Source organism: Tursiops truncatus, chromosome 5 (assembly GCF_011762595.2).
Source record: "Tursiops truncatus isolate mTurTru1 chromosome 5, mTurTru1.mat.Y, whole genome shotgun sequence".
NCBI lineage: Eukaryota > Metazoa > Chordata > Mammalia > Artiodactyla > Delphinidae > Tursiops > Tursiops truncatus.
The window spans coordinates 119,941,609-120,085,787 of NC_047038.1; the positions used below are offsets into that span (position 1 = coordinate 119,941,609).

Below are 144,179 nucleotides of genomic sequence, written 5' to 3' on the forward strand. Positions count from 1 at the left end.
AGAGAGTGTCAGCAAATGTTTTGGACAAATAATACAATCTACCACACCATCATTAATGGTACAGCATAAATCTGACCATATTTTCAGTGATTTTCTTCTTCTAGACCGCTGTATCTCAATAGCGGTATCTCAAAAACAAATCTGGATTCATTGTAGGATTTTAGCAGCATGCCCGGCCTCAGCCTACTAGATACCAATAGTTCCAAACATGCTCACCCACCTTGCCAATCAACAGCGGCTCCAGACCTTCAGAAATGTCCCTTGGAGGGGTAAGATCACTGCGAGTCGGCAGCCACTGCTCCATCTATGGGTCCTTAAAGAACAGGAACAGTACCTTAGCCGTTACTGCATCCTCATGGCACCAACTCCTATAAATAGTGCACGTGTAAACATTGTCATCAAATAGCATGGCAACTTCAGAACAAAATTTTCTTTATTAAAAAATCAAAGGCAGTATTTGCCTCTCAGGTTTCTTTGGGGAAAAAACATAAACTTTAAAAACAAAAAGACCGACGTTTGAATCCTGCCTTCAACACTCCGTAAGATTCTGGGAATGCTGCTTACCCTCAGTTTCGTCATCTTCAAAATGGGAACAGCAGCATCTCCCTTGCAATTCTGCGGTGATGAGTCAATGCAAATTGCTTGGGTTTTGGTGTCTGCTCAGTAAATGGCAGCTATCATCACCATCAGCAGCAATGTCCCTTCCTCTGTCACACCCTTGAACATGAGATGTCTAAAAAACTATCTGCCCTTTTGCAGAGAAACGCCAAATGTTACTCCCAGAAAGAGAACAGCATAGTCCCACAAAATACTGCCTATGTTTGTTTCTCCATAAATAAGACTTGTTGTCAAGAAACTTGAGCTCAGGGCTAGTGGCTCTGCCATGAAACACATAAGCTTGGATATGAGCAACAGGTTTTTTGCGGCACTTTCCTGGATGTCAGCAGACTCTCACAAATCAGGCAAGGAAAGTCCAAAACATATGCCCTCAGCCACCGGCCAAAAACCAATAAAAGGAGCTGTGAGTAGAGCCAAAATCAAGGAGGCAGGCAGGAGTATGTGGCTGCAAACCCCAATAAATTCACATGGAAATGCATTTCATCTTAGTAAGGGCCTGACTACACAGAACCATTTCAAATGCTGAAAAGAACCTTCATACAGCTGCACATCATACAGTCAGGAGCTTCAAAATGACAAATGTCTTCTGGATGTTTTAAAAATCCAACCTTTTGGAACAAGACATGTTGACAACTAGTGGTTTTGTGGATAGTAAGTGTAACTCAGCATAGAAGAACTGGCCTTTTGTAATAAAGTAGCATATTGTGATGTTATCAAAACTTGGCATTTTATATCAAGGTGCAAAATATCTCTTTTGTTTTCTGGTTAAGAGATGAATGCATGGCACGGCAATCAGGGCGAGTTTAAAATACAGGAAAAAAAATAACAAAAGTCTCAGTTTATAAAAGATAAGCTGGGTGTTCTATTTTCAAATGAGTATGATTCCATGGCCAGCGAAAGGAAATGTGAAGGGCTTGTGGCTTTGTGTGTTTGATTTTTCCTTTTCTTTTAACAACTGTGAGACTTTCAAGCTGATAGAAGGATTTCAACCGAAGGCCCTGGAGACTTAAAACACTTGAATTCCCAGCTTTAGGAGCAAACACTGCAGCAGCATCAACAGTAAAAGCCCCTGTTCCATCGGAGCTAAGATTTCAATCCAGAGACTGTTGTGATTCAGCCTGTTTCTTCAGTGAAGCTGGGGTCAGCCAGCTCAAAAGATTAAGCCTGTTTTGACCCTGTACATCAACACGCCGAACCGCCCGCGCTGCTGCGGCCGCGGGGCGCGGCGTCCCAGCGAGCTGTAAGCGGATCCCGCCTGGCCGCCCGCCGCGCCGGCCCCGCACCTCCTGCTCGCCCGGGGTACCTGCCCGCCCTCTGGCCCAAGGCCGCTCTCTCCTCGCGAGCAGCGTTGTAGTAAGCAAAGGACTTTTCGGCAGCAAGGGGCTCCGTTCGAAAATGTGTTTTCTTCAGTTGCAACACTCGTAACGCTGCTGGTTTAATGAGCCCCAAAGGGCAACCTCTACATAGCTTGTTGAATTCTAATTAGATAATTAAAGCAGATAGCAAAAATCTTTACTTTTGCAGCTATGAAACGTAGGCTGATGTTACATTATGTGCAACTAACACTCCACAAGCAAAGCGTTCCCAAACACTTTTCAAAATAAATCGACGTTTAGTTACAAACTCAGAAATTAAATACTTGCTTTGGTCAAGGTTCTGGGACTGTCATAACAAATTTTTTTAAAGGATTGAGAGAGAATAAATACCGAGATCTTCATTCATGCATGCATTTGGTCGGTAAATATTTATTCAGCACCCACTCTGTGCCGCCACTGTTCTGAGCACCCAAGAGTGATGAGCTTCTAAGGTCTCCTTTAAGTGGTGATTTAAATACTTGAGATAAACTAATCATAACCACACAAACATTTATGTCTATAGCTTAAGCTAAAAAAAAAAAAAAATTGAAACCCTTCAGCCTTTATTTTTCAAGTTCATTTACCTTGACCTCACCATTCCATTATGGGTCACCAGCCACACACATGCACTGCCTTGTGTGCATTTCATTTTATATATTTGATGACTCTTTCAACTGTGGACAGATTTGCAAAGTACATGAAAATTATTTTTCAGGAAGTAGTTTTGACATAAAAGTAAAAGCAAAGGCCTATCAATGTGGCTCTTTCTTCAGTGCTAATGATGCACTTGCAAAAGGAAAAATGGTTTTAACTGAAAGTAAAAATCATTGACAGGAATTCATTGCAATGCTATTCTGGAAGATTTTGAAGGAGAATGGGATGATTTTCAGTTGTCAAAAAATTTTGGCAGGTGGATATTGAGACAAAAAGACTTAAAGAAAACATTTCTAAAGAGGGAAAAACTGGTTTATTCTTTTTTCTCCTTTCTTCATTCACCCTAAAAAATACATAGCTTTCTTATTTAGTTTTCCCATTTATTTTGTACGAATGTTTAAAAGATTGCTCAAATTACCCTTATTTTCTTTTTTAGTTTCCAAATCCATGTTGCTTGTTCTCTTTGGGAAAAGGACTAACAATATCTTAGGTGAGAAAGTAAGTCAGAATTAGATATTACCATTTCTTCTTCTCTTCTTAATTCTTAATTGATTTCATCAGGAAATTAGTGGACCCTATTGATATTCCCAACAGGAAACTTTGGCAAGTCAGTGCTAACCAAAAGCTAACCAAAAGTATCACAGAACAATGCTAGGCTGTTCCGCACAATGGCAGACACCAGATGGAAACGTGAAACACTCAAACATCTAGAAATTTCCCAAATAATTGTACCACCTGAAAAAATTCTATCAATTATTAGAAATGATTTTTTGCTTTTAACCAGAAAGTGTGTTTTTATAATAGTTGTAGGGCTAGAAATAAAATCTTGGTGATCCTAAAATGACTTCTTCAGTTTAGCTTTCTCCAAAAGGAAGACATAAATAAATCAAGGTTGACTGGGACAATGACATCATAACATTGACTATTTTGATGTCTTCCACTGCAGCAGGCTGGAAAGAGAAGTGGGATGCATAGACAAATGTGATCAGTTCCCCTCTTTGGGCCATTCTTCCATGGTTCCTCTTCCCTAAATATCATTAGCCATTTTAGACTTACACACACAAACACACACCCACACTTCTCAGAGATGTGCATAAGTCAATTGTCAAGAACAGAATATTACCTTATTACATTTAGTGACAATTTCTTTTTTTTAATTAATTAATTTTATTTATTTATTTTTGGCTGTGTTGGATCTTAGTTGCTGTGTGGGCTTTCTCTTGTGGCGAGCGGGAGCTACTCTTCGTTGCAGTGCACGGGCTTCTCATTGCGGTGACTTCTCTTGTTGCAGAGCATGGGCTCTAAGAGCGTGGGCTTCAGTAGTTGTGCCTCGCGGGCTCTACAGCACAGGCTCAGTAGTTGTGGAGCACAGGGTTAGTTGCTCCGCAGCATGTGGGCTCTTCCTGGACCAGGGTTCAAACCCATGTCCCCTGCATTGGCAGGCGGATCCTTAACCACTGTGCCACCAAGGAATCCTAACACTTTCCACTATAGAATTTACCAAACTATCTTTTGAACTGAATATCAGCTTAAATGGGGCAAATTTTACTTTAGAATATAAACAGTAACTATACTTTTAAGGCTTAATTTTATGGACATCAAAACTCACTCTAACGATGATGAGAATCCACAGTGGGAAGCTCTCCAAGGAAGACCCTGTATCCAACTCTTGAAATCTGAGTGGCAGAGAGAACACAACACAGCCCTGAGACAGGCAAGGGCTGAAATCTGAGCCCTGAGTCACAGATCTGCATGCTGAGTGGAGTCAATGTAAGTGATATAGGAAGCCAGGTGCAGTGCTAGGGAAAGGGACTGATAGAAACAAGACTAAGGAAAGCAGATTGCAAATTAGGGTTAGAATTTAGGCCCAGAAGGGAAGTGCGATGAGTGAGAAACCCAGGCAAAAGCAAGTAAGGCAGATGACTGTGAACACTGAATAATTAGGGTGCAACAGGAGACAAATGTCACATGGGCGGCGGGAGCTGCATTCAAACCGAACACCAGAAACGTCGGTTTCAAACTATCTCCAGACCCCACTCACTGATGAGAACGCAGCCCCTCAGGTCCTGCCAGCCTAGCTCCTCAGTCGTTCAAAGAGCAGGCAAGGCTCTAACTGCAGCAGCAGACTCTCAGTGCAGCTCCACAGCCTCTTATCTAAAACCTTTGGGCTAAATGTGTTTTGGAGTTCAGAATTTTCAGATATTACAAAGCATGCAACAACTTGCATGGATCTCCAAAGGAATTATGCTGAGTGAATAAAGCCAATCACAAAAGATCACACAATGTATAACTATTTAGCATTGTAGAAATGACAAAACTGTAGAGATGAAGAACGTAAAAGTGGTTGCAGGGTTTAGGGAGAGGGATGATGAGGGAGGTGGCTGCGGCTGTAATGTGGTAGCAGGAGAGATCCTTGTGATGAACAAGGATCTATTTTGCATCTGACTGTGGTAGTGGCCACACGAATCTCTATGTGACAAAATTGCAAGGAACGAAATTGAGTGCATGTAAAACTGGTGAAATCCAAAGAAGGTCCATGGATTGTATCAACGTCAATCTCCTCGTTGTGATGCTGTACTATAGTTATGCAAAATGTTACCATGGGGGTGAATTAGGTGCAGCGCCTACTACATGTATTATTTCTTACAACTGCCCACAGATCTACAAGTCTCAAAATAAAAACAAATTAAGGAAACATTAAAAAGGCAATAAAGTGCATATTCAGGATATTAGCTAACACTGCAAACAATATCAAACATGTGAATATTTCTGCAGCAAAGCGTGTGACTCTTCGCACCAAGTGAAATGCAGATTATAAAGAGAATTCCGTCAGCTTGGGTCAGGTTTTATGACCACATGAGTTCAGGTTTAGTCAGGTATTGCTACCAAATTGGCCATGAAAACACTTTAGTTTTTCAGCTTTTTGGATTTGGAGCTACAGATAAAGAATTATAAATCCAAGTCCTACTCTGGTCACAAGGAGGAAGGCGAGGATGGATACCACGGACTAATCTGTTTAATATCTCCCGTTTCCCTTCCTCATTTCATATTCTACAGAGAAGAATTGGGGCGACTGCAATTTTGAATATAATACTTCAATCACAGAAGGTTTGAGAAACACTATTTTGGTGCATGCTTTTGAGAAGGCAGCCAGCAACTCCCAGAATTGAATATGATGGCCGGAGGCTACGATGCAAAGCCAAGATCAGCATAGAAGAGTGGGGTGTTCCTGGTCCTGTCCCAGGGCTTCTCTTTAGCCCACTTTGCTGTTTGATTGGGAATAAATTTTTAAGACTTTAGAAGTTCCTAAATTCAAAAATAATAAAAAACATATATATAATCAATATGCATACATATAGAATTAACTAGTTGACATTATCTATCACTTTGTGTTATACATTTGTCTGTTCCTTCTCCCTAGAGTGGAAAAGAGAGATTTGACCCTATCTGAAATACTTGACCACATGCAGATGTTTCATAGGTATGAAGCTCTTCAGCATTAAATAATGATAGGTGTTCAAAATTTGCAGTGGAGTTCATTCCAGTTAAACTGGAACTCCAACAATATGGTAGGAACCTAATTCATTCACCTTTACCTGAGACTTCAGGTATTACTCTTCTCTGTGCCAGCCTCCATACTTCAGTCAAAATTATTCTGTGGAAATATAAAGGTAACTACGGTGCTCTTTTTGGGGGCCCTTGCCACTTACAGAATAGTGTCTGAGCTCGCTTAGGGTGAAAGCAGAAGCCCTTGATGACCTGGCCGCAGTGGATCACAGTCAAGAGCCCCACCTCTCTGTGCTGCTCATTCCAGGCTGTGCCTCTACCACATTAAGGACTTCTCGTTTCCCGAATAAGCCACACTTCCTCACTCTTACGCTTTTGCACATGTTCCTCCCTTTTTTTTTAATTATTTTTTTTAATTTTATTTTTTTTGCGGTACGCGGGCCTCTCCCGTTGCGGAGCACAGGCTCCGGACGCGCAGGCTCAGCGGCCATGGCTCACGGGCCCAGCCGTTCCGCGGCATGTGGAATCTTCCCGGACCGGGACACGAACCCGCGTCCCCTGCATTGGCAGGCGGACTCTCAACCACTGCGCCACCAGGGAAGCCCTCCTCTCTTTTTTTAAAAAAACATTTTTTAATTGAAGTACAGTTAATTAACTATGTTGTGTTAGTTTCAAGTGTATAGCAAAGTGATTCAGTTATACATGTATATGTATATAAAAATATATATATATATATATATATATTCTTTTTCAGATTCTTTTCCATTACAGGTTATTACAAGATATTGAGTGTAGTTCCCTGTGCTATACAGTAGATCCTTGTTGGTTATTTAAATATTTTATATATAATAGTGTGTGTATGTTAATCCCAAGCTCCTAATTTATCCCTCCCTCCACCCTTCCCTTTGGTAACCATAAGACTGTTTTCTATGTCTGTGAGTCTGTTTCTGTTTTGTAAATAAGTTCACTTGTATCATTTTTTTAGATTCCACAAATAAGTGATATCATATGATATTTGTCTCTCTCTGGAGGTTCCTCTCTGGAACACCATTCTTCCCATTCTTTATCTGGCCAACTTTGATTGTCTTGTAAGGTGACATTTTCTCCTGGAAGCCTCTGGAATCTGCCCTTTCCTCTCTATCCAACCTCTGTATCAAGCACTCATCATGCTACATTGGACCATTATGCACCTTACTGTGGGGAACGGAATACTTTTACTTTCCCAGAGCTTAGCCAAGTGCCTGACACTGAGTAACTATTCAATTAATCAAGCAAGCAATCAACAAACAATAATTTTTGTTTGATGAATGGATAAACAAATTAGTAAAGGTACACATCACCAAAAAATATCAAATAAAATATCATATAGCTTGTTTAGCTTTAAGACCAACACGTTACTTAAGCTTTCTGTTACCCAGTCTCTTCAAGTATACGACGGGAATAACATGGCTCTCGACCATCAGTTAGATTAAATTTGTTAGTGCATATAAAACAATGATAACTCAGTTGATCATGTAGGAAGCACTCAGCAAATATTAAAGTTATACAGTGCAGGAGCACCTTGTGGAAAACTTTAAATATACTTTCTATTCTCTAAGCCACGGAGTGTGTGAAATGTTCTTAAACTATGACACATTAAAGAAACATTATTATTATAACTAAAGTATACAGATGCCAACACCAAATTTCTTACAAATTATCAAATGTCAAACTACACTGTGTTTTAATGTCAAGCATTATTTTTTTCTTATTCCACAAAACCTATAACCACATATAGTTTTGTTGGCCCTCAGGTAAGAAGAACATTCAGTTAATCATTGAGAGATTGGCCCTCTAGTAATTGTATGATTGCTAATTCTTTTTAATATTTTATGACTTGTATTTGAAGAAAGTATGTTATTATTCATTCATTCACACATCATATTTTTTGAGCCAACGTCTAAGTGTCAGTCAATGTGCTAGACGCTGAGGAAACCCTGGTGAGCAAAATAGTCACATTCCCTGTCTTCATGGAACTTCCAATCTGAGAGTAACATGAATGTAATAGTCCTTCCTGGGTGAAGAGTGAGGTCTCACCTGAATAAGCATACAATAAAAGAATCAGGGAGAAATCAGAGCTGAAGAACCCATATTGCTAGGAATTGCATTCAGTTGTAAATAATAGAAACCAGACTACAGTAGATTTGACATGTTAGGGTTTTATTCTTTCACGTAAAATGATGCCCGAAAGTAAGTAGTCCAGAGCTTGAAGAGTAGCCCCATCAGGTGCAGCAGGGACCCAGGCTCCAACTTTCTTCCAGCTTTGCCATCATGACTTCCAGCCTCAAAGTCACAAGATGATTCCTGAAATACCAGCCATCACATCCACTTTCTAGCAAGAAAGACTGAAAGTGCAAAATGTGTGAAAATGCCCATCCAATGGCTACTTACTGGTCATCCCTGATAAGAAAGAAAGGGAAATGGATATTGAATAAACAGTTAGAAGTCTCTACCACAGCTCAAGAATTAAGGTCCAGATTATTCACTGGCCCTCAATAAGGGTCATGATTCTGTCAGTACAAATTAGATGGGAGCAAAGTCTGTCTCTCAAAAGAGAAAGCAGAAAAAAAAAAAAAGGGAAGAGGAATGATGGTTTACAGTTGTCTCAAGTCATGAAAATTAGGGGGTTTTAGTGAAGAAAGGGCTTTTGATTCCCTTTGTTTTTTTGCTAGACAAACAAATTTTGTTTGTCTAGCAACAAAACAAAATTCACTATTAGACCTGCTTCTGGGGTCAGGAAGTCACAGTGGTGATGGAAAGCCATGTAACAGAGGGATAAGCTTTGAGCTGACAGAGAATAATCAAGATGCTTACAAAATTGTATCTGCCCTCCATGTGTAGAGAAAGGCTAACAAGGTTGCCAACTCTCTGTACTCCCACACCCCTAGCCAGCCCTGCTAATTACATAGCACGCACTCAGTAAGTATGTGTTCAATGAATTAATCATGGTACACTTTCCCACTGAGGCTGGCGGTGCCCTCAGAATCCCTCTTACACATGTCTCCAGGCAGCCACTACCAATGGATCAGAGATGTGATGAGAGGGGGAAAAAAATCTGCCCTCCTCAAGCTGGAGGGAACCTGGGCTCAGCAACCTGGCTGTTCCTTGGGAACTCCAGTAATTATTTCAGTTCTTCCTTATTCCTTAGACAATTCTTTTTAGGTGGAAAATATCAAAAGGCTAAGAGTAAATAAAGGAAGGGAATTTTTCCCTCTTGGCACAGAATACAAAGAAGGAGAGGGGGTAGTTAATGCCTCAGAACCAAGTATGGTAGAGGAAATAGGATTCCTTCAGTGAGAAAATCCCAAATTTAATGAAAACTGGAGGAACTATGAAAACATCTGCCTTCTCCCCATGCATTTTCCTCCTTGTAGAGTCTCTGTGTGTGTGTGTGTGTGTGTGTGTGTGTGTGTGTGTGTTTTAAGAGAGATCAAAGTTTCTTTACAATCAGAAAACTCAGTTTGCCATTTATTCTACATGGTCTGTTGAAAATGATTCTCTAAGGAAAAAAGAATAAAGTCACCCAAAACATCAGGAATACTAGAGAGAATATTCATTCAATTAACATTTATTAAGTGCCTCATATATGCACAGTACAGCTGTGCAGTTGTTGTGATAAGCAAAACTGTCATGGCCTTTGCCCAACAGAGAAATAAGGAAGAAGCCACTAAACAAATTACCATATTTATGATTATAAACTGAATTAAGTACTCTGAAAGAGACACAGTTCTGTGAGATCCTAGAATTACAACAATAATAAAACTGATTTTATTTCAATCGGTCTTTCATTTGAATGTACATGTGTCCCAAGTAGGGAGGAAGAGATGTGAGATTCCAAATGTGGGAGTAGCATGTTCAAGGGCCCTGAGGCAGAAAGCATTGTAGCAGCTCCCACAAACTGGAAGGCCCTTGTGGCTGGAGCGAGGACAAGAGGGCAAGTGGTTCAAAATGAGGCTGAGAAACAAGCAGAGGGCACCAGCAGGGGCTTGAAGGCCATGGAAAGATTTAAATTTTCATCTTAACTGCCATAGGAATCCATTAAATCATCTTAAGAAGTTAAGTGAAGTAATTATGGTTGTGCTGCCTGGGTACCTGTGTGGCTTGATTCTAAGAGGGCGCTATAGCATCAATGTGGTAAACTGGGGTTACTAAACATACTATACAAACAAAAAAAGCAAATAAAGGGCAAAGATTTTTGTCAGATAAATTACTCTGCCAACGGCATGACTGATAGGTTTGATAAGGGCAAAACTGGACACTAGGGAGAGGAATTTGAACAATACAAACAGAAACGTAGAGGATAGAATGGACACAAGATGCATTTAGGCAGTGAAATGCAGAGATTGTTGGAGGAAAGGATCTTGAGTGACTCCAGGTTTCTGGTCTGGATAAGTGGATAGATGTTACTACTTGCTGTGATCAGAAACACACCGTTTTTACTTTCACCTGACTAGCTCTGCCATCTTGGCCAGGTTAATAATCCTCACAAAGCCTCAGTTTTCTTCATATGTAAAATGGGACTAATAACAGAATCTACCTCATATGGGTGTTATGAGGTTTAGATAAATGTATATTCTTATATATTTATAAATAAAATTATGTTATGCATAAAATTAAGTAAGAGTAAAAAAGCATCTGAGTTTTGGTAATGGTAATAATGAAAACACAAAGATAAGATCATAGAAACAGAAAATTACTATATATATATGTGTGTGTGTGTGTGTGTTATATATATGTATACATATATATATAGCGAGAGAGAGAGTTAAGTAATTTATCCTGAATCACACAATCAGAAAAAGAAAGGAAATTAGATGAATAGCAATTTGATGAATAATACTAATAATCACAGGCATTCTGCAAAATCAGATACTAGTACTGACATTGGTGTGAGAATTAACTGTGTATTTGGAGGAGAAAATCCTGGGACATAGTAAGTGCTAGTAAGGGCCTTGCTGTTGGTGGTGTTGATTCGAGTAGCAGAGCTACTGTTCAGAGTAAACTCTGGTGCCATGGTTAAGGCACTGTGGTCACATCTATTCACACACCTTAGAATATTACCTTCATGCTAGATAAATTCCAAATCTATGTTCGAGCCTCAACTTCTCTCCTAATTTATATTTCCACATGATAAGTACCTGACACTTCATTGCCATCTCAAACCCAAGTAATCTAAAATCAAAATCACATTTTTTTATTCCATTTCTTTCCCCATAAACACAGATATCTATTTGGTTAATGACAGAAATCATGGGGACACACTTCTTAGCAGTTGGAAGAGAGAAAAAAAAAGTGAAAAGTAGATAAATGGAAAAAAGACTGAGAAAAGAAAAGGAGGAAAAGCAAATGTGAAGTAGAAGAGAGGAAAATGATGACGTCCTTGACAGTATCTAAAAATCATTGAATCAAACCAATGTTCTAACTTAGTAAGATTTAATGCGCTTTGCTATTTTTTACTGCGAATAGTCAAACTCTCTCAATGGACTGATTGATCCACTCATTCATCCATTCAGTAAATATTTATTGACCAACCATTATGAGAATAGCCCTTGTAGGTATCATCAGAAAGCAGGAATTGTATGAGCCACAATCCTTACCCTCAAGTTGCTATTAGCGTCTCTAAGAAAAAAAGATAAGTCACCTAAGAAATCACCAAAGTTCAAACTACAGGGTGACACTCCCAGATTTCCTGATGGTACAAAGGTAAATAGATGTACTATTCAGCAACTTACATTTGGAGTTTCTCCTTGGAGAACTCTAAACAGATTGGTACCCAATAAATGTTTACTGAATGTGGCAATGAATGAAATATGGTGGTTCAGTCCTTCCACAAATTCTACTTTGTCCACTTCCTTTTATTCAGTGTGTAGATTGCATTTACATCTTGGCCCTATGAGACCATTTTTGAGTTCTGCAAAATAAATTATATCTATTAGGAAACAAAAACTTAAAATGATATCTTCATTTTAACTTTTCTCTCCTCGCTCTAACGTCAATGGAACCTGTTTGAAGTTTGAGGTTATCACAACATCTTACATTCTTTGATGCATCTAATTAGAGGCATTTCATACTTTTCCTGAGTTGGCAAAAAAATGTAACCTGAAGAGTAAGGCAAGAGCCTTCCTTTAAAATAAATCTTTAAAAAAATCTGCAGTAAAGCCAGGTTACAGAAGTTGTTTATTTATTAGCCTTTGAAAGAATCTGACCACTAATAATTGAAGTAACTGAACTATCTTATTATATGTTTGGTGCAGGGTAGCATAACAGATTACATTACTTACGAGTGAAGGTTTAGGAACCAGACTGCCTACTTTCAAATTCCAGCTCTACCTCTTTCTTGCTGTATGACCTTGACAATACTCCACTTTCCATGCTTTGACTTTATCATCTTTAAAATGGGAATAGGGCTTCCCTGGTGGCGCAGTGGTTGAGAGTCCGCCTGCCGATGCAGGGGACACGGGTTCGTGCCCCGGTCCGGAGGATCCCACATGCCGCGGAGCGGCTGGGCCCGTGAGCCATGGCCACTGGGCCTGCGCGTCCGGAGCCTGCGCTCCGCAACGGGAGAGGCCACAACAGTGAGAGGCCTGCGTACCGCAAAAAACAAAAAACAAACAAAAAAAGGGAATAAAAATATGCATCTTGTAGGACTGTTTAGAGGATTAAATACATGCAAAGTGCTTTGCGAAATGCCTGGTACGTAGCAAGTTAGCAATAAGTGTTAGTTATATGGATAGAGTTCTTCTCATAAAGTGCATAATCTACTGGAGAGAAAAATATGCAATGCACATTCACGATGCAATGCTCTAGGTAAGTGAGCAATGTACTCTGGGAGCAAACAAAAGAGAATGAGTCATTCTACACAGCAACTCAGAAAAACTTTCAGAGAAGAGGTGGCATTTGATTCTTCTTCTCAAGCCGTGTCCACACACGTAATTCCATATAAATAATATTTATCTAATGTTTCTATAAAGTATTATAATACTTAATTATGTTTAATTATAAACATATGGTCAGTTCAGTCAAAACGGTTAAAACCCTGATTTAAGTACTGAAATCCGAAGTACCTTCTACATTTTCTCTTTCCTCTAATAGGTCTTACTCCTTCCTGTCCTCTTTCCCTCTTCTCACTATTCTCTCCCTTTTCCCCTCCCTACCCTCTTTCCTCCTGCATAGGACCATTTCCAACTTAGATTCTTCGGCATGGCTCTCTGATTTTATTCAAGATGTCTCCCACAAAGACAATCATAAGAAGCTGCTGCAGCAGAGAGCTGTAATTGCTTGTCTGCCTTCCGTGTTTCATTCTTGGAAGACAGAGAGGAGATAGAATGGGATTAAAATGAAGTATCTTTAATGGGTCAAATTTTATGGCGTTCTCTCCTACCACTGAGCCGATCAAATCTGGCTTTTCTCATCACTTGAGAATTGTAGGATGTGGTAAGCTAAACACATGCCCTCCCTCTCCTCAAAGAAATCCATGTCGTAATCTTTGAATTTCTAGAACCTGTGCATATTACCTTATATAGTTTTTTTTTCTTTTTTTTTAACATCTTTATTGGAGTATAATTGCATTACAATGGTGTGTTGGCTTCTGCTTTATAACAAAGTGAATCAGCTACACATAAACATATATCCCCATATCTCCTCCCTCTTGCGTCTCCCTCCCACCCTCCCTATCCTACCCCTCTAGGTGGTCACAGAGCACCGAGCCGATCTCCCTGTGCTATGCGGCTGCTTCCCACTAGCTATCTATTTTACATTTGGTAGCGTATATATGTCCATGCCACTCTCTCACTTCGTCCCAGCTTACCATTCCCCCTCCCCATGTCCTCAAGTCCATTATCTACATCTGCGTCTTTATTCCTGTCCTGCCCCTAGGTTCTTCAGAACCTTTTTTTTAAAATTCCATATATATGCATTAGCATACGGTATTTGTTTTTCTCTTTCTGACTTACTTCACTCTGTATAACAGACTCTAGGTCCATCCACCTCACTAAAATAACTCAGTTTCACTCCTTTTTACGGCTGAGTAGTATTCCATTGTATATATGTGCCACACACAACTTCTTTATCCATTCATCTGTCAATAGGTTGCTTCCATGTCCTGGCTATTGTAAATAGAGCTGCAATGAACATTGTGGTACATGACTCTTTTTGAATTATGGTTTTCTCAGGGTATATGCCCAGGAGTGGGATTTATGGGTCATATGGTAGTTCTATTTTTAGTTTTTTAAGGAACCTCCATACTGTTCTCCATAGTGGTTGTTATCAATTTACATTCCCACCAACAGTGCAAGAGTGTTCCCTTTTCTCCATACTCTCTCCAGAATTTATGTTTGTAGATAGTTTGATGATTGCCATTCTGACTGGTGTGAGGTGATATCTCATTGTAGTTGTGATGTGCATTTCTCTAATGATAAGTGATGTTCAGCATCCTTTCATGTGTTTGTTGGCAATCTGTATATCTTCTTTGGAGAAATGTCTATTTAGGTCTTCTGCCCATTTTTAGATTGGGTTGCTTGTTTTTTTGATATTGAGCTGCATGAGCTGCTTGTAAATTTTGGAGATTAATCCTTTGTCAGTTGCTTTATTTCAAATATTTTCTCCCATTCTGAGGGTTGTCTTGTCTTCTTGTTTATGGTTTCCCTTGCTGTGCAAAAGCTTTTAAGTTTCATTAGGTCCCATTTGTTTATTTTTGGTTTTATTTCCATTTCTTTAGGAGGTGGGTCCAAAAGGATCTTGCTGTGATCTATGTCATAGAGTGTTCTGCCTTTGTTTTCCTCTAAGAGTTTTATAGTGTCTGGCTTTACATTTAGGTCTTTAATCCATTTTGAGTTTATTTTTCTGTATGGTGTTAGGGAGTGTTCTAATTTCATTCTTTTACATGTAGCTGTCCAGTTTTCCCAGCACCACTTATTGAAAAGAGGCTGTCTTCTCTCCATTGTATATTCTTGCCTCCTTTATCAAAATAAAGTGAATGTGCGTGGGCTTATCTCTGGGCTTTCTATCCTGTTCCAATGATCTATATTTCTGTTTTTGTGCCAGTACCATACTGTCTTGATTACTGTAGGTTTGCAGTAGAGTCTGAAGTCTGGGAGCCTGATTCCTCCAGCTCCATTTTTCTTTCTCAAGATTGCTTTGGCTATTCGGGGTCTTTTGTGTTTCCATACAAATTGAGAAATTTTTTGTTCTACTTCTGTGAAAAATGCCATTGGTAGTTTGACAGGGATTGCATTGAATCTGTAGATTGCTTTGGGCAGTATAGTCATTTTCACAATGTTGATTATTCCAATCCAAGAACATGGTATATCTCCCCATCTGTTTGTATCTTCTTTAATTTCTTTCATCAGTGTCTTACAGGTTTCTGCATACAGGTCTTTTGTCTCCTTAGGTAGGTTTATTCCTAGGTGTTTTATTCTTTTTGTTGCAATGGTAAATGGGAGTGTTTCCTTAATTTCTCTTTAAGATTTTTCATCATTAGTGTATAGGAATGCAAGAGATTTCTGTGCATTAATTTTGTATCCTGCTACTTTACCAAATTCATTGATTAGCTCTAGTAGTTGTCTGGTAGCATCTTTAGGATTCTCTATGTATAGTATCATGTCATCTGCAAACAGTGACAGCTTAACTCCTTCTTTTCTGATTTGGATTCCTTTTATTTCTTTTTCTTATCTGACTACTGTGGCTAAAACTTCCAAAACCATGTTGAATAATAGTGGTGTGAGGGGGCATCCTTGTCTTGTTCCTGATTTTAGAGGAAACGGTTTCAGTTTTTCACCATTGAGAACGATGTTGGCTGTGAGTTTCCCATATATGGCCTTTATTATGTTGAGGTAAGTTCCCTCTATGCCTGCTTTCTGGAGGGTTTTTATCATAAATGGGTGTTGACTTTTGTAGAAAGCTCTTTCTGCATCTATTGAGATGGTCATATGGTTTTTCTCCTTCAATTTGTTAATATGGTATATCACATTGACTGATGGGCATATATTGAAGAATCCTTGTATTCCTGGGATAAACCCCACTTGATCATGGTGTATGATCCTTTTAATGTGCTGTTGGATTCTGTTTGCTAGTATTTTGTTGAGGATTTTTGCATCTATGTTCATCAGCGATACTGGCCTGTAGTTTTCTTTCTTTGAGACACCTTTGTCTGCTTTTGGTATCAGGGTGATGGTGGCCTCATAGAATGAGTTTGGGAGTGTTCCTCCCTCTGCTATATTTTGGAAGAGTTTGAGAAGGACACGTGTTAGCTCTTCTCTAAATGTTTGATAGAATTCGCCTGTAAAGCCATCTGGTCCTGGGGTTTTGTTTGTTGGAAGATTTTAAATCACAGTCTCAATTTCAGTGCTTGTGATTGGTCTGTTTATATCTTCTATTTCTTCCTGGTTCAGTCTTGGAAGGTGGTGCTTTTGTAAGAATTTGTCTATTTCTTCCAGGTTGTCCATTTTATTGGCATATAATTGCTTGTAGTAATCTCTCATGATCCTTTGTATTTCTGCAGTGTCAGTTGTTACTTCTCCTTTTTCATTTCTAATTCTATTGATTTGAGTCTTCTCCATTTTTTTCTTGATGAATCTGGCTAATCCCATAGGTTTGGGGTCATCATGTTTTCATTGTCATTTGTTTCTAGGTATTTTTTGATTTCCTCTTTGATTTCTTCAGTGATCTCTTGGTTATTTAGTAGTGTATTGTTTAGCCTCCATGTGTTTGTATTTTTTACAGATTTTTTTCCTGTAGTTGATCTAGTCTCATAATGTTGTGGTCAGAAAAGATACTTGATATGATTTCAATTTTCTTAAATTTACCAAGGTTTGATTTGTGGCCCAAATATGATCTATCCTGGAGAATGTTCCATGAGCACTTGAGAAGAAAATATATTCTGTTGTTTTGGGATGGAATGTCCTATAAATATCAATTAAGTCCATCTTGTTTAATGTATCATTTAAAGCTTGTGTTTCCTTATTTATTTTCATTTTGGATGATCTGTCCATTGGTGTAAGTGGGGCGTTAAAGTCCCCTACTATGATTGTGTTACTGTCGATTTCCCCTTTTATGGCTGTTAGCATTTGCCTTATATATTGAGGTGCTACTATGTTGGGTGCATAAATATTTACAATTGTTATATCTTCTTCTTGGATTGATTCCTTGATCATTATGTAGTGTCCTTCTTTGTCTCTTGTGACAGTCTTTATTGTAAAGTCTATTTTGTCTGATACGAGAATTACTACTCCAGCTTTCTTTTCATTTCCTTTTGTGTGGAATATCTTTTTCCATCCCTCACTTTCAGTCTGTATGTGTCCCTAGGCCTGAAGTGGGTCTCTTGTAGACAGCATATATATGGGTCTTGTTTTTGTATCCATTCAGCCAGTCTGTCTTTTGGTTGGAGCATTTTATCCTTTTACATTTAAGGTAATTATCGATATGTATGTTCTTATTACTATTTTCTTAATTGTTTTGGGTTTGTTATTGTAGGTCTTTTCCTTTACTTGTGTTTCCTACCTAGAGAAGTTCCTTTAGCATTTGTTGTAAAGCTGGTTTGGTGGTGCTGAATTCGCTTAGCTTTTGCTTGTCTGTAAAGGTTTTAATTTCTCTGTCGAATCTGAATGAGATCCTTGCTGGGTAGAGTAATCTTGGTTGTAGGTTTTTCCCTTTCATCACTTTAAATATGTCCTGCCACACCCTCCTGGCTTGCAGAGTTTCTGCTGAAAGATCAGCTGTTAACCTTATGGGGATTCCCTTGTATGTTATTTGTTGTTATTCCCTTGCTGCTTTGAATATTTTTTCTTTGTATTTAATTTTTGATAGATTGATTAATATGTGTCTTGGCGTGTTTCTCCTGGATTTATCCTGTATGGGACTCTCTGTGCTTCCTGGACTTGATTAAATATCTCCTTTCCTGTATTAGGAAAGTTTTCAACTATAAACTCTTCAATTATTTTCTCAGTCCCTTTTCTTTTCTCTTCTTCTGGGACCCCTATAATTCGAATGTTGGTGTGTTTAATGTTGTCGCAAAGGTCTCTGAGACTGTCCTCATTTTTTTCATTCTTTTTTCTTTATTCTGTTCTGCGGTAGTTATTTCTACTATTTTATCTTCCAGGTCACTTATTCGTTCTTCTGCCTCTGTTATTCTGCTATTGATTCCTTCTAGTGAATTTTTAATTTCTTTTATTGTGTTGTTCATCATTGTTTGCTCTTTAGTTCTCCTAGGTCCTTGTTAAATATTTCTTGTATTTTCTCCACTGTATTTCCAAGATTTTGGATCATCTTTACTATCATTACTCTGAATTCTTTTTCAGCTAGACTGCCTATTTTCTCTTCATTTGTTTGGTCTGGTGGGTTTTTACCTTGCTCCTTCATCTGCTGTGTGTTTTTATGTCTTCTCATTTTGCTTAACTTACTGTGTTTGGGGTCTCCTTTTCACAGGGTGCAGGTTTGTTGTTCCCATTGTTTTTGGTGTCCGCCCCCAGTGGCTAAGGTTGGTTCAGTGGGTTGTGTAGGCTTCCTGGTGGAGGGGACCGGTACCTGTGTTCTGGTGGATGAGGCTAGATCTTGTCTTTCTGGTAGGTAGCACCGCGTCCAGTGGTGTGTTTTGGGGTGTCTGTGGACGTTTTATGATTTTAGGCAGCCTCTCTGCTAATGTGTGGGGTTGTGTTCCTGTCTTGCTAGTTGTTTTGCATGGGATATCCAACACTGTACCTTGCTGGTCATTGAGTGGAGCTGAGTCTTAGCATTGAGATGGAGATCTCTGGGACATCTTTTGCCATTTGATATTACATGGAGCTGGGAGGTCTCTGGTGGACCAATGTCCTGAACTCAGCTCTCCCACCTCAGAGACACACGTCTGACACCTGGCCAGAGCACCAAGACCCTGTCAGCCACATGGCTAGAAGACAAGGGGGAAGAAAAAAAGAAAGAAAGAAAGAGAAAGAAAGAACGAATGAAAGAAAGAAATTAAATTAAATTAAAAAGTTATTAAAATAAAAAATTATTAAGATTAAAAAAATTTTAAGTTACTAAAAAAAGGGGATAAAAAAAGAACGAAGAGAGCATCCAAACCAGAAATCAAATCCAGCAATTATAATAAGCGCTAAAAACTGTACTAAATAAAACAACAACAACAGAAAACGGAGAGACAGAACCCTAGGACAAATGTGAAAGCAAAGCTATACAGAAAAAAATCACACAAAGAAGCATACACATACACACTCACAAAAAGAGAAAACTGAAATACATATATACATAGAAAAGAAGAAAAGGAAGAGAGCAACCAAGTCAATAAACAAATCTCCCAACTCTAAATACCAAACTAAGATAAACATAAAACCATAAACAAATTAGATGCAGAAAGCAAACCCCAAGTCTACAGTTGCTCCCAAAGTCCACCGCCTCAATTTTGGGATGATTCTTTGTCTATTCAGGTATTCCACAGATGCAGGTACCTCAAGTTGATTGTGGACATTTAATCCGCTGCTCCTGAGGCTGCTGGGAGAGATTTCCCTTTCTCTTCTTTGTTGGCACAGCTTCTGTGGTTCAGCTTTGGATCTGGACCTGCCTCTGCCTGTAGTTCGCCTGAGGGCGTCTGTTCCCGCCCAGACAGGACGGGGTTAAAGGAGCCGCTGATTCGGGGGCTCTGGCTCACTCAGGCCGTGGGGAGGGAGGGTTATGGAGTGCCGGGCGAGCCTGCGGCGGCTGAGGCCAGCGTGATGTTGCACCAGCCGGAGGCGCGCCGTGCGTTCTCCTGGGGAAATTGTCATTGGACCACGGGACCCTGGCAGTGGCGGGCTGCACAGGCTCCCGGGAGGGGAGGTGTGGATAGTGACCTGTGCTCGCACACAGGCTTCTTGGTGGCGGCAGCAGCAGCCTTAGCGTCTCATGCCCGTCTCTGGTGTCTGCGCTGATAGCCGCGGCTCGCGCCCGTCTCTGGAGCTCCTTTAAGCAGCGCTCTGAATCCCCGCTCCTCGCGCACCCCAAAACAATGGTCTCTTGACTCTTTGGCAGCTCCAGACTTTTCCCCGGACTCCCTCCCGGCTTGTGGTACACTAGCCCCTTCAGGTTGTGTTCACGCCGCCAACCCCAGTCCTCTCCCTGGGATCCGACCTCCGAAGCCCGAGCCTCAGCTCCCAGCCCCGCCCGCCCCGGCGGGTGAGCAGACAAGCCTCTCGGGCTGGTGAGTGCTGGTCGGCACCGATCCTCCGTGTGGGAATCTCTCCGCTTTGCCCTCCGCACCCCTGTTGCTGCGCTCTCCTCCGCGGCTCCGAAGCTTCCCCCCTCCGCCACCCGCAGTCTCCGCCTGCGAAGGGGCTTCCTAGTGTGTGGAAAACTTTCCTCCTTCCCCTCTCCCTCCCACTGGCGCAGGTCCCGTCCCTATCCTTTTGTCTCTGTTTTTTCTTTTTCCCTACCCAGGTACGTGGGGAGTTTCTTGCCTTTTGGGAGGTCTGAGGTCTTCTGCCAGCGTTCAATAGGTGTTCTGTAGGAGCTGTTCCACATGTAGATGTATTTGTGATGTATCTGTGGGGAGGAAGGTGATCTCCACGTCTTACTCTTCCGCCATCTTGAAGGTCTCCTCCCTTATGTAGTTTTAAAAGTGGGGAGGAGAGTGTCCTGCAGATGTGAATAAGCTAGCGTTCTTGAGGTAGGAAGATTATTCTGGACTATTTGGGTGGACCTTTAATGTAATCACATGTACCCTTATAAGAGGGAGGCAGAGGGAGATTTTACACACACAGAGAAGGCAGCAATGTGACCCAAAGGCAGAGTGGAATGATGTAGCCACAAGCCAAGGACTGCCGGCAACAACCAGAGGCCACTCTGAGCCTCCAAAGGGAGCACAGCCCTATTGACACCTTGATTTCAGCCCAGTGAAACTGACTTTGCACTTCTGGCCTTCAGTATTGTGAGAGAATAAATTTCTGTTGTTTTAAGTCTCCAAGTTTACGGTAATTTGTTATGGCAGCCACAGGAAACTAATACATAGGGTTTGCAAGGGACTTTTGCTTTGTCCTATAACATGTTTTTAAACCTCCAGGCTTTCACCTTTGAATACTAGTCTTGAATCACTTGCCCTTACCTACTTTACACAGTGCAGATACTTCAGCTCCTAACATCATTATTCCTTTTCCCATTTGCAGCACCCCATTGTACAGCAGTATTTTCCCCATTACTGGGATTTGAATTCCCCCTTGGCTGCCTTGGCTTTGGCCTCAGGATATTCTAGTTAGCCAAACCCCTCAGGCACAACATATCAACATACCTGGAGTCCTCTCCGCCTTTGAGTGAAACCAGGCTTCTTTCAGGTAATTTTGAATGATTTCCTGTTTAAAACAAAAACATGATATGATTTCAGTGTCTCTATATCTTAACTTCCGAATCATTTTCAACCTTCGGAAATTTTTCTGGGTTTAAATACCACCAAATCAAATCCTGGCTCATGCATTACCAAATCAATTAAGGCCTAGGGTGGGCTGAAAGTTCATGTACATCACATTTCCCTAACCTACCAACTTGAATCAAAGTAAATGAAAAATGAAGTCTTTTTAAAAACTGGTAAAGCACCCATGGTGGGCCATCCAGAATAATAATCGATGAACCCAGTTGTAAGAATTGTATGAAATTACTTGGTGCTTTAAGGACTGGGGGGCTCAGAGTTGATAGTATTTCATAACTTGTTGAATGAACGAAGAATCAATGAATAACTAAATTCTGACAAATAATTTACCTTACTGGATTAAGTATTTAAAATCCAGATTGTGTTTTTATTATAATTTACCTAGAAAAATAATACTTGAATTCCTACAAAGGAGAATGACTGTTCAAATAACTGGGTTTTTTGCTACTATAATAAATATCAAGAACAAAATATGTCTCCTTCGTTCCCACCAAGATTCTAAAGGCAGATCTTAAAACAGAGGAAAGAAAAAAAAAAAAAATTTGTGCAAGAAAAGGCAACCTGCTTTTCTTATCTTTTTTTTTTTTTAATATTTATTTATCTATATAGGCTGCTCTGGGTCTTCGTTGCGGCACACGGGATCTTCAGTGTGTCATGCGGGCTCTTAGTTGCGGCATGTGAACTCTTAACTTGCGGCATGCATATGCAATCTAGTTCCCCAACAAGTGATCGAACCCCGGGCCCCCTGAATAGGAAGCACGGAGTCCTACCTGCTGGACCCCCAGGGAAGTCCAAGGCAACCTGCTTTTAAAGGTTCAAATCATCTAATTCCTTTCCTATTCCCTCCTTTTCCCCACCACACATAGGCACAGTGTAAGAAATAGTTGTCATTTGCCTTTTTAATAGTCAGATTCTTAATAATGGACACACTGAAGAAATGACCACATGGTCTTCTCTATATTCAGTTAATTAAGAGAAAGTATTCTGCTGGTTTGCAATTTTGCAGAACAACCAACCAGCTGTTTGATTGCATTTTGCATTAGCAAACATTGAATCTGGAGTTGTAAAAACACATCTTGAGGCCACATTCAGTGAAGTAATTACCTAAGGCAAGATGGCTATTCAGAGGTGAAAAACAGTAATAAACCATGCTTAGAATTTGGATTTAACTCCTTAATTAATTTTTAATTAGAATTTAATAATTTCATACAGATGAAAAAAGACCTAAGGAAAAATGTTCTAGATATTAAAATTATTTGTGAAAATAAAGATGAGAAACTGAATAGGCAAAAAGGAAACTCCTTGCTTAGTGGAAAGTTACTCCAAGTTTCTCTGTAAATCAAGATTGAAAAGCAAGGTATGTTACCTACAGCAATAAATGCTAGCTAATTGCTCCTAAGGCCATATTTCCCCCAACAGAAAGGTCCTCTCAGTAAATACCAAATGTCCAAAGTTGTGGGTTTTATTTTTTTTTAACTAGCACTTATCTTTCTACAAACTAATTACGAAGAATCCAGAGTTCACTGGTTCAGTGCCGCCTCCTAAATGGAAGGCCTTATATGTTTCCTGGACCAGAATTAAGAAGCTCTACTGCCAAGATTGCTTGCTGCTTTTAAAAATGAAGAATTCCGTACTATCCATGATCCCAGCTCCTAAGAAGAAAGAGTCACCTACTTCTTATCTCCCTTGCGTTATAAGTACAAATTCTGACCTTCTGTAAACTGAATTTTCAGAAGTGACCTTCCCTAAACTGAATTTTCAAAAGTGGAATTGGAAAGACAGAAAGTCAAGCTGTGGACATTCTGTCAAAGGAGCTTCTAAACAAGCAGGACTTCAGAGTAAAGAGGAAGCCTTCTGTCTGGTGTTCTCCTTCACGTTCTGAATCTGAATATCTGAGGACTGTATATGCAAATTTTGCCTTTGACAGTTTTCCACTGAAGTTCCTAATTTTTCTTTCAAGTCACACCAGTTCTGTGTCATCCACTAATTAGAATAAATATTAACAACAACCCAAATGCCTGAGGTCTTCATTGATCATTCCACTAAACTCCTTTTCAAGATAAATTACAAGTCCTGAGTCATCTAGTGAGTTTGTTGGTGACATACCCAAAACCAGACCTGGGGTTCACTAAGTGATTCTGATCACCCCTCCCAGCTCTTTCAAAAAGGATAATTTGTCCTTGCCAATGTGCTGAAAGCGTAAGAGCCACCAAAGGATTTAGCAGTCCGTCTCCAGAATCCTTCCAGACCAATTCAGCTGGCTGGCCCCCCGAGCCTCCTTAACCTAGCTTTTTTCCTTCCCTCACCTCCCAGTTTCCTAAGGATGCTCTCTCATCGGGGCCTTTGCATCTCTTCCAGGATGCGGTTGTTCTCTTTTTCTCCATCTGGCCCACCACCGCGCACACTGCAGGAGTGTGTCAGAGCCACACGCCCCCATCCCCCCACGGTCCCAACAGGCCTCTGTTCCAGAAGCAGGAGGACCCTTCCAACACAGGACCCTTCCTCTGTGGCCCCGACCTTGTCATGCTCCTCTTGGCTTCCTGTTAAAATACTTGTAACTGAACAAAGCCAAATATGAGGCTTTAGTTTTGCCACACGGTTTCAACAAAAATACTGGACACATTTGATACTTTCATGCCAGAAAATTCAAAGTATTAGCCATTGTGCTCACTGCCGGGCACCCTTGACTTTGCAGACATCTTGCCTATAAAATAGGAGTTCTCTCCTCGCTTCCTGGGTTTGAATTAAATGCCAATGAGATCATGATATAAGCCAGAAAGGACTTTTAGAAACCAATATCACTGCATCAATAACACCATTGCTGAAGTGAGTGGGGGAAATTTCATCAAAGCCAATAAAATAATAACTCAGATGGACCGTCATGCCTCTAAAGAGGAATGCCTAGGGGGAAAAATAATACACACAGATTCACACAAACAATCCAGGCTTAATTAAAGTTCATTGTTTGTCGGCATTGGGTCTGTAAAGTTTTCACTTCCAATAGAACAAAATGACCTGAAGTGTTTTTTCTCATTTTCATGTAATTTCTCTCAGCTATTCTGTCGATAAGCAAACTGGGTTTTCAATCTGTTTACCCTCCCACAGCCTGACCAACTAAAGTCTAAAAAAACCCAGCATGTTTTTACCACTCCCACCCCTACCATTTTCCTTCTCTGTGCAATGAACCTCACATTGGTTCTTGTCTTGCTAAATGTCCCTCTACATCCTACATATCAACCTTTAAAACAATTCAGTCATTCTGTCCTCTAGGCATCCTAAGTTATCCACACTCTGTTCATTTCTAAGTGATTCCCCAGCACATCTTCTCTCTCATCTTACCCCTTCCCCAAACTAATAACTCAAGGTTATTCCAAAAAATACACAGAATGGTATTACCATATGTGACAGCCACTCTGAATGGCCCTGGAAAGAATAGCCATGTTCATCTATGGATATAGAACACAAAATCATAATGTGTAAGTTAAATAACCTTTATTTAGTGACAGGGTAAATATTACTAATAACAATGCTTTAAGAACTATTGAAATGGCTCTAAAATTTTTATCTGTATGGACTGCTATAAGTTACAATATGCTTTTTGTTTTAGTCAACTAAAACATCATCTGTTATAGAGAATTCCCCAAACAAAATACTAAAATCTTACAAAACAATGTGGTAAATAAGCAGCTACCATTTATTTAGCTCCTGCTTTATATAAAAACCAAGCAACATAACGTTGTTTTCCCCTTACATTCATCCTATAAAACAGGTGCTACTGTCTGTGTTTTATAAGATTCAGATAGATTAAGAGGTGTTCAAAGGCCACAAAGCTAGGAAATGACAGAAAGGAGATGTGAACCTGGTTCTTCCAGATGCTAAAGCTCAGGCTTTTCCAACTAAGCTCACTACTTCCAAAAGGTGTCTGGCATCTTCAAACAGAAGAAGAGGAAGTTTTAAAGGAGAAAGGACATTAGGTTATCTACCTCTTCCTTATAAACCACATGAAATCCTACAGCAAAGTCCTGAAACCTTACAACTTTACAAATTCAAACATGATTTAACCTATGTGTTCACACTGCTTTAGTAATTTGCTGTGTAAAGATTTAGGGTGCATCTGTGCCACACCCAAAAATATGTGGTGCATGGTTTACAAAAAAGTTATCCTACTTCAGCTACAGTAGCGGTAAATGATCGATACAGAGCTCAAGCCATTTAGTCTAGTGGATGAACTCGGTGCATCTCAGTTAAAGTCCAAGATGTTTCAGTTCTACAGAGTCCATTTTCTTGACTGTATGTAGACATTTTTGGATAAGAAAGATGTATATGTTTATCAAACCCTGAAGAAATGCAATACTTGTTCTGGAAAATGTGTACAGGGGCATTTAGGGGGGATGGGCTGGATGGATGGAAGGAAAAGTCAGGCAACCAAAGTGCAAATTAGTGCAGTGGACTTGCCACTTTATGTATAACACTGATTTCTACGACTTAGATGAAAGAAAGTCCTCTCTGAGAGACAAGTATCGGGCCTAATAGACCATGAAGAGGAGCTGAATTGTACCTCTGGGGACTCTTTGCTTTTTGTTGACTTATCTTGCGCTCACAGGAGCTAGACTACTGAATTTAAAAGACCAATTTTGTCTTCAGTCTCCAGGAGATCACTATAGGCACACTTTTTTTTTCTCCTTGAATTCTGACTTTGTATTTAGAAGTACAAATGTTACCACAGTCTTGAAGAAATGTCCCATCCAGGGAAAATAAAAACATGTTTATGCTACAGCTTCCTCTGGATCCTAAAAAATAAAAGATTATTTGATACAAAAGGGACACTGAATTCTAATCTTTAGTAAGATTAGAATTTCTCTCATGAAATCACTTACCATTTTCTTAACTGGCTGTATTCACCCTAGTATTTCAAGTCCTGTGTTTGAATGGTTTCCTGTTACCCTTCCGAGGGAATGCTCTAATAACAAGACCCTATGTGTGTCACTTTATATTTGGTGAGAGGATTGTTCTTGATCTAATTATATTATAAAGGGGACAGCTTCATTAACCAAAGTGGCAGAAATAACAAAAGTATCTAATACTTATTCCACCTGGACATTTCACAAAGCTGAATGATTCTTTCCTATTCAAAAATGCCTCTCTAGTGCATTTATTAAAATGAGCTTTCAACAAAACCATTGACTAGAGAGAGAAGAGAGCCTCAGCTGTGCTAAAACTTGATTTCCTCTGAGTACCAAATAGCTTCATAAATATTTCAGTACAGAGAGCAGGGGAAAGCATTTAGAGATTAGGAAGTATGGCAGTGTCTGCAGATTTAGGAATAGCCACAAAGGATTCATGTCAACTCAGACTTATAGAGCACCTACTGTATACTAGGCTATGGTCAATGCCAGTGATGCAAAAACAAATAAGAATAGTTTAAACCTTCAAAGAGTCCATGGGGCTTACGGGTGAAATAAACATTTAAATAAAACTTTAAAGATACGATGGCAGGTGTTCTGGTAGAAGCATGGAAAGCAGATTTAGACGTAAAAGGAGCTTCACCATCCCTCTTTTGAGCCTCTGCCATCTGTCCCTGTGCTAAGTGCTGTCATCCATGTTATCTCATTTAATCCTCACAACTAATGATGTGATCGGGTTTTAGGAGGTGCTGTGACTTTATTCATTCAACAAGGATTTATTGAGTACTTACTTTGGGCTGAGCACTATTCTATGCACTGGATAAGCAGCGGACAAGACAAAAACCCCTACTTTCATGGAATTTCCATGGTCTTGGGAAGAAACAGAAAATAGGAAAATAACTGAATTTAAATAACATATTAAAAGGTGATAAGTTCTATGGAGAAAATTAAAATAAAATATGAAAAGGAGGATGATGAGTACAATTATAAATGGAGTGGATATCAGGAGGCTTCACTGAGAAAAAGACATTTGAGCAAAACCCTGAAGGAAATGAGGCACCTTGCCACAGTGAGGAAGCAAAGAGGTGGCTATGCTGAGAAAGGGAGGGGGGTAGTGAGGATGTGATTCTTACTCACAGCTGAAGAAAGGGCACTGCAGACCAAGACAACCATAAGTGTAAACACTGTAAGGCAAAGCATGCCACCCAGCAGATTTAGAGAAAGCAAGGAATGGATGAAAAGATGCCATTTCTGCAAAATTGTGTGGTGTATATTCAAGGAGATATATGAAAAAATATTCACCGAGATAGCAATGGGGATTTATCTGAGTGGTAGAATGTCAGTTATTCTCCTTCACATGTTTTGATTTGTGTGAATGGTTTCCAATGGAAGTATATTATTTTGTCAACAGAAAAAAAATGGTTTCTTTTTTCTTTTTGGAAAAAAACTGAATTGGCGTACATTCACTCTTGAATTTAGTGACTCAGAAGAGATGGCTAAATCCCTCTCTACCCACTTTTCCTAAGTAATAAACATCCCAATTTCAGGGCTCATTAACAACTACTTCAGCAACAACCATTTTCCCCAGACTCTTTCCCGGCTAGCCGTGGCCACATGGGTAGGTTTACCCTATGGACTGTAAATAAAAGGAGTATGGGTGATGCTAAAGAAGTGGCCTTAAAGGAAGGGCCATGATGGGCTTCTTCAGCTCCTCCTCCTGCTGCCGGCCTGGAATCAGACATAACCTTTGGTATAGAAACACTTCCTTGGAACGTTAAGGACAAGGGTCTTGTCCTAGGGATGTCACAGACAACTTTGTAAACCACCCAACGAGCCCTTGACTCCCACCTTCAGACTTCTTTCATAGCAAGAAAAAACTCAGGAGTCTGGGATTAACATATACACACTACTATATATATAGTAGATAACCAAAAAGGACCTACTATATAGCACTGGGAACTATACTCATTATTTTATGATAATTTATAAGGGAAAAGAATCTGAAAAAGAATATATATATATATATATATATATGTAAAACTGAATCATTTTGTTGTACTTCTGAAACTAATACAATATTGTAAATCAACTATACTCCAATAAAAAAAAAATCTTGTGTTTAAACTGCTCTTCTTTTCATGTTTTCTGATATGTGGAGCTGAACCCAATCCTAGCTAATATGGTATATAAAGCAGTGTTCAGCTCCTGTGTTCTCAGTGTACCTTCCATGCTCATTCTATTATGCCACAGGTGCCCCTTGCACAAGGGAGGGAGATCTTGGAGGAGCAGACACTTGAGCCAAGTCTTGTGGGTTGAATCAGAACTTGAGGCAGCCATATAGTGTCATGTGCTAGAAGAAATCTTCAAAAGGATATGGATCAATGGGAAACAATTGGAACTAACAGAATTTAATAAGAAGCTAAATTAATATTTTTTAAAAACCCAAAGCTTTCCTTTATACCAAGAATATCCAGTAAAAAAAATCTCAATAAGAGGAACAAAATGTATAAAATAGCTACATAAAAGTAAATACGAGGACATGTGTAAATTTATAAGAAGAAAACTATAAAACTTTAACGAACGTAAAAGATGACCTAAACAGATGTTCTAAATAAATGCCCCTTGCTTGAAAAGTAATCACGACCGAAAAGACTTGAATGTTATGAAAAATAAGAATAATAAAAAGGCACTTCCCTACAATAACAAAAGATACATAAAGGTTACAGTACTTATTAATGCATAGTCCCGATGCAGAAATTAACAAGTAGATTCAAGGAAGAAAATACAGTACTGAAACTGATCCATAAATACATGGATATTTAGTATATGATAAAAGCAGAATTTCAAATTAGTGGGAAAAGAATGGACTATTCAATGATATTTAATGATAATAGGAAAAATATCCAAATGGAAGAAAATAAAATTAGATGCTCACCTCACTCCACATATTCAGATAAATTTCATATCACTTAAAGTTCTAAATGTTAAAAAAAAAAAAAACTGAAATAACACTAGAAAAAAATACGGAAAAAATTACAACTAGAGGCCTTTCCAAGTAAAATGTCTTTCCAAACAAGACAAGAAACCATTAAGGAAGGCATTAAAGAAAAAAACTGCAAGCAAGACTATATAACTCCTAATTGTCTATGACAAAGTTGCCATAAATACAGTTAAAGGAAAAAAATCAAACTGAAGAAAATATTTTAAAACTGAAATAGACAAAAAGCTAATTTCCCTAATATATGCAGACTTTCTTTAAATCTATAAGGAAAAGACAAAGGTAAAGAATATAAATATGTAATTTTCTCAGAAAACAAAAATTCTCAAACTCACTAATAAATACACAAGACATGAAAATGAAAAATGAAAAATTTTGCTTATCAAATAAGCAAAACATTAAATTGTGGAGGCTCTGTTCATCCGGATTTCAGGTCCCTTTCCAAAGGAATTATTCCATGTGTAATTGTAGATTTATTGTGTCTGTGGAAAGGTGAGGTCAGGATCTGCCTCCATCTTCAACGCTCTGTTTTTTTGTTTTTTTTTACTTTGTAATCGCTAATGTTGGTGTCATATAAACTTAGTTTCAAACCAACCTAACTATCAATGTCACTTCTAGGCATATAGCATTTATTGACTTGTCCAACCACAAAGATCCCCAAAAATCGGCATTTCACTGACAGTACATAAAGATTTGGTCTGATAAAGCACTAGCAGTACAGATCCCTCTACTAGGCACTCTCAAATTCAGATTCCTCGTCACGTATGCTTGTTAAACCATTCCCTAAAATCCATTTTCCCTTTATGTATAATAAGGATTTATTCAATCTTGACTTTGTATTTCTACAATATTATTTTATTATTCACACTCTTGTTTTAAGCAACTTCAAATCCTTGTGGAATTATTGACAAATAAATATGTAAAGAGAGAGGCATAAAGATAGAAGTGATAAGTAAGATGTAGGGGGCAAAAAAGAAAATGGGTTTAATTCGAACTTTCTTGATTTCTTCTGAGACACTAACCGAAGGAATTAAATATTAAATGATAAATATAATCTTGTTACCAACTTATGACCTCTCCCAAAAGTGTGATTCATCTGAAGCAGGGACACACCCACAATTTAGGGCTTGCAAATAACCCCTTTCTGGGGACAAAAGGTGGAAAACCATCTAGGTCTTCTACATAAACTATGTTAATACTTCTTATTTTAAACATCTCCTATAAAAATGTTTTTGCAAAACGAATATATAGATTTTCTTACTGCTGATGCTTAGACCCTTGGCTATTATAGGCATCAAAAACAAGAAAATATACACACATGTATAGACGCACCACATTTATCATCAATTATACTGTAGAATGTATGCATCAATAGTGAAAAAGACAAAGAACACCTCTTCTTTTTCTACTCTGAAAATACATAACCAAACTTTGGTTTTGGTTGAAATCATTTGTTCCATGATTACGTGTTATCCAGGTTTCATCTGAGTCTATCTCAGAATCTTCTATCTTAACCTATCCAACACCTTTGGCAAAAAAAAAAAAAGCCTGTCCTACCATTCCTCATGCAAGTGATACGTATCTGCTTCTGTTGTGCACTGCTTGAAGTTTTACTTAAGGAAGAAAGCCCTTGTAGCTCCCCTTTTATGTAATTCATCCTGGGGATAATCCCCCAGGAAATGTCTGGATAGCTTCACTGGGTTATGGGAAATGAAAATCCTATGTTGCTTTAACTGAGTATGTCTTAGACCTTATTGTTGGAAGTGAGCCTTACTTGACATTTGATATTAATCATAGACACTGGAGAAACACCTCAGGGAGCTGGAATTGTCATCTGTGACCAATCAAGTCTCACTGGACAAAACTCACTGCTCAGTGTCGCCTTAACTTATTTTGCTGAGATGTCACACCTGTCAGCCAGCTTGCACATCTTTCCAAGAACTTGCGAGGTTTAGTTTTCTCCCTGTCTATAAATGCAACGTAAGTTAGCGACATTCATTGACAGATTTCAGCAGTATTTTTTCCCCTAGTCAAGCTGTTAGTTCAATTGTTAAGTACAGAAATTTCTTTTTAGTCTTCAAAGAATTCAGAACCACAATCAGAACTAGGGGAAGGTAGCAAAGCAGATTGACAGCGTACCATCAAGGTAGTCCAGCAGTTGCTTAGCTGTTTACCGACACTGCCTGCCCTCCCCCCATCTCTCCAGCAAGTAGAATACTGAGGAAATATACCTGGACTTTTCAGATATAGACAACTGGAAGACACCAATATGAATGAAGTAGTGGTTGAATGGAAGTTAATTTTAAATTTTTCAATTAATTATTAAATTAGTAATTTTTTATGGTTTATACATAGCCTCTTCAGTGACCCCCGCATTATGCCTGGGCTCCTTGCAAGAGACCACAAAGATTGGCTGGTGAGCAGAGGCAGTATAAAACTAAGGACCAGATGGAGTTTGGAGGTGCTCCCCAAGGGGCCTTCTTCAAATTACTAAAGCAAAGGTGGAGAAAACTGTGCTTAAATGTAGATATAAAATAGAGAAGTTTGAGAGGCTGTTTTTGAAGAAAATTGTGAAAATGGAATGAGAGAAATTGGGGGGTGGGTAAAACTCAGTTGTTAAGTATCTAAAGAATGCAGGACATGAAGCTGAATATTATTCTTAAGTGTTTCCTAAGATGTCTCCTTGAAAGAGTTTCTTCAATCTAGATGTATACAGTGTTCAAAACAATTACAGCCGTGCAAAAGGAAAGGAGGTAAATTATCCAGGGACTCCAGCAGAAATATTGTCCAAAAAGGATAATTTTTATTTCACATAAAAAATTATAAGCTCTTTGCTAAAGAGGCATTTCTCTATTTATGAGAAAATGAGACCATGTTTGGTGAAGCCAACGTCTCTAGTGTATGCAGAGCAGTGTTGGCTTCTGCAGTCCTGGCCATGACCATCACCAAATGGGAATGAGATTCAAACCCTTTGTCCATCAGGACACTTTAAAAAAAAATACCACTAATAATGTTCAAGACCTTTTGAGGTCCCACCTGTGTTAAATCTAGAGCAGGGGAAGATTTAACACTTTATTCCCCATCTCAAGCAAGCCAGAAATGCTCACTGCATTAGTAATATCACTTCAAGTCCTGCATGTGGCAGATTTATTCACAAAGTAAAATTTTGTGTATTTTTTCCTTTTTATAAAAAAAAATTAAAGTAAAAAAAGATGAGGTTAATGAAAAGCAATTGTTTACATGAGCAACATTTTTATGTGATTTACCTCTTAGGTTAAACCATGGGATGAAAACCTTGACTCAACATCATTTTAAATAGTATTGTTATTGATTCATACAGTTGACAAAAAAATGGACATGAATTACATTATGCTGGGTCCTTCGAGGAGTGTGGTAACTTCATAAATCTTTGTTGGCACACTTGCCTCATGTCCTTTGTACTATTAACACCTACCTGAAATAGAAGAAGTAAAGTTGATCTCTTGGTGAATGACTGCATTGGCCCCAATTCCCTGGGATCCTATATCTGGCTGGTCCTTGAGGTCACAAACCCTCAGCCTGGTCATACCTGGCAGGCTAACAGAGCATATTTCTTTTGCACAGGGCATAGCTGCAAACCCTCAAGGACAGCATGGCCAACTCCAGTTTCACCCTTACCTCTGTAATGTATCCATCGCTGGAGAATAAGAGCAGCATGACTAATGGTGATTAAGAGGCCACGTGGTGTGATGGAAAAAAAAACTGAACTTGGAATCAGAAGGCAAGTACTCTTGTTTCAGTGCTAACCCTTATTAGCTACACGACTTAAGGCAAATCTCTTCCGATCTCTGTCCTCAGTTTCTCCTTTGTAAATATGGGCAATGATAGTTTACTATACCAGGTTGTTTTTAAATAAAATAATATGTGAAAGCATTTTGTAAATAATATACATGTAAAAATTATATGTAATTAATAATCAAAATTTAATATTTTCTGATCACAGGATGTCAACTAATTAGCCTACTTCCACATAGTTACATTAACTGACTTCGTAAAAGAGATCAATTAAACAAAGACCCTGATCTCCTTGGTCAAAAGCACTGTAGCAGAGTGTTTCTTGTTCTAACATGGTTGTAATTGCCTTAAGATTCCAATGTACACTTCAGTCATGTAATACTGTCAAGATTTTGCCTCTACATTGATTTATCTTTATTTACATATTTCTCCTGGCCAGGTAAGAAGAATGAATAACGACAAAATTAAATGCTGCTTCCTTGACACTTTCTGGTTTCAGAGGCAACTTTCAGCCACATTTAATTGTAGGCAATGAATCTCAGAACAAAGAACTTTCACCTCACCTTCCCTTGAAAAATAAGTGAGTAATAATGATAGATAAGGCTCAAATATAAACCTGGCTGAACCTAACGTGGGAAGAATTTGGTCAAGGAGACAGAAAACCGGCGGGCTGTACTCAGCTGTGCTAAAAGCAAATGTCATATCAACAGGACGCAAACCTCTATGTAATCTGTTTTTCCTTCAGTTAAGTGGAGGAAAGAGGGGGATTAGAGTTCAGTAGTTCCTCACCTTTTTGTGTGTCATGGGTCTCCTTAAGTATTTTTATATATTTTATATATTCTAATATCTAAATACTGAAAATCACAACCATCATATGAGGTGGTATTAATATTATCTTCACCTTATTATTAGGTCACTGAAGCTTAGAGTACATAATAACACAAGTAAAATTTGTATCTAAGTCTAAGGAATTCAAGGACCCACATAAACGATCTATAGAAGACTTCAGGTGAAGAGTCTCAGAATTAGAGCATACAATCTTTCTACCTATACATTCTTTTCTTAAAGGGAAGGCACATATTCTATTTGGATCACACATGAAACCAATGTGGTCTGATGTGACCCATTTCCTTCTAATAATAGATGGATAGCTACCTAAGATGGATCATTACCTACCAATGGATATGCGTCACTAGTACCCAGTGAGATAACAGCACACCAGCATCTTTTCAAATAATGCCAACGATTCTAAGTAATAAAAATGAATTCACTTTGTCCTGGTGACATCCAGAGAAGCTGCTGCCAGTAGACTCTGAATTTGTCCTCAGGCCACTTTCCTTCTACATGCACACTAGACTGGACGGTTTTGTCAGAGACCGTGGATTCTTACCATGATTCCTCCCCTGTAGAGAGCACAACTTTCTCAAATCCAAATCAATATTAATCACACATTAGAATGGAATAGACACATTTTCAGACATCCAAGCTCTCCAAAGATGTTGTTTCTATGCACCCTTTATTTTAGGAGATTGCTGGAGGTTATGCTCCATCAAAACAAAGAATTAAACCAAAAAGATCAAGACATGATATCCAAGAAGTAGAAACTGTAATGCAAGAGATCTCACTGAATGACAGCAAAGATAAGTCACAGGACTATAGCTAAAGAGGGATGAAAATGTGTGGAAAGAGAATTGAAAGTTATTTTACAGAGCTGTTAAAGGATAAAGGAAATCTTAACCAGAAACTTGAAGAGAGCCGAGCAAAAGAAAAAAAAAGCAACAAATTCATAGCAAAAATACAAGTTTGCATAAGAAATACACTTAGCAGTGAATATTTACAAGTACAAAATAATGAAAACCCTGAATATGGACTTAACCATAAAGCTATTCTTCAAGTTTTCAGGAAGAACAAATATGTCTGCATGAAGAGGGGTATAAGAAAGCAAAATCTTCATCTTCTACAGTCAATGGGTAACAGCTAAGACATAAAATATGATAAAGTAGTAATAGAATCATGCCATTAGAAATATATAGGTGATTAATGGAAGCAATACCTGAAGGAGTTGAGAATGATTATACCTGGGGAGTGGAAAATGAGACGGTGAGAGGGACAGCACGCTTTAATATTATTTGAGTTTTAAAATTATGTACAAAAAATACCTCAATAAAAATAAAAATTAAACATTAACAAGATAATAAAGGAGACTATAAAATAGACAACAGTCACATCTGCCTCGCTCTAGGAGGAGTTAAGTGCTGCCTCTGCTCTCCTCTTCCTATTCTGAGGAAGCTCCGCCTCCACCCAAGGTCATCTTGGCATAACACTTTTCTCAACCCCATGGTACATTCCAGAAAGTACTGAAACTAAAACTGCTTCAGGGTCTTCTTATTTGTCTTTAGTTGTGATTAAGAAGTAACATGGAAGCTTCTGGGGAAAAGATATTATCATTGTGTTTCAAGTATCATTTTGAGTAAATGATTCAATGCAATGTTACTGCAACGTTGTTGATCAAGATCAGTTGTGGGAAGCCCTGATTTTGTCTTCTCAAGTTCAAAGTGGTCAGTGCTTTCAAAAGCCATCACTCGTGGTTACACTGCTATGTTACCTGGTGAGTCACACAACTTCTGGATTTATGCACTCTAAATGAAAAGCACAATGGCATACCAGTCAGGAAATCCCGACTGGAGATACATAGAAAAGGCGGAGTATCCCCGAGGCAGTTGGTTGCTAAAAGGAAATGTCCTGAGTCACTACTGTCTACTCAAGGTTTGAATGCACCATAGATGTGCCAACACTTTCTCCTTCCACCTTCGCCAATCTGATGCATTATGTCCACCTCAGAGAGGATAAGTAAGAGCAAGCGTTCAGAGTGCGTCTCTTAGTATGAACACAGCTTTTGCCCACTCTGTCCATCCAAAAGCCACAATAGATACTGGTCTTGGGCAAGTAACAAATGAAATCAGAGTAACAGACTTTATTTTAGGAGGAATCGCTTAGGTCTCTCCAACAACAGACCCCCAACCACCATGGCAAACATCTCAAAAGTTCACACCTCTGAACACTCAGGAAACTGAGAAGACAATGCATGTGGTTTACTCTCATTGTTACTAGTAAAACAGCTCTTAGTGTAAATCCTGTTAAAATACATGAGTTTCCAGATCAATTTTCTCTAATCTACAAAGTGTGTTTATACACATATTTCACTGTTGAAAGGAATTTTTAAAAGATAGCCCATCATGCATATTTCCCACTCCATCTCTGCCAATTATGCGATACCTCTAGAGTTGGGATCTCGCTTCTTCCAAAAGCAGCTCTATTCTGTACACAACTGACAGCTAGGAAGATCTTTCTTCAATCTATGGTTCAGTGACTGCTACTCCACAATCCTTGTATTCCTTTGGAGTCATAAAAAAGAAGAAAAGAATCAAACTTCTTTTCCACATTATAACCCTTAAAATATTTGACATCAGTTTCCATTCCTCCCACCACAAGTTTTCTTCCCTCTACCCTTTCTGCCACAGCTCTCCCAACAGTTTCTACAGCCTTTTCTCATAGACCGCAGCCCTAATTCCTTTTACCGGGCGGGTACTGTGTAGAGCAGTATCACGTGCGGCTTTGATCAGGGGCATCAGACTCAGAAAAACCAGGGTTTTAATCTTGCATCTATCCTGTGTGTATATGACTTTGACCAAGTAAAGTGTCTAAGCCTCAGTCTCCTAATCCACAAAAAATGTCAAGAACAATACTTATCTCTTAATGTCATAATATAGGTAAAGTCTGATCAAGGTGCCTAAAACATAGTAGGTCTCAAGAAAATGCTATATTACCACTGTAGTGGTACAGCATGCGTGTGTTGTGATTTGTCTATTCTCTGTAAAGGGACAGAGTCGCCTAAGTCTCAACAGACCATTACGAATAGGACCCAGCCAACACTGAGCAGTGTCATACTCTTGGACCACTGGGCACAGCTTTCATGATTGGCAGGTTTCTCTCATTTGTTTACTCACTCCTCCTGCCAACACAGGGGACACGGGCTCGAGTCCTGGCCCGGGAAGCTCCGACATGCCGCCGAGCAACTAAGCCCGTGCGCCACAACTACTGAGCCCACACGTGCCACAGCTACTGAAGCCCACATGCCTATAACCTGTGCTCCACAACAAGAGAAGCCACCGCAACGAGAAGCCCGCGCACCACAACGAAGAGTAGCCCCCACTCACCGCAACTAGAGAAAGCCCACACCCAGCAACAAAGATCCAATGTGGCCAAAAATAAATTAATTAATTAATTATATATTTTTAAAAGGTATCAAATTCAACTAAGACTACAGAGCCACATCATCCTCTGCAACTATCCAGGTCTAGCACTGAACAAAACTACAAGTAAACAAAATGCTGGAGTATGCTTTTCATTTCAAAGGATCTCTCCTTACAGCCCAAAGGGGAAAATGGCAGTGCATGAAGGTAGAAGGGAAAAGGAATGATAAAAACTGTCAGCATCTCTTTTGGGGGTCCAATTCTAGCAATTTAGGTTGCATCCAGATGCCAAAATAACCCTGAAAATAAGATTTTGGGTATCCAAGATGGAGCAGTTACAGACTAGACAGCAGTGCTGACGACAACTGGACTCTGCATTTATTTGGGTGTCAGAGGAAATCGGTTTAAAGGAGAATTCCTGGCTGTCTTTGGAAAAATAATCCGGTTGAATTGAGTTCAGTTCAATTTTAGGAAAAAAAAAAGTTTCAATAACAACAGGTGACCAAATAGCCAAATGAATGAATATGTCCATGGGTTCTTTTTGCATTCTACAGATATAGCTCTCGGGGAAGAGAAATTCATGAGGTTCTTGAGTTTCGGCAATAAGAAACCACAGTAGAAAACAGCAAGGCTAAAAGCATGACAGTTTGATTAGGATAAACATTAGTGATACATAAGTTGAGTGAAATATATGCACTGGTTTTTTGTAGAACTGAGACTATTGAATTTTTAATTTTTTTTTTTTTTGCAGGAAAATTAGAAAACACAGGGAGGCAGAAGAACATGAAAAAGTTTCCCGTAATGCTACACCAGAGATAATCACTATTTGAAAACTGTGTATTTAAAGCATTTTTTACACCATTTTCAAAAGGAGTATTTTGAAAAACTGAATCTTATAAGTCTAGCCTCTTCTGACCATCAGTGAGGAAGTACAGACACAGCAGAAAAGTCACCTCTAGAATCTAGTAGCTGGAGCACTAAACATAGATTCCTGTACCTTTTTACTTAATTTCTTCTAATAATTGCATCATGTCATTGACTTAGAAAAAAAAAAAAAGAAATTTTTTCCAGATGTTTCCAGACACAACTATAATACGTATAGCTATGTAGAAATCAGGCAAACCCATTTTAGTCTTCCTTTTGTGTTTAAATAGAAGAATCATAAGGTTAACCTGAGAGTAGAATTCTAGTTATTGAATAGCTGATGGGTTCTGAAGAAAGGAAAAAGGATGTGCCCAATGAAACCAGTTTGTTGCAAAAGAAGCTTTAGGGTAAATTCCAGTTTTTAAAATGACAAAAGGAGAGATGTGTACCCAGTGAAAAATACAATGTAAAAAATAATGGAAGTAAAATAATGTCAGAAAAGCTAAAATTCTAAAGTCAAAAGAACTAAGTCAAACAAAAGGGACATTTTAAGTTAGATTTAAAGCAGGTAAAATCAGGAGGATAAAATATCCCTGATTGTAGAAGATGGTGCTATGTTAACAGATGTTTGTATGAAGACAGAAGTCTCTCTTTTACACTCTTTTTCCCCAAGGAGAGGAGAACGGTCTTTCCATTAGAAAGTGTAGATGGATCACTGAAGTCCCTTGCAACTCAAACAGAAGGGTTTTAGGGATGTTTCACTTTTCAGCAGACTGCTGGAGTTTTGGATAAATACCACCAGGCGTATGATTTCATATCCAAAAAGCTTCTTGTAAGTTTCATAACTAAGAGGCAACTTTTCATGGAATAGTGTTTTTGATGTCAAAAGATTGGAAACATTATATTAGGAATGCGGATATGTGTACCTATAATAGGACATGCATTTGTAAAGAATTACATTGCTACCTACAGCTGAAGCAAAAACCTTAGACCCAGAGGGCCAATATTAAGTAATATAACTTTTAAAAGCATTTCATCAACAGTCATTCTTGTTTCTCAAATTTCTAAAATCACAGATTGTTTAAATACATATCACTGATTTCATTTTTCAGAATATTTGCTTAGAAGTAAAGAAATTCAGATCATGTTCTGAGTTTCATCCAGAAGGGTAAGTCAAACTTCTTTTCCACTCAAAGAATTATCATGATTTTCCATATAAGTCAATGTATTATGATCACTCCTGTACTGTTTCCTTAGAATTAAATGACAAGCAAGAATTGAATTTTTGAAAGGTACCAAGATAAGTGTAAAGATAATTTAACTCATGTTATGGGGAAACACCTTACACTGTTTAAACAATATAAGTTAATACGTTATATTCATGGCTTCATGAAGTTGCTTTTAAATTGATTATTTCTTACACAGTTCTCAGGGCTGTAAATGGAATATGGTATCCACGTTCTTTTTTCATCAATCAAGTATAAAACAACTAAAAAAACTTTTAAAATAAATAATTAAAAAACTAAATATATGAGTGTGTGTCCATTTATATGTATATACACACATGCAGAGTTTATGTTCTTTTGTTTTGTGTTTTTGGCAGAGTATATTAGGCCACAGAATTTTTTCCCCCAAGAAATACACTTTTAACCTGAAATGCATGTCTGTCTCTAGGTAGGAACTATTACAGCTGCCTTGGTTGTACCTCAGTGCTGTTCTATTTTAACCTGAGGCACACACAGACTGAAATAAATTTATGGAAGTAACTTTACATTGGACCTGATGGGAGGGTCAGTGCCGTGCAATATATGTAATATTCTAAAAATCAATTTGCTTTCAACTTTGTCTTTCTAAGCATGTTTCCTAAAACATCCGATTTTTTGTTGTTAAGTGGGAGAGAAGGTGTGGCTACTGATTGGAAATGCAGAGAGAAAGGTCAAATTCTGGTGTTCCAACTAGGATTCGGCAGCAAGATTCAGCTCTTGTCTTAAGAGATGGTTTTCTTAATAATTCCAACCTCCTCTGACAAATCAGTCACCAAGCCAAGGGGAATCAGCACCCACAGTCTTTCTAAAGTATAGAGAAGAGACTTGTCCTCCAATAAGCCTTGGCTAGAATCAAAGAGGAAAATAAAATATAGAGGAAGTAAAGGAAAAATACACCCCTTCCAGGCCCAGGAATGCTGGAAAGAAGAAAGCAAGGGAAAGTAAAGTAGCCTAATACAGGTCCTGATATTCCCCACGGGGGATTTGTCCCAGATGGGGGAGAACAGCATCATAACATTGAGGTAAACTGAGGTCAGAGACAGGCTATTGTCCCTGATCCCTGTTAGGATCCAGGTAAGAGATGACCTCTCCAACATCTATCTGGTGTGTGGCCACTTCAAACCGTGAGGAAAGTGTAGACAGTGGGAATGGAGAGACTTGAGAATTAGCCTTTCCCGTATCACCCTTGGTGACCAGGGGGCACATGGAGTAGTTGAGAGTCTGGGGTGAGGGGGATGGGAGGTGCTCGGCGGTAGACTCCTCACAAAGGATTCTGTAGAAAGAGCTATAGAGCAGACCCCCAAAGTCAAGGCTGAATGTGATTTCCCACCAGACCTGAGAGGTACTGTAGCTCCAGTAAGGACCTTGGTGATATCAAGCCAGCGTCATCTCCAAGGCTGCAGGAGCCCAACCCAAAGTGAGAGTTACACCGGCCACAAACTCTGGTTGTGTATGACAGTGGGTAAACCAGGAACATCTAGTGTGAGCTTCCTGCATCTTCCCCAGCTCCACAAGACCATAGAAGTCACACTCCTTCTCCACAAACCTCAGGAAACAAAGCAGAAAGAGAGAGGAGAAGAGAATGCCTCTGTTATTAACTGGGCATTTCTGGCCAAGAAAGACTATTTTCTAAATGAACCATTCAAATTACTAGATCCAATTCAGCTTTAAACCACATAGAACATTTGAATGTTTTTCTTGGTAATTAGTAAACAGGGATTTTGGAGGAAGGTCAATTATTTATGAATATAATAAAGAAATCGCATTTTATTGTACATTCTAATTGTGAGATAAATTATATGTGTGCATCTGCCACCTCTGGTTCTGCCCACTCATGAAAATCTTAATTCAAATTGTCAGCAAGTTCCATCTCTACAATGATTCTTTATATTGGGCTTTTGTGGTTACAACCTAAGAAATGCTGAAAAAGAGTAAATCCATACACTGCAAAAATAACCACGGAATTGCCTTAGGTATAAATGTATATAAACATCTACAAAGAATACAAATTCAAGTTCTCACACTTTACTTTCTCCTCCAAAGGAAGCAGGGAAAAACCTTTAGTTGCAGCTCCTGGGCTTGTCTCTCTTCTCTAGTCTTACTTCTTTATATGTTGTCTGAGCTTCTCCTCTGCACGATCCAGGTTTTCTTGTCTCATGTCCTAGGTATTGCTTTCTTTTATCAGGGCCCTTTGTTATTGTTTCTGCTAACATATTTGCTCTAAGTACCCCCGTGGGTGCACTGTTTAATGAAGTCTCTACAGAGGTTCAAATATGTACCACCACACCCTGCCTTCCTGCTTTATAATCCTGGGTTTGCCTTGCGTCACTTGCCAAGCCCTGAAGTTCTCTTTCTAGCAATAATGCTCTCTGCCCTACCCTCTGCATGAATGAATTAGGCATGAGGAACATCTTCAAGAGTTACTGAAAACAGCTCTCCCCAGAGTTCAGCCCAAGGATGCTATTAGAATTCCTCTGCAACATCATTAAACAGCCCATACCCAGTAGCATATAGATTTTACTGTTAAAAGGTATCTTAGACATCGCAACGTTACTGCACATTTTTCCTCTGGATTTACAATTACATTTTTGACAGCAGTAGTTTTTGCATTTGTCACTTGCTGCTTTGAATGAATTGCTTGGATTTTTTAGTCTTATTTTACTACTCTTCTTCTGAATGTCTTAAACTTTTTGTTACATGAGTACATTGCCTTTGGTTAGTCAAATTGCAGTTTAGAACTTAAAGAAGTTATATTAATGAGATTGTAAGGAAATTTTGCTTGGGGACATTTCAGAGTCTAATAATTAAAATTTGTATTCCTCTGCGAAATCAAACTATAATCTCTCTCTAATGCAGTCAGATTGTCATAAAAAATAGAAGGAGCAGCTTCCTTTCTGTTCTGCTCATATATAATACATTTTTAAAATCCAAGTATTAAATGGAGAATAGGAAGCTAAATATTTCATTTCCATGAGATGGGCACTGAAACCAATAAACAGCACATTATGGCGATCAAAATGAACTGTGTTTTCTTGTCTCATGCCCTGCACGTGGCTTCCTTTCATCAGGGCCTTGTTGGCAAGCCTCTGGCCAGCCTAACCTAGACACAGGAGAGAGAGCTCAGAACTTGCACCTCTGTGCCACGCCTGCCACCTCTGGAACCTGGGGTGAAAGAAAGTGATGCAAACGGAAGGAATGCGATTGGCTAACGTGAGCGCAGATTCTCTAAGATACTCTCTGCACTTCAGAAATCATCCTATTTTATACCAGGTACTGAACTGTGTTCTCTAGAGTGAACAAGGATGCAGTCTCCACTTTCCAGGAGTGCACAGTCTAGTAGGGGAGATAAGATGTACACAAATTATCCTAGTAAGGAAGAGGGAATGACTGCAGTAGAAACAGTACCAACCATAATGATAGCGAAGTGCAGAGTGAGAAAGAGACTGAGGTGTCTGGGAAGTAGAAGATGGCTTTCTAGTTGAGCCTTGAAGTATGGGTATGATTTCCCAAGGTAGACATGAGAACTGTGGCTTTTAAGGGTAGATAGTAAGATTAAGATGTAGGGAGAGAGAACCCATAGGTCTATCCATGGCATAGAGGTGACCAAAATAGCAGAAATGGGGCCAGGATAGCAGTGGAAAGAACAGCCACCTAGAGAAGAAAGAGAAGATTCTGCATAAGAGGAGGAAAGGCAGGAGATTCTTAGCCTTCCCTCCAAGCCCCGCTCCAGACTCCCAAGGCGCTGTCAGGAAATCAGAGCCATTTTCAAAGACAGCACAACTAAGGGAGATAGGTTTGTTCAACAAACAATAAAGTAGGCTATTTAAGAGCATAATCCCCTAGAACAGGAAAAGCTGACTGTGTTAGCAGCATCGCCTTTCTGCTGGATTATTAATTCCAGCTGGCTGATTTAAGAATCGGTGCCTCATTAGAAGTAAAAACGTAAACCAGATCAAACAAAATTTACATGAAATGTTTTATTCAGCTGAGTTTTCCCTGAAACTCAAATTGACTGGATAAAAACAAAAACAGTGGAAGACCCTTAACAAAGTCAAATTTTCATAAGATCTCTGTATATTTCAGCCATAATTTTGCAGTAAGGCCAGCAGTAGAATAAGGGACCAAACTATTCCATCTAGGACAGAGATATTCTTTGACTAATAAAACTTCTAACAGGATTATTCTAAGAAATTTGGAGAATTGCTTGTATAATCATCAGAAGTCAGTTTGTGATGAATGAGAAAGCAAAGGAAAATTTTCTGCCAAAAAAAGGGAACAATATAGAATTTTCATCTATCAAGACTGCACTCACAGTACTATCCTATTTTATGTCTGAAAAGGCAACTTCCAAAGAGACAATTGAAGGCATTAGACCTGCAGTTTCAAACTGCCCAATGAATAACGTGTGCGACTGTTGTTTATGTTCATTACTCACTAACCAGTTATTTGTTAATGTGTCCTTTAATTTGGGGAAGGAGCCAACTAACATGGCGATTTTAGAATCATCACCATGTAACATGAATCAAGGGGTTTTCAATGAAAGACACTCCTATATGAAAAAAAGTGAATCACATACAGCCCTGGTCCAATAAGACCTTGGTATCCAAAGGAAAAGGGCAGAATCAAAGACACCAAAGGGGAGAAAGAGGCAGCATAGCATAAGCTGGACTTTGCAAATTTTCCTCATTGTTGTGTGCTATATGATTTAATGCAAGACTGAACCAACCACTTTCCTCAATAAATCTAGTTTAAACAGTTGCTTAGAAAGAAAAAGTAACTAGGTCAGTGCACGTTAAAAGGATGACCTAAATTTTCTTCCTAATGTTTTAATAAATGCTTGACTAGAAACAGGAAAAAAAAAGATTTTAAGGGAAAAGATGAAGTAGCGGCTTATCATACTTCAGCAAATTTACACTCTGAGGGAAAATGTCCTTCTTATTTTCTATGGAAGTGCTTAGTCAAGTACAAAATTACTGTATAGACAATCTAAGTATAGATTGGGAAATGAATATTTTACAGTAATGATGCCACTTTTTTAAAAACCCTCATTTCCACCTACCTTTAGAAAAAAAATAACTTATTTAAAAGGGGCTCTCACCATTAATCCTTCATACTGACCTAAAATTACACAGGTCAGCATGGAGCAACAGAAGGAGAAGGAATCTCTGTCCATGACTTTAGGTGAGGCTAGGACTGTAAAATGTAAAGTTCGCTAATAATTCAACTGCCAAAAAATTTGCAAATTTGGGAGGCCTGGGAAATCTGTTCTTTTTATTTTAAGATTTTTTTTTTTTAAGTCTTTATTGAATTTGTTACAATATTGCTTCTGTTCTGTGTTTTGGTTTTTTGGCTATGAGATGTGGGATCTTAGCTCCCCGACCAGGGATCAAACCCACACCCCCTGCATTGGAAGGCGAAGTCTTAACCACTGGACCACCAGGGAAGTCCCCAAATCTGTTCTTTCTAAAAAAACAAAGCACACAACCAATCAGGTCAACCATCAGTTCTTGGGGTGTTAATTGAACGCTTATGACTTCCCAGACATTGTCTGGACCACGTGGAGTCTGGTGACACAAAACTGAGGAAGACATAGTCCCTATCCTTAAGAAACTCACTGCCTAGAGGTAAGGGGAAGGAGTCCCACATAAACTGAAAACTTACAATACAACATGGCAAGTGCTATTAAAAAAACGTGTGGAGTAAGTGCTGGTAAGATCTAGATGTCCAGAAACCTAATTCTGCTTCTTTTTTCTCGCCTCCTTACATCAAAACCTTTAAAATTCTTCTCTCATCCATCACCCCTCAAGGATGACCTAAATGTAATCCTGGGTATTCTGAAAAACACCAACCAACATGAAAAGCAAAGCTTTTCACTTAAAAGAAAGAAGCTACCTCTCTGCAGACCGGAGCATCCCACTTCTATGTAGGGATGCAAGAATACGATTCTTTGCTAACATTGTCTCAGCTTCCCACAGGGTAAGCAAGAAGGTCATATTCTTCCAAAGTATCTTTTCCAAGAAACAGGGCTTCAAAGAGCCTGCATCCATTCCTTCACTACGCCCATAGACAGGTTACTTAACCATTCTGAGCCTCAGTTTCTCCATCTGTAACATGGTCACAATTGTAATCCCTACCTCACATAGTTGCTGCCAGAATTAAAGAAGGTAGCAATGCTTTAAAAAGGGGAGGGGGGCAAGTAAAGTGCCTGAAATCTCAATAAATAGTCACTCTGATTAAATAACTCAATCCCTGAAGATGAGGTCTATTGTGATACGCACGACTTCCCCAAAGGCTTATTTACAGCTATGGGGCAGGCAGGGTAATGGATTCCATTTGGACAGGGGGGCATATATTTTGCTTCATGTATTGTGTCTTGAATACTACATTGCCAAAATTAGGTTACCAAACTTTCAAAATATTGCCTCATTGGACCTTAGTTCATGGTCTTTTAAGTTAATATATAATTTCCTCTTTAAACAGTTACTGTAAATCTTAACACTGAAAAGATAGACAAGATCAACACAGTTGTATGGTAGAATAGTGATGATATTGATAATGAACAATATCCAGGAGGAGAAATTTTGAGCAGAAAATTTTTAAATGGGGACGGTTCACTGAAATACAGCTTTACTGACTTCATAATAAACACAAGTGCCTTGGAATGGGGGCTTCAGGCTGGTGAAGTCTTTCAATTGGACAAGGATTTTCAAGTGAAAATTTTAAATACAAATTAGAAAAATATTATGAAGAAAATCTAGCCCTTCCAAAGTAGTACCATCACCTTATCGATGTGCTGCCCCACATTTCAGAACTGAGACGAGGGTGAGAGAACTTAGTTGTTCGGGATCTATGGTCCGAATACATTTAGCTCTTAACAGCTTTAAGCAATCCTTTTTGCAAAGACCTGCTTGTGATCAAAGAATGCACACTTACTCTATAGCTTCCTAAACACTTTTTGTCAGCCTCCCAGCCCTGCTGCTTTGTTCTTACTCATCCTAGTTCTGGGGGTGTCCGTCCCCCCCTTTCCACTTTCTGTCTATGTCAATCATACTCGACCAGTAAGACTTACTCACATGCTGTCTTCTGGGAGCCCCCTCTGCACCTTTGGTTGTGATTTCTTTTTCTTGGTCATCTGTGTATTTATGACATTTGATTTTTGTCTTGATCACACCTAACTACACACTAGAAAGAAGTGTGACCCAAGTCCACCTCTTCTAGATGTGAGATCTCTAAGTTTCAGGACTCCGCCTTCCACATCTTTGTACACAGCGCACTACTCTTTATAGGTATTTGAAAATCTCTCTGAACTGAGTGACTTAACGAAGGATACATGGCGTACAGTTACAAAGTGTGCTATTTATGACTGCATAGCAAGAGTGATAGCAGATACTGTGCTGGCGAATAACCATCTTTTTTTGGAAAGCAGCCTTCATTCACTATCAGTAACATCGTGGAGGCCTCAAGAAATTATTGAACCATAACTCAACTCCTGGGCTTCCAGATGACCTACATTTTAAGCTTAAGGCCACTGAACCAGTTCATAAATTGGATTGGCAAAATTTCTAAAAACTTGCTCCTGGATTCAGTCTTCCTTGGAAGAACCTTTGCTGGTTGCACTCAGGATTATTGGACTTGTCACTGCGTTTGGAGCTCCTTTTACCAAAGGTGAGCATTTGGAAGGAAAACAAGAATGCCCGTGACCAGTCCCTCCCTGCCTACCCTCTGCACCCACTGGCACTTTGCCGATGAGGTCTTCCCTCCCTGTGCCGGCCAATACCACACACAGCTGGCCCTACCTTCACCGCCTTACCTTCTTCTTTTCTTTCTTTTAACAAAGTGCTTAACAATTTTTAACATATTATCTCTTCTCTATTACTTACTGACTGTTTATTGTCTGTCTTCCTTGCTAGAAGGTAACCTCCACAAGCAGCCTTGGTTTGTTCACTGATGTACTGATGTATGCAAAGAATCTATAAGGATGCTTTGTACACAGCAGGCCCTCAATAAATTCGTTGGAGAAACGAACAAATAAGTGATTAAAGGAGAACCTCCTAACGAGTATTTCTCTGCTGATGAGATAGGCAAAGGGCCAGAGGTGGAAGTGCTGAAGGTACAATATAACAAAGGAAGATTGAAGAGATTTAACATGCCGAGGGGAGAAGGGAATATATGTATATGCTAACAGATAGAGTCTCAGTTAGGTAAGGAATGGTGGGGGAGGAACCCTAATGTGAACCCTCAGCTATGCCCACAATATGTCATCAGGAAGAAGCAACCTGCTGTCAGACAGTCATGCACGGATGTGCAGGGGGTGCTGCAAAACGGCACTCTTCCCACTGAGTCCCTTCTCATGGTTTAGGGCAGGTTTCTCAGCCACAGCACCATTTTGGGCTGGATGAGTCTCTGCTGGGGGCCTGTCCCATATGTCATAGGGTGGTTAGCAGCATGTGGTTTTACTCACTAGACACCAGTATTACCTAGCCCCAAGCTGCAGTAGCCAAATGTGACTCCAGAAATGGCCGAATGTTTACCAAATGAAAGTAGGGTAAAACTGCCCGTTCTAAAGCACTGGGGTAAGTCCTACAGTGCTCTCCTCTCTGGTCTCCCTCCCTCTTCTTTTCTCCCTCCTTATTCCACATCAGCCTTTTCAACCCCTGATCTCTCCCCAAGGTCTCAGCTTCATCCTGGATGCTTCTCAATTTCACACTGGCCACCATTCCTGGATTTGTCCTGAAAACCTGGTGATCTTTACTGGCCATTGCAGAAGTTTAGATCGTCATTCTTCATAACAAATCATCTACAAAAAACAGATGTAAAGAAAGGAAACAAGTTCATCTTGCTAACATTGATCACCTTTCAGAACATAATTTCTGAGCACTGTTAGCAAAAGCACTATATACCTCCACCGGAGGAAATAGAAGGAAAGAGGAGGAAAAAGAACAGAGAAGCTCCTTTGTTACACAACCATTCTCACGCCCTGTTTATCTCAGAAGTGAGGGTAAAGGGGCTCCCCAATGACGAGCACCCGAAAACTATACAATCCTTCAATAATAGATTTAAATCAGACCCGCTTTCACTTCCGATCACTCTAAGAAAGAGGCTAAAATTTACACCCTGAGCTAGCGATATGGGAGTGAGATGCTGTATCCCATTCGTTCTGATGTTTTTTCAAATAGTTCATAGGCATCAAAATTCTCTGTCCGAGTCCAGCAGAAACAAGGAGGGGTAGAGAGAGGTATTAAGAAATGGTTTAGCCTTCAATCTTGATTCGTGCCTAAAAGAATGTTTTTTAAAAGGCTGCTGTAGCCTTTAAATAGTTTTTCAAGTCACATTTCATGACAACACTGTCTAGAAAAAATGCACTGTGAGCTCAAGGCACCAGCGCAAAATCAAAACATCCACTATAAATATCGTGGTGAATCAGATTCCACCAGGGAGAAATAAACTCCCAAGGAGCAAGTTTGAGATTTTCCAGGAAGGCTTCATTCTTTCAGGGCATTATAGGGATCATTTAAAGTGCAAAAATTTATGAGATCTCTAAACACTCAGCTCCACAGGCTCACACCCACAGCACAATTAAACCGGGAGCTCATTTTCCTGAATTCACATCAAGGATACAAAAAGCAGAGACAGGAGGTTGATCTAAATTGGATACTGTTTCCTCCATACTTTTAAAAATCTTGTGCTTTTTTTCCCCTTACAACCAGCTTTCCGTACCTCCAGACTATTTGCTTACAGATTTTTGGCTTTGAATATGCTATAAGTAAAAAGATACCAGTCTCCCTTAGGCCACATCCTCCAAAAGACCAGCTGAAGTTGCTTTCAATTGCAGTCAGCCCTGAGAATGTTTGGCTTAATCTCCACTACACCTTCTGCTTCCAGACTACAGTGGCCCAGAAGAAAGAAGGCAGAGGAAACAGGATGGGAAAAGGAGAGAAATCAAAAGTACTGGCATCAGCATTTCAGAGCATTCTTTGGGTGCTATGGAGTGAAAAAAGAAAATGCTTATTTATGGGGAAAATCAAACAAACAAACTAGACACAGTAGCTTTCTTTTTAAATAAATGAATGCATGCTAAAGTTAAACATACTGAAAATATTTTCCTAAAGGCTGATGAAATGTCAAGTACAATAAGTTTGGAGTAAGATAATCACATGCATTTTTTTTCCAGGAAGGTGAATTTGAGTTAGATTTAAAAGGAAATTAGAGATGTAGCTTAGGAGGAGGAATGGGAGGGAATGATATTGAAAAAAATTATCTTTATAATATAGGACATATAAAGTCCCAATGTTTATAATAAATATTTAAAGCTATTGATCTTTATTGAAATAAAATATATCATATCGATTATACTAAAACTTGGGTTCTGGGCTTTCCTGGTGGCGCAGTGGTTGAGCGTCCACCTGCTGATGCAGTGGACACGGGTTCGTGCCCCGGTCCGGGAGGATCCCACATGCCGCTGAGCCTGCGCGTCTGGAGCCTGTGCTCCACAGCGGGAGAGGCCGCAACAGTGAGAGGGCCGTGTACCGCAAAACAACAACAACAACAAAAAACTTGGGTTCTGGTTCCCATTCTGCCAGGAATCAATCTCTGTGACCTTATAAATACTTCCTTGCCCTTTATCTCTGTTCCCAGCTTTTTAAGTCAGACAATTAGACTAGATTATGTCTTAATGGCTACTAAGATGAATAGACAAAATGTATGTAGTTTCTGGGACTCTTCCAGTCCTGAAGACTTATTTGGAATACATGTAAAGGTAATACATTTTTTTCCTTTATTCTTTATTTTGAACACTTCCAGACTGCTTAAGTTATAGCTGCTGAAAACTGTCTTGAAGAAAAAAGAAACATAAACATATCCACAAAATGAATTCTAGGCATTTGTGGAGTAAGCAATTATTGAAAGAATGTGGAATAAATGGCCTGTAAAGGCCCTTCCCACTCGTCTGCTGAAATGTTCTAATTTTTTACCTTTTTAACTAGACTGAGACATTCTATTATCCAAGAGAGATAAAAATATAAGCAATCTAATGTATTAAAAGGAATTACAGAATATCCCATGGGTGGTGACCATCCATTATTGCCTAAAAATCAGAGCACTTAGTGATTAGAACTAATCCAGGTAGTTTTTGAAGGGGGATTAAAGGACATGGGAAAGGCCTGGAGCATGAGGCATCACAGAGGAGGGCAAATCTGACCTACAATGAAGAAGCCAGGGCTTTCGGCTAAGCATCTAGGAAAGCCCAACTGTGCTGTGGGAGCTGGGTGGAAATGAATAAAATGTGGTCAGGTTGCATGGAGAGGAAGGGTCACTGAAGATAAAATCCCCTACTTTACAGTCTTACCAAGGGCTCTCCTTGTCCAGATACAAGGTATTTGTTTGAGAATGTCGCCATATGCAAAGATATGATTGGCCAGGTCTCTTTATCCCACAATGAAGAAGTACCAGCCAATAGTATTGGCCAACTCTTCCGCTTCTCATGGACTTCAAGGTATGTGTGAGGAGACCAGTCGTGCTATGTCAGACCAAGGCTCCCCTGCTAGAAGAGGAACCAAAGTCCAAGGGGACTGACCTACTTCTACCAATTCAATTTCTAGAAAAACTCTAATTATCAAGCACTGGATTGCTTCCAGAAATGAGGCAAATTGGTGACCTAGTTGCTGAGTCAACTAGTCCTGTTAGACTGTCAATCATTGATTTTTTTTTTGACTTTTTGCTTTTAATGTTTTTAAATGGCAACTGTAGTGCATAAGGGAATGCATGTGTCAGCTCAATTGGTATCATGCTGCCTTGACTTTCGCGGCCCCTTCACAAGCCCTGGAACTAAATGAAAGCCTAATGCATAAAAGGAGGCTTCCTTCTTTTTCTCCTTGTCCAAAGTGAAATCACTTTACAGGATTCCATAAAGTACATTTTCTTCTCCTTTTTTTCCAGATTTAAGGGGGTTGACAATTACAATGGGACTATAGGAGATTTTTTTTTTCTTACCCCTGAATGAGCAAACCAAAAATTAGAATTTACTGCATTCCCAGGACAAAGGTCAGGACTTCAGAGCAGGGACTCAAGCCAACACAAAGACAAGAATTCCATTTCCTTCCAGAGGGGCCTACTGCAATAATTCTTTGAAGTAGTCTAAAGAAGCTTTCATTCCATGAAAAATCTCCATCTGAAGTATGTTTATTTTTTAAAAGGTAGATATACAAAGTCATCTTTTAAGACACATTTTATAAGCAATGCATAATCTAAAATGTTATTAATGAGAGGCAGTAGAGTCATGCAAATCTAATAATCATGCAGGTCTATAAAATCTCTGATCTGCTGCTGAAAAAGCAAGAAAAGGATTGGAGTTTAGGTTATCCTGCTGGTCAGTAAACATTCCCAGTTCCACTCAGAAAAATGTTGAGCTATGAGCCCAATGTTCTGAAAATATGTTGATGTAGAAATAAATTCGGAGCAAGATCTTCCTAATAAGGAGCTCTAAGTCTTTATCTACATGCCTTTCTAATGTTTTTAAAGAGTTCACAATTGACCCACCATCGAAGACACGTGTGCTTACTCTGTTTTCCCTACAGCAGTCATATATTGATGTTGAGCAACTCCACTGTCTTTCCTGGCTCCTTTGGTGTAAGATGGTTGGCTAGGATTAAGAACACAGCATCCCGTGGCCACTAGCTCATGCCTGAGTTAAAGGAGAGACTCCGAAGACCGCCATGCTTCCTGCCAATTGATTATCCACATTGATATGCTCAACAGATGTCATTTACATACACAAAACCCCTCCTTACACAATGGATGCATGATAAAAATAACCCTCCTTCCTCTCCCACTCATAAAGAAGAATTGTAATGTATGGTTATATGTAAGAAAAATTTTGAATCGGAGTTAATTGATTTTTTTTAACATCTTTATTGGGGTGTAATTGCTTTACAATGGTGTGTTAGTTTCTGCTTTATAACAAAGTGAATCAGTTATACATATGTTCCCATATGTCTTCCCTCTTGCGTATCCCTCCCTCCCTCCCACCCTCCCTATCCCACCCCTCCAGGCTGTCACAAAGCACTGAGCCAATATCCCTGTGCCATGCGGCTGCTTCCCACTAGCTATCTACCTTACTACGTTTGTTAGTGTGTGTATGTCCATGACTCTCTCTCGCCCTGTCACAGCTCACCCTTCCCCCTCCCCATATCCTCAAGTCCGTTCTCCAGTAGACCTGTGTCTTTATTCCTGTCTTACCCCTAGGTTCTTCATGACATTTTTTTTTCTTAAATTCCATAAATATGTGTTAGCATACGGTATTTGTCTTTTTCTTTCTGACTTACTTCACTCTGTATGACAGACTCTAGGTCTATCCACCTCATTACAAATAGCTCAATTTCGTTTCTTTTTATGGCTGAGTAATATTCCATTGTATATATGTGCCACATCTTCTTTATCCATTCATCCGATGATGGACACTTAGGTTGTTTCCATCTCTGGGCTATTGTAAATAGAGCTGCAATGAACATTTTGGTACATGACTCTTTTTGAATTTTGGTTTTCTCAGGGTATATGCCCAGTAGTGGAATTGCTCGGTCATATAGTAGTTCTATTTGTAGTTTTTTAAGGAACCTCTATACTGTTCTCCATAGTGGCTGAACCAATTCACATTCCCACCAGCAGTGCAAGAGTGTTCCCTTTTCTCCACACCCTCTCCAGCATTTATTGTTTCTAGATTTTTTGAGGATGGCCATTCTGACTGGTGTGAGATGATATCTAATTGTAGTTTTGATTTGCATTTCTCTAATGATTAATGATGTTGAGCATTCTTTCATGTGTTTGTTGGCAGTCTGTATATCTTCTTTGGAGAAATGTCTATTTAGATCTTCTGCCCAGTTTTGGATTGGGTTGTTTGTTTTTTTGTTATTGAGCTGCATGAGCTGCTTGTAAATTTTGGAGATTAATCCTTTGTCAGTTGCTTCATTTGCAAATATTTTATCCCATTCTGAGGGTTGTCTTTTGGTCTTGTTTATGGTTTCCTTTGCTGTGCAAAAGCTTTTAAGTTTCATTAGGTCCCATTTGTTTATTTTTGTTTTTATTTCCATTACTCTAGGAGGTGGGTCAGAAAGGATCTTGCTGTGATTTATGTCATACAGTGTTCTGCCTATGTTTTCCTCTAAGAGTTTGATAGTTTCTGGCCTTACATTTAGGTCTTTAATCCATTTTGAGCTTATTTTTGTGTATGGTGTTAGGGAGTGATCTAATCTCATACTTTTACATGTACCTGTCCAGTTTTCCCAGCACCACTTATTGAAAAGAGGCTGTCCTTTCTCCACTGTACATTCCTGCCACCTTTATCAAAGATAAGGTGTCCATATGTGCGTGGGTTTATCTCTGGGCTTTCTATCCTGTTCCACTGATCTATCTTTCTTTTTTTGTGCCAGTACCATACTGTCTTGATTACTGTAGCTTTGTAGTATGGTCTGAAGTCAGGGAGCCTGAGTCCTCCAGCTCCTTTTTTCGTTCTCAATATTGCTTTGGCTATTCGGGGTCTTTTGTGTTTCCATACAAATTGCGAAATGTTTTATTCTAGTTCTGTGAAAAATGCCAGTGGTAGTTTGATAGGGATTGCATTGAATCTATAGATTGCTTTGGGTAGTAGAGTCATTTTCACAATGTTGATTCTTCCAATCCAAGAACACGGTATATCTCTCCATCTATTTGTATCATCTTTAATTTCTTTCATCAGTGTCTTATAATTTTCTGCATACAGGTCTTTTGTCTCCTTAGGTATTATTTAATTAAAATGTTCATAAAATGTAATACTTGAGATTTCATAACAAATCATTTGTGATATACCCTTACAATAGAATAGGGCACTTCACTGTGTCATAGCAGCATATAAAGTAATAATTCTTAATAAATTATTCTGACCCAAAGACAAAAATAAATGTATTTCAGTAAAAAAAAAAAAAAAAACACAAAAAAAAACTATAGACAATGAACAGTTTGTTAGGAAGCTGTAAATTCACGTAAGGAAGCTTTCCCTGATTATTTGGCTCAGGGGTGGAAAAATCCTCCTCAAGCAAAATGATTTTCCACTAGAATATAGTCTTTGTCATGTTTAAGTCATGTCACCTGAGTCAGGACCATATTCTTCACTACACCAAGTAAGGTGAAAGAGCTCAGGTAGGAATGTAAATTGTGGGAGAAAACGGCTAACACTGAAGTGATACTCAATTTGTTCCTTTACGTGGCTTGCAAGACCCTTCCTCAGAACCAGATCCTTACCTCCATCCTTCCCAGTCTCACTCCTGACACCACTTATTCTCCCACTTCCCCCACCTACAACCTCCCTCCATCAGTGTTACATACTCCAGTTATTCTTGCAACCAATCATACACAGAGTAACACTGTACAAATCCTAGCTCTATCACTTACTACCTGTGTAACTTAAGGCAAGTTTCTAGACTCTCTGTGTCCCTCATTCCTCATCCTTAGCCCTAAATTGGGAATAACACCACCCAATTCATAGGGTCATTGTAAAGATCACAAGAAATTGTTCATGTGGAACACTCAGGAAGTGCCCACTAAATACTGGTTGTTTTCAATAGTATTAATTCCTCTGCCTAGAACACTTATTCCACTCCTCATTCCCTTTCATATACTTAGTTCCTACATACCTTTCAAATAACAGTTCAAACAGGAAATCAAATAACTGCATCCCTAACTAGGTTAATATTCCTCCTGTTTGTACCGTGTCCCTTATCAAAGGACTTCACATCACCTGCTGCTATTTCCTATGTACTGTCTGGATTCTCCCACTGAACTGTAAGCTCCATGAAAAGTTCTATATCTACGCTGCTCCCCATATTACCCCCATCCCCTATCAAGCAAAGAAAGAATTAATGAATGAAAGTGGACTGGCAAGGGAAACTCACAGCTGCTTGAATTTAAATTGTGTTTTTGGTTTTATTTTGAACATATTTATGGTTTCTTCTACATGTTTAATTGGCTGCTCAGAGGCATCACTTCTCTTCCACCCCCCAAAACTACTATTGCTGCTGGAAGAAATAGATTTATAGCAGTTGTTTAACTGGGAACAAATTGAAAAATTAGTTAAAATGGAAGTCACTAGAATTGTAAACGCTTCCTTGAACTTTTTCCTCTGTAAACCTCAGCAGATAAGGCTGCTTCTATACCCCAGTATCTGGACCATATGCTCTGCATGTAGCTTACTGCTCTAACTTCCTATTTGCTTACCAAAGTATATTTAGCTGATTTTACTTTAAAAAAAAGGAAAATATATAACATTGAATTCTTTATTTAAATTTATTATATTTAATCTGTAAAAGCTAAGTAAAATACCATTTTGTTTTTAGTAAAACCTCTTTGTTTCATGCTAAGGCTAGGTAAGTTCTAACTTTTCTCAAAATTTTAGTTTGTTCATTCACATTATAAGGTTATTTATGGAAATATTAACTCCACATTGTAAGTCATTATGTTTGCAATTATCTAATTCTGTTAAATACTATGTTTTTTAATACCCATTAAGAGGTGTCTGAAGTGTTTTCCTGTTCATTGTAGGAAATTTGCACAAACACATAGTAAGTGATTATAGGTATAATGCTCACAACTGTATGATGAATAATGAATAATGACATTCATTAAATCCTAGGGATTCATGTGTTTATTCAGCCGATATTTATTAAATATCTATTAGGTGTCAGGCACCATGCTAAACAATGGGCATGTAACAGTGAAGAGCACACAGACATGAGCCTGGCCTCTCAGAAGAGAATGCTGGCATTAAAGAAATAAACCTCCAATAAATGTATAATTATAAATTATGATAAAATCTATAAAGAAAAAAGACACCAACAGAGTTAATAACAGAGGGGGACCTAATTTAGATGCAAGTGTTAGGAAAGTCTTCTCCAAGGATGTGATATTTAAAATAAAACTAAAAAAGAACACCAGTTCTACACAAACTCTTCCAGAAAATACAAGAGGAGAAAGCACTACATGAATCATTTAATAAGGCCAATATTATCCTGATACTCAAACTGGACAAAGATAGTACAAAAAAGAAAAAAATAAAACTCCAGAAAACATCCCTCATGAAATTGAAGCAAAATCTTAGTAAAATACTAGCAAATTGAATCCAAGAACAGGAGAACGATAATACATCGTAAGGAAAGGTAAGACTGGCTCAACATTCTGAAATACATAGACATAATTCACCATATCAACAGATGAAAGCAGCAAATCATATAACCATCCCAAAAGACATAGAAAAGATATTTGACAAAATTTAACATCCATTCATGATCAAAGCTTTTAGCAAACAAGGAATAGTAGAGAATTTCCTCAGTCTGATAGAGAGCAGCTCTGAAATGTCTACAGCTAACCTCACAGTTAATAATGAAAGACTGAATGCTTCCCTCTGAGAGTGAGAGGACGGCAAGGATATCCTCTCTCACCACTCACATTCAACATCTTACCTGCGGTTCTTGTCAGTGCAATAAAGGAAAAATAAAGAAATAAAATAAAAGCATATAGATTGAAATGAATGCAATAAAACTGTCTGTATTTGCAGACAGCATGACTGCCTGTGGAGAAAATCCCAAAGAATTTATTTAAAAGTTAGTAGAACGAATAAGTAATTTCAGCAACAGTTAAAGAACAGATCAATTTTCTCGTATCTCGTATTTCTGTATTTTTTATAGCATTTCTGTATTTCTATATGCTAGCAAAGAACAACTGGAACTTGAAATTTTTAAATAGCATAAAAAATGTAATAGGTATAAATCTAACAAAATATATGCAGTTTCAATATGCTGAAAACTACAAACGTCTAAAAAAGAAATCAAAAACCTAATTAAATGGAGAGTTTATATTATGTTTATTACTGGAAAACTCAATAAAGTTGAGATACAAATTTCTCCAAACTGAGCTGGATTCAATGTATTTCTAATCAAATCCCAGAAGACAGTTTCTTTTGAAATTAATAAGCTGATTCTAAATTCATATGAAGACAGAAAGAAACTAGAAAGCCAAAATAATTTTGAAAGAGAACAAATTTAGAACACTCACACTACCTGATTTCGAGACTTCTGATATTGGTGAAAGGACAGACATATAGATTAATAGAATACAATAAATACCAAAAATAAAGTGACATGTATATTGTCAATTGATTTTTCATAAAGATGCAAAGGCAAAGCGTTGAGAAACTGTAATTTTTCAACAAATGGCATTAGAACAATTGGACATCTAAATGCGAAAAAGTAAGAAAGAATTTCAACCCACACCTTATATCATATACAAAAAGTAGCTCGAAGTAGATCATATATGTAAATGTAGAACTATAAAATTTCTAGAAGAAAACATGAGAAAAATATTTGTAATCTTGAGTTACGCAGAAATTTTTAGATATGACACAAAAAACATGACTCATAAAAATATTGACAAATTGGACATTATCATAATTTAAAACTTTTCTTCAAAACACACTGTTAAGAAAATAAAAACACAGACCTCAGACTGGTAGAAAATGTTTGCAAAACATCTGATAGTGGACTCGTATCTGGAATTCAGAAAGAACTCTCAATTCTCAATAATAAGAACACTCAAGTTCTCATAATAAAGAACTCTCAAGACTGAAAAAATCCAATAAAAATACATGGGCAAAAGGTTTAAATATATATTTCACCAAATAAGATATACAGATGGCAAATAAGATTATGAAAAGATGTTGAACAAAATGAGTCATGGAGGAAATAAAAATTAACACCACAATGAGATACTATTACACTCCTATTAGAAGGACTAAAATTAAAAAAAAAAAAAAGCAGAGGGATGACAGTATCACATTCTGGCAAAGATGTGGCACATATGGAATACTCATACACTGCTGGGGGCGAAATGCACAATGGAACCATTTGGGGAAACACTTTGGCAACTTCTTATAAAATTAAACAAACAGTTACCATATGGCTCAGCAATTCCATTCTCTTGGTACTTATCCATCTGTGTATGAATGTATGTTCATACACAAATCGGTAAAGCAAATATACACACTGGGTTTATTCATAATCATCAAAAACTGGAAACAACCCAAATGTTCTTCACCTGGCAATTGGGTAGACAAAGTATGGTACATCTATGCTATAGGATAGTACTCAGAAATGGAAAGGAAAGAACTACCAATACAACAACTTGGATGAATCTCAAATGCATTATGCTAAGTGAAAGAAACAAGACTCAAAAGTCTACAGACTGTGTGACCCCTTTTGTATAACATGTTCGCCTAGGGCTGGGGCTAGGGGAAGAGGCTGATTACAAATACGCACAAGGTAATATTCTGTGGTGCTGTAACTGCTGTGTGTGTTGACTGTGGTGGTAATAGCAGTTACATGACTGTAAGAGCTGTTTAAAATTCAAAGAACTCTACACTAAAAAGTGTGGATCTTAATGTATTTAAAGTATACCTCAATAAACCTGACCCCCAAAATTAATAGTTACCATTTACTTAGTACACTTTTAAGAATTTTCAAACCCTCAAAAAAAAGAATAAAAACATAAACATATGTATAACCGAATCACTTTGCTGTACACCTGAAACTAACACAATATTGTAAATCAACTATACTTCAATTTAAAAAAGAATTTTCAAAGCCTCATTTATAGGCAAAGAAGCTACTAGGCTTCCTTTTTTAAGGTGAAGTGACAAAGATTTAGAACAGCATCATCCTATATTACTTAAGGTGAGCCAAGACGGCAAGCCACATACAACATTTTAAATTTTCTAGTAGCCATGTTAAAAAAATTCTAGGAAGAAGTAGGTGAAATTAATTTTAGTACTATATTTTCTTTAACCCAATATATCAAAATCTTACCATTTCAACATGTAACCAATATAATTATTAACGAGATGTTTTGCATTCTTTACATTCTATTAAGTCTTTGAAATCTGATGTGTATTTTATACGTCTCCCTTTGGACTAGTCACATTTTAAAGTGCTCGACAGCAACATATGTGCAGTGGCTATCAAATTAGACAAGCAGACCTAGAACCTTCTCAAAGCTGCACTTGAACCTGTGTTCTCTTCTGTACTTAATAGTAACATCCACAGACATCTGATGTACTGAATTGTATTTAACTGAATATTCTGCTATGAGCTGTAATAAAGTTATGACTTTGCAGTGGTTAAAAGGGAAATTTTATTGAATTATTTGAACATTAAAGTAAAGTTACAGGTGATTTGTAAGTTTTATGTTTAAAAAGATGTTTTTCTCTTCTCTGATGCAGATTCTCTCCTTAAGAGAAATAAAGGGCCTTTGGCCTCAATAAACACAGCAATGTCCTCACATAACCAAAAAACATCTGATTGACAATTTAATACAAATAGAGTTGTGGAAAAAAAAATAATACTTTTGTTGAGTGAACTGATCAATTAGTGAAGTTATAATAATCATTGTAGATATAGCCCCAATGCTTTTTCCGGAAGTGGGAATCAGGAAAACTATGATATGCCTCTAGTTTTTCCTGAGAATTATGATTAATACTTTCCATTTACAGTTTCTCCCGTTTCAAAATTAGGATAATATCTTTCCTACCTTGAATGAGAGATATTACAACTCCTAGCCAATAGGTTTCCAGAGCGTGTTAAAACTGTATAAAAAGGCATACTAAATGCTTAAAATAGTTATGAAATGAATGAACAAATGTTGGAGAGACTATGAGGAAACAGGAACTCTCATACTTTATTGGTGGGTACCCAAACCTCTACGAGCCCTGACAAGGATGATCAAGATCTTTCAAAACTATACTTTGCACATTTGTCCTTGGCTTCAGAAGTCCCTCCTCTGAGAATTTAATCTTAATCTTTCCCACCTTCGTCTTGCTACCTCCTAGACACTGCCAAAAAACCAGACCTTAGTTTCTGTTGCTCTGAAATCCATAGATAAGTCTCTCCTCCTCCAGCCTGGGTGAATGTCTTTTTAGTTTCTCAATACTTCCAGGAGATTCTGCTGACTCATCCTGTCCCCAAGTCAGAGACCAAGGCAGTGTAAAAGCTGTATGTGGGGCAGGTCTCCTTATTCTCTAGCTAGTGTACTCTTTATTATCCACTACGTGCAAAGTAAAATCTACATCCTGAAAAACCCAACACAGCACGTGACAAATTATTTACTGCAATAGAATGTGCATTTAGATGAACAAACTTGTATAAACCATGTGTGTTTAAAATGGCCACCTTTGACTGAGCTCTTCATATATACAAGTTGTGTTGCCAGAAACTTAACATACGTTGTTTCATTGAATCTTCTATACTACAGGTGAGGAAGCTGAGATTCAAAGGATTTAAGTTAAATTCACGATGCCTACTTGGGGCAGAGCCAGAATTTGAAGGCTAGTCTGATTGAGTCACAGCCTTTAGTCAAATCATTTAGGTATTCTTCTCCACTCTGTATACGGAGGTAAGCACTGTTTTGCCTTTAGCATATGGACATCTAAACCTACTTCCAAGGTAATTATGTATTGCTATAAATAATTTGCTAAGTGCCATTTGTTGCTCAACTTGATACGATGCATCAGTAATGTCACACAACTGAATGCACTTCAGTGTGTATACAGCTATATTGACATCTCCTGAAAGGCTGCTTCAGCAATTTATGATTTGGAGCCTCTATTACTATATATCACTTATTAAAATAGTTCTCAATCACAGCACGATATTTCAGAAAGCCAAGTCAATGTTTTAAAATATATTTTATGATATGATTATAGAACAAGAGATGACTTCTTGCATAATTGTATTTATCCTCTCCAGTACATTCGGAAGTAATAAGACATATATCTTTCTGTACTACTTCCTTCCTTCCAAATTTTTTGTTTCCAAATACAACATTCCACAGACCAATCATTTTAAATACATTTTGCAATGTAAGCCCATTCTTTATGTTACATTAACTGGCTTCCATTTCATCAAGGTTAAAAACAACTTACAGTTTGATAGTGTCTCAAGTTTATTAAACACGATTTTATTTTTCTATAATAGTCTTCTCAGGAAGCCAGACTGTTTTCACATAGCTCTGCATGGTTTTATGAGCCAAGCCCAAGGCCATGATGGCTGATGGGAGCTATGGAGAATCCACAGACACTTGCCCAGCTGGGAACCAGCTTTCATCAAGACTAGGCCCTATATATAGTAGGAACTCAATAAATATTTTTTATTAATTGGCCCAGAAAAGGTTTTACAAATGCCTAAATGGTCTTATTGCTTTGTTTATTCTCTTTAATTAAAAGCAGGGCTTCTCATACAATATGAATCACCTAGGGATCTTTTTTTTTTTTACTTTTTTAAATTAATTTTTATTGGGGTATAGTTGCTTTACAATGTTGTGTTAGTTTCTACTGTACAGCAAAATGAATCATCTATACATATACATATATCCCCTCTTTTTTTAAATTAATTTTTATTGGAGTATGGTTGCTTTACAATGTTGTGTTAGCCTTCACTGTACAACAAAATGAATCAGCCATATACACAGATATCCCCTCCCTTTTGGACTCCCTTCCCACCTAGGCTACCACAGTGCATTAGGTAGAGTTCCCTGTGCTATACAGCATGTTCCCATCAGTTTTCCATTTTATATGTAGTATCAATAATGTATATCTGTCAATCCCAGTCTCCTAATTCCTCCCACTTCACCCTTTTCCCCCTTGGTATCCATACATTTATTCTCTATATCTGTGTCTCTATTTCTGCTTTGCAAATAAGGTCATCTATACCATTTTTCTAGATTCCACATATATGTGTTACTCTACTATATTTGCTTTTCTCTTTCTGATTTACTTCACTCTGTATGACACCCTCTAGGACCATCCACATCTCTACACATGACCCAATTTCGTTCCTTTTTATGGCTGAGTAATATTCCATTGTATATATGTACCACATCTTCTTTACCCATTCCTCTTTTGTTGGACATATAGGTTGCTTCCATGTCCTGGCTATTGTAAATAGTGCTGCTATGAACACTGGGGTGAATGTGTTTTTTGAATTATGGTTTTCTTATCTCCTCTTTTTTGGATTTCCTTCCTATTTAGGTCACCACAGTGCATTAAGTAGAGTTCCTGTGCTATACAGTATGTTGTCATTAGTTATCTATTTTATACATAGTATCAATAGTGTATATATGTCAATCCCAATCTCCCAATTCCTCCCACCCCCACTTTCCCCCTTGAATCACCTAGGAATCTTTTTAAAAAGCAGATTCTGTTTCAGTTGGATTGAGGACTGAAGTTCTGAATTTCTTACAATCTCCTAAATGATGTTCATGCTACTGGTCCTTGAAACACCGTGAGTAGCAAGGCTGTAAATCCTCCTTCAGAATGTATTAGTGCTTATATCATTGTGCCACCATAGCACCATGTAGCTCCCCTAACTTAGCTTACTAATTGTAACCTTGTATTTATTTGTCTACGTTTCTTTCTAAACTACAAACTCTCTGGGTACAGAGACTCTGATGCATTTCCCACGCCTAGCAGATAATTAATATTCAATAAATACTTCTGATGTCAACTAACCAATGAATGAATGTGTACCAAAGATACACTTTTATACACACCTTGAATGCACGTAACGCTCCCCATGCTACTTTTTCATAACACTATCACCAGGGCGTTGGGATTTTTCAAAATCAGAGCAAAAATAAAATCCTTTATAATCATTCCAAAAAAAAAAAAAAAAGTCAGAGCAAAATTCACCATTATAATCACGGCTGATATTTATTGAGTACATTGTGTACTAACTCATTTAATCCCCCAAAAAGATCTTCAAAAGGTAAAGTTATTACAATTCCCATTTTAAAGACAGAAATGGATTCACAGAGATATTAAGGACCTTATCAAAGTCTATACAGCTAGTTCGTGTCATCGCTGGGGTATGCACCTAGGCTCCACAGTCCACAGATCTCACTACTACCCCATAAAGATTAAAAAATGGAATCTCTCTGTGACTTTGTCAAGCTTTTCAATCTTAATATGCTTGACATCTGCAGAATGGGGATCAGACCCATTCTAAAGACTACGCTGCAGAATCCCCCATCTAGTCCACAGTGGGCATGCTTGGATTTAATTCTCTTCTGGCACCACCCCACAAATTTATGTCGTGAAGCAAGCTGTAATTTTTCTGGGACACAAGTGTGAATGACAAAAGCTGTGCAAAGCTCCTCCACCAGAATAAGACACCAGGCTGCCACAGGAAGGGGAACAATGAAGGAGCAGCACCTATATGAACACATAGCTTTATTTTCCTCTTATCTTCATGCACATAAGAATTCCAGAGAAATGGTGTGTCATTATGGTATTCTCAAATTTGGGGCTTGCAAAATGGATCCCTAGAAAAATGTTAAGGGCCTACTCCACGTTCTTGGCTGACACTCTCTTATGCAGGCACCTGAATTAGAAACCTTTGCGTGATTAAGGAAAAGCAGACTGTGTGCATTTACACTTATCAGCTTTCTTCATTTAAAAGGAGATAACACATAGCATTGTTTATAAAGAGAAAACATCATACAACTATTTTAAGAGATAAGTCACCATGGTAACCATTTCTCTGCTTGAATTTAGAGAGGCAATGCCTTCTGCTACTGGAAAATTCTCTCAGTTTTTAGCCAGCAGCAGATATTACATATTATTTTATACTGGACTTTTTTTGGTCTTATACTAAATAAGTCTCCACGTTCTTTATGTAATGGAAAATCCCTTAACATTCCATAGAATAACTCGTATTGCATACTTAATAACTAAATGGAAATTGTATTGGGTGGAACATCTTCAAAGACAAATAAAAATAATGATGAAGTATCTCATCCAGAATGTCATACCTATCTTGACACAATTGGGTGGTTCTACAGTCAATGATTTTACATGTCTGTAAATTTTACTTTTTTCCAGAAAATCATTTTCTAGATTAACAAAGATTAACCAAGATAACTTTTTACCCACACTATTTTCTTACATATAATTGGGAGCTCTCCTTCCTGCTCCCAACACACTTATGCATATTCTAATAAAAACGTCTTTCCTAACCAGTGGCAAATAGTTTCCAGATTTCCTGCAAACAGGAAAGACCATAAATTGTGTTCTACTTTAGCAATACTTCTCTAACTCCATGTAGCCCCTCTAGCTTTCATTGAACCAGAAAACTACAATACCAGAACAATTATCACTCATTAAGTACTTGCTAGGTACCAGGCCCTGTTCTAAGACTCACATGAGTATTAGATTTACAAATTTCGCACAACCAAGGAAAGCCAAAGACAGTGTGCACTCAAAGATCTCAGATTTGTTTATTAAAAAAGAGGTAATATTTAGCATTGATTATAAGGGTTTCTCTTTTAATCCTCACAACAACCCTATAAGCTTGCTAAGGGACCTTGGATATTGTACAGATCAACTTCCATATCCTGTAAATCCTCCCTGAATCCACTGTACAGATTAAGAAACCCAGTCATTTTTTTCCTCTGGTGTCATAGTTTATGAAATGAAATAAGCAATGCACTGAATGTAAATGTATTAATAAGAGATCAGGAACAATAGCACGTACTGGATAAAGAGAGAAAAATGGCTGGCAAAACATGTAATAAATATTCAACACTCTAAATCACAAATGCAGAAGACACAAGTATTTCTTATAACAGTATACCAAAGCATCATACTGTCTTTTGTTTTTTGCAAAATTCCTGGTATTCTGAATTTGTACTTATGTAAGCAATGATATTATAAACACTATATTTATACATGAGGGAGCATGGAACTTATTTGTGTGTACATCAGATGAACATACTGTTGCCATTTGTTACTGCTATTCCCCTTTTTTGTATGAAGGTGGATGAGTAAATCATAGTATAGAAAAGCAAGCACGCTTAAGTTAAAGTCCTTGCTCATGGTTTTGGTAGTTTGTTATAGTACATTGGTGTATGAAAGGCAATAAAATTATTTAATCAATTAGATTTTCCCTTCATATACAACTATTATTTCCAGTAAGCAGCCTTACAAACTATCTTTACAGTATTAATTAGAGAGGATACTTAGAGGGGTACAGCAATGAAACATACTTCATCCCTGCACCTGATAAACACCTGGGGTACACCAATGTGATGAACTTTCGGTTACAAGTAATTAACTGTATCCACAACATTAAAAACTCTAGGGGCTTCCCTGGTGGCGCAGTGGTTGAGAGTCCGTCTGCCAATGCAGGGGACACGGGTTCGTGCCCCGGTCTGGGAAGATCCCACATGCTGCGGAGCGGCTGGGCCCATGAGCCATGGCCGCTGAGCCTGCGCGCCGGAGCCTGCGCTCCGCAACGGGAGAGGCCACAGCAGTGAGAGGCCCGCGTACCGCAAAACAAAACAAAACAAAACAAAAAAAACTCTAATAGACCAAGTGTGTCATCTTTTGACAAGTTTATTATGGCACTTAGTTTTTCCTAATTCTGTCCTATAGCTCCTTTTGAAAAATCAGCTCTGTTTATTTAACCCTGCAAAGATGCAAACCAATGACAGAAAGGATTTTGTAACCCTTTTAAGAAGATAAAAAAGGACAATCTCCGCTAATTATCCCAGGTACATTTTCTATATTAGTCATTACTTATGCCCTGTAATTCCTCAGAGCAAGGCCCATTCAGTCAAAGAGAATGATATTATTCAAAGTCTTTCATAATAAGTAAATTATTTTCTGCAGTAAAATCCCCAAGGGCTTTGCAAAATTTCAGTTACTCAGGTGAGCCGAGAGAAACTGCTACTTTCTAGAAGTTACAATAATCTTTCTGGCCCTTTGGGAGTACTTAGTTTATGAGTTATGCCTAAATACCCTAAGGAAATTGAAATGGGTAATTCCCTCACTGGTATAGGTTCAGATCACTTACTATATTAATCCTAATAACTCTCCTTAGATGCAGGTAAGAGGCAGTCTCACTAGCACTGCCACCCAAATAAGGAGGCTCTGTGGCCTGTCCCCCGCCCCCAGCTGCCATACCCGACTGACCATCCACTGGTCCTGAACACATTTGCCACTGAAATTGCTTTTTAATTGGCTTAAAAGGGCTTATTTTCCCCTTTTCTATTGTTGAAGTAGAGGTGGAAATCTGCTTTCAAAGACTAGCCTATCACATCTCCTTCTTTGGCTCCCCTGACCTTCAGGCAGCGCAGCTGCCTGAGTTGAGTTAAAAATGGACTGTCAAGCTGCTTTTAATTTCTGCTGCTCTGCCTCCCAGTGTCCTCCCACTGATCTGTTTATCACAGCTTCCTTACCCCTTCTGTTGTTGTTTTTCTTACTAAGAGTTTTTAGCCTGGACCGCTGAAACTGCTTCTCAAGGCCCTAACCGACAGATCCTTGTACACAGAATCCTAAAGGATTGGGAGCCAACACCAGAACCTCCTGCTTGTAGAAACTCTTCTCCCTCCAGGCATCCCCTTCCTCTCCTCTGCTGACCCACCACCGTCTTTGGGAAAGCTCACTCTGACCAGATCACCTCTACTGGCACACCAAAGCGGGAACAGGGTGGCTTAGGCACCGTGGATGAACACATAATGTTTGGCTTCTTGCCACACATGGGTTGGGCGAGCCTGTTGACCCTGAGCCGCTCCTCTGTCCCTCTGTGGGCTCAGGTTCAGGACTGCGCATCAAGCTTCACAGGGATTATATTCCTAGCAGGACATAAATCACTGTACTTGTATCTTCATTGCCCCGAGACCCTTCAAGACCGCCCAAGACCAAGTTCCTCCCGCTAACGGGGCTTGCCAGGAACTGCTGCCTTTGCGAATGACAACTGCTCCCAGAGCCCGGGAGGGTGGTGGAAGCAGCTAAAATCCCACTAATGGTTTTGTTTAGTTTCTTGGCAAACTCCCCTTCATTCAAGCTGCCGGCGCTCTGGAGCCAGGTCTAATTAGAAGAGTACCAGGCTCACCCTTTCTCGCGGTGAAAACGCATTAGTCATAGATGATGCAGTACGAAGGGTGCTGGGGGTGCAGTGAAGACCCGAGGCTGGAGAGCCTCGGATGCGGGAAGGCAAGCTAGAGCTGACCGCGTGCGGGAGAGGAGAATACAGAGACGCTGGGACGGGACGCGGAGTAGAGTTGACTCGGTGAGAGGCCAGAACTAAGCGCAGAAATGATGCCCATTGAACATCTACACAGATTTAAGCAAAGTGGTCAGTCTGACAGAGCAAAGCCTCAGGTCACGGTAATAGACAAAAGGCCGAAAGCTTCCCGCTGCCCGGGACAGAAAGTCAACAAGGGCATCAGGAGTGTGAGTGTGTGCGCGCACGCTAGGGGAGGGGTCGCACCAAAGAATCCTGGTTGGTGGCGGAGGGGAGCGGTCAGTTTTGGGCGAGTCGTGCACCCGGAATTGCACTCACGGGGACCCACGGCCCACCCAGGAAACAGCAGGTGGCAACCCTACCGCAAACTTAGCCTAAACTCCCAGCGGCTAGCCTAGGGTTGCTGGAACTATCGGGGTTGGGTTGCAACCGGACCCTGGAGAGGCGGGGCCCGGGGCCGGGGCGGGGCGGCGCAGGTGGGCGGGCCGGGGCAGGGTGAGGAGGCTGGGCCTATAAAACGCCCGCCGCCCCAGAGGCGAGGCAGCTTAGTGGAGCTGGGGCGGGGTGGGCTGGGGGCGAGCGGGGTGCCGATTGCCGCTTGGGTCCGCAGGTCCCTAAGCCCCCGAGGGAGGGGCCTCCTGAAGACGGTGCCTGCCTCGGTTTACCCGCAGCTTTTTGGCCAGCGAGCGCGTCGGCCCCGGCGAACTCCCAGCAAGTGAGCCTGGGTGGGAGGAGCGGGGCCTGGGGGCTCCGGTACTCCGGGCGCAGTGGTGAGCTCCGCGGGGCAAGCCGGCTCCAAGTTTTGCTAACTTTGAATTAGTTTCAGGTTGTGACTGTAGGCGTCTCCGCTCCCGGAGTTTTGTTAACCTGAGTTGCAGAGGCCGGTTCCTCCCCTTTGGAAAAGGAATGCTTCGGCTTGTTCGCTCCGGGGACTCTGGGCATTTTAGGAGCCTCTGCACGTCTTACTTGCTTTTGCAAATCTGTCCTTCTTGCCTCCTTTTTCTAGCGCCCCGGAAAGGCCGTTCCGCCCCGCGAGGGAAACAGAGCCGTTGACCATGGTTGCAACGGGCAGTCTGAGCAGTAAGAACCCGGCTAGCATTTCGGAGTTGCTGGACCGTGGCTTCCACCCGGGGAACCTACTAAATGGTGAGTTTCTCAACCGCCTACCTCTCTTCCCTCCAAAGGTCGCAGCCCCTGGATAGATGGGATTGGCGGGCGTGCAGTGTCGACCCCCTCCTTGAATGTTGGAAGTGCCACAAAATCCATCTGAGAGAGACTCCTTTCCAAACTTTTAGCATCTTCTGTCCATGATGGTGAGAAACAAAAGAAGCAAAAGATAAAACCCCAAGGGCTGCATCCATCTAGTCTGCGGCTAATAGACTCTTTGGGGCTAAAAACTGTACAGGTCCCTACCCTACATGGTTGTGAAGTTATGGTGAATTTTAAGTGTACAATTATGTGTGTTTTAACAAATGTATTCACCTGTGTAACCACTACCATCACCTTCTGCCCCCAAAGTCCCATGTACCCCTTTGCCATCAATTCCCCACTCTACCTCTCCCGTCCCCAGGGAAACATTGATCTGCTTTTTGTCCCTATAGATTACTTTCACCTCTAGGGCTGCATGCAGATGGAGCATGTAATATGTACTCTTTTGTATCTGGTTCCTTTCCCACAGCCTAATGATTTTGAGAGCCACGCTGTTGCTTCTATCAGTATGTGTTCCTTTTTGTTTCTGAGTAGTATTCTATTTGTGGATATACCCATTATTTCATTTTTTAAGGCCAAAAGGAAACTTTAAAACAGCAGTGATGCTGGACATATTGTCATTTGCAGTTTTAAACAGGAGTTTCTAAAGTAACACACTGCTCTGCCACTCAGGAGCTGTGGGCATAGACCAATTGCTTAAGATCTTTGGGCCTTCCTCATTTAGAAGGCAAAGTGGTTGATGATCTAATTTTATAGGCCAAAGCTCTAAAATTCTCTATTTTCAACGCAGATAAAATATGGAGCCTTATAATTTGGAGTGCATTTGTTTCAATTAGTTTAAAAAAAAGCAATGATCTAAGTTTATACGTGATGTGGAGAGAGGAAAATGCAGTAGCCAATGAAGTGCAGTATGCTTAGGGTGGGGAGCCCACAGGGCATCTGCCTGTGCCTGCTTAGTTGACTGTGTGTGGTGAGGCATCCTGCCAAGTGGTAGGATTAATTTGGAACGTAGGTGACCAAATGCAGAGCTATCTCCTTTCCTTTGAGCAAATCTAATTTTGTTTTCCTAGGAGTATTTTGTTTTGTTTGGCTACAAAAAACTACCCAGCCAGTTATAAATATCCATGTGAACCTCAGAGGTCTTCTCTTTGAGCAATTTTTAATCGAAGAGGTTGAAGCTAAAATTGGGATCTACAGGTCATTCCAGTAAAGACTTACAAAGAAAACACAAATTTAATTGATGTTTAATATAACTCATCAAAGTTCATTTTAAGTTCATCACTAAAGGACAATACCAAAAAATCTGTTTTTTACAATAATAAATGAATGTATTCTTAGAGTTAGAAGGTAATAATCCTTAGTCAAGAAAAAATATTAACATTTTTATTCCAGAACTAATGCATAGTCTCTGTAAAAGAAAATAAGAAAACCCCCATAAGCAAATCAGGGAGCAAGAAAGAAAAGAAAATCACTAGTATTCTAAGATAACCATAAATAGATTTGTGATACGTAGTCAGATTGTGTGTGTGTGTACACATATAAATTTTTTAAAAAATGGTTATAGCCTACCCACCTTATTTATCAAAACCTTTATTTCATAGGTGAACTTTCAGTCTCAGGTTAAATGATTTGCTTTATTACCCAGCGAGTTAACAGCAGAGTGAGATCAGCTGACTTCCAAACAAATATTAGAACAAGTAGCTGTAACAGATAGAAGAAATAAACAATGTTGCTATATCCCAGTGTGTTTTTTTCTGCTCCTGGATTTTTTTTTTTTTAATCTTAAACTTCCATTTTCCACAGATTTTGACTACTGGGATTATGTTGTTCCTGAACCCAACCTCAACGAGGTGGTATTTGAGGAGACGACTTGCCAGAGCTTGGTTAAAATGCTGGAGAACTGTCTGTCCAAATCAAAGCACACCAAACTCGGTTGCTCGAAAGTCCTTGTTCCTGAGAAACTGACCCAGAGGATTGCTCAAGACGTCCTGCGGCTTTCCTCCACCGAGCCCTGCGGCCTGCGGGGCTGCGTTATGCACGTGAACTTGGAAATTGAAAATGTATGTAAAAAGCTGGATAGGATTGTGTGTGATTCTAGCGTGGTGCCCACCTTTGAGCTTACCCTGGTGTTTAAGCAGGAGAACTGCTCATGGACGAGCTTCAGGGATTTTTTCTTTAGTCGAGGTCGCTTCTCTTCTGGCCTCAGGCGAACTCTGATCCTGAGCTCAGGATTCCGACTTGTTAAGAAAAAGCTTTACTCCTTGATTGGTACAACAGTCATTGAAGAGTGCTGAAAGGGAAGCACTGGAAAGGGTCCTTTTTATGACTGGGTAATAAAACTTCGCAGCGCTCCATTAAAGTCATTGTAGTTTGCCGTGCCTGCTCTTGGTAGGAAACCCCAAACTGAGTTCATCTTCTATTTCATATTCATGGCCACCCCAACTCAAGGGCTTATCTGGGGACTTTTAAAAAATGACCCACAAGAGAGTACATTGTCTACATTTATCACAGTTTTTACAAAATGGAATGGAATGGAATAAGGAAAAAAAAGAAGCAATCCACTTTAGTTTATTTGACTCCACAAGTTTTCCAGGTAGTCTTGCTACTAGACTGTCTGAACCCACTTTGCCTAGTCTGATTTTCATATGGCTTTTTTTCTGTAAGTTTTCAGAGTGATCCTTTCAATCACAGAATCTTAACTGAATGATGCTTAGCCCATCAAAACTTGCAAAAGCTCATACCACCCATTTCCTGCCCCTACTCACATGTTCTTATACAGGAGGATAGAATTAAGTAGGTGAGCTTAATTAAAACTTAACCCCACGCAAATGTGAGTAAGGAATGTCACAGTAAGAACAGAGTTTTGTACTTCTCTGTCTCTCTGCATCCTCTCCGCTCTTCTGTTTCAAAGAGGTGGCAAAAGCTTGAGCTACCATTTCAGTAACCACAGTATTGTTTTAAATAACTTTATGGTACAATATAAGCTCAGTTTTTCTAGTTCTTAAGTATTGAATTTTACCTTTAAACTAGAAAAATGGAAAATGCTGATTTTTTTGCATGAAGTTGATTACTTTTCCATTGAGTGAATGGTGAATGTGTATAAGGACGGGAAGTGAGTTCCAGTTCCTTTCTCATTCACTTGATAATCTAGCTTCTTTCTGCTTTTACACTTGATCTCAGATGGACCATCTCATCATGTCAGTGTCATCTCATCTTTGGCCTTTCCTGAAAACTAATGTAACTCGCCTTAACCTGAATCTTCAAAGGAGATAGCTGCACACTACCACTTTTAATTATTAAGATGGGTCTATTTACAAAGTCTCCTTTGACCATGGGTATCTGGTTTATAGTACAGACTAGAGAATGAAAGTCATGATCTAGATAACCAGTGCACACACCCAGCTTTCTTCATCCTTGGATACCTGTCCCTAGGGAACAATAAAGGCCTTATTTTTCTCTTGTTTCAACTAGCTAGATCTTTATCTTTTTTTATGTTAATGAGAGAACATAGCCAACATATTATAATGTTCATCCAGGAAGACCTTCACATCCTTGCTGTAGGTCCTGGATAAGGAGCTTGTTCAGGTCTCCTTAGCACCACTTTACATACCTGAGGCCAGGGTTGTAGAGACCATGCCTTCATCCTGGTGTAATTCAAAAGCAGGTGTGATCCTATTCCCATAAATGCCCTAAAATTTCCCTATTCAAATCAGTAAGTGTTCTAGCAAATTGAACTCTTCAAATGCTTGGAAAGATACCACAACACCAATCTTACAGGACTGGGCCAGGATAAGTCGAGCTTGTTTTGCATGTCTATTATTGTCCAGGGCTCTGAAGGTCACTGTAATTCTGTGGGCGAGGAGTCTCTGGCATGGATGTAAAACTGTTGTCCTTTTTCTACTAACAGTTGTCTTTGACTCTCTTGTCTTTTACACTCACAAAATAGTGGTGACTTATAGAGATTCTTAAGTTAATATTCCTGTTAAAGGAAATTAAAGTTTGTCTATTTTTGACAATAAAGCATCATATATTTTTAATTCTCTTGTCCTCTTTGTCTTTTCTGAGTTTATGCAATGATCACCCTAAAATAGATTTGACAATATTTGAGGGAAGGTGACAGAACAATTATTTATCTCCTTTTTGACAAAGGCTATTTGTACCCTTCATTATAATATTCCAATTGTATATTGCATGTGCTTATGTATCAATAAAGAGTCATTTGCTTCATAATTTTTCAAATACAATAATATTTTTCACTGGAAGACAATAATTTGAGTTCCTTTAGCAACTGCCTTTGAAAAAATTACTCATTGTGTAAAGGCTTTTTCTGTAGTTTTCCTAATGGCCAAGTGCAGATATATCAGATTGTAAGATCAGTATACATTTTAATTTTTACCAGAATATTCTATCAGAGCAACATATCTTTATAATTCCACAATCATTCATCAATTTGAATTTTTAACCTTGTCCACCTATCTTTTCTGTCTCCTCAAATTTGTCATTAGCTCAGATTTCTCACACTACCTAACCCACATTTAATAAGACTTATTACGTCTAGGCACTGTTCTAGGTGCTTTACATAAACCATCTCATGTACTCCTCATAACAGTCCCATGCAATGAGACCACTGTCATCTCCAGAGAGAGGTTAAGTAACTTGCCCAAAGTCACTAAGTTATCAGGAGATCCAGAGTATAAAACAGAGCCAGCTCCAGGAGCTGTGCTCACTATGCTTTCTCCAAATGCATGAAGGCAGCACAGACATCTTACCCACATCACCAAAGGACTGTAAAAGTGATGTCAAACATTCGCCCTTAAATTCAAAGAAAAAATTCTTAATGTGATTTCTTTCCAGGTAGAAAAAAAGTAGGCAACTATTGACAGTATTCACCATTCATTGGAGCAGAGCTGTGCTTAGAATTTTTAAAGTTCTCAAATATTTAAAAAATATGCATTTCAATCCTGGCACCTTCACACCTATCTTTTGTAGTTGACCTAGTTACTTTCTCATGTACCTTCAAAAAAAGGTGTGATCTCTCCCTTATCTATTTCAATGGGGAATAAACTGTTAGCTAGAGTGTCTGATGGCCTCCTGAAAGATCAGATGTCTTATTTTCCTCTTATTAATAGAAAGATAGTATAATTTTATGGAAATGGATTCAATATCCTGATTCTATCTTGCCAGTGATGTGATCTATACCCTCATGGAGTCAGCATCATGTCGCACTATTCACAGTTCTCCCACGTGCATACCGGAAGGATGTACAAGTATAAAAATCTTAAGTCTATTGCACTCAGGTCTCAACTACCTATATCGGTTTAAACAAGTGAGAATAAAAACAAAAGTCCAAGGCACATCGGTGGCAGATGAGGAGGGACAGATACACGGTGACAAGCTGGGAGGAGAATCATGCAGATTTTCAGAACCCCGGACTCCTGCCTAGACTCTGCCATTGATTATAGACTCACAATACTCCATTGGGTCCTCCACACCTGCCACAGGCAAGAGATGAGAGAGACTATGAAGGATCTCATGGGAAGCTTGGGGGCTAGTTGTGGAAGTGATGTACATAACTTCTGTCTACATCCCCTGTAGAACTCAGTCACATGGTCGTATTCAATTGTAAGAGGGGCTGGGAAATATGGTAGCACAGTGCGCCCAGAAGTAAATGGGCTTGATGAACTGAAAACACAGTTTCTGCTACACAGGGAGTGACAAGTTATTCTATAAAACAATAGACAGCCCAGACACAGGCCTATACATATGTAAATGGAAAGCTGATTTATAGCAGAGTTGGCACTTTAGAGCAATGAGCAAATAAATGATGGTGAGGACTTCCCTGGTGGTGCAGTGGTTAAGAATTCACCTGCCAATGCAGGGGACATGGGTTCTATCCCTGGTCCAGGAAGATCCCACATACTGCAGAGCAACTAAGCCCATGCGCCACAACTACTGAGTGTGCGGTCTAGAGCACATGAGCCACAACTACTGAGTCCACATGCCACAACTACTGAAGCCCGCATGCCTAGAGTTCGTGCTCCACAGCAAGAGAAGCCACCGCAATGAGAAGCCCATGCACCGCAAAGAAGAGTAGCTCCCGCTCACCACAACTAGAGAAAGCCCGTGCAGCAACGAAGACCCAATGCAGCCAAAAAATAAATAAATAAAAAATAAATAAATGATGGTGTTTTCCAATAATTGGAGCTATAATAATTATCTACATAAAAAAATGAAATTGAATGCATACAATTCCAGATTGATTAAAGAATTAAATGTGAAAGGGAAAGTTTTAGCTGACAATATAATTTTTATGATTTTGAAGTAGAAAAATTTCTTAAGATACAAAGAAATCACTCAAACTTTTTGTCTATCACATAACACTATAAAGAATAAAAATACAACTCATGAACTGAAAGTATCTTCTATACATATAACTGAAAAAGAGTTAGTAACCAGAATATGTTAAGAATTATTTCAAAGCAATTAGAAAAACACAAACTACTCAAAGGAAAAAAAATGGGCAAAAGCTTGAATAGGCACCTACAGAAAAGGAAACCCATATGGTGATAAACATATGAAAAGATGCTCAGTCTATTTATTAACCAGGGAAATCCAAATTAAAAGCACCATGAGAAACCAGTGGATATACATCCACATGGGTTTAAGAAAACGAAGGGGGGGTGTGTTAAAATCTGAAAATTCCAAATCCTGGTGAGGATACAGGAAAAAAAGAATTATTCCAACATGCCGATATGTGTATCTATGCAGCCTGGCATTATTTTGTAAAGTTGAAGATAAGCATATTTTATGAAATTAGACCAGTGTTCTTCAAACTTTTTTGCTTGTTGCACATCTAAGAGAATTTTGTAAAAGTACACCCTCTGCCATATTTTTTAAATTGCCATCCAAAATTTTCAGCCTAAGTTTAAAAAGTTGAAAATAATATCTGTTCAGTATGTGGTGAATATGATCTTTTTAAATGAAATGATTACATCATCTCGTTAAATGTTTCCAATGGAATGTAAATAGCATGGTAATTTAAAACTCACCAACTACTTAGAAAACGCTAAATTAGGTACATCAACAGAATAAAATTTTTCAGTGTTACTTTTTCTTTTTTCCTGTATCTTCTTACAGTCTACTTTTTAAACTGAATTTTACCTTCATATATTTTAGACTTAAAAGTCTTTTATTAATATTTCTTCTCATAGTAAAAACAAGATTGTAAATTTAAATGACAATTTTTTAAATTTCCTGTGATCATGACTTAGTTAATTTTTTAGAGTTAAACTTATAAATAATAGTACACAATAATCAAAGCAACATTAAATATATTTTTGAATTATCTAAATACTAATAAGCAAAAAATAATCTCTGTCAGTGAAATAATTCTTTTTTTTTACCTTGAACTTGGAATTTTTATTGTTTTGGTACTCTTTTATTATAAACATTTTCCTTGTTAGAATGAATGATCATTGTATAATGACCATTTTTGATAACTAAGTAATATTCCATCTAGTTGAGTTACCATAATTAGCCTAATCGTTCCCTATTGTTGGATTTCTAGATATATATATATTACATCTTTCTTATCCATTCATCTGTTGATGGACACTAAGGTTGCTTTCACGTCTTGGCTATTGTAAATAATGCTGCTATGAACACTGGGGTGCATGTACCTTGTATCTTTTTGAATCAATGTTTTTGTTTTGTTTGGATATCTACCCAGAAGTGGAACTACTAGGTCATATGGTAGTTTTAAGTTTTTTGAGAAACTTCCGTACTGTTTTCCACAGTGGATACACCAATTTACATTCCCACCAACGGTGCACGAAGTGGGAACACTTGTTACTGCATCCTCACCACATTCGTTATTTGTGTTCTTTTTGAAGATGGCCATTCTGACGGGTGTGAGGTGGTATCCCATTGTGGTTTTGATTTACAAGTGAAATGATTCTTTTAAAGTCGTGAATTAATTTATAGGTATTGTTTTTGCTAGAATTAGAGGATTAAGCATCATTTCCTATGTTTTGTCTCTATAAATGTAAGCTCTGAGAAAATATATTAGCATCAATAAGTAGATGGGAATACAGAAAATTTGCCTATTACAAAACCAAATTGTAATCAATATTTGAGCTACTTATGCTGAGGTACAGGGCATCAGGACTTCAACATATGGATTTGGGGGGTACACAATTTCACTCGTAATGGCAGACGTTCAAATAATGAGCTTTCTCAACACTATCCTAGAGCAATAGTTCAAACAGTCCTGTTGTTTGGTACCCTAGAGGTTATTATACCCCTGAATAAAGCATTACAGTAAGATGGGCCAATAGTGAAAGGCATGTCCTTCGTGAAGTGAGGGAAAAGGACTGTTACAGGGGAAGTGAGCAAGTTAGACCTGCATTTCAGGTAAGTTCTCAGGGAGATCAATTTTAGGAAGGAGTATACATAGAAGCAAAGGGTTTGGAAATTGGTCCCCCTAAAACTGTGTGCTGCACATACCTCAGGGAAAACGTTTGTTTACCCCTGTACTAATTTCCCAGTTTTAAGACTACTGCCTTGGATTCTTGCACCCATGTGCCAGGAGACTGACAGTTCAGCATCACACTGTTTAGAAGACTGGTATGGAAACAACACAAATGTCCATCAGCTGTAGAATGGATAAATGAATTGTGCTATGGCCATAAATGGAATGCTAAACAACAATGAAAATGAATGGAATCTAAATTATAAAAGACCTGGATGAGTCTTTAGGATACAATACAGAATGCAAAAAGAAGTCATAAAAGAATAAATAAGCTATTTTTTACATTTATGTAATGATTAAAAACAGAAAACTAAAATATTTACAGATACAAATATATGCGGCTTATCTATTTAAAAAATCCAGGGATTTATAAGCACAAATTTCAAGCGAGTGGATACATCTGAAGGGACAAGAAAATAGGTGGAAATAATGAGGCACTCACAAAAAACATCAAAGGTGATAGTAGCGATCATTATCTTTTAAATTTGGAGGTAGGCATGCATATATTGTTGAATCCTGGCTCCTTACGCTTTACATGCATTTCATACATCTCTTTTTGTACTTACTTAATAGTAAATAAAATTTCTTAAAATTTTAAAAGGCTATGGGGCAGTTTAACAATTTAAGCAAAGTTCAAACTATATCTCTACTTAAGAACTTCCTATACTTACAACAAGTAAATATTCACTAAATCAGCTCTAAGAGACAGGAAAATCTGAGGATTTATCTGGGCCATTAATTTTTCCTAATTTGAGCAAACTGCAACAATTATCACAGCCAGCATTCAATTATTCTCACCACAGAGGGCAACCATGGAGTAATTCATGAAAAACCGCATAAAATGCAAAAAACATTACCATTTGGCCATGGGCTACATATTATTAATCTTGCAACACATTTACTTTTGCAGAGAATAATATAAAATGATGTTTATTGCTTGAACACACAACATGTGAAAAATTATGACAGAGCATGCCAAAGAATGCAGACTATTTGAAAGAGGCTGCTGAGGAACCTGACCATCTGGATAAGTAAGTTTTGATCTTATTTCCAGAACTGATAACTAGGTCAAGTTATTTACGTAATAATATTAGTTAATGATTTGCAAATATTAAAAAAGTCTTTAATCCACTCAAATCATGCTGAAGGAAATGCAAAGGCACACAGATCAAATCTCAAATCAAAACCCAAATTATAGCTCAAGTTTGACTTTGCTGGGAAAGAATGAAGGAAGTTTTTTCAACCTTTTTCAGGGCTAAAATCCAGACTAAAACCATTTGGAGGGAGTTAAAACACCATTTTGCAATGTTCTATCAGCAACAGCATAAACAACTGTTACTGTGTTTCAGAGAATTCTCTAGGCAGCTACCACATAAATCAAATAGAACTTGCTATAATAGGCACTGTGGAGTGTGAAGGAAGTAATAGCAGCAGCAATACAGACAAGTTGTAAAATGAAGTGAAGAACTCTAAAGGGTCTAAGATTTACCCTACTTTAGAGGTAACATACTAGCCTGCCACAGTTTCATGGATACTTGTAGAAGACCCCTGGGATAAAGACAAAGGATTTTATCATATTAGCCTGCCACAGTTTCATGGATACTCGTAGAAGAGCCCTGGGATAAAGACAAAGGATTTTATCATATTAGCCTGCCACAGTTTCATGGATACTCGTAGAAAACCCCTGGGATAAAGACAAAGAATTTTATCATACTAGCCTGCCACAGTTTCATGGATACTTGTAGAAAACCCCTGGGATAAAGACAAAGAATTTTATCATACTAGCCGGCCACAGTTTCATGGATACTTGTAGAAGCCTTCTGGGAAAGAGACAAAGGATTTTATTACTCAAGAAGCATGAGCATCAGCATGTTTGCATCAGTCCCCTCATCCCTGCCAAGGCCCATAGGAGCAATGGTGTTGGACCCAATGGATGCCTATGGGTTGTGTTACAGGCGTGGAACCCTGAGCTTAGGGAACCCCAGTCTTTTATAATGGGTATGCCTGCCCTTTGCTCCAGAGGAATATACTACCTATCTTCCACTGTTGATCACTATACAAACATCCTTGAAAAGACAGTTCAGACCAAAGGGCAATCACTGCCTCACTTGTAAGAGATGCAGAGACATGAGCAACTCACAGAGAATTGCCTCCCAACAGCCAGTGTTAAGACCTGAGCCTGCCATTTGTTGTTAAAAATCAAGCACGATAAACAAATGACTTTCCTTCCCTGATTACAACATATGTACCCAATGACAGAGCCTCAAAATATTAAGTGCAAATTCATAAAATTAGAAAGTTGAGCGATTTATAATCATAGTGAATGATGTTATTATACTTCTCTCAATAATTGAGAGATCAATCCAAAAGAGAATTAAAGAAGTGAAAGATTGAATGACACCATACATACTGTATTTAGTAACCATGCATAGAACTATAAACCCCCAACTTATAAATACATATTACTTCAAAATCTACAGTAAACATATCCCTAAATTTATCACATTTTATAACACATAGAAAACATTAAATTAACAAAGACTATTCTAAATAAATAATAAAAACGTGGAAACAACCACAAAACTTCCATATATTTGGAAATTTAAGTACAAATATAATTCATAGGTCAAAATAATTTTTAAAACTTAAAATTTAATGATAAGGAAATTGTTACATAGTAAAACATCTAGGATGCAGTTAAGACAGTATATAAAAAGAAATGTATAGCCTTAAATATTTATATGAGGAAAGGAAAAAAAATGAAAAAACATTTTTGGAAATGAATGAGATCTTAAAAAGCTATACAGGAGCATCTCAAATGAATTATTGATCAAAAAACTAAAGACAAATTAAATAAGCTTGAAAACTGTTAAAACCTAGTACCCAGTTACTTTATAATTCTCTGTATTTTTCACTGTGCTTGAATATTTTATATTCTTAAAAGAATCAGTATTTGTGAGAGGATTTACTCAAGGGATAGTGTTGCACATAGAATGTGGCAGCAGCAGAAGTTCTGAAATCATCCCGAGCAACTTTAAGGCAGACTTGCATGTTTATCTTTGTCAATATTCAGTAACTATTTATAAAACAGATTAGGAAAAGGTCAGTATGGCCCAAGGCACAGGCCTGTGGGACGTCACACGAAGAAGTACAGTTTCTACATAATTGAGCTAGTTCATCTTTATAAGCAATGAGGTACTATTATAATGTAGAATTCGGGGGAAATCAACCAGAAAACATTGTATATAATGAATGGTTTAGGAGTGATGAAGAGGCAGGAGGCAAGAGATCAGTGAAGAACCAATTGAAATACCTACATGGGAGGGGAGAAGAGTCTAAACTAGATAAGAAACAACTTATGTACATTAAATATAGTAATAATGATGATGATAATTAGCTCAAGAGCCATTACCAAGAAAAATGAACAGGTTTTGGTGGCTGAGATAAGGAAGAAGAAAAGAAGGGCATCAGTAAACTTCGGATATTCAGGGGTTTCTGCTGCTTGTTTAATGCAGAAGTTCACCCAGGAAGGGGAATGAGAGAACTTAAAGAAGCTTCCATGAGATAAGATGACCACACATCTTACATCTGGCATCATTTCTGCTTTAATAACTGCTTTAGGTGGAGTTCCCTGGAATAGATTCTGAGATGGAGACCTGCAAGCAGGAAGTTGACGCCCTTTGATTAACGCCCCCTGGCAGAGAGAAGGAAGTAAAACTGACTGAGCAAAGGAGATGGTTGAACCGTTGATGCAGTCTCACAAAAAGGCCTCACCTGACCTGTCAGGGAGCTCCAGAGTTAGGATGCCCTTCAGAGTCATTTCCCCGGAGGCAACAGGGTTTGCCTGTATCCTCACCCTCACTGACCAGGCATTAGAAACAGGCTGCTGAGGACAGGTGTGTGTGACTTTGGACCAGGCAGCACTAGTCAGCTGAGGCAATTCTTGACGTGGTAACGTTCCCAGTGGTTTGGAAGATGCCGGCCTCAGATGTGAAGAGGGGATCTGAGTGGCACATTGCAGCATCTACCACCTGCCCTCATGCCACTCAGATTCATGTGTGTCATATAATAAATTCTGGGTCCAGCTCTTGCAGGATTCAGTTTGGTCTGTTTTCCTAGGGAAACTGACAAAGGTGAGTGGAACAAAACTACAGCCCTACCACTGCAGGTGGTCTCAAAGCCACAGTGGAGTATCATTTCCTTGTCTGCCACCATTCTAGATTCCCCGCTTTCTCTCTTATCACCTCTGCTGGTCAGCTGACTTGCTAGAGGGGTGACCCAGACCCCCATGGTTAAGAGGTCTAAGCCCCTGGTCACCATGTCCTTAGGCCTTAGTTGTTACACTTGTCCATTTACTCCTTGCTGTTCGCACAATGGTAGTTCTTACCTTATAGGCCAAAGCACCAATATATTCTGCCAACTACCAAATGGGTCCATTGGAATTAGACATGTGGGGACCAAGGAAATGACCACTGGCTATATCCATGAGTCCAAGAGGTACACTGTGAGCTGGATCTGGACCAGGACCCCATTTATTACTTGGAAGTCATGATGATGCTTAAGTTCCGGGTCATCAATGTCAACTCAGACCTCACATCTGACACACCTTGAAATGATGTATTCTCCATTTTCTGTTGTACAAATATCCAAGTAAATGGCTGTAGGTCATTTTAGGGAAAGAATAAGGGAGGATGGGGGGTCATCATTATTGTATATACTTGGCATGGAATTACTGGCATTTTTTTCTCCAGGAATTTTGAACTCTCATTCAGTAAATGGGTTCTAGATTGGAAATTGCCTTTGTTCTGAAAACTGAATTTAGGACTGTGACTTTTTTTGGAATGGCTGCCTCCAAGAAGGTGCATGGCTTTGGGTGAGGGCAATGCATGGAGAGGGGTCACCTGAAAGCTGTCAGCCACCAACACTCCCAGCAGCCAGGGGAATGAGCATCCCAGACCTGGATGGTACGCTATGGTATGGCATCCATTACAACAACTAATACTTTTAGGGTGTATGTAGAAAGGTGGAACTAAGAAATAAAAGTTCGGTTGAAGTGATGGAAAAGAGAGAAATCTAAGACTCTTTTAAACTCTAAATGATCAAATTTCCTGTTGATCTTAACTCTGCCTCAATCTCTGAGGGTAACTTACCATATAGTGTTATCAGACTTATGTGGAATTATTTTGATATACCAAACAGAAATTGAACTAATAGGGGCTTCCCTGGTGGCGCAGTGGTTGAGAGTCTGCCTGCTAATGCAGGGGAAAAGGGCTCGAGCCCTGGTCTGGGAGGATCCCACATGCCGCGGAGCAACTGGGCCCGTGAGCCACAACTACTGAGCCTGCGCGTCTGGAGCCTGTGCTCCGCAACAAGAGAGGCCGCGATAGCGAGAGGCCCGTGCACCGCGATGAAGAGTGGCCCCCGCTTGAGAAACTAGAGAACTAGAGAAAGCCCTCACACAGAAATGAAGACCCAACACAGCAAAAATAAATTAATTAATTAAGAAACTGAACTAATATATTATGTATCTATAATTAAACAAAGAAAGTGTTTACCAGTGAAAAGGGCTTTGCTAGGGTTTCATGTATTTGCAGTAGGTGGAGAGGACAGCTGGAAAATTCTGACCCGACTCACTAAAAACGGCATAAGAGAACTCCCTAAATGGCAGCGCTAGCGCTCGAAACCTTTGCATGCCCTAGACTTCCACACTAGGATTTTAGATATGATGAAAAACAACCAGACCACGAGAAAACTGCTTTTTTGTAATCAGTTTTCCAGTGTGAAGGGGCCCAGTTTAAGTAAAGGCCCCAAATAACATAATATTGTGTACAGCACCCTCCCAGATGGCCTCTTCCAGTTCACATGGGGACGAAGAGTACTTTAGTGCTGGAGTTACAAACATATTGGTGTGCACTACGAGAGCCCAAATTCAAAGCTGCTCTTGATGCAAAGCCCTGAAAATTATTGCTTCGGTTCTTCATGATAATCAACCCAAACTGACTGCTGTGCATTCAAATCCTCCTACCTAACCACATGGAAATAATTGGAAGGAGTGGAATGTTATTAATATAAAACAACTATTTCTTATTGCTTATAGGCTGGTATATATTGGGCTTCTCTTTAATAAGCAGAGAAAGTAACAAGTCCAATTGAATGTTGATGTAAACTATGGGATTTCTGGCTTCAGAGGTGTAACTAGAAGAATAATGAACAAGGCTGTTATGGAAGAAAATTTCTGGAATTTAAGCATTGCTATTATGAGTTGGCTTATCTTTATTACTCTGAGTTTACAGAGTATTACAACAAATTACACAGTTTACAACAAATCTTTTACGACAATCTAACAATGTGTCTTTTCTACACTTTAGCTCAAACAGGAAAAGTAAACAAAATAAAGTTCCCTCTTTAAAATATTCAAGACTAGACCAAGAAAGCAAATCCAAAACTGTTAAAACAAACCAACCAACAGAAACAGCCTCTAAATGTAAAGCGCTTTTCTGTTTAAACTCATGTGAAGTTTCTATTGACAAAGCACCCTTTCCCCCACCATCTTTATCCTGCCCTTCATCTCAGCCCCATCTTCACAAGATTTGCACTTAGTATTTGTAAAGCTGTATAAAAATTCACTTAGGGCTTCCCTGGTGGCGCAGCGGTTGAGAGTCCGCCTGCCGGTGCAGGGGACACGGGTTCGTGCCCCGGTCCGGGAAGATCCCACATGCCGTGGAGCAGCTGGGCCCGTCCGTGAGCCACGGCCACTGAGCCTGCGCGTCCAGAGCCTGTGCTCTGCAACGGGAGAGGCCACAACAGTGAGAGGCCCGCGTACCGCAAAAAAAAAAAAAAATTCACTTAGCCTGTCTGTATCATTTAAAGAGAAAACTTCTGTTATTACGTCATACTTGATAGTTCATGTATTATAATAGAAATAGAGCAGGTCCTTTGTGCAGGCTACTTGGGTTCATCGTTGGTGTGAGTGGATGAAATGAAGTCTGAGAAGACTTGCCTTAACAGGACCGTTGCAAATAAAACCAGACAGAGTGGAGGATCCTATGGACCAGAACACTTTAAGTCACAAAGGTGGTACAGTTGTAATTAATTATTTTTCAAAGGCAATACTGCGTTAACGTTGGGGAGGGGGAAGCATGACTGTCTGGTGCCACCTTAGGGCACAGAGTTTTCCCTAACTTGTATAACATAAGAATCACTTGGGTCACATATTAACAGACTGCCAGAGCCATCCCCCATGGAGATTCTGAATCACATCTGAGGTGGATTCTGAAATCTGTATGTTTAACAAGTCTCTCTGGGTTTGATATGACGGGGCAAGAGAAGGAACTGCCCTTGCTTCTGCTACAGCCCAGAATGCTATGCAGCATTCCTAAGAAAATTCCTTTTGCTGAACTGCACTCTAAAAATAACAGTTCACAGAAAAAAATAGGGCTAGGGAAGGCCATGCAAAACCCGTGTAATGTTGTAACCAGAGCACTAACAGAAACAATAGCAATCCTAATTAAAACAAACAAAAAGCTACAACACTAAAGAAATATTGTACTACAGTAAATACAGGATTTTCTCATTAAAATAAGTGAAAGCTGGCTTAATGAAAAGTATGTAAAGAAGGATTAGACTGTCAAATCATGGAGACAAGGACAAAAACTGTAAAACAATACGGGAGAATCAAGCATCACGCACCTCCAAGACCGAGCAAGTGGCCAAATCGATTCTACCCAGGAGGTGAAGGGGTCCCACACACAGCATTATATTCTTCTGTTGCTTGCTGTCTCTCCTGTGTTAATACAACTTGCACTCAGTTTTTGTTACTTGTTGGCAACTGCGGTGAAATTGCTTATGCCCAAACCAAATTCCACATTATACTGACATCTTCACCCTATTTAACAATAACTTTTGAGGTAATGTGTGTAATGCAAACACACGTTTTAGAAGTAGAAGACTCAGAATGGTTATGTTCATGGCTACAGGAATGTAAGTTAAATTAGCTTTCTAAGAGGATATTTAAATAAAGAGACTTGAAATGTTCATACTTTTAAACTCAGTGACTTCCTTGCAAGCATCCCTGAGGCTGCTCCTGGGACCACTGTGCACTCTTCTGCACAGCCCCACTTCTTCAACCCTCTACCCTTCTATGCAAGGTCTAGGAGAGCCCACACTCTAACTGCAAGGGAGGCTGGCAAATCAAGTGTCTGGCATCTCTTTCAGCTTCTATAGTTGGGAGTGGGGATGAGTCTTGAACATAGAAAGAGGATTCAGATGCTGAAAGGAAAAATAGAAAGCCATATCCTTTAAAGGTATTAATTTTATAGCAGTAAAAATTGTAATTTTATCAGATAACTTGTTAACTGTTATCACACAGCCATATACCCACAGGATGGTATTCATATACCAGCACTTGAAATCTGCTTTTCAAGGATGATTTAATGACTTGGGAAATTCTTATCTTTATTTCTTATTACTATATCTCTATTTACTATATATTTACAAAGTAGAAAGACTAGAAGGATACACACCAAAGTGTTATCTGCATTTATTTCTGGTTTATAAAAAAAATTATGGGTAATTTTAATTTTCTTTTCTATACCTTTCTATCTTTTCCAAATATTTCTTAATGATCAAGAAGCAATAAATGGGTTACTTTTTAGTAAGTGGAGTTCGTTTGAACCCCCAAAAGATAGTACTTAACAGAGGATGGACTGTAGAACAAAGCTAAAAAAAAAAAATCAGATAATCATAAACATAATCCTGTCAGATTTTTTAATAAAATAGTAGCTTAATTAAATGAATGCATAATAAACTTATTACATGTTTCTTTCATTGCATATACTATAAAAGATCATTGTGATTGATCATTCTTGATAAATTCATATCTTATCATAGATAAGGATATCTTAGGGCCTAGTTTTTTAAACTTGGAGCTGCCAACTATTCAAAGATTGCAACACGTACTTTCATCTTTTCCTGGGCAACTATCTGAGGCTTAGTTGAGATTTTAAAGGCCTGCTTAGGAATTACTCAGTTCCTACTTCCCAATGATGACTGTCATAATAAGTATCATTTGAACACTTTTGTGTTATATACTGTGCTAGACATTTTATATATGTTGCTTGTTAATTCTCATAACTCAATAAGTAAGGTATAATTTCTCCATTTTGCTAAAGGTAAACCTCAGAGAGATATTTAACTTGCTCAAAATCTTACAGCCACGAAGTTGTAGAATCCAAATGCAAACCCATGTCGGTTTGAAGTTTAGCAGGGCCAGGACAGCGTGAGGCATTAAATGCTAGAAAGTCAAGTCAAAGCAGGTCAAGGTTCAAATGTAGAGAAGACCAAGTACAAACACCAAGTTGTACAGTCAGGGTAGAAGGTGATTTCAGAGCCTAGAGGTAACATGGGATGAAAAGAGGAGGAGAGCAAGGTAGGTCAGCAACAAGCAACGAGACTTCCTTGGCCATTACATGGACACCCAAGAGCACTTGCCACTGTCTTTGCAGGTTGCTGTAGAGACAGTATGAAGCACACGGCGGGGTCACGCTGCCTGCGGGCCAGACACAGGGCAGAGAGCAGATCACGGTCTCTATAAAAGTGGGTATTATTCACAGTCCAATTCCAGTCTGTGAAGGCATTGTAACTGGTAGTGAAGACCCAGGGACCTAGGCTGAGCCATAGGAAGGAAGATGTAAACATCCTGACGCCACACTCCTGGGTTTGCATCCCTACTTCACTACTGATTAATTGTGTAGTCATGGTTGGGTTTCTTGTGCTCAGTTTCCTTCCTTGTCTCTAATAAAGAAAGCTAATACTTCACAGAGTGGCTGCAAGCACGTTATGACAATATACACAAAGCAGTGCTTGGAACTGTACACAGTGCAAGCTCAGTACATAGTCTGTACCACTGGCTTTTAAGCATGATCTTTTTAGTCTAAAAGAGACCAGCCTCACACAGAGGGAATTAGTGAGAGAAGATATAGTCTAAAGCTCATAAAGTCACCAAGGGGCTAAATTCCCTCAACATCAGGTGTGGACACAATGGACTATTTTAGGATCCCACTCACCAAATCCCCTGCCGGCCATGCTCTCATGGGTTCAGGGACTTGGCAGGTAGGACCCCACAGGTGGCAGACCTTAGAACTCTTCACTGGGTAGGCCAGAGATTGACAGAGCCTCCAAACAATAGACCAGTCATGTTGATTTGATTTAAGGCAAGATTCCAGATGCATTATTAAAGTGATGGTTAGCACTCAGATGAGGGAGAAGAGAAAAGTAGGGACCAGCCTACACTCACTGTCATTCATTCATAACAAACAATTTATCTCTTTGGCTTACCAGCCCCTAAATTTAGGTAAAGAAATATGACAACTGGCTTCAAATATTTTAAATACTTTTGTGTGCATGTGTAAAGATTACATTTGTTTGCAAGACCCTAAGACCCAAGGAACCGAAGCTACTGAAAAATAGATCTCAGTTCAATAAAAGGCTTTTCTAACAGTCTGAACTAGACGCTGCAAACTGCCTGCCAATTTATCCTTTGTGCAATCTTTTGTTTGGTTCACAAATAGGCATACTACATACACTGTGCATACTGTGTGTTCACAATTTGTGCAGTTGTGCAAAGTGACCCGGAAACTTTCACATTAAAATCCAGATTACTGTCTTCTCTCAAGAAATCCCACGATGTGTGCAAGGCCTGCATTCCCTTAGAGTAACAAGACACTGGTACTGAATGGAAGCCCCCTCTGTGGCTGGGTATATGCATTCCAGAAGGCCATTGTCCCCACCTGACCCAGACACTACTTTATACCATCTGTCTAAAATGCATTTGATATCTCAGATAATCTTAATAAATGCAAAGAAAGTTCCCCTTCCCTCATTAAAAAGATTCTCTGATTCTTTAATTTCCCGAGTCTAAAAGTCACTCAACAATCTCCATTTTTTGTTGTTGTTAGTTATTTATGACACTATCAGGCTCTGTGTGTCCTTTTCAATAAGAATCTAGCACCATTCTCTGCTTTAAACATATGTCCTATTTGGTAGCTCTTTGGCCAACAGCTGCAATGCTTCTCTCTCTCAAATTTCAAAGTAACTTTAAGAATAAGGACAGGAAATTCAAGTGCTTCAAAAGAACTTTTTGATTCTCTCCTGTGGCTGATAAATCCATGCCGAAGGGTAAATTACTATAACAGCTATCTATTTTTAAATGACTTCCGTCCCATTACTTCAATACATGCTGCGATTAAATATATTGGATTTTTTTATATTCAACTACATCAAGACCTCCTCCTTGAACTCTGCAGACTTTATTGATTTATATTCTTCAGAAAGTAAAAATCTTGAAAGGAACAGAGTTTCATTAATGTGTTAAGGTAGATCACGCTATTAACATAAATGAGAAAAATAGACTCACAGCAGCATTGTTCAAAATCAAATGGTGATTAAAAACAAAAATAAAAAACTTAGTCAGGGTTTGTGGGTATCAGGTAAAGAAAATAAAGCTGTTTTTGCTCAAGCTAAAACTGTTGGCTAACACTTGGATGTAGTAACATGTGGGAAGTTGTTTCTAAATATAATGTAAATTAATCCCCTTAGTCATTAGGTATCAGGCAATCTTACTATCCTTAAAACTCAGAAACAAGAAAATCCTCAGGGAAATTCTCAGTAGAAATAAGATATTAGTTAGTTTTTATAAATGTGTCTGTTAAATAATATTAAGTAAAATACTCATTTCTGTGATTAATATGCAATAAGAAAATATAAAATAAAATATGACTTGATGGAAAGCAAGCTACCTGATGTTTTAAAAAGTGAAAAATCCATTTCTAAAATGTTTCCTTACTTAAAAATATTCTCTTAAAATTGTTCAGAAGCACGTAACACTAAAAGTAACCTATTTTCTTTGCTTCTATTATTTAAAAGATAGATTTGAATTTTACTGAAAACTTTTAGAAAACTACAATGTTTTGGGAGATTTATAGGATTTCTTGATTAAAGACCTCAAAATATCTGTTCCTGAAATATTTCCAGCTCTATCTTAAATAAGTAAATTCTGAAAAAAGATTTGATTCAAATATTCTTGTTTCAAAGGCATTGCAGACATAGTTAATCCTCTGTGAGTTTATTTTGAATAAAATCAAGCTCAGTCAGAATGACCATCGTTAAAAAGTCTACAAATAATAAATGCTGGAGAGGGTGTGGAGAAAAGGGAACCCTCTTACACTGTTGGTGGGAACGTACATTTGTGCAGCCACTGTGGAGAACAGTATGGAGGTTCCTTAAAAAACTAAAAACAGGATTACCATATGATCCAGGGATCCCACTCTTGGGAATATATTCAGAGAAAACTGTAATTCGAAAAGATACATGCACCCCAATGTTCACAGCAGCACTATTTACAATAGCCAAGACATAGAAGCAACATAAGTGTCCATTGACAGATGAATGGATAAAGAAAATGTGTTCTATATACACAGTGGAATATTACTCAGCCATAAAAAGAAGGAAATAATGCCATTTGTAGCAACATGGATGGATCTAGAGATTATCATACTAAGTCAGACAAAGACAACTATCATATAATATCACTCATATGTGGAGTCTAAAAAAATAATACAAATGAACTTATTTATAAAACAGAAATAGACTCACAGTCATAGAAGAAAAACTTATGGTTACCAAAGGGAAAAGTGGGAGAGGGATAAATTAGGAGTTTGGGATTAACAGACACACACTACTATATATAAAATAGGTAAGCAACAAGCACCTCCTGTATAGCACAGGGAATTATACTCCATATCTTGTAATAACCTATAATTGAAAAGAATCTAAAAAAGAATATATATGTATATATATAAGAAACTGAATCACTTTGCTGTATACCTGAAACTAACACATTGTAAATCAACTACATTTCAATAAAAATTAAAAACAATAAAAAAATTTTTTAATCAAGCTGATTTTAAAATGACAACCACCTGGATCCCTGCCTCCATTTTCTTCTCAATAAACACAGAAGAAGTCTGTTGTGTGAGATCATGAAGAAAGAACTGTCTGTCTTAGGTGGCAGGGTCAGGCCTGAGGAGCAAAAGGTGAAGTTCTTCTGATTATGGAGAGCTGAGTGAAAATTTACAAGAACTGAAACGAGAAGAAGCATTACAGGCGGAAGTGACAGTTTGTGGAGAATTATGGCAATGGGAGGAATGTGGGGTATTTGGAAAAAATCAGTTTCTTGTGCCTAGAATGGAGGCTATAGTAGAGTAATATGGTACTAGTAAAACCATACCTTTGAAACCATTTGGGTGTCAGTTTAAATCCTGATTCAGGTATTACTAAAATCTTCTTTCAGGTGATAAAAATAATCCACATGGCAGTAGGGGATAGATCTGGCTTAACAACAATCTGTATGAAAAAATACTTGTTAATCATGCCTGTTCTGTGCTCTACATTCTAAGGGAAACATTGGCAACCAGTAGAGAACAATTAAGAGAGAAGAGGTTGTTTAATTTGAAGAAAGTACTATCTTTGAATATTTGAAGGACTTTCCTATAAGAGATAATTACGTGATCTTTCCGAGAATGCTATTTTTTGTGAAAGGGCATCTCAATCAGACTAACAGAGCACTTTGTAGCCATAAGAACGGCCTTATAATTCTTCACAAAGACAAAAGCCCCTTCTCTCTAGAAAGCAAGGCTGGATGACCATCCAGCAGAGATGCTGTGGATGGGATTCCTGTGGCAGATACTAGACCCCCTGTGGCTTTTAAGAGCCTCTCAAATTCTGAGATTCAATTGTTTTATAATTTCAAATGTTGGCTTGCAAAAGTCAAGGTAGATCTCATTGTTTTGATTCTTCTCTTTATTCAAATCAATTTTGAAATCGTTTTTTTTCCTTAACTTTCCTCTTTTTATTGAGTTAAAATTCTACTTGGGTCACTTTCTTTCCTCATCACCCTATCTAATCTACTATGTTGGTACCCATAATGATAAGAATTTATTCCCCCTAACATATTTGCAACAGCCTAAAATTGCATTGCATCACTCCATTTCTATCACTATGGAAAAACTGGAAGAAAAAGAAAAAACAGGATTTACTCATACAAAAAAAGCAAATGGATTTTAGAAAAGTAATGACCAACTGTTTATGACTCCAAACTACAAAAAGATGAAATTATACTTTCTTAACATTAGAATAATAATAATGCAGTAGAAATATAGAAATATAATGCACAAATAGAGTGTCTTAGAGGAACAAGGAGGTTTTGAAGGTTTTGCCTTCATTGCTTAATCACCCAGGAATCCTGCAGGATAGAAATTATTATCCCCAGTCATAAATGAGGAAGCTGAGGTTCAACGTGGTTAAATAACATGCTAGAGCTCGAAGAGCCAAAAGAACTGGCTTTGAACTAATGCTCTGATTCTGAAACCTGTGTTTTTAGGCTATCCAGACTCTCTCCCCTTAGCAGAAGCAAGATGGCATTTAGAACAGAGGCTGTGTTTTTAAAATATTTAAGGAAATAACACAGAGTAAGACATTAAGTGAAAAGCTATAAAGTTTTGGCACACAGCTTCCAGATTAAGAGATAAAGCACATCAAAGTTATGCATGTGAAAATGTTACAAGACAGGTGCAAAAACTTAGCTTGAAGGAGCTAAATGGCACAGTGTTGGTAGGTATCACCCAAGTCCAGGATACATTTCTTCCAAACAACTGAAATTAGCTAGTTAGAGAAGCCCTACTGCTAGTATGGAATTTTTACAAAAGTTGTTTAGTGCATCTTTAACTTCAGTACAACAAGTCTATGAGCCTTTTTTCAAAGGTATCCGCCCATCACATACCAGAACACCTTGCACAGTGTTGGCACATTAAAAGTAACATGAGGCAAGACTGACTGATTGAATGAATGAATGAATGAAATTATATAAAACCAAATAATGGGCATAGGTACAAGAATAACACATATAACAAAAGGTTTACCTGTACAGAACACTCCATTCTTAAGGGATCTCCATGGTATTTGCCAGTTAATAGGGTTTCCTGGTTACTAATAATTAATTAGTATTTATCTAGCATTTTCTCTGTGCCAAGTGCTGTGCTAAGTATTGCACATGGATTTGCTCAGTTATTGCTCATGAAATTCCTTTGAGACAGTTTAGCAGGAAGGTAGACAGCACAAACTCTGGAGCCAGACTACGTGGATCTGGCTCCACATTTACTAGTAGTGTCAGCTTGAGCAAAATACTTAACCTCACCATGCTCAGTTTTCTAATCTATAAAATGAGATTAAAAGAGTTTCCCTCTTATAGGACATAGAGTGCTTAGTTCAGCCCTGGCATAGAATATATTAAAAAGTGTTAGCAGGCTTCCCTGGTGGCGCAGTGGTTGCGAGTCCACCTGCCGATGCAGGGGACACAGGTTCGTGCCCCGGTCCGGTAAGATCCCACATGCCGCGGAGCGGCTAAGCCCGTGAGCCATGGCCGCCGAGCCTGCGCGTCCGGAGCCTGTGCTCCGCAGCGGGAGAGGCCGCAGCAGTGAGAGGCCCGCGTACCGCAAAAAAAAAAAAAAAAGTGTTAGCTGTTATCATTCAGATCTAGAGCCACACTGCCTAGGTTCTAATCCCACTTTCACCTCTAACTAACTATAGGATCACGAACAAATAACTTAATTCTCAGAGACACAGTTGTGTTATCTCCAAACAGATGACAGTAATACATCCTGAGGTTTTTTATCGATTACATAAGTTAATATACAAGTGCTTAGAAGAGTGCCTGGTGTACAAAAACACTCAATAAATGTTGACTATAATAATCCTCATTTTATAAATGAGAAAACTGAAATTCTCACATGCCCTGTGAGTGTGGTCCAGGACTCAAACCCGGACAGACTGACTCCAGTGTCTTCATTCATTTTAGGTGATCTCAAAACAAACATTGAAGTGTTAAAGAAATGCTACCTAATAACAACAATATTTTAGATTATAACCTAATTATTTTGAATATACAATTCGATGAGAACAATCTGTGTTGGACTCCAAGTAATCATTTCACTAATAGCTCTTTAAAATGAGGGCATGTAAGTTGAAGGCAGCATCATAAAATCATCAGGCGCACTTCCATTTCTACAGCAGTAATACTTGGCATGAGCGCTCTCGGAGAATCTTAAATATGTCTCTCTCTCTCCTTCCTCGCTGCTTGTTTCCAAACTCCAACTACTTCAAGTCTCTTTATATCCTCTGATTTCTAATTTTCTTCTATCTTGCCCTAAAAGACCATGGACTTACCCATTGCCAAAAGTGTGCATTGGAAAAAGCATGGGTTTTGTAGTTAGACAAACATTGGTAAATTAACATAACAGCAGATCTTATGTTGTGAATATTAAAACAGTGTTCTTAATTTCCCCCTTTCAGCTTTTCTTCACCAATTTGAGCCTGAGGTTTACTGCTCTAGGGAAGGAAAGAGCCTAGAACAAAGGCAGTATTGCTCAACTTTGATTCTCAGAGCTAACTTTTTGAACTCTTTAAGGAAGAAAGTGGACTTGAAAGCCAGGCTGTCAGGACAAAGAGAGAAAAAGTTGTCTACCTCACAAAACACCACTTTAAGCCCACTTTAAGCACGTGGAGATGCAGGGTTGGTGCACCAGATCACAGAATCCAGGATGTGGCATAAAGGAGGTGGGAAGCCCACCCTTCCAGCCTGGTTGAACAAAAGCGGGCAAAGGTAGGTGAGATATATGTGTCCTGCTCTCCTATCTCAGAGTATTCAATTTAGGGAAATGCCTAAAACACAAGCACTTTTGTCCTACTTTACGTAGGGAAGGGGTGGGTGGTGGCAACCAAGTAAAAGCTGTAGCATCGTGTGATTAGGCAGAAGAAGGGTCTTTGCTGAGTTCTCCTAAAATAGATGTTCCCACCTGACCCCAACATAGCACACAGAAGTCAGCTCATAGTCTGACTTGGCTCGAAGTCAAGTGTGGCAAGGGCAAAGTGTTCCAGGGACTGAGTGGATGTCACAGAGATCTTAAGGCTAATTACCAAAGAGCCCCTGGCCCTGACCCTGGATTTCTAGAGAATAGACAACAACCTCAGCCTCTAACAGGGCAAGCAGTAGTCACAGGTAAACAAGAGGCATTTCCATAGGGACAAAAGGACAGTACAGAGCCTTGAAAAAACATCTTGGAGACCATCTCTTTCCCTTCACCACAGGATACCCCCTTCAGTATACACAGACACCATGTTGGAGAGAAGGAGGCTGAGAAGGAGGAGACCAAAATACTGGGATTTAGACCAAAAACATATTAGGTTGCCTAAAGACTTAAATTGGATTAGACTAAAATTATTGGATTAGAAAAAATTGTTCCACTTTGCTACTCTGTAGATTAGACCCTTGAAAGAAAGATCAAATACATGAGAGAGAACATAAACTGCATATGTTCATTTTACATTCATGTGTATAAATTTGTGATCCTCCTTCTACCAATAGATTTTCTTTTTGACAAGGACCAATAGTTTTCAGAAATTTTATCAGCACAAAAGTCAACCAAACAGAAAGGAATTTGCATTTATTGTCAGAACCCTTGTATGTCATGTAACATGAATGCTGAGGACACGGAGACTCAGAAGTAATAACAAGCATACCTTACTTAAACTATGTGCCAGTCACTGTGCTAAGTACAATGCATGTATTATCTCAATTAAACTTCATGTAGTAGGTACTAATGTTGGTCCATTTTTACAGACGAAGAAACCAAAGCTTTTGAGGTTAAGTAACTTCACCAAGGTCAATAGATACAGGATTGAGACCCAAGGCCACTTTACTCCAGAGCCTGAGCTCTTAACTGCTACCCACTCCTAGAATACAAGAGCAGAGTGACCTGTCCATTACGCTGGTACTAGTACTGCTATACGGAATAGACCTGACAATAACCTTCCTCTATGTGGAAAGGGATTCACAGAGATACTTGAAAAGGAAGGACAGAGTGATGTGTGATAATTATTTCAGATTCATTCCAAGAGATACATTTTAGCAAGATTAGATTGTTTCTTTTAAAAAGAAAATAGAAACATAGGTAATACCTGTTTTTTTTTCAGACTGAAGAAAGTTTGCTGTGGATAATTTTTTTAAAAAACAAACTTTCCAAAACAAATGGAAGACAGGAAAAAAGGAAAAGGAGGGAGGAAGGAAGAAAGAGGGGGAAAAAGACAGAGAACTTTGTGCAGCAAGGACTCTGGATTTCATATAACCTTTCTACTTACTTTGTAGCAGCACTGGCCATGCTCACAGAATTGATTTAATACCAGGATTCTTCTACCTAAAATAAAAATAAACATTCGTTTAAATAGACAAATGAAATTTGCTCTATGAAGCATACACATAAGTAATAGATTTTAAGTTATTAAAAATGTTTAATAGAATTGTATCAGGATAAATGGGCAAAGGGCATATAAATTCATTAAATAGAAAATTAAAAACAACAACAAAAGTATATCAATATATATTTATCAATTCTAAATTTTCTCATTTCTCATTTCTGGATAACTTAATAGTATTTTAAAATATTTGTTGAACAAGCAAGTACCAGAAAGCTTGAATTCTCTTTTTCATCCTCATTTCCAACATAAATTTGAGAACAAATAGTTTTGGACTTTTAGAAATTCTTTTTGTATAGTGTGAAATATATTGTTATTTCTTTTATAAAAACTCTTGTAAAAACTTATAATCTGTAAAATAATTAAACTTTCATGTCCCGCAATTTTTTTCACTTAGTCTGCTTCTATAATATGTCAAAAATGTAAACCAAAAAAAAAAGGCAGTTGAGGATCTAGATCAGTGTTTCTAAAAGTGTGATATCCATACCCCTGGGAACCCCTGAGATACTTTCAGGGAGTCTATGACGTCAAAGATATTTTCATAACAATACTATGATGTTAGGGTCTTTTCCAGTGTTGGCATTTACATTGATGATGCAAAGCTACAGCAGGAGAAACAGTACTTAAGCACAAATCAAGGTAATGACACCCAATGTGCTTATAGTGTACTTGAAATAAAAATACTAATGATGATAATAGTAATACGAATGCCAGTTTCACTCATTGATGCTTTTCATGAAGCAAAAGATATGTTAATTTAAAAAAATTCGGGCCTTGGGATTCCCTGGTGACGCAGTGGTTGAGAGTCCGCCTCCCGATGCGGGGGACAAGGGTTCGTGCCCCGGTCCGGGAAGATCCCACATGCCGCCGAGCAGCTGGGCCCGTGAGCCATGGCCGCTGAGCCTGCGCGTCTGGAGTCTGTGCTCCGCAACGCGAGAGGCCACAGCAGGGAGAGGCCTGCGTACCGCTAAAAGAAAAAAAATTAAAGCCTTGAGGCTTCCGGGAACATGGCGGAAGAGTAAGACGCGGAGATCACCTTCCTCTCCACAGATACACCAGAAATACATCTACACGTGGAACAACTCCTACAGAACACCTACTGAACGCTGGCAGAAGACCTCAGACCTCCCAAAAAGCAAGAACCCCCCCCCCCCCCCCGTACCTGGGTAGGGCAAAAGAAAAGAGAATAAACAGAGACAAAAGGATAGGGACGGGACCTGCACCAGTGGGAGGGAGCTGTGAAGGGGAAAAGCTTTCCACACACTAGGAAGCCCCTTCACGGGCGGAGACTGTGGGTAGCGGAGGGGGAAGCTTCGGGGCCACGGAGGACAGCACAGCAACAGGGGTGCGGAGGGCAAACCGGAGAGATTCCCGCACAGAGGATCAGGGCCGACCAGCACTCACCAGGCCGAGAGGCTTGTCTGCTCACCCGCTGGGGCGGGCGGGGCTGCGAGCTGAGGCTCGGGCTTCGGTTGGAAGGAGAGGGAGAGGACTGGGGTTGGCGGCGTGAACACAGCCTGCAGGGGGTTAGTAAGCCACGGCTAGCCGGGAGGGAGTCCGGGGAAAAGTCTGGACCTGCGGAAGAGGCAAGAGACTTTTTCTTCCCTCTTTGTTTCCTGGTGCGCGAGGAGAGGGGATTAAAAGCGCCGCTTAAAGGAGCTCCAGAGACGGGCGCGAGCCGCGGCTAAAAGCGCGGACCCCAGAGACGGGCATGAGACGCTAAGGCTGCTGCTGCCGCCACCAAGGGGCCTGTGTGCGAGCACAGGTCACTATCCACACCCCCCTTCCGGGGAGCCTGTGCCTCCCGCCACGGCCAGGGTCCCGGGATTCAGGGACAACTCACCCGGGAGAACGCACGGCGCGCCTCAGGCTGGTGCAACGTCATGCTGGCGCGACGTCACGTCGGCCTCTGCCGCCGCAGGCCCGCCCCGCACTCCGTGCCCCTCCCTCCCCCCCCCGGCCTGAGTGAGCCAGAGCCTCCGAATCAGCGGCTCCTTTAACCCTGTCCTGTCTGAGCGAAGAACAGACGCCCTCCGGCGACCTACACTCAGAGGCGGGGCCAAATCCAAAGCTGAGCCCCTGGGAGCTGTGAGAACAAAGAAAAGAAAGGGAAATCTTTCCCAGCAGCCTCAGAAGCAGCGGATTACAGCTCCACAATCAACTTGATGTACCTGCAGCTGTGGAATACATGAATAGACAACGAATCATCCTAAATTGAGGAGGTGGACATTGAGAGCAAGATTTATGATTTTTTCCCCTTTTCCTCTTTTGGTGAGTGTGTATGTGTATGCTTCTGTGTGAAATTTTGCCTGTATAGCTTTGCTTCCACCATTTGTCCTAGGGTTCTATCCGTCTGGTTTTTTTTGTTGTTGTTTTCTTAATAATTTTTTTTATTTTAATAACTTTATTATATTTTATCTTATTTTATTTTACTTTATCTTCTTTCTTTCTTCTTTTCCTTCCTTCCCTCCCTCCTTTCTCCCTCCCTCCCTCCCTCCTTTCTTTATTTCTACTTCTACTAATTCTTTCTTTCTACTTTTTCTCCCTTTTATTCTGAGCTGTGTGGATGAAAGGCTCTTGGTGCTGCAGCCAGGAGTCAGTGCTGTGCCTCTGAGGTGGGAGAGCCAACTTCAGAACACTGGTCCACAAGAGACCTGCCAGCTCCACATAATATCAAACGGCGAAAATCTCCCAGAGATCTCCATCTCAACACCAGCACCCAGCTTCACTCAACGACCAGCAAGCTACAGTGTTGGACATCCTATGACAAACAACTAGCAAGACAGGAACACAGCCCCGCCCATTAGCACAAAGGCTGCCTAAAATCATAGTAAGTCCACAGACACCCCAGAACACACCACCAGACGTGGACCTGCCCACCAGAGAGGCAAGATCCAGCCTCATCCATCAGAACACAGGCACTAGTCCCCTCCACCAGGAAGCCTACACAACCCACTGAACCAACCTTAGCCACTGGGGACAGACACCAAAAACAACGGGAACTACGAACCTGCAGCCTGCAAAAAGGAGACCCCAAACACAGTAAGATAAGCAAAATGAGAAGACAGAAAAACACACAGCAGATGAAGGAGCAAGATAAAAACCCACCAGACCTAACAAATGAAGAGGAAATAGGCAGTCTACCTGAAAAAGAATTTAGAATAATGATAGTAAAGATGATCCAAAATCTTGGAAATAGAATGGACAAAATTCAAGAAACATTTAACAAGGACCTAGAAGAACTAAAGATGAAACAAACAACGATGAACAACACAATAAATGAAAGTAAAAATACTCTAGATGGGATCAATAGCAGAATAACTGAGGCAGAAGAACGGATAAGTGACCTGGAAGATAAAATAGTGGAAATAACTACTGCAGAGCAGAGTAAAGAAAAAAGAATGAAAAGAACTGAGGACAGTCTCAGAGACCTCTGGGACAACATTAAACGCACCAACATTCGAATTATAGGGGTCCCAGAAGAAGAAGAGAAAAAGAAAGGGACTGAGAAAATATTTGAAGAGATTATAGTTGAAAACTTCCCTAATATGGGAAAGGAAATAGTTAATCAAGTCCAGGAAGCACAGAGAGTCCCATACAGGATAAATGCAAGGAGAAATACGCCAAGACACATATTAATCAAACTGTCAAAAATTAAATACAAAGAAAACATATTAAAAGCAGCAAGGGAAAAACAACAAATAACACACAAGGGAATCCCCATAAGGTTAAGAGCTGATCTTTCAGCAGAAACTCTGCAAGCCAGAAGGGACTGGCAGGACATATTTAAAGTGATGAAGGAGGAAAACCTGCAACCAAGATTACTCTACCCAGCAAGGACCTCATTCAGATTTGATGGAGAAATTAAAACCTTTACAGACAAGCAAAAGCTGAGAGAGTTCAGCACCACTAAACCAGCTTTACGACAACTGCTAAAGGAACTTCTCTAGGCAAGAAACACAAGAGAAGGAAAAGACTGACAATAAAGAACCCAAAACAATTAAGAAAATGGGAATAGGAACATACATATTGATAATTACCTTAACTGTAAATGGACTAAATGCTCCCACCAAAAGACACAGATTGGCTGAATGGATACAAAAACAAGACCCATATATTTGCTGTCTACAAGAGACCCACTTCAGACCTAGAGACACATACAGACTGAAAGTAAGGGGATGGAAAAAGATATTTCATGCAAATGGAAACCAAAAGAAAGCTGGAGTAGCAATTCTCATATCAGACAAAATAGACTTTAAAACAAAGACTATTAGAAGAGACAAAGAAGGACACTACATAATGATCAAGGGACCAATCCAAGAAGATATAAAAATTGTAAATATTTATGCACCCAACATAGGAGCACCTCAATACATAAGGCAAATACTAACAGCCATAAAAGGGGAAATCGACAGTAACACATTCATAATAGGGGACTTTTTTTTTTTTTTTTTTTTTGCGGTACGCGGGCCTCTCACTGTTGTGGCCTCTCCCGTTGTGGAGCACAGGCTCCAGACGTGCAGGCTCAGCGGCCATGGCTCATGGCTCATGGCTCCACAGCATGTGGGATCCTCCCAGACCTGGCAAGAACCCGCGTCCAACCACCCGCGGACTCTCAACCACTGCGCCACCAGGGAAGCCTTCATAGTAGGGGACTTTAACACCCCACTTTCACCAATGGAAAGATCATCCAAAATAAAAATAAATAAGGAAACACAAGCTTTAAATGACACATTAAACAAGATGGACTTAATTGATATTTATAGGACATTCCATCCAAAAACAACAGAATACACATTTTTCTCAAGTGCTCATGGAACATTCTCCAGGATAGATCATATCCTGGGTCACAAGTCAAGCCTTGGTAAATTTAAGAAAATTGAAATTGTTTCAAGTATCTTTTCTGACCACAACGCTATGAGACTAGATATCAATTACAGGAAACGATCTGTAAAAAATACAAACACATGGAGGCTAAACAATACACTACTTAATAACGAAGTGATCACTGAAGAAATCAAAGAGGAAATAAAAAAATACCTAGAAACAAATGACAATGGAGACACAACGACCCAAAATCTATGCGATGCAACAAAAGCAGTTCTAAGAGGGAAGTTTATAGCAATACAATCCTACCTTAAGGAACAGGAAACATCTCGAATAAACAACCTAACCTTGCACCTAAAGCAATTAGAGAAAGAAGAACAAAAAAACCCCAAAGTTAGCAGAAGGAAAGAAATCATAAAAATCAGATCAGAAATAAATGAAAAAGTAGGAAACGAGAGCAAAGATCAATAAAAACTAAAAGCTGGTTCTTTGAGAAGATAAACAAAATTGATAAACCATTAGCCAGACTCATCAAGAAAAAAAGGGAAAAGACTCAAATCAATAGAATTAGAAATGAAAAAGGAGAAGTAACAACTGACACTGGAGAAATACAAAAGATCATGAGAGATTACTACAAGCAACTCTATGCCAATAAAATGGACAACCTGGAAGAAATGGACAAATTCTTAGAAATGCACAACGTGCCAAGACTGAATCAGGAAGAAACAGAAAATATGAACAGACCAATCACAAGCACTGAAATTGAAACTGTGATTAAAAATCTTCCAACAAACAAAAGCCCAGGACCAGATGGCTTCACAGGTGAATTCTATCAAACATTTAGGGTAGAGCTAACACCTATTCTTCTCAAACTCTTCCAAGATATAGCAGATGGAGGAACACTCCCAAACTCATTTTATGAGGCCACCATCACCTTGATACCCAAACCAGACAAGCATGTCACAAAGAAAGAAAACTACAGGCCAATATCACTGATGAACATAGATGCAAAAATCCTCAACAAAATACTAGCAAACAGAATCCAACAGCACATTAAAAGGATCATACACCATGATCAAGTGGGGTTTATTCCAAGAATGCAAGGATGCTTCTGTATATGCAAAACAATCAATGTGATATACCATATTAACAAACTGAAGGAGAAAAACCATATGATCATTTCAATACAGGCAGAGAAAGCTTTTGACAAAATTCAACACCCATTTATGATAAAAACCCTGCAGAAAGTAGGCATAGAGGGAACTATCCTCAACATAATAAAGGCTATATATGACAAACCCACAGCCAACATTGTCCTCAATGGTGAAAAACTACAAGCATTTCCACTAAGATCAGGAAGAAGACAAGGTTTCCCACTCTCACCACTCTTATTCAACGTAGTTTTGGAAGTTTTAGCCACAGCAATCTGAGAAGAAAAGGAAATAAAAGGAATCCAAATCAGAAAAGAAGAAGTAAAGCTGTCACTGTTTGCAGATGACATGATACTATACATAGGGAATCCTAAAGGTGCTACCAGAAAACTACTAGAGCTAATCAATGAATTTGGTAAAGTAGCAGGATACAAAATCGATGCACAGAAATATCTGGCATTCCTATACACTAATGATGAAAAATCTGAAAGTGAAATCAAGGAAACACTCCCATTTACCATTGCAACAAAAAGAATAAAATATCTAGGAATAAACCTACCTAAGGAGACAGAAGACCTGTATGCAGGAAATTATAAGACACTGATGAAATAAATTAAAGATGATACAAATAGATGGAGAGATATACCATGTTCTTGGATTGGAAGAATCAACATTGTGAAAATGACTCTACTACCCAAAGCAATCTACAGATTCAATGCAATCCCTATCAAACTACCACTGGTATTTTTCACAGAACTAGAACAAAATATTTCACAATTTGTATGGAAACACAAAACACCCCGAATAGCCAAAGCAATCTTGAGAACGAAAAACGGAGCTGGAGGAATCAGGCTCCCTGACATCAGACTATACTACAAAGCTACAGTAATCAAGACAGTATGGTGCTGGCACAAAAACAGAAAGATAGATCAATGGAACAGGATAGAAAGCCCAGAGATAAGCCCATGCACATATGGTCACCTTATCTTTGATAAAGGAGGCAGGAAGGTACAGTGGAGAAAGGACAGCCTCTTCAATAAGTGGTGCTGGGAAAACTGGACAGGTACATGTAAAAGTATGAGATTAGATCACCCTCTAACACCATACACAAAAATAAGCTCAAAATGGATTAAAGATCTAAATGTAAGGCCAGAAACTATCAAACTCTTAGAGGAAAACATAGGCAGAACACTCTATGACATAAATCACAGCAAGATCCTTTTTGACCCACCTCCTAGAGAAATGGAAATAAAAACAAAAATAAACAAATGGGACCTAATGAAACTTAAAAGCTTTTGCACAGCAAAGGAAACCATAAACAAGACCAAAAGACAACCCTCAGAATGGGATAAAATATTTGCAAATGAAGCAACTGACAAAGGATTAATCTCCAAAATTTATAAGAATGTCATGCAGCTCAATAACAAAAAAACAAACAACCCAATCCAAAAATGGGCTGTAGACCTAAATAGACATTTCTCCAAAGAAGATATACAGACTGCCAACAAACACATGAAAGAATGCTCAACTTCATTAATCATTAGAGAAATGCAAATCAAAACTACAATAAGATATCGTCTCACACCAGTCAGAATGGCCATCATCAAAAAATCTACAAACAATAAATGCTGGAGAGGGTGTGGAGAAAAGGGAACCCTCTTGCACTGTTGGTGGAAATGTAAATTGATACAGCCACTGTAGAGAACAGTATGGAGGTTCCTTAAAAAACTACAAATAGAACTACCATATGACCGAGCAATCCCACTACTGGGCATATACCCTGAGAAAACCATAATTCAAAAAGAGTCATGTACCAAAATGTTCGTTGCAGCTCTATTTACAATAGCCTGGAGATGGAAACAACCTAAGTGTCCATTATTCGATGAATGGATAAAGAAGATGTGGCACATATATACAATGGAATATTACTCAGCCATAAAAAGAAACGAAATTGAGCTATTTGTAGTGAGGTGGATGGACCTAGAGTCTGTTATACAGAGTGAAGTAAGTCAGAAAGAGAAAGACAAATACCGTATGCTAACACATATATATGGAATTTAAGAAAAAAAAATGTCATGAAGAACCTAGGGGTAAGACAGGAATAGAGACACAGACCTACTGGAGAACGGACTTGAGGCTATGGGGAGGGGGAAGGGTGAGCTGTGACAAAGCGAGAGAGAGGCATGGACATATATACACTACCAAACGTAAGGTAGATAGCTAGTGGGAAGCAGCCGCATAGCACAGGGAGATCAGCTCGGTGCTTTGTGACCGCCTGGAGGGGTGGGATAGGGAGGGTGGGAGGGAGGGAGACGCAAGAGGGAAGAGATATGGGAACATATGTATATGTATAACTGATTCACTTTGTTATAAAGCAGAAACTAACACACCATTGTAAAGCAATTATACTCCAATAAAGATGTAAAAAAAAAAATTCAAGCCTTAAGTCATGTATTTTTAGTATGTGTGAAGAAATGGGACCTACGCTTAAAGCTTTTCTTTTTGTGATTGTTGTTGTTGTTGAGATATAAGTGACATATATTAGTTTCAGATGTACAAATAGTAATGATTTAATACTTTTATATATTGCTAAATGAGCACCACGATAAGTCATAACATCCATCACCACACAGAGCTACAATTTTTTTTTCTTATGACGAGACTTTTAAGATCTACTCTCTTACCAACTTTTAAAGCACTTCTGCTGCATATAGAAGTACAATGTTGATCTCAAGGGAAAGCTCTTGGGCCATTGTTTGAGTTGTGATCTGAAATAGCTGCTCTTTGCATGGAAATCTTTTTTACTTGAAAGACCAACTAACAATCCTGATTGTGATTATTCAGACTTGGGTGTTGGCAGATACTTTCCCCAAAACGAACAATGTAAGCCTCTTACTTTAAGGAAAACAACTAATTGTATCTGTTGCCAGTGACTGATTTTAAGCTTTCAACAAAAATTAGCAGTTGGAAAACTCATACCCAGCACTGAGGTTGACAGTTTCAAAATACTGAAAGGCTTTTTTATGGGATCTGTGGTCATATTAATGAATGTGATTTCATCATATTGAATAATAAAATATGTTAACATTTGGAAAGTATGCATAGCTCAGTGAACCAGTATTTTCCAACTAACCAATGCATGATGTTATAAAACCAAACATGGTTAAAACATTGTCACATTGCAAGATAGACAAAAGAATTCAAATGCAATAGCACACAGAAAGTTCACTGATACAGCTTCAGATTCCACATTGCAACTAACCTTTAAGAATTACCACTTGCCTAGTTGTGGTGTAATATCAAAAAAGATTACTCATAATGACCTTTTTAAGGCTGTTAAAACAGGCTTCCCAAACAAATATCCATACATACTTCAACCAAAGTAACATATTGCAACAGATTGAATTGAGGAGATATGAAAACCCAACTGTCATGTACTAAGTACAAGAAATTTCAAAAATGTGAAACAATGCCACTTTTCTCACTGATTTTTTTATTTTAAAAAAGATGAATAGGGCTTCCCTGGTGGCGCAGTGGTTGACAGTCCGCCTGCTGATGCAGGGGACACGGGTTCGTGCCCCGGTCCGGGAAGATCCCACATGCCTCGGAACGGCTGGGCCCGTGAGCCATGGCCACTGAGCCTGCGCGTCCGGAGCCTGTGCTCCGCAACGGGAGAGGCCACAACAGTGAGAGGCCCGCGTACCACAAAAAAAAAAGAAAATTAAAAAAAATTTTTAAAAAAATTAAAAAGATGAATAATTTCAGTAAAAATGTTATTTACATTACACGTAACTTGTTTATTATTTTAGAATCTTAAATGAGTCCAGTTTCTCAGCTTTGATTTCTAAATGGTAATACTGATAGATATAAGCCATGTAAGCAACAACTCTTTAAAAATCTAAATAATTTTTAGAAGAGTAAAGTACCCCTGAGACCAAAAAGTTTGAAACTACTCACCTAGGTGTCACCAAATATACAGATATTTAAATATAAAATATTCACAAAATAAACTATTCACTCCAGACACATAAAGTGGCCACGTTTGAAATTTGCACACTCCCTTCACTGATCCTTGACGGAGTTCCTCCCACGCCAAGAGGCTCTTTCGGTCCTTTTGCTGTGATCCTCCTCTAAAGGCACAATTACAACTGTCAGGACTACAAAGACCCTTCAAAACACATCATGTCACCTCAACATCCTCTACCATACAAAATTAGAAATAGAAGTAAATTTGGGAGGTAGACTGAAGAAAAAGGAGAAATCAAACTCACAAGCCAAAATAGTGGGTCTCTCAAATTAATTTGCTTCACATAAATTCTCCTTAAAATTATTTATGGATACAAATACAATATAATAACTTGCAATCTAATATACTGGAAGTTGTATCCACATTGAAAAAGAAAGGAAGCAAAGAGCTTCCCTCCACAGCCTGTCCCTTGATCTCTGGAAACACTGGCCACCCAGAGATGATTGATCCCAAAGGACTCAGCAAATTCCTGCAGTTCATTCTCAGGCCCTCCCCAGCTTCCGAGGATGGCCTTCTGCGCTGCAGAGCTAATGCATGTCACACCTAAAGCTGCAGCAAGCCGAGCTCCAGAATTAAGCCACAATAATTAGGCAGTGGTGTTTTCTGGCATTCTTTCAAAACAGACAACTTGGAAAACCAGTCTTTTACTGCAGGCCAGAATATATTTCTAAAGTAATCATTTCAGACCTTTGCAGTGATACGTATACTTCCCTCTCTTAGGTAAATAGATGTGCACCGATAGTGCAATTGCAAAACAATCCAGGCCAAAATAATCCATATGCACCTGAAATAGTCAGATAATTGAGACAGTAGGGAATGGTTCTAGGGGTTTTATTTGTTTGGGGAACTAGGATTGGGAGATAACTTGAAACATCTAGAAAGTGGCCTAATTCTGTGATTTTTTTTCTGAGATTGTGAGATGCTGTCCTTTCTACCCAGATGATCAATGAAAGGGAAATTATCAAAATTTTTTGAGATTTGGGGGAGAAACATAAAGAAATAGAGTGAGAGATGAAAAGAAGCCTCAGCAGCTTCTGAGCAGCAGATTCTCTCTCGTTTAGCCACAGATTCTCTCTCATTTAGTTTATAAAGTGTTAAAGCCACCTTAGATGAAATACAACATAAATGTTCCCTCTCCCTTTCCCTTACATTAGGTTACATAACTAGCCAACTGAACTTTGTGATGGTTGGGTGTTTGGGGCTATCTCAAACAGCAAAACTGTTCAGTCTTATGACCCAATTCAGTTATCAGGGGAGCTCTAAGCTCCAAACTGACTGCGGCGTTACATTTATTATTAAAGAGGATTTTTCTAAAAACAGATTCCATTGTTAGAAGCTTTGTTACCAGAAGTTAAAATCAAAGAAGCATTCTGTATCACGGGGTGCAAACATAATTAAATACTAATTTAATTTATGTTAAAAACATACCAACTGGTTATGAAGACCATGCCAGTATGTATAAAAAGCATAAACAAGAATAAGTAAAACAAGCAAGACTAAAAATAAATTAAAATTATTTTATATTTGTTGACATTTTTTAAAACTATGCTTAGGGAAAAAACAGAAAGGAATTATTTTTTTTTGAGCATTTATCTTTACTTTTTAATTACTCTGCACAAGAATTTTATATATTAAGGACAGTAATCCTTTACCAGACATTTGTTAATAATTAATAAATTGGTAAAATATTTAATAAGCAGAATAGAAAATAATCAGTTTCAGAAAGGAATTACTATATACACAAAACGAACATTTTTTTAATTAGGATGGTGAACATCTTTTTTAAAATCTTTTCTCTGTTTTTCAAGTTTTTTGTTATTGTGTTGGTATTAGTTTCAAATTTTAAAAAAGTAATTGCAATAAGTCTGAAAAAATATGCCTTTGGAATAAGAGTTATTGAGGTTAAGAGATAAGATTGACCTGCATTTAGGTCAGGGAAGAAGGAAAAGGGCATCTGTCAGGACAGTAGCTGGTGGTGGCAGAGACGGAGCAGCTCTGGGTTGAACTCCAGGTCTCAAAGAAGCAGGTGACAATGACCCCTTACTCCTCCATCCTTGAAGCTCCTGGAAACAACCCTCCCTTGGACTCTGTTTGGGTGCCTCCTGATTCATTCTATCCAAGGACCCAAGGAATCTTTGGAGAGAAAAAGGGACAGGGGTCACCACTCATACCGAAACCTCACCTTTTAAAAGCCTGAACTCGGGATGTCCCTGGGACTGATTTCAATCCTACGCAGCCTCTGCCAACATTAACCACTGTCTCTCTTTCCACTAACTGGAACCATCAACAGACAGTTTATGTTACAATGTGGCACCATCCAGAGGGGAAATAGGTGGATACAAGAAGGGAAAGGTGGAGCCTATAAAGACAATTTTCCCAGCATTCACAATTATACCTGAGGGCAGTCCCGTTCCCCCACTTGTGTAGGGTGTTTGAATGGAAGTTGCGTGCTGCGGCCATTCTGGCTAGCCCTGTTCAGCCAGACATCCACAACGGGGCAGTCCAAGGCTAAATTACGTGTATTTTAAGATTCAGACATTTCCAGGCATGTCTAGAGGACACACCACAGCAGGATTTGCATGAAGCACACAGGAACAAATGGAAAGAACTCATCCTAAAGGAAGAGTTGTTCTGGAACACAAACTTGACCCAGTCTGGATGCCGTAATCTCAGAAGGAAAAGGAATTATTAGCAGCAGAACATGATATTGGGGTCTGAGACTGCTTACCCTGTAGCAATGAACTCATGATTTGAGTCCTGGGGAAAAGGAACTTCAGGTGATGCTGAAATATATAAAACCTCCAAAAGAACAAAACAACAACAACAGAAAAGAACCCTCTAAGAGCACAGGGCAGCTCTGCTGTAGGGCCTTTGACCTGGGAGCAGGGGAAGCGTCTCCCTTTTTATTTTTATTTATTTATTTTTTCCTTTAGAAGTCTTTATTAGATCATAAATGTACAACAGCTTCTGAAGTCTACACAGGCACTTCAGTTTTTAAAAGGAATACATGTAACATTATGATGTCTCATTACACCATGAACCTGGACAACAGCTTTTCAAAACTTTGTGAGACAAATCTTGAAAAAGGTTTCACATGTCACCCGACACTTACACATTTTAACATCATCAAAGAAGGTATGTTTCTACACTCTTACAAAGACCACTAGAAAGAAACAGTTAGAAAGCTAAGAAACTGTCTCAAAAGCATTTTTTTTCACAATCTTTCCTCCATAGTAAGGTAATATTCTTAAATAATTCAATCCATTCACAAATGGCTCTCTGCATCTGCTCTGATGTCTTCTGCTCTGCCTATTTCTGTATGACTGAGAGTTTCCACGACCTGAAGATGTTCTGTTACCTCTGGGCTCTATTCTCTCCTATTCATATATCCTCTCCTACTTGCCCATGGCCAACAGAAAGAAACTCAGTATTGGCTGGTCCCTTCATAACCCCCACTTCCTCCACTGACACCTGGACCATAGTTTCCTCCACCGTATAATTCTCGTGCCTGCTACCGACGTTTCCACTTTTCGCTAAGCTTAGTTAGAAGGTTGCTGGTTACGATTTCTGAAAATCATTGTCATTTCCACTTGCACACTTTCCTCCTCCATAGATGCCATACCACCCCCGGGGCTCCCACCCTGGTGGCCAGATCCAGGTACTCCCCTACACCTACTAGAGCCATGACCAAGTCCACCGACCACTCCTGAATCCATCAGATCGTCCTCCAAGTTTCCTTCCTCGTCCTGCTCCAACATTTCCACCACCGCCAGGAGAATCTCCAGCACCGACGTTGCCTCCTCTTCCACCTCTAGAACTGTGGATTTCCTGCCTTTGAGGTCGAGACAGGGCCTTTCTTTCTTCTGCATGATGACCATTGACGGTATGGTATTTCTGCAGCACAAGCTTATCCACCGGATCACAGCCATCAAAAGTGACAAACCCAAAGCCTCTTTTCTTTCCAGACTCCCTATCAGTAATTATCTCAATGACATCGATTTTTCCATATTTCTCAAAGTAATCTCTAAGATGTAGCTTAGTAGCTTCTCAGTAGCTTCTCAGTAGCTTCTTCAATTCCACCAACAAAACAGCTTCTTCACAGTTAGGAAAGCGCCCCGCTGTCCAGAATCCTCTCTTGGGACAGCACGTTTGGGGGCAACCGTTTCCTATCAGTGGAATGAGGTGTGGCAGCCTCCACCTCAGCCGTGGATGAGAAAGTTACAAAACCGAATCCTCTTGATCTTTTCCTGGCAGGATCCCTTATGACCACACAGCCTGTAAGTTTTCCCCATTGCTGGTAGTAGTTCCTCAGATTTTCTTCTGTGGTTTCAGAGCTCAAGCCACCAATAAAGAGTTTATGGAATTCTTCTTGTTCCTTCTTCTTCCTCCAGAAAGTAACAGTTTTGAAACTTTCCTCCATCTTGGAGTCCATCGCTTCAGCCATTTTCCTGAAGCTGAGGGAGATGAGGGAGATCTCAGGGGAAGATCACGAACCTGCAACCTGACCCGCCCCGGATCTGAGGTAAGAACGAACCTCCGATGCTCCAGCAACAACACCTTCTAGGAGCACCTCCATGCAGGGCCCGGCACGCTTGCATAATTCTTGAGCACCTTTCGATTTTCTCCTGAGATGCAGACAGCCTGTAGCTTGCTGGGAAAAGCTGCTTCTCCTCTTTTAAACAGATGATGCCACGTGGTCTACGTGAATAACAGCACAACCACCTGTCACACACCGTTATTCTCCAGGTGCCAGTGACTACCATGGAAGAGTAGCCCCAGCACAGAGACCACAGCATCAGCCATAGGAAAGGAATTCTCTTTACCTCATTGAAGCACAGAACACAGAAGAGACTACCGCAAGGTCCTTCAGCGTTAGAGAGCAGCCTGACATTGGAAGAGTGGAATACCTTCAGTTTGGGTCAGTGTGGTCGCTCCAGGCATCAGTGGGAAATGACAGTGATGGGAGTGCGTAGGAAACCCTTTCTTTGCACCCATTCTTCTCCCGAGTTTTTGATCACCTTGACCATCACTACCCTGAACTCGGGTAGGTGGCCTATCTCCACTTCACTTAGTTCTTCTTCTGGGGTTTTATCTTGTACCTTTGTCTGGAACATGTTCCTCTGCTGCCTCATTTTGCCTAAGTTGCTGTTTTTATTTTTACGTATCTGGTAGGTTGGTCACATTTCTCAACCTTGGAGAAGCAGCCTTTTGCAAGAGACTTCCTGTGAGTTCCAGCAGGGCACTCCTCTCTCACTACTGGACTTACATGCTCTAGGGGTGCCCCCTATGAGGGCTGACTACTGTGGGTGGTCTGGTGTCACTGGCCCTTAGTCCTATGGGTCACCAGGCCCTGCCTTGTGTGGAGGCTGCTGGCCACTACTTGGCAGGACCAGTTCACCAAGGGGCTGACTGCAGAACCCCAGGGCATCCCGGGGCTTAAGGTGGATCACTAGTGGGCGGAGTCAGGGTCCAGAAAGCTCCGGAGTTACTTCCTGCCCACTGGTGGGTGGAGCCAGGTCCTGTGGTTAGTACTGGCCTATCCCAGAGCTGTTGTCAGATCACTGGGGTGGGGTGGGTTGTGAAGGCTGGCTCCTGACACAGTTGGATATGGGGTCCCGGGTGTCTCGAAGCTTGTGTTGACCTGCTAGCGGGCAGGGCCAAGGCCCAGCTGGTCCTAGGGCAGGGTCCGCAGGCTGCAGGATTGTGGTGTTCTTGAGTCCGGTGTCTAGCCCCTGGTGGGTGAGGCTGGTCCAGGGGCTAGAGGCAGCTTCTTGAGGGCAAGGCGGGCAGTAGGGGATTCTGGGGGTGGTGCCTGCCCACTGGTGGGTGGAGCTGGGTCCTGGCCCTCTGGTGGGTGGCGCCGTGTCTAGAAACGGCTGCGGGCTTACGAGATATCTAGGCAGCCTCTCTGGTGATGGGCGGGCCTGTGTCCCAGCACTTGGCCTGAGGCGTCCCAGCACTGGTGGATGGGGCCAGATCTTGGCGCTAATGAACTAGAGGGAGGTCCCCACTCTGCCACCTGCCAGTGTCCACGCTGTGGAACGAGCTCCCAGGAATGGCTGCCACCAGTGTCTATGTCCCCAGCGTGAGCTGCAGCTGCCCCCTGCTTCTCCGGGAGACTCTCCAAGACCGGCAGGGATGTCTGGCCCAGACTCCTATCAGATGACTGCTTTTGCCCTAGGTCCTGGACCATGTGAGATTTTGTATGCGCCCTTTAAGTGTGAGTTTCTATTTCTAAGCCCAGGACTCCTTGAAAGTAAGCCCTACTGGCCTTCAGAACCAAATTCTCTGTGGGCTCATCTTCCTGGTGCAGGATCCTTGGGCTGGGGAGCCCGACGTGGGCCTCTGAGTACTCTCAATACTCTCCATAATTACTCTCCTGTGTAATTATTCTCCAGTTTGTGGGTCAGCCTCCCCAGCCCCCCGTCCCACCTCCCCCCGCCCCCAGGGGCGTGGGACTTGACTGTATAGCAACTCTGCCCCTCCTACCCCCCTGGTTGTGATTTCTTCCTTAGGTCTTTCATTGTAGAAGATCTTTTCTGGCAGGTTTCAGCCTTTTCGTCCATGGTTCTGCTGATAGTTGTGATTTTGGTGTGCTTGTAAGAGGAGTAAGCTCAGGGTTTCTCTACTCTTCCGTCTGGGCTGATCTCCTGTCAGGGAAACCCCTTCTTTTCCCTACTGCCCACCACCCCTTGCTACACGCGCACACACCGCTCACGCATGCACGCACGTGTGCACACACATAATCCGTTCATTCTGCAATTTTTAAAATACCTACCAGGAAGGAGGTCTATGCTAAGCGCCCTGGATTTGGCGTGAGGAAGGCTGACGTGACTTCTGAGCACATGTCGCTCGGCAGCCGCGTTACCACGACAGCTCGCTCCCTGACCACCAGTGATGACCCACGAGTGGGGCCCTGACCCATGCTGAGCCCATTATCGCGTTATTCCTTCACAGCCACAGTTGATCGATCCAGAGGACAGCCCCCGACCCACACTGAGCCAGCAAGGCCCTCGTTTGGTAATTCCAGAACTGAGAGGGTTGGCAGACTCTTTGGGGTGCCTGGATTACAAAATACAAAGATTAGAAACTATAAGCATGTGACGTGGAGAAGAATAGAAAGCTAGCCTGAAGGTAAGAATAAAGCAAAGGGAAAACTGTGAAAAGCTAGAGGGAGACTCCCCTTGCTCCTGAGACGGCTGCAATCCTGCCATTGGATTTCATCAGCTAATCAAGGTAAAACTAGACTGGGTTTCCGCCACTTGCAACGAAAAAAGTCCCAGTATATTGACCCCCACACACACTGTAAATGGTGGCAGCAATTGAAAGGCACTCTCACAAGACTTAAGAACTGAAGGAACCGCAGGAAATTAAGAGAAAGAGCAAAAAAGGAAGAAGTGTTAAAGCTAAAAAGGGCTGTCTTGGTGAACTTAGACAAAGTATACCTTGGACGTTTCCAGAAACACTGGGATGCAGGGAGATTCTGCAAAGACCTGAGCTAGAGAAATAATCTGTTATTGTTGCCAATATTCAAGGTTTAGCTCCTGACTCATATAGCCTGAAGAATCAGAAGTTACAAGGGTAGGAAACATAGCAATATTGATTTATACAATTTATGAAATTTCTATTTGTTACTTATTATAGCACATACAGTTTTATTATAAAGAATCTTTATTCACCAAAGAGCCATTCAGAAAAGCACTGTATTTTTCTAACCAAAATTTTGAGTCAACTAGATAGCCTCATCTTCCCTCTTCCCATCCTCTAAGGGACGTCTCTCTCCAGTTTAATTCTCTTGTCATTTTTCACTTCCAACTCAATGTCACAATTTGATGAAGGCTGGTGGCTAGAAGCTCTTGGAAATGGTCAACAACCCACAACCACAATGGTGTCTGTATCAGACAATCAAGGGTTCTTTCTCTCCATTTCCAGTTTAATGTTTTCCCATCTCTTAGACCTCTAAACCAGATCCAGCTGCTTTTCTTGACACCTGTCGTGTTTATCTAGAACCTGTTTTTACCAGAATCGTTTCAACACAGTAAAAATACCAGATCTGGTTTCCATGGGCTTTTCAGAGAAGGCAGTAAACAAAACAGGAGAAATAAAAGAGAGAGAGGCTGCCAGGTACACAAAGCAATACGAGTCGATTATCAGACTGCATATACGATGTTTTCTGACAGTAAGAAAGTACAAAACATTGTTTTATTAATTTTGGCTTGATTTCCCACCCTCCTTTTTCAAGGACAGTTCTATGAAATTAAAAGTAACTCCTATTTTTGTGTGAAAGCCAATGTTTGCAACTAAGTAACACACTATGGACCTTGTCAGATAACGAAAAGTAAAGACATGTTGTTTGTGTGTGTAAAGCATAATTATTCATGCACACACACACATTTTCCTTTCTCACAGTGAACAGCATGCTAATTTATATATGCTTACTGTGCACAGGGAGTTTGCTGGTATCTTACGTATTTGTTTCCATTTAACTCTCTTATTCAACCAAAAAGGGGTTACTAATAATTTGAGGTTACAGTTCAGTAGTCTCTTTAATTTTGGTTAGAAATACAACAGTAGAAATAGCAATCAGATTGAAAGAAACAACATTTTCCACTTAATTTCTTTGTTGGAAGGGAAAAACAAACACTGCTTCATAACCAAACAGAGTTAAGGTTTTAATGAGCCAAGTGCAAGTTTCAATACCTTGTCCATCCTAACAGAAATGCATCTGTTCGGAAAGTGATTAAAATCCAAGAAAGCTCAAGGGCTTCTGTGGTATAAACACAGCTTGGGCCGCAGAGCTCTTGGCTCTGGGACTGAGCCAAACCTTCCAGAATGCTGGCAGAAACCCCACTCAGTATCTCCCTCCAGACCAAAGGAAGAAGTAGTAAACAAACCCATCAATCACCAGCAACTGGGAAGTGCTGAGAACCCTAAGTTTCAGCCACCAATATAGAAAGGAACTGATAAATTGCCATCCATCACTCCTGCTAAGCATGCACACAGGTTCTCACTTAGCTATGGACTTACTAAAAGTATGCAATACAGAATACTCAGCAGAAAGAAGACGAAGGTCTAAACCCACCTAGGGAAGGATGTCATTAACAGGCTTTATTTTGCTTTTTAATACAGCTTATGGTACTTTCTTTTATTTTTGTACTTAAAATTCTTAAGTACAAAACTTAAGAATTTTAACTTAACTTTCCTAAGGATTTTAACTTAACTTTCCTAAGACATTTACAATTCTATGGAGGTACAATTAATATTGTCACCTGAGATACAAGGATCAATTGTTCATTCATTGATTTATTCATTCTTTTAAAAATATTTCTCAAACACCTACTAGCTTCCTGGCACCATCTGTATTCTGAGGGAATATAAAAGGTAAAAGTAATCATAAAAGATATAGTCCCTGCTTTTAAAAGCTTGTCATCTGAGTACATTTATAGGGGATTTTTATATGTCAAAAAAATTTTAATAGTGCAAGTTAATACATAGAATCGAATAAAAAAGACAAGAGAGTGTATAGTAAGTTCTTCTGCTAGTGGTTAAAAAGTAGGTACTAGTGGTTATTAGTTTTATAGTAATACTTGTGGGGGGGGTTCTTATCTGAAACCCAATGAGGTTTTATTGAATGATTTTTAGTAATGTTTTTCTAGGTCAACTTCTGATGGGTACTGATTGGTCATGAGTTCAAGGGTCCATTCCCTAACAAGTACCTAGATGTGACTAATGTGTGCTTTTGTTTCTGGTTAAATGTGAAAATTGGGAAAAGAGATGGGACAGATGAGAACACATGGGGTCTGCTCCTGTGTGAAGATACTCGAAGGTCAAGGCACCCCATGTGTAAGCCACAGAACAGTAATCCTCTACTTGGGCCACACACTGGAATCACTCAGGAAGCCTTTTTGAAAAAAAATTAATTGCCTAGGCTCCACCTCAGACCAATTCAGAACATGTGGAGGTGGGGCAGACTTTTTTAAGCTCCTCAGGTGACTTAGCAATATGAAGGTAGGTTTGTAAAACACCACCACAGAACATACCCGCAATCATTAAACCCCCAGCTCATCTTTAACCTCAAGCAACATAACTTCCTGATGTGCCCTCTGAGGTCTACTGATTACAAATAATACACTAGGTAATTAACGAAGTTACTTGCTATATGCTGGATTACTGTCCAAGTCCTACTAAAAATTGAGGAACGTCAGTCAAAAATTATTATCTCCTGTCCTTTTTGAAATTTTGGTCCATTTCTTGTCTACTACGGCACTACAGTTGTGACAACAAAGCCATGTCACATATATGGGTGATCACCTTTTATTCTCTATTTCATGGGTTCACATACAGCTCATCTAAGAGACGAATCATTGTGTATCCAGTGCAGAGAGTTAGAAGAACAAATCACATCACGGTCGTGCCCAACGATAAATTGCTACCCGATCCATCAAAACACCTGCCTGATTTGACCTCAACGTAATACTGAAGTACTGCAGGAGCCTTGGTAACTCAGGCTTTATACTGAGGTCATGAAGCTGCTTCTCACCTTTTCCTTCCTGCAGAGACTAAGGATGAGGAAAGGTCAATAAAAGCTACAAACTATCTTATGCTTGCTCCTAACAGATTTCTCCATGTGCTGATAATAAAGAGAATGACCGTGCCTAATGCCCTTTTTATACCTTATGTAGCTTCAGTGATTCCCATCCTGGCAGCACAACCAGTTATCCAGGGTGCTCACTCAAAGGCACACAAGCTCAGGCCTGATCCCTCAAGATTAAGGTTTAAGGAATCTTGGGTGGGACCCAGGAATCTGTATTTTAAATAAGGGCCTCCAAGAAATTCCAATGCTGCCATGCTGGGTAATCTCTCATAGAACCATTATCTGAAGAAAAAAGAAGACAAGGCTTTCAGTTGATCAACATGATGGCTGGAACACCTTTTAAGTGGAATGTCACACTGGTACTCACACAGCTGAAGAGCAAAAGTTTGTCTCTCTTTAATAATGAGGTCAGTTACCCACTGAGTTCTTAGTTTTATTTTTCCCTGTAGCAGTTTTCACAAACTGACATTATTTTATATGTCTATTTGCTTATTTTTAAAATATTGGTTCCCCTTAATAAAATGAACACTCCATAGTGCAAGAATGTGTCTATTTTGTTTGCTGACCTATCCTCAGATCTTAGAACAGTTCTTAACACATAGAAGTTACCCAGCAAATAATGAATGAATAAGTGGATAAACAAGTGAGTGAATATTTAGGAAGTGCTCAAAAAAGTTGACAAATTGGCGAGGAAGAGAACCTACCTATCCAAGCAGGGGCAGGAAATCCTCCCCAGGTCTTTCATTTAATCTGAGGGTTTTTTGTTATTTTTTTTTTATTCCTGATATACAAGAGAATTACTAACCCAATCAGCAAGTTCCCTAAAATATAAAAATTCAAAAAAATTGAACTGGTTTTGTAGAAGTCAGTTAAACAAGCTTCAGTGTGTAGTAGGCTTGAGTTCACATAGCCTTCCTCATTAAATGAATGCTCTCAGTAACTACATCTCAGAATCTGCTCTCATTATTGGATCTGATGGCCAAACTTGGACCTTTCCATGCTGATGTATTACACTTGAGCTTTTTCAAGGTAATAAGTTTATAATAAGGTTTAAATGGGATAAAATAAACCACCCCGGTTGGCTTCTTCTGATTTTTATTTCTTTTATTGCTTTATTAATCTGACCAGCGATTATTTGGTGCTTAGATGCCTTTGTCAAGAAAGATATTAAGGTGAGTGACACGTTTGTCTAGAAAAGCGAGGAACTGGTTTTAGATTGTCAGCAACTGGCTTGGGGTTGATGACATGAGAAAATACTCCATGATTTTATGCACGTGAGGCAATTTTGAAAGATCATCATATTGGACATGTCACCAACTGAGTGTGAATGCACTGCAGACTTTTATTGTTTGCAGCTGCCTGACATTCCCCATTCAGCCGTGAGTGCAGATGGTCCTTGGACAGCAATGTTAAGGATTACAATGAGGGAGAAATGACAGTCTTGGTCCCAGCTTAGGAAAACTGCTGTGAAAATGATTTTAAGAGAGGAGTTCAACTATAATATGACTCATAGTGAATGGGTGAGTTACCCCCAGAATTCTACCTTGTACTGTCATTCAATACCAGGATCCATTCAAAATGAGCTGAGTGAAGAGCGTTCCACTCAGATCAACCCTTTAGGGCTGCCATATGCTCATCTACTAGCAACTTGACATAAGGCTCCCATCTCTGCCCATCCTGGCTCCTTGTACACAAATGATATTTGAACTTGACAAAAGCAAATGAGGACAGCCCACAGATTACAGCCTTTTCCTTTACCCCACAGCTGGCCAGGCCCCAGGAGAAGACTCTTATTCAAGAGGCTAACTTCAAGAAAAATACCTGGTCTAAAGAATTGCAGCTGTTGATGTTTCTGTGTAGCTTAGCCACTGCTAAACCACCGTTCCCATGGAACAATTCGATCTGAATTCGGCAAATCAGCAATGAAACAGGAGATAGCACTATGCATAAAAGTTAATAAATAAAAAGAGGCATGAAGACAGAGTTGTCTACTGTAAAGAAAAGAAAACAGGCAGCATAATATGGAAATCAGATAAGCGGCACATTAATTGGAACGAAGAATATTTGTAAATTATAAAATTTACAATCCACAAAGAGGATACAACAATGTTCCTATGCCAGTGTCAAAAGTAAGTCATGCATATAGTCATTCAACAAATGTCTATTGAACAATCCGCTAAGCCCACAAACAAAGAAATATATAACAAAGCAGAATAAGAGACTAGAGGAAGGTACTGAAGATTATTTAGGAAATGATTATCAAGGAGGGTCTCTCTTAAAATGTGCTATTTAAGCAAAGAGCTGAATGAAGCTAGAAAGCAACACGGGGCTCTGGAGGAAGCACACTGGAGGAAATGTGAGGAACTGGTGTTAGATTATCAGCAACTGGCTTGGGGTTGATGACATGAGAAAATACTCCATGATTTTATGCATGTGAGGCAATTTTGAAAGATCATCATATTGGACATGTCACCAACTGAGTGTGAATACACTGCAGACTTTTATTGTTTGCAGCTGCCTGACATTCCCCATTGAATGGAGCAACGTGAGGAGCAAAGCACGAAGACCCTAAAGCAAGAGCAAGCCTGCAGTGTTCAAAGAGCAGTGAGGGTTTCCCTGGTGGCGCAGTGGTTGGGAGTCCGCCTGCCGAGGCAGGGGACACGGGTTCATGCCCCGGTTCGGGAAGATCCCACATGCCGCGGAGCGGCTGGGCCCGTGAGCCATGGCCGCTGAGCCTGCGCGTCTGGAGCCTGTGCTCCGCAACGGGAAAGGCCACAGCAGTGAGAGGCCCGCGTGCAGAAAAAAAAAAAAAAGAGCAGTGAGAAAAGTGGCGTGGCTGGAGCTGATGGAGAAAGGCAGAGCAGGAGATACCCGGAGGGGCAGTCAGGGCCAGGTCACGTAGGCCTTGTGAGCCACTGCAGGGAAGTTTTATTTTATTAAAAAAATTGAATATTACTGGAAGATTTTAAGCAGTTTTCATTGGTAAAACATCACTCCCATTGCTGTCCTAGAGAACTGACTGAAGGGAGACACAAGGTAAAGCAAGGAAGAGAAGTTGAGAGGTTGGTAGGAATCAAAAAGAGAGATGGTGGTGTCTTGGACCAGGGTGATAGCAGTGAACGTGCTGAGAAGTGACTGAATCTGGGTTATATTTTAAAGACGATAGATTGATTTTGCCATTTGCAGCAACATGGATGGACTTGGAGGGCATCATGCTAAATGAAATAAGTCAGACAGAGAAAGACAAATACTGTATGAGATCACTTATATGTGGAATCTAAAAAAATACAACAAACTAGTGAATATAACAAAAAAGAAGCAAACTCACAGATACAGAGACCAAACTAGTGGGAGAGGGAAGACGGGAGGGGAGTGTAGGAGTGGGAGAGTGAGAGGCACAAACTACTGGAAGTAAGACAGGCTCAAGGATATCTTGTACGACACGGGGAATATAGCCAACATTTTGTAATAATTGTAAAGGGAAAGTAACCTTTAAAAATTGTATACAAAATTAAAAAAATTTTAAGAGCAGATTGAAAATGAAAAAAAAGATGATAGATTGATGTGTGGTATGAGGCAAAGAGAGGAGTCAAAGATAACCCCTAGATTTTTGGCATAGATAACTAGTTGTGATAGTGTCACAGAGATGGAAAGACTAAGAGAGCAGCAGATGTGAACAGAAAAAACCAAGAGTTCTGTTTGAAATGCCTATTAGGCATCTAAAGGGTAGAAAGTTGGATTTACAAGCCTACAGCTCAGGGGAGAAGCTGAGACTGGAGAGGCTAATTTAGGAGCCTTCAATATATAAAGCATTATAATACTCTTGGTTGAGAAAATCAGAAAAATCTTGTATATGGAGATGAGAAATAGTCCTAAGCCCTGGGGCGCTCCATCATTTGGACATGACAAAGAGGAGGGGAGCTCTGAAGGAGACAAATAGGAACAGAGAGGGAGGCAAAGGAAAACAAAGGGAGTGAGGTGTCCCAGAAGCTAAGTGAAGTATTTCAAGGAAGGAACAATTCTTTGTATAAAAATGCTGCCAGGTAGTTGAAGGTGGGGACTAAGGACTGACTGATCGCTGGATTTGGCAACACGGAGGTCATCAGTAATTTTAAAAGAATAGTTCTGGTGAACTGGAAAGACAAAGCCTGAGAGGAGTGGGTTCTAGAGTGAATGTAGAGTGAGAACTGGACACGATGAATAGTTCAAGAAAGAAGAGAAATGGTGCAGTATCTGGGGGGAAGGTATGGGATCTGAAAAAGTTTTGTGTTTTTATGGGTGTTTTACAGTCTGTTTATATGCTGATGGGAATGACTGATAGAAAGTAAAAGATTAGTGATGCTGGAGGGAAGGAAAGAGAAAGAATAATTGCTGGAATAGAGCAAACAAATCCATGAGTAGAAAAGTAGACAAAAGTAGGCAAAAGGGAGAGGTTGGTCCCAAAAGAAGCAGGGATCCATCATCATAAGAAAAGGTGAGAAAGAGTACACAGATACAGTGCTGGTGAGTGGGTAGATCTGGTGGTAAGAAGAGCTGGGAGCTGTCTTCTGAGAGCTTCTATTTTCTCAGTGAAATAAAAGTGATATTATTAGCTGAGAACAAGGAAGTGGGAAGGAAGAATAAAGATACTATGAGCGGGAAACAACAAAGAGGAATTGCAAAATAGTTTCCTAGGTGAGTGAGGAATGTAGTAAAGGTGACAGTGTTCCTTTCGTGGTGATAAATGAAAAGTGAAACCAGCCAACCTGACTTATTTTCTCCAGCCATGTTTCAGTGCTCACTGGTAAGCGTGGAGTAGGTAAAGTTGGATGTAACCAGAGTTTTCAAGCAGCATATAATGGGGGTACAGTCGAGCAAAGGAATTGAAGGTTTATACAAAGGACTGATTACAGTGAGGGACCACGAACTTTAAGCTGGGTAACTAGAAAAAAATAAAACGTGAGGTAGATGATGGGCAATAAAAGAATGGTGGGATTAACAGGTTGGATATGGTAGTTGAAGAACTGTGACAATGGGAAATGGGCTGAAAAAAGATGGGAAAAGATGATGGACAGAATGTGGAATGCTTGAAATTGAAACCATTTTGGTTACTGGTAATGACAATTTTGAAAATTATTGATAATGGCTGAGAGGGTAGCTGAGGAAAGGTGGAATAAAAAATAATTGATAGTAAGAGAAAAGAGTGTTGAATGGTTGGTTCATCTACAGGAATGCTGAAATCATCAAGAAAAAGGACTGGAGTAGTGAACTGTGCTGAAATCTTCAATGAAGGAATAGGATTGAACAGAATATTGATAACTAATTTTGATAACAATCATGATCACAGTGAAGGATTTTAATATGTCTCTTTCAGAGCTTAATAAATCAAGCAGAGAAAACATAATTAAGGCTCTAAAGAAATGAATTCACAATGAATAAGCCTACTTTGATAGAAATGTCTATAACCATGTACCATCTTAACCAAGAATATATATTGTTATATTGAATCTATTAAATGTTTATAACTGAATCATGTACTTAACCACAAAACTTTTTAAAATTCCATTTAATGAAAGGAGAAAAAAAATTATATCACTTTTACAGAGAATGTAAGGAAATTACAAGGACGGTAAGGACATTCGTCAGAATATTCAAAGTAGGGTTGAAAACAGATGCTTCATCTTATATCTGACATCACTTACCTGCTCTGTTCCACTATAAAGTTGAACATTTTATTGTCCCCAAATAGTATACTATATATTATAATTTATAATAGAAATTATTTTAAATGTAGTTGGTCACTGATACTTTGCCTATGTAATTTCAAATACCCAGGTATTTTATTGCCCAGAACCATCTTTCACTAGCTTCTATATTTCCACCTTGCAAACACTGTGCAATAATTATAGGTACCTCACTCCTTGTGGAAGAATTGTAGCAACCAGTGAGACACTGTCTAAAGAGTTCCTTGACTGCCTTAGACTGAAGAAGCTATAGAAATGAAAAGTCAGAGTGTTATCATCATTTCACCTACTCCAAATAAATTATTACAGTTCAAGTGCCACAAATATATGTTGTACTTTGCAACAGCAGTAGAGAAAGACAACAGACCCTTGTCCCCCAAGGGTCCTCTATTACGAATCCCTCAAAGATATAAACCATAAGGGCCCCAAATTTAGAATATCAATTTACCAATTCTGATATTTACTGACTTTACATCATATAGGCATCCTGACTATGATAATAAGGACATTTAAGTTTGACTAATGTACCAAAGTGCTTTTCTGGCACCACAAATTTCCCTAGACCACTTAGACCAGGTCCTTAAGGAGTAGAAAGAGGAAACTGTACCAAGCTATACTGTACGTGTCAACTTTTGTTGCAGGTAAAAACAGCCCCAATCACTCAGCAGCTTACAACAAGCACCTGCTTCTTCCTCCCGTTACTTGAAGGCTGGCCCCTGCGGAGCTCAGCTGGACTCAGCAGGCCTCATGTGTCTTCCCATTCCCAAATCCAGATGCCACTATCTGATACCGCTATTCTCACAGTAAAGGGCAGGAGGAAAGGGCTCAAGACAAAGCACCCAACTGCATTTAAGCTTCTATTGGGTGAGACAACTATCATACCCACTCGCATCTCATTGACCAAAGCACATGACAGAGAGCAAACAACTGGGAATAATCCCACCTGTCACAACACTATGCTGCAGTGATATCTCCCATCCACCACTCCAATTCTTCACACCATAGGAGCTAAAGCTATATATTACACTTTCCTACAGCCTCCTCTTATAGAATTGTGTGCAGCTATTTATAATACTTTGTGTTTTGGTCCTACTGTGGGAAACTCAGATCTCCTTCCTCCGAATATCCTTCTTATTGGTTTTCTTAGGGACTTTAGGGAAGCTTGTGCTATTCAAATTCAGATGGATTGTTGTGACATCCTATAGATCTCCTATGACTGGTACAAAGAGTCAACAGCACCAAGACCCAAGTATACATTACTTTCAAGCCACTTCATTGTTTAATCCTATATGCAAATTAAAACATAGATTTTTAAATTAATTTTCGTTTCTTCTTCAGACCACATAATATCCAAGTTAGAGTAATAAATATTCACATAGTAAGTGCCCATGTATAAAGTATATGCTCTTAATACCAAACTGTCAAGGCTATTTGTTTAAAAATTGATTTTTCTCTTCTCAAAATTTACTTAATAAGTATTTCCATAGAATGCATTATAGGCTGGATACTAAGCATTTTACACATATTTTATCCTTAAAACCACACTAGGTAAGCCCCATTATTATCATCCCTGTTTCACAGATGATGAAACTGGGGAACAGAAATGTAACACACCAGGTAAGCGGCAGACCTGAGATTCAAACCCAGACATTCTGGGCCCAGGGTTTAGGCTCTTATCCATTACATTATGCTGCCTTGTCCCCTTCATTCAGAATTTTCTCTATTCTGCGAGACTATGCTTAATTTCTCCAAGCAAAGGTCTCATTTACTGTGCTGTTTTGAACTTTCAACCCCTGCATTTTCTCAGACTCCTCATTAGAAGAATCTATATAAACATGATAGAGTTTATATTTGAACCACACCTCACAGTTAACCATGCTGAGAGTCAAGGATATTTAAAAGAGACTTGTTCAAAGTCATGCACTTAGCAGATGGCATTTTGAATTTCTTGAAGACATGAATCTATATCAAACCGTGCATTAATTGCACAGTTCTCCTTCCACTGTATCCAAGGCAGTGAATGCCCTTATAAGTCAGCTTTTCTCTGAACGAACAGCTCCTCCCTAATTGATGGTCATTTCTGTCTTACAACCTAGCATTTGCTAAACTTTTTCTTTTACTCTTTTTCAATGCACTGCATGAAGCTGGATATGTTTTAAAATAAAAATACACTCTGCTATTTTTAAGGATAATAGTCTCAAATAAATGAAATTCACATATTTAAATACCCTGTTAAAAATTGTAGTTTCAAATTTCTTCTCTTTCAAATATTTTATACGAGTGGCTATCAGAGGTGAAATAGTGAAACTTCGGTTGTACAAGGGGACTAACTCCGTGGATGAAGAATTTACCAAGCAGTGAGATTGTAAAAGGATTATGTAGCAGAGAAAGAAGTAAACGAGAATAAACAACAATATAGCCAGATAAGGGATAAACTATGCAATTCATTCCAGTGTAATCAAGAATCGGCTTTAGGTGGATACTTTAGTCAGTAACTTTCTTAGCATATGAAATGGTTTGGTGAAATTAACAAGAACATGTGTATATTCTGTTTTCAGAATTATGCCAGTTTGGATGCAAATCGTGTTCTCTGATCCATAATGCCTATCCTGGTACAGCAGGACAAAGCTCTGTGACCTTGAGACCCACTGACTATGAGCTGGGCCTCTGCTGGTCTGCTTTTGGAGGCGCTCACGTGGTGTTTTGACAGACCTTCCTCTGCTGGGCTCTGACAAAACTCTACATGACTAGTGCAAACTTGTCTTCCTATTTTTATCAAGAACCTTTTGTTTTCTTTCTCATGTGGGAAATTGTTGTTTTCTTAAAAGAGACCATTATGCCTGTAGGGAAATCAAGTTACCAATTTTATTTTAGACATATACTCTGTGTGAATCGATTGCCACTTTCCTAATTGAGTAACTAAATAATCACTTCCTACACCAATTGCCTAGGGATATATTTGCATGCTAACGTACATGGGCAAGGTGCGTAGCACAGGAAAATTATTTGTGGCGTGTTGTTAAAATAATTATATGTTATCTTATATTATGGCTTAGGTCTATCATAAAGATTATTTTCTAAAAGTACTGAATAAGATAATCTTGCTTACAAGGCTTATGAACTTCACAGGCACTCATGAAATTCAAAGATAATATCTTTTATCATATTTGTAATAATCAATCATGGCTACCAACTACTGGGTATTTATGGTATGCCAAACACAATGCTAAGTACATTCCTCACAGCAACCCTATAAAGTGAGTACGATTATACCCATTTCACATGTGAGAAAACTTCAGCAAAGAGGTTCAGAATGGTTGAGTAAGTAGCCCAAAGTCACAGAAAGTTGTGATGCCTAAATTTAGACCCATATCTATCTGATTCAAAGTCCATGCTGTTACTCACTGTACTGTAGAGATTCTGCGCCCCAGAAACAGAGGCTATCTCTGTTTTATTGTATTTTGCAATAAAAATATAAACAAGCTCCTGTTAAATTTACTAATAGAGTTTTTGTCTTCATAAACACTAGTACAATTCCCCCAAATCAAATGAGATTTAATAAGGAACATGAATACAGATTAGATGTTTCTGGTCTTCTGTCTCCCATTAAAACATTCATGAAGATAAAAGAAGAAGACAAAAACTGACAATAGCAAAGGAAAAAAAAATAATGTACCAAATTTTCCATGCAATTTCCCCTAAATACATTGTCAGTAAGGGTAGATTGAAAAGCAAATTATTGGACTCTGTATCATAATCATCTAACCCAAAAGCAAAAGCTGTTCACCAAAGAAGAGAAAAGGAAAAACCTCTGACTCATTTCCCCTAGGTATAACAAACTCCAGAATATAATGGCTAGATTTTGTAGGAAAACAAGCAAGTAATTATTTTCAGAAGTGACCATGTGCTGTCCTCCTTTTCTGTCACTTCCATCAGCTCTCTTCTCTTTTTATTTTTCCATTCTATTAGTAGGAATAGAGAGGAGCATTAAGATAGTCTCCAAGCATGTTTTGTATTTAAAACACACACACACACACACACACACACACACACACACACACACACACAAATTAAACGAGACAAAAGAGCTGGGAGTGCTGAGATGGGTGTACTGCTTCGTACATGACATGGTTCAAAGAACTTCAGCTGGTTCCCCAGCACAGCCAGAGCACAAGCTTCACTTCAGTCCTAGCATGGTCATTTGTGATAAATACCCATCAGGCATTACAAACAGAATAAGAGTAAAACGTTACATTCTGACCTTCAGGTTTAGATTGAGAAAAGTTGCCTGAGCTCAAGTGAACAATAAAGGAGACAAAGGAAACTGAACTTGGTTGAAAAACGCCATCCTGGATAGCTCTTCCCTGAGTCAGTGAGCTCATCCAGGAAATAAACAATGGAGCCTACTAAAACATAAGAGAAAGAAAACATTTGGAGGGAGGGAAAGATTTCCCTAAAGACTAAGGGAGGACTTCCCTGGTGGTGCAGTGGTTAAGAATCCGCCTGCCAATGCAGGGGACACGGGTTCGAGCCCTGGTCTGGGAAGATCCCACATGCTGCAGAGCAACTAAGCCCGGGCGCCACAACTACTGAGCCTGCACCCTAGCACCCGTGATCCACAACTACTGAGCCTGCACTCTAGAGCCCGTGCTCCACAACAAGAGAAGCCACCACAGTGAGAAGCCCGCACCGCAACGAAGAGTAGCCCCCGCTCACCGCAACCAGAGAAAAGCCCGCGCACGGCAAAGAAGACCCAACTCAGCCAAAAATAAACTAAGTGGTTAATTAAAAAAAAATAATAGTAATAGAAAAGAATTTTTAAAAATAAAGAGATAATCCTTTGAGAATCTAGGCAGAAAGAACAAATGACTTATTAGCAGAAGAAAAATAGGGGTTTCTTTCAAAAGCAACACTTTATGCCAGAAAAAAATGGAAGAACATATTTAAGATTATCAAGGAAAGAAAATGTAAGGTACAGATCTTATATCCAGAGAAAATGGATTTTTTAAAAAAGGATACAGAGGAATTATCAACATTCAAGAACTCAGAGACTATTATTCTCATGGGTCTTTCCTGAGGAATCTACTAGAGAACAGTCTTCAAAAAACTAAAATAACTATAGAGATGTCAACATAAGAACTAGTGGATAAGGTTAAACATAACTATTTATAGAATTAAGGCAAAAATGAAGGTAAACAGAGAGAGAATATTGGATGCAATGGCCATATGATCTGAAAATGCGAAAATAGTACAACTAGTAAAGGGAGTGATATGGAAAAAACATGTTCCAGGGCTGTTTTGAGAAAAAGCAGATTCCAGATACAAAGCAAGACAGGCACACTATGAGCCTAAAATAACTTATACTGAAGAGCTCTCAGAAGACATCTGGTCAAAGAGGAGAAAAATGTAAAGATTTATCTTGTTACCTGATCTTAGATTTCTTCTACATTTCTCCCTAGACTAAAAGACATCCAGCCTCCATCTATATCCTGGCACTAGATCCATTCCAGTTTTCCACGCTACTTTACACTGACAAGTGATAAGTAACTGGATGCTTAAATTAGTTCTGATTTATATGAGGTTACCTCCAGCATGAGTTTCTTATCAAGCTACCAGTCCAAAGGTTAAGCTATTTTTTAGTCCTGGAAGATTACTGCTATGGTCTAAATGTTTGTGTCCCCTCAAAATTCACATAGTGAAAACCTCATCTTCAATATGATGGTATTAAGAGGTGGTGCCTTTGGGTGGTGATTAAGCCATGAGGGTGGGCCGCTCATGACTGGGATTAGTGCTCTTATAATCGAGGCCCCACAGAACTCGCTACTCCCCTACCATGTGAGAACATGAGAAGTTGGCAGTCTGCAGCCCAGAAGAGGGCTTTCACAAGAACCCTACCATGTGGACACCTTAATCTTGAATTTCCAGCCTCCAGACTGTGAGAAATAAAGTCATCAGTCTATGGTATTTTGTTATACAAGCCCCAATGGGCTGAGGCAATTACCAATTTTTAATAGCTTTTATTCATCTCTCAAGGTGATTAGTTCCTCTTCGTCACCTTAATCATATCCGGAAAACAGCTGATCCTTACCTTACCTTTAAGAACTAATTACTACATTTCTAGCTTCCACTTAGGATGTAGAAAGCTGGAAAGAGCATCACTCCCAACTTTACCTCAAAAAACTTACCAGATAATCTGCAAAACCACAACTTTTCTTGAACTTACCAAACAACTAAAGTCACATGGCAACCAAATAACCTGAAATCTAAAGTAGGACATTGACTCCAAGGACAGATGGGAAACCAGTACAAGTCACAGTGGCAGAGCATGAGAAGAAGCCACCATAAGGGACAGTAAGAAGAATTCAGCTACATTTTTTATTTAACTACTTAAGGCCAAGTATAGGCTAGGGCGAGAATAATATAACCCTGGGAGCTGCAGACGTATGAAAAATTACTGGCTTTTCTCACAGACTTAACTGTTTGCTCACCAGAAAGATGGGTGGCAGAAAGAGAGAGATCTGCTGTGAAATCCTCCCTTGGGTGCATACCTGGGAGAGGAAGAAGCAGGGGCTGCAGGAAAGGCACGAAAGGCAATCCGAGTCCTTCTCCCCTGACTCATCACTGAGACAAAAGCCTTGATGGTGCTACACAGTGCCCAGATATTTGATCAAATATTATTCTGGATAAGTTTCTGTAAGGGTGAATTTTGGATGAGATTAACACTTAAATCAGTAGACTGAGCAAAGCAGGTTGCTCTTTCTAATGTGGGTAGGCTTTATCCGATCAGTTGAATGCCTGCCCCTACCCCAGGTAAAGAGAAGTCTCTGGCTTGACGGCCTTCAAACTGGGGGATCAGTACTTCCTGGTTCCACAGGAGCCTGCCAGCCTTCAGACTCAAACTGGGACATCAGCTCTGCTGATTTTAAAGTTGCTAGCCACCTTAATCACATGAGCCAATTCCTTACAATAAATAAATAAATATTACAATTAAAAAAATAAATGAATCCTATTGGTTAGATAGATAGGCGATTCATACATACATACACAGAGATAGATACCCTTCTGTGTCTGTTTCTCTAGAGAACCCTAACTAATACCCAGGAACTTGAGTGAACCAACTCTTAAGTAAAAGTTTGCAGGGGCATTCTTCCAGTTAATATTAGTTTTCATCCACACTAATGAGAACACTCTTCTTCCTTTTAATATCTTAGTCACAAACTCTTTTGAAATAATGTAATAAATGTAAAAAGAAGATACTTAATAAAAACCTACTTTCATTCTAAGTGATTTGAAACTGACTAGTGTAACACAAATCAAAAAAGCACTTATGGGTTTCCCTGGTGGTGCAGTGGTTGAGAGTCCGCCTGCCGATGCAGGGGACATGGGTTCGTGCCCCGGTCCGGGAAGATCCCACATGCCGTGGAGCGGCTGGGCCCGTGAGCCATGGCCGCTGAGCCTGCGCGTCCGGAGCCTGTGCTCCGCAATGGGAGAGGCCACAACAGTGAGAGGCCCGCGTACAGCAAAAAAAAAAAAAAAAAAAGCACTTATTTTTAATAGGAAATTCTCAAAAGGTCACTTTTATTGAAGAATTATGCAGTGTTTTGGTGGATTTGATAATGATGATGGTGATAAAGATGATGCTGATGTGGGTGGCTAAAAATTTAACTATGGTGTTTTTTTCTTGAGATATTGCTTATTAGTATCCGGAAAAAAAAAGGGCTGATAAGCTAAAGAATGAATAAAACGAATAAACCTAAGTAAGAATGACCCCATTGTTAGTTTTATACAAAATATTCTTGCATGGAATATGACCGATTTTGTAAAATGTTGGTCAGTGAATTTAACTTGAACTCTCACTTCAGGATAAGGATTAGTTAGGGGATTTAGCTTGATAAATTTGTATAATTGGCTGTGTAATTTTTATTGTCAATTATTTTAATATTTCATGGCAAGATTCCCAGCCTTAGGTTTTTACCAGTGTGGAAATACAATTGTCCACTGAAAAGAAGAAACAGTACCTAATTTGTGACTGTGCTTTGTTTCATGTACAGCCTTTAATCTGAATCAGCAAGAGTGGGTCAGAATATAAATCTGCATAATTACCTTTTGCTTTGTTTTTAAGGAGAAAATTGCTATGAATGCATGAACATTTTGTTAAGTATCTCAGTCATTTTCAGAAGATTCACAGGAGCTTAATGAGATTCTAACCCTGAACGTAGAGATAACGGTCAACAAAATTATGTCTATTAGTTACACCAATTATCCTTTCCCACTTTCATATGAAAGAATAAACACTGCAGGGTTAGTTTTTAAGAACTGAATTCAATCACCAAACTTTTATTTAACAACAACAAAAGAAAACCCACAAAGAAATAATTACAAGCTTAAAAAACGTAATTTAGGGGGCTTCCCTGGTGGAACAGTGGTTGAGAATCTGCCTGCCAATGCAGGGGACACGGGTTCGAGCCCTGGTCTGGGAAGATCCCACATGCCGCAGAGCAACTAGGCCCGTGAGCCACAACTACTGAGCATGCGCGTCTGGAGCCTGTGCTCCGCGACAAGAGAGGCTGCGATAGTGAGAGGCCCACGCACCGCGATGAAGAGTGGCCCCCATTTGCCACAACTAGAGAAAGCCCTCGCACAGAAACAAAGACCCAACACAGCCCAAAATTAATTAATTAATTAATTAATTTAAAAATATATACTGCTGAGGAGGTCCATTAGTTTAAAAAAAATGTAATTTAGTTTCTATGGTTAACTACTCACTAAGTCTTGAGGAGAAAAATCTGGAAAAAAATGTAGCATTCCTATTCTATCCACTTGGTTTCATTCATTTCTTTCCCATTAGATCTTTTTTTTTTTTTTTTTTAAATAGCCAGGGAAGTTATTTCTTCAGCACATCTGAAATAATGTGGCCTTACTTCTCAAAATGTGGGAATTGTATCACTGAGAGAAATCATCTTACCAATTTTCTTAATCTTCCCCCACTTACGGGCCCAGCCGCTCCACGGCATGTGGGATCTTCCCGGACTGGGGCACGAACCCGTGTCCCCTGCATTGGCAGGCGGACTCTCAACCACTGCGCCACCAGGGAAGCCCCCCCCCCCCCACACACACACACACTTTTTAAGACTGATCTTAGCACAAAGTTACTCGCTCAATTTCATTTTATAACTGAGATCCGAAAGCAAATCATATTTATCTAGGAGAGATGCCAAGCAAATAGGAGTCAAGAAAGCTATTTTAAAGTCTGTGTTCATTCAGGAAAAACACCCCTGGAAGTAATCTGAGACAGAGTATTTTAGATTGTATCTAAATGGTGATAGAAAGTGCTGGAGAAGGGAATAGTCATCAGACAATTGCCTGTTTCACCTACACAATGTTAAGCAATTACTTTTAGCTTGTTTACTTATTATTTCTTGTTTAGTTTTACCAAAAGTGGAGCCCACAGATAGGATGCAAACTTTTCTGGGCACGTCTGAAAGACTAATTCTTAAAGAATGCAGTCAGAAATCTATATCCACATGCGACTAAGGCACTTCTTAAAGGGAGCAACTCACCGTACAAGTAGAGTCAGTCAACCTGGCCCAATGACAAAGCCTCAGTGATGATGGGAGACATAAAAATTTAAGTATGGCCAAGAAGCAGCCACTTAGAATATAAGACCGATGAGAAAAGGATTTTTGTTCCCTGTAGTGTTTTCAGCACCTAGAACAATGCCTGTTGCAATAGAAGACACTCATTAAATATAAATAATGAATTAATGAATGAGTCCTCAGTCCATCTCTTCATAGAATCATATTTGAATCATGGTGCTTTAACTGTGGGAATCTGTAAGTGGACGGATGGAGAAGGAAAGGATTGTGAGGGGAAACATAGAATTATTTTCATTTAAAAAAAAACCATAAGATAATTAGGGCAAAGGGCAGGAGTGCACTAGTACCCTTCTGTGGTAGATCCTGTGGTGCATCACCCAGGTGCATCCTTCAGGATAAAGGTACTCACCCCTCCAACTGCTGAGAATGTTTGCTGGTGACTTACAGAGGAATCCTTCCTTGAGAATTGCCCTCAGTCAAAGGGAGGTGTCTCGCACAAGGTTATGTTCCCGGTGGGGCAGCCCCCATCCAATGACTAGTCAAGACCAGAGTACATCACAGATATAGAGGACAAACTAGTGGTTACCAGTGGTGGTGGTGGGTGGGTAATAAGAGTGGGGGAGTGGGAAGCACACACTATTGGGTGAAAGATAGGCTACAAGGATGTATTGTACAACACAGGGAATAGAGCCAATATTTTGTAATAACTGTAAATGGAAAGTAACCTTTAAAACTGTACAAAAAATTTAAAAATAAAATATAAAGTTAAAAAAGAAGACCAGAGAACACAGCCTTGCCCTTGCCTCAATACAGGACGTATCTGAATGGCTATCTCAGCTTCTGAGCTCCTCAGAGGATTGACGGAGGCCTCTGTGGCAACTGCATTGCAGTTCAACCTCTGCCTCTGCTCAGCCCTGCTCCCTTCACTCCATACAAGGGTATAGAAGGGAGAGCACTCCTCAGTCAACCTTGGCAGCCAAACTCCATTTCAGAGTCTGTTTCCAGGGAACCCAACATCAGACACAATCAATGGGGTAAAAAATAAAGAGGAAGAGGTACTCACTCCACCTTACAAAACATAGAGAGGCTTTGGCTAGAACAATACAGTTATTGCAAGTAGTAACTCTGATGCAGATCTGACGATTTGTTAAAACATTTGTGTCAAACTAGAGAGGAACTTCCTGTGTTATGCCGCGAGGATAACTGTGATTCACTCAAACTTTTCCTCCCAAAATCCAAAATTGAATTTCTTCTAATTATAAAACTAAGGCTTGTTCATTTTAGAAAATTTACATAATAGAGAAAAGTATAACCAAGAATGTCAAAATCACCTGCAATTCTACCACCAATATATAATTGTTATTAAACTGGCCTTCCAGATATTTCACTATGGACTCATCACACACATGCATGTTTATTTTTTACAAAAAAAAAAAAAAAAAAATATATATATATATATATACACACATATATATATAGTTGTTTTCTCATTTAACCAAATAAAATATCATTTTTACTGGCTGTTTAATATTCCATTTTATGGTTTACATAGAATTTAACTCAATGTTCTACTGACACATTTAGATTTCCCTACTTTTTCAGTATTCTAAATTATGTTGAAATAAATATCCTATTCTCTCTGATCAGATTAATTCCTTTGCATTCTTTCCGAGAAATTATACTTCCAAACTAATGTGCATTCTTTGACATTTTGCTACCTATTGTCAAATTGTTTTCCAGGATATTTGCATCAGTCTATACTCCTACTAATAGTTTATGAAAGTGGCTCTTCCCCCCATACCTGTCTCATTCTTTTACTTCTTTTCTAACTTAACGTGTAAAATGCAACCTCATTATTTCAACTGACATTTCTATTTAGCACAGAAGGCATGTTTATCATATCAGCCTATGCCCCAATTTTAAGAAAGAAAATATGCTTTTGATGGCAAAAAGTAAGATTCAAAAAGCTTAGACCATGCTGGAACAGTAAGCTGAACAAATAAAATGAGTTTTAATAGGGGTCAGAATAAGGTTTCACGATAATACTTTTCAATTAACCACAGAAGAATAGGATGAAGGAGATTTTCTTAACAAAGTCAGCATGAAAAAGACGTAGGTATTTAACTGAATGAAAGTTCAGATTGAGCAGATGATGAGATGAGGCCACCAGAGACTTTAAGGGAAAGTTAGTTTCCATTCATTAGAAGCACAGCATCCAAGACAAGGTTGGTCTCTCACTGTTCTGAAATGGCTACCCTAAGCCTGTAATATTTTGTTCAGGGCAACGTTTCCCACTAGATAGCTAGTGGGAAGCTGCTGCATAGCACAGGGAGATCAGCTAGATGCTTTGTGACGACCTAGAGGGGTGGGATAGGGAGGGTGGGAGGGAGGCTCAAGAGGAAGGGGATATAGGCATATATGTATACATGTAGCTGATTCACTTTGTTGTACAGCAGAAACTAACACAACATTGTAAAGCAATTATAATCTAATAAAGATTTAAAAAAAAAAGAAGGGAAAAAAAAAAGTTACAGGAATCCAAATGTGGTACAAGACAACTGGCCGGGATTCTTCCAAAACAAAAAAAATTAATGTCATGGGGGAAGAAAAGGTGGAAGGATTGTTCTGGGTTAAAAGAAAACTAATAAAACATAATAAAAACAATAGATGAATGTTAAAAAAAAAAAAGTCTATTGACTAACTGTAATACCTCCAGAAGCCAGGAGAATAAAGTATCTATAAAACAGATCATACAAAGAATAGTTGAAGAAATCAGTAATATTTAACCCAATAAATAAAATTAAAGATGGCTTGGGATGGGTAAGCATGGACTGGAAGCTACAGGGATATAACTTGGCTGTCTTTAAATATTTGAAGAGTTGTCATTCAGAGGAAGCATATGATTTCTTCTCTATCGCATCAGAAGGCAGAACTAGAAGCAGTGAATAAAGGTTCACAAAGGCAGGTTTTATTTCAATATTAGGAGGAAATGCCGAATGATTAACGCTGCTCAAATGTGAAATAAAATTGACAGGTCAATTTTTCTTCTCATTAAACCACCACTGAGCCCTTTTTCAGTCCTCAATCACTCAGGTATCATCTAAGTCTCTACTGTGTTCTCAGCCTGCACTAGGCCCTGTCTGGGGGTGGGGGGCAGTGGGGTGCCAGTACCGTCAGCTTCTTTCCCTCTGTATCCTCTACTCACTTTTACTAGAAGTAACTATTTCTCTCAGGCCCCAGGAAGTGCAATTCAATTTCTGCCTTCCTACCTTTTCTTAAGTATCTTGTTTTTTAAACACTTTTCTGAATTCTGAACAATTTCCAGCTTTAATCAAACCTTTAAAAAACAGAAAGAGTTCAGATAATTCCATCTGGTTCTACTTAATTGAATTGCTTCCAACACCAAACCTTTATGGAATCTGCGCTTAGTCACACCTGATTTTCTCTCCCAGCACAGTGAACAAAGGGGTTCTCTGCGAATTGTGCTCACTGTCACTTCTCTTCCAGCAACCTGCCTCCCATCCTAACCCCAGGCTAGTTGCCACACACACAGATGTGGATTCTAACAGTTTTCTGTGTGTCAGAAAAAGAAACACCTTGGTCGATCCTATGGATCTTTATATCTTTGGACGTATATGTAGAGCAAACCATGCTTTCTGGGCAAAATTATATCCCAATAGGGAACATCCATCCAGTGAAACAAGACGATGAAAAACGGCCATAATCACTGGGCCTCTTTTTTTCCTTTCTTTAAGATGTTACTATTAAAACAGTCTATCATTCAAAAGTACCTTCTCAAAAAGAGTCTCCAAAACTGCTCAGGGGTCTTCAGGTGTGTTTTGGGTTTTCAGCACACTAATCAGGGCGCCTTCCTTGATTCCTTCAAGGCCTCAGTCCACACCCCTCGTGGCCAAGCCAGCGGATGCCAAGTACACACACACATGGAGAGAGTGCACTTGGGTTACAGCTACAGGGCAAATGAATGAGAGACTGGTCACCCTATCCTTGTGATCTACATAAAGAGACAAACCAAATAATCTGCTTAGCGTATATGTACAGAAGTACAGAGTACCCTTCTGAAAGCAGATTCACATGGGTAGTAAAATCTGCAAAATGATTCAGGATATTTCAGTCATTATAGCCAATTAAAGAGATATTAAAGAGGAAAGAAAGAGAGAGAGAGAAGGGGCAGAACTAATTTACAAACAGATGACGTTCCAAATTCATTCAGAAATCAGAGTGTTTTCCATATATACAACCTTATATAATACACATTGATTTCTAGGCAAATCCAAAGGCAAATCCAAATCTAGGCAAATAAAAAGGCTTTTATTTTAGCCTATTTGGAACTTGGATGGGTGGCGAGTGTATCCTAAAACTGAAACTAATAGCAAACATGTTTTAAACGCATAACATATGCCAGTTATTACCCCCATTTAATCTTTACCACAATACGATGAGTTAGGTGTTTTTTATTATTATTATTGTTATTATTATTATTAGCAGCAGCAGCTCGAATAGGTGGGAAGACTGAAGCTTGAGCTACTAAATGCTAGCAAAAGTTCTCAAGACAGGTCTTTCAGTTGCAGAAACCCGTCACTTTAACCACTATTCAGTACTGCCTCCAACCTACCCACTGCATCTCATGTTTCTAAGACAAGGTATCCTGAGTTCCAACTGGAGACACCAAGAACCCAACACCTCTGCAGCCCTAAAGCAGAATGTGGATTCTACCTGTGCCCAGCCAGTTCCCTACTGAGTAAAACAAATGGCTATTCCTCTGTTCTGAGCCCATTAATTTGGGGGGAAATGAGAGGGAAAAGCGCAAAGAGGAGAGAAGCGTCTCACGCTGCCAGGAGGGAAACCCCAGAGAGACTGCCAAGACAGGCCCAACTGCGGCCAGGAGCCCTCCCAGATGTCCATTCAAAAGGAAACTTCACCCCATTGGTGAACTTAAGTTAGACACCGTGGTATTAAATACCCTTTAGGTCTACTGAATGGTTCCAGTTAGACTGGCCCCTGACTTCATGAAGATTATACTCCATGCTGTAGCTAGTAGAGAACACAAGGACCCTGAGTGTTTGGCCCAGCTCTGACACTCGCTAGAGTGTACTGTTGGTCAATTCTCTTCTTTGAGTCTCCACTTAAATAGAGGAAGTTTGGACAAGATAATGATTTCTAAGACCTTTTTTTTTTTTTTAACTGAAGTATAGTTGATTTACAATGTTATGTTAGTTTCTGGTATATAGCAAAGTGACTCAGTTATACATATATATATATTCTTTTTTCATATTCTTTTCCATTATGGTTTATTACAGGATATTGAATATATCAATAGTTCCCTGTGCTATACAGTAGTACCTTGTTGTCGATCCATTCTATATATAATAGTTTGCACCTGCTAATCCCAAACTCCCAATCCAACACTTCCCCACCCCACCTTCCTCTTGGCAACCACTAGTCTGTTCTATATGTCTGTGAGTCTGCTTCTGTTTCGTAGATAAATTCGTTTGTGTCATATTTTGGATTCCACATATAAGTGATATCATATGGTATTTGTCTTTCTCTGTCTGGCTTATTTCACTTAGTATGATAATCTCTAGGTCCATCCATGTAACTGCAAATGGCATTATTTTATTCTTTTGTACAGCTGAGTAATATTCCATTATATATATATTCCATTATATATATATGTATATATATATACATATATATATATGGAATATATATATTCCATTATATATATATGTATATATACATATACATACCATATATTCTTTACTCATCTGTCAATAGACATTTAGGTTGTTTCCATGTCCTGGCTATTGTGAATAGTGCTGCTATGAACATTGGGCTGCATGTATCTTTTTGAATTATAGTTTTCTCTGGATATATACCCAGGAGTGGGATTGCTGGATCATATGGTAACTCTATTTTTAGTTTTTTTGAAGAACCTCCATACTGTTCTCCATAGTGACTGATCCAGTTGACATTCCCACCAACGGTGTAGGAGGGTTCCCTTTTCTACACATCCTTTCCAGTATTTGTGAGGTGGTACCTCATTATAGTTTTGATTTGCATTTCTCAAATAGTTAGCAACGTTGAGCATCTTTTCAAGTGCCTAGTGGCCATCTGTATGTCTTCTTTGGAGAAATGTCTATTTAGGTTCTAAGACCTATTCTAAAAGGCTTTTAATTCTAGTCACCTTTTTCACTGGCACTGCTAAGATCCAGGAAACATAAACCACAAGCACAGGATGAACTAGTAAAATTAAGAGTGAGGGAGGGAACTTCACTGGTGGTGCAGTGGTTAAGAATCCACCTGCCAATGCAGGGGACACGGGTTTGAGCCCTGGTCGGGGAAGATCTCACATGCTGGGGAGCAACAAAGTCCATGTACCGCAACTACCGAGTCTGAGCTCTAGATCTCGAGAGCCACAACTACTGAGCTCACACGCCACAACTACTGAAGCCCACAAGCCTAGAGCCCATACTCCACAACAAGAGAAGCCACCACGATGAGAAGCCTGCGCACCGCAACCAAGAGCAGCCCCTGCTCACCGCAACTAGAGAAAACCCGCACATAAACGAAGACCCAACGCAGCCAAAAATAAATAAATTTATTTATTAAAAAAAAAAAAAGAGTGAGGGAGAAAATTTTAAAAGTTTCTTCTCCAGTCATGCCTGCACCGACCCTAGAGTAATCTGGAGGTAATTTTAAGGCTTGTTAAACTGTCACGGTTGTCTTTGCTTCACCTACTACTGTAAAGCTTCTATTCACATTGAAGCAGTCTTGTCTTTAGAAAGTCCTAAATTCAAATAGCTGTAAGTGAAATATTTAAAAGATAAGTTTAGAGGAAATAATGGTTAATATTTGAAATCAATTAGCATTCCTGTCTACCCACCAGTAATGGAGATTTCACCTGCTGCTAACCTTCCTGTGGTTTTGAGGGAGAATGATCTGTTAAGAGAAATTCACAAAGAGAAAACACAACTGGGGGGGAGGGGCGGCTCATGAATATGAATGAGCAAAGTCAGAGGTGTCTGAACAATCCAAATGAGACACCTCTCCTCTTAAACTTTGCAAGATGGAAGGCAGCCAAAAAGGATTCTTCTGCAGCCTGATAAGTAGGCAATCCTTAATTAAATAAGCAGGATAAAATAAAGAGCAATTGCAAAATGGAAAAATATAGAGCATAGAGAATTAGTATGCCCACTTCTGTGATCTACTACAGTTCCACATGAATGAGAAATGAGACAGACTTAATGACATTTGGCTTGCTTTGTTAATGCTTTACCACAGGGATATCCTCTGTATGGACATATTTTCCAAATAAAACATGGGTAGGAATCAACAGACAAGAAATGGTTGAAATATTCATTTTTCTCCCAATTCAGTTAAAAGAACATTCTCTATTCAAAACTATTATTTCCTCAGATCAAAATCTATATTTTGTGGAATAAATAATATATTTTCTGAATAATAATCCTTAATGCTTAGATATGGGTGGTTCTTATGCACTCATTTACCCAACAGTCATTTGCTGAGTATCCCTGATGAGCCAGGCATTGGGTAAATAAAGCTCCCATCAAATAAACACATGCTATGCACTCATTGTATTCATTACATTATTTAATTATCATGACAGCTTGCAAGTGAGACATAACAGCTCCTGTTTATAGATGAGAAAAGTGAGGCTCAGAGAGGTTTAACTTCTCCACGTTCTCATGCTTATGTTTAACGGAGCCAGGGGTTAAAAGATAAAATGAGGCATATTAAAAATTGTAAGTGTTTATTTGAGTAAAAACTGATTTTAACAGGGCAGCCCCAGACTGGAAGTGGTTAGGTGTGCTCCACCAACATGAGCTTGGGGAGAGGCTTATCTAGAGAAGTTGTGGAAGCAAAGAAGAAATTATACGATTTGCTATAGCTTAAAGCCTAGTTGACTGTTTGTGATCGATTGTCCTTAGATTTCAATTTTATAACCTTGAGGCATGTACGGGCTTAGATTTTGGGCTGCTTACACAGGCTGCCACAGCATTAGAGTCACCTCATTCTAATGACCAGGATGTTTAATTAATTTAACACAGACTTAAAACCCAAGTTTGATTCCAAAGTCCGTGATCATTTCATGGTACCAAAACGCTTCCCAGAGACTATGAAGTCAAACAGTTCTTGAATAGCCCTGCTGGTACTCAGACCCTGCTCGAGGAGTTTATTGCCCTAGTGGAGCTGGCAAATATGTAATTAGAATGGAGCTTGGCTTGATAGCTTTGAAACCACAGACGCTGATCTCGTTAGGCCTCGGTTTCCTCATCTACAAAACAGGGATAATAATAAGTCTGTTGCCACGTGGTAGTTGTAGATTAAATGAGATAACTGGAGTAGAATTCTTATTTCATAGTTCAGTAGTGACAAGCATTCAGTAAATGTTAGCTATTATTCTATTCTTTGACATATGGAGACTGCCTCTGCTCCCTGCAGGGTTTTATGTGAGAGTGCCCATCCCAGGCTGTTACGTGTGTATGTTGAAAAAGGAAATATGTTATTTTTGTTTCTTTGTACCTCCCTTCCGAATTGCTATGTTTTCTTATGGCTTGGTAGTCTGGATACGATTTTCATAGGTTATAAACTCAGAGAGGAAAATGGAGCTCTTTCTTTTACACTGACTTTAAATTTTTCTATAGGTGGACTTTATTTCTTTCTCAGTCCCCAATTTTCCCCCGATGGCAGAAAATTAATTCACTCACTTCTGGATAAAACTCAGACAAATTCATTGATGTCTTAGTCAAACAGAGGTCTTGGCAAATCTTAGTCCTTCAAGGTTTCCTCCTTCCTCCTGTCCCTCTCTGTGGCCCAGGCGTCAAGGGATCTTGGCCCTTGATCCCTGAGAAGTCTTTTCTCAAGGCGTGGCAGTGATTATCTCTTCCAAGCATTTGCGAAAGTCTACTTGAAAAGCTCAAATGCTAAGACTTGAACGTTTTTTCAAGTGAAAACCCTAGCCTAGGGATATGGAAGGTGGAAGGCCCTCCCTGCTGCCCAAATAGGGAGAAAGTACAGGACGTCCTGAGCGAAAACAGCACTTCAGTGACTATGTCAAAATATTACCCAGCTACACAAGCACAAAAACCTACTCAAATTAACAAGTAAAACGGGGGAAAAAGGAGGCTTACTTTTAGGGTACAGGGATTTCATAGACTTCAATATCAAGAAGCAAAAGAAAGCTGAGCTTCTGGAAACACCAACACCAAAAAAACTCAAGGTCCAAGCTCACTCTCTCTGTGCTCTGCTTTCACGCTCCAGAACTTGTGGTTTCTCTCTTCTGCCTCTTTCTGTGAATCTGCACCATTCTCTCTCTGCTTCCTTTGTTTAAGCATCTTGCATGTAGCCTCAAAACAACTTCCCTAACCCCGACTCTATGTGACTTTTCAGCTCAAACCCTGTAGCTGGTTTCTGCTGTCACCGAGTTTCTTAGCACAGAAGTCTCACCAGGGAGACCCTGCCTGGTAGGGCTCCTGTGTTAGAGCTAGACCTCACAGAATGCTGACCAGTTTGTGGTTTAATGGCTTTTAGGTCATTTATCCATTTCTAGTCCAATAAACTATTGCTATGGCACGCATCCTGAAACACATCTCTTAACATTTTCTGATTATAGAAGCAAAGGTATTACAGATACCACATGCTAAAAGTAAAAAGAAGAATAAATGAGTCTTATTCAGAAAAAACTGCTCTTATCCAAGGCTGTGGAGGAAACTACCTTTGACTGACCCAGCCACAGTTCTGGAAGTTTCCTAGGTCATGAATCTATCCACATTATTTCTATCTGCCAGTGTCTTCTAGTGTTGGAATATCTAAGAGGAAGGTAATATATATGTAAATATGTTTACTATTTTATTATAGATTCCTTCTTAGAGATTAGAGGTAAGGATATTTATTTTTCCCTTGAGTAATATTTTCTGCACAAAGATATTAGCTGGATGTCCTGGAAGAGCGGCAACTGTCAGGATGTCACTGGAGGATGAGAAAGGAGGCATCGGGGGAGTTAGGGGAGGCTAAGAGGCTCTCAGGTGACTGTAAAATATTATTTCGTATTGACTCAGCCTGAGAGCAAGGGCTCTCAAAAGCCTTTCATGGGAGTTCCCTGGCTGTCCAGTTGTTAGGACTCTGCTCTGTCACTGCCGAGGGCACGGGTTCCATTCCTGGTCAGGCAGGGAACTAGGATCCCACAAGCTGTGCAGCACAGCCAAAGAAGTAAAAATAAAAGAGAATTTTTTAAAAAAAAGCTTTTCATGGTTGTATTTGGGGCCTCTGTAAAAGTATACTTGACAGGGTTTCTGTTATTTGAGAAGTAACTTGAAAGCAAGGATAACTGATTTAGATGAAGTGAAAAGGAAATAAAGTTTCTAGAAGAAAATTTTCTTAGAATTTGCATAACTTCTTACTGGGTAGTGTTTGTGATAAAATTATTTTTGCTGTTTTATGAAATTGATGGGATTTGTACTTAATGGAGATCATGCCAGAACTTTCTCTAAAAATTCAACCTATAACCAATATAGTAGCAATATTTTATTTTAGCAAGAAAGACTTAGGAAAGGTAGAAGGCAGACTAAATGGAATCAGGTTCTAGTGAATCTTATCTTCATTATTTTTTAAGGTACTTTATTTAACAGAGCAAACCAGGAGGCAAATGGATAAAATCTTAAAACAGGATTCTTAAAATGCTGGGTAAGCATTTTCTTATATAGGACAGTCTGAGAATCTTCCAAGGTGGCTACACTTAGAACCTTGATGGCTAATTGTATCAGGAGAGAAGAGAGGGAAAAAGAAGCACGTGGAACAGGCAAGCATTGGCTACAAGCAGTTGAATCATCTTCATGTTAATTCTCATAAGCAGTTCATTAAGGAAGTTTCTATTTGTGTGATTTCTTGACTAGTCATTGAAATACCTAAAGAGAATTGCCAAAATCAGAAAAGAAATGTAGTGGGCATGGAAAGAGACATGGAAAACTTAAAAATCAAATCCTGCCTTGAAGGGAGAATAAAAGAGTACATGGCAAGATCTGACGACAAAGTTGGTCAAGTTTACGTTTTGGGGAAGATAGCTGTTTGAACGTATCTCCTATGCTTTAGAAACCAATCCTCTCCTCTTTTGTTACAGCATGTTTCATCTGTAAAAATGATTGTAGAGGGCTTCCCTGGTGGCGCAGTGGTTGAGAGTCTGCCTGCCGATGCAGGCGACACGGGTTCGTACCCCGGTCCGGGAAGATCCCACATGTCGCGGAGCGGCTGGGCCCGTGAGCCATGGCCGCTGAGCCTGCACGTCCGGAGCCTGTGCTCCGCAACGGGAGAGGCCACAACAGTGAGAGGCCCGCGTAACGCAAAAAAAAAAAAAAAAAAAAATGATTGTAGAAATATATTTCCAATACTGCTATAACCTGTCATCTGTATATAACTTCTACATTTCAATAACATGCACCAACATTAGGCAAGCCTTAAACAGAGCAAGGACTCTTACCTGTTAGAAAGCATGCTGCTGCACAAGTGTGCACCATCTGGAGTGCACACCTGGAGTGATGGATCAGTGAGTAGAGCAAAATGAGAGACGTGACCTTGTGATATGAAGGAAATTGACTTAGAAGTTGTACAATCTGGAATACTTTGAAACCTAAGTGAAGTTGGAGTCTGTGGAGTCCTATGTGAAAAATAAATCTTTAATGTGTGTGCCTATGCTAGTATGGAAGAAAAATTTATTAAAAAGTATCCTTTTCCTTCCAAAAGAACTATCCATAATTAGCAGAGAAAATTAAATGTTAAATATATATATTTATTTCTCCATGTAAAGTGGTGGTTCCAGATGCTACCACGTGATTCTTTTGCTACAAGGTAACTTCTGGAAGGTAATCTGAGAGGTTAAACCAGCGGTCCCCAACCTTTTTGGCACCAGGGACTGGTTTCGTGGAGACAATTTTTCTCCCGGGGGGGAATGATGGTTCAGGCGGTAATGTGAGCGCGGCAGATGAAGCTTCGCTCACTTGCCTGTCGCTCACCTCCCGCTGTGCGGCCCGGTTCCCAACAGGCCGCGGACTGGTACTGGTCCACAGCTCGGGGGTTGGGGAGCCCTGGGTTAAACAGAGGACGGGTCTTTGTTTTGTTTTGCTTTGCTTTGTTTTATTAATGGGAAAGTCTTCAGTCATTATTGGTTGCCAACACCATAATGCTCTCCTTAGCTTAAAAGAAAAATTCTACTGAAAACTGTTCCATCTTTCTTCCCAAGTAAGGTAAGCATTCAAAACACACAGATACTCATGATGCCATAGGACTAATATCAAAGGAAATGCTAAGGTTGACTATGAGTAACACAAACAGAAAAAATCTTCAAAACAAATGACACGGTAAGTGAATTCCCAGAGCCCAGGTTTGGAGACAAATAGAGTCCATGGACCAGCAATCAACAATCA

The 144,179-nt window shown here is 39.4% G+C and overlaps 1 protein-coding gene, 1 long non-coding RNA gene and 1 pseudogene across 3 annotated transcripts; 1 reads left to right on the forward strand and 2 right to left on the reverse strand.

Annotated features, from left to right (window-relative positions):
* Window positions 1-20,592: 20,592 nt before the first annotated feature.
* LOC141278714 (uncharacterized) lies at window positions 20,593-97,500 on the reverse strand. The gene is made up of 4 exons (XR_012331782.1): window positions 97,208-97,500; window positions 95,690-95,745; window positions 21,421-21,481; window positions 20,593-20,678 (listed from the first exon to the last, which is right to left on the reverse strand). It is a non-coding gene; the product is annotated as an uncharacterized lncRNA (long non-coding RNA).
* DDIT4L (DNA damage inducible transcript 4 like) lies at window positions 68,228-72,947 on the forward strand. 2 transcript variants are annotated; one of them, XM_073805568.1, is made up of 3 exons: window positions 68,228-68,471; window positions 68,708-68,847; window positions 70,714-72,947. In XM_073805568.1, the coding sequence occupies exons 2-3, from the start codon at window positions 68,757-68,759 to the stop codon at window positions 71,202-71,204; spliced, it is 582 nt and encodes a 193-aa protein (XP_073661669.1). In that variant the 5' UTR covers window positions 68,228-68,471; window positions 68,708-68,756; the 3' UTR covers window positions 71,205-72,947. The 2 variants fall into 2 exon arrangements, with proteins under 2 accessions (XP_073661669.1, XP_004325066.1); XM_004325018.2 differs by having other exon boundaries at window positions 68,228-68,416.
* An 11,732-nt stretch (window positions 97,501-109,232) lies between the features above and the next one.
* LOC101335690 (heterogeneous nuclear ribonucleoproteins A2/B1-like) lies at window positions 109,233-110,228 on the reverse strand (annotated as a pseudogene).
* Between the last annotated feature and the right edge of the window lie 33,951 nt (window positions 110,229-144,179).

Coding starts and splice junctions, on each gene's coding strand:
- DDIT4L (XM_073805568.1), top strand. CDS start 68,757: ATGGTTGCAACGGGCAGTCTGAGCAGTAAGAACCCGGCTAGCATTTCG. Junction 68,848..70,713: donor CCCGGGGAACCTACTAAATG/GTGAGTTTCTCA, acceptor CATTTTCCACAG/ATTTTGACTACTGGGATTAT.